Raw genomic sequence first — 144,179 nt, 5'->3', positions numbered from 1 at the left:
TATCCACACATTTTTCCTTGCCTCTACAATTTAATATTGTTGAATAACATGCATTGGTACATTCCACTACTAGTTTTAATGCAGCGTTGATTCAATCAACCACGTTTATATTGCTTTTATGATTGTTTTGTGCAAAATTTTCAAGCCCCAGAGTTGCATTTTTGAGCACCTAAATCATATCACTCCTAACACATCAATCATCAATTACTCTCAATTTACTTGCTCTCACTGCCAAGAGTCTTGTCTTCCCCAACACCTACTTCTAAGCTCGGCTAGATCTAAACCCTAAACTCAAGCATAACACGTTTCAATATTCTTTATCCATTATATTCATGGGAACAAAAGCTTGTACTTTTAAATTTCTTGTGAGTATGTGAGTAGTTTCTTCTCTTTTATTCCATTTTATAGAAAATTACTTAAAATTCTTGAGAAGGTGACCAATTATAATGAGTTAGTACTGTTATGAAAAGAAGTTATATCAAATGTGTTGCATTTTCAGACCTTAAATGTATGCTGAATTAAAAGTAAACACATGTATTCATTTAAAAAATTATCTCAAGACTGTGTAAAAAATTAGGAAAAATGTGCATATTTAGTAGGCATTTTTAAATTAAGTAAAATTTTAGATTCTCAGTTAGTTTTATGAATTATCGTATTAAATTTTATTTTTACATTATATATAGCCAAAATTCTCCTACATTGCCTTCATGGAGTTTTTTATTGAACCAGTACTGCAATTAATTTCCCTGCGCATGCCAATTCTTTCCTTTCAATTCAATTGGCTTTGAAAAAAATTGGTGGTTAGTTGGGCATAGTGTTTTTTTCCTTTTCTCTTTATTTATGTGAAATTAGTTCCTTCTCTGATTGTTGAATGCTTTTAATTTTAAGTCACAACAACAGAGAATAATATTTTCAATTTTAGTGTTTATACTATATCAATTTTTGTGTAAACTTGATAGGACATTAATTAATTAATTAAATTTACCTAATTTAGGTTTAGTGCATTATGACATTAACTCACATTTAGGTTGGATCGAATAAACATAGATAATAACAACAAATTAAAGTTGTTAAGATTTGTTATGTTTTTTTTAATTAAAGTTACCATGTTTATTCTTTTGACGCATTTGAAGGTTGTCATGTATCTTGATAACTTTAGTTCAAATTTTGTTTACAATGAAGTTGATATAGTTTCCACAACTTCACCATACCATTTTATAGATTACGCAGTAATCGATATGAGTCTACACGACCTTATTTTTAAAGTCATTAAGACTCAACACAACTTAATCAATCATTGATAGTTTTTTCTTACTAACCATTTACATAATAATTGAATTATGCATCATATATGTAAAAGAATCATAAAATAACTTTTTCGAAAAATAATTTTTATATGGCAATGTAAATAATTTGTAATGTTAATAAATATATATTATTTTCTAAAAATATTTTTTTAAGAAATAAAAGTAAAATATATATTTTTTAATTTAATTTTATTAAATGACCAAAATAATTAGAAATAAAAGTAAAAATTAAATAAATAATAAAAATGATGATTAATATTTTAAATATAAGTTATATTTTAATAATTTATTAAATGATCAGGTAATTATGAATTATAAAAGAATAAAAATAAGAATGGAAAAAATAGTATAGAAAAAATGAATTAATACTTTAAATATAGATTATTTTTTAATAATAAATATATTAAAAATATTAATGATAATTAAAAAACATCTAATAATATATTAAAAGAAATATTACTTATTTATTTTAAAAATCAACTAATTTTCAAAATAATTTTTAGGGATGTGTTTAAATTTATTAATAAATACATAATTAATGTTTTGAAAATTGATATTAAAATTTTAATTTTGAAAAATTAATAGTGTTATTTAAAAACTAAAATAATAATTTATTATATATTAAATTATAGAGTTAAAATATCTTTCCATTTTTACGGTACTTTAGAATTGATAATAAATGAAATTTTAAAAAAGTATAAAAATAATATTTTTTAAATAATATTATTTTAGGAAACAAAGGTAAAAATAGTTTTCTTAATCTAATTTTATTAAATGAAAGTAATTAGATATTATAAAGAGATAAAATTAAAAATTAAAAATTAAAAATTAAATAATAATTTAAATATAAGTTATTCTTTAATATTTTTTAATGATAAAATAATTAGAAATCATAAAAGAATAAAATTAAAAATAATAAAATGATATATAAAATAAGAATTAATACTTTAAATATAAGTTATTCGTTAATAATTTAAAAAACTTGTAATAATAGTTAAAATGTACCTATAACACATATTAAATATTTATTTATTTATTTTAAAAATTAACTAATCTTTAAAATAATTTTTAAGAATGTAGATATAGATTAAATTGATTAAAAAAATCTTAACATTAATGATTGACATTTTAAAGATTGATAATATTATCATTTATTTGTCCTTATATAAAAAATATTGTTAATTATTTATCATCACATATAAATTTATTAAAAATATAAAATAAAATAATATAAAATATAAAGAAATTACGTCAAATTTATAATAAAAATTACATTTCATAAAATACAAATAAATTATATTTATTATGAAAAAAATTAAAATAAATATATAAAAATAAAATATTAAACAACTTATATGTTTTTTTATAAATTAAAACTGAATTAACTATCTTATCATCATATTATCTTTTTTCAAAAAAAAAACATGAAATTTTTTCATCTGCTTTGCTTATGAAAGAAATACCTTTATTTCACCATAGTACATTTTATCTACGCTGTGATAAGTTCACGACAACTTTAATAACTTTCGGTCCTATGACAGGAGTTATGCGAAAAATACAAAACTTACACTACACGTTCCTCGTGAAATTTAAATATGAGATTGTTTCTTTGCTTTAATAGTAATATGAATTTTATATTTAGAATATAGATCTTCTTACTACTGATAAGTTATTTCTAATACAAATCTCTACATATTAACAGTAATAATTAAAGCGCTTTAATAGTAATATGAATTTTATATTTATAATATAGATCTTCTTACTACTGATAAGTTATTTCTAATACAAATCTCAACATATTAATAGTAATAATTAAAGCACGCGACTGTAGTAGACCATATCTTGGTTCCATTTAATTGGTGATTAGCAGGCCGCCTTCACCAACTCCCACTGGACATCCTATGCTCATATAGTAAGGAAGAGGCAAAAAAGAAAATAAAATAATAATAATTGTAGATGATTTGTATGTTGTGTTTGTACAATTTTATGAATTTGTTTATCTGTCTTTATCTTTAGAGTTTGCATTTTCTCCCTTTCTTTGATTTTTAAAATGTAGTTTAATTTTGTTTAAACAATTAATAAATTTAATAAAATATTTATTAAAAAAATCACTTTATCTTTTAATTTTTTATAAATATATATAAACTATTAAAGATAAGGTATAATCAATGGTATGAATAATAAAACAGTAATTAATATTTTTAAAATTTAAAAATAACGGTTAAATAAAAAGTATCTTTTAAAAATATAACAATTAAAATGGAACTGATAAAATCATTTGAAATCCGTGATTAGGCTAGATTGTGTATTGGTGATATGATTTTTTCAAAATAATAAACTAATATATGTATTTATTTGATATGTTTCTTGCAGACAGGTCTTTGGATTTCCTCCATTTGATTTGTGGACCATTTGATTTTATTCAAGACTAAAGGTTAATTAATAGATAAAAGAAGGTGCCCTTGAAAGAATTGAGGCCCATTTGAAATAATTTATGAACGCATTGTTTAAACTTGTTTTTCATTAGTGTTTTGTAAAATCTTAATAAACATACTTTATAATTAGTTCATAAGACGTTCTAAAACTAGGTTTATGCATTTTGCAACTCTAAAATTTCTTCGTGACCTTCCCAAAATTTTTAAAATAATCATTTTAACTTTTGTAAATGTGATTCCTGAACTATATTTTGAAAATTTTCTAAAATAAGTTTTGCAAATTTTTCAAAAAAAAATTTCTATAATGAAGTTTTTAACTAAAAGGAACAAAAGAAATTTTTCATAACAATCTTTCTAAAATTTTCATAATATCTCATATAAAATACAATTTTAAAAGATGTCTTATATATACTTAGTCCAACAAATATATGATATGATAAAACAAATTGACCTAAAGTATTATATAATTTTATAAAATATAATTGCTACATAAATATTTATAACATAATATATAACAAATATCACAAATATCATTAGTTCGAGTAATTCGATTATGTTATGATATTATTTAATACTATATACTTACTTAATATTTGTTTAATCACATAATATATTACATTATTATATTATATTATATACGGTAAATTATTATTTTTATTGATATTATTTATATATTATTTGATATTATCATATAAATTATAAGATTCAAAAATTCTATAAATATATATAATATTTTCATATAATAACATTTTTCGTATTGATTACAAGTTTGAGTTCCTAAATGATGGTTGATCCTCGTTTGATGAACCAATGTATAGTTGCACCTTGAGAACCAAACCATCATAGGTTACAAAGGTTGACATCAACGTGAAAAAATCAATTCTTAGAAAAAAGGAAAAAGTTCTCAAACAAAACGTGAATTTGTTTATTTAGTGTCCAATCAACGTGTTAGGTGTTAATCTTAGTTTGTTGTGCCGCCATCTGTTCATCCTTCCATAGATCGTGCTTGTAATATAGAGAAAGAGAAAAGCCAAATAAAAGCATTGAGAACTGCTGATATAGAAGTTAAAACCCTCCTCAAAGTCGGTTTCATTAAGGTTATGTTCACTTCTTGGTAATTTACTGTTCAAACTAATTTGTGCAGATGGATTTGAGGAAATTGTAAACAATGAAATGCGATGATTTGCATGATAATCACTTTTTGTATCAGATGTGCCAAGATTTGAAAGGATTTAATATGAGATTTCATCTTTACCATCTTGTAATTTGATAATTTCCAATTTTAAATATGTATGAAAATATAACTTGCTGGATCGATTCCAAGTAAAAGTATTTGATTCCAAAACAGTGTTTGATGAATTTTAAGAATCTAATGAAACAAAAATTCAAACAACGGACCTGCATGCATTAAATAATAATAATAATAATGAAATTTTAAAAATTAATTTTTTTTTCTCTTAATAATGATTTTTACAATTATATATAATATTAATAATTATTATTTTATATTACTTTTATTACTAAAGATATTTTGGTAATCTTCAATCTCTACTAGTTAAACAAATTTTTTTTTATCCTTCACATCAATCAAATCCTACACTAATTTTCATAAACCTCCGGTCTCATTTACCTCCAAATCTACTCAAACAAATAACAATTAATTCACCCTCAAATCCACTCAAATTCATCCACTCACTCTCTCCCAATTCCTCTACCCCAAGTGAACACACCCTAAATATTCTTTAAGAACATTTCTCAAAATATATAAAATATGTCATAGAAAGATTTTTTCAAAACAATTTTTTTCATGGTTTCTGTCTTACAAGCGTGAAGGGTGTTGCTCCCTCCACCACCCCAAGTGCTCCTGCACCTCCCCGCTATTTCTTTTATTCCACAAATACTCTACACCTCCCTACTATTTTCTTTTATTCCAAAAATATCCTACATCTCCCCATTATATTCAACAATCTTTCTCTTTCTCTCTCCACGTTAATGAGCATTCATATGGCTCAAATTTAAACTTGTGATATATTGCAAAATTTTATTTACACTTTTCCTTAAATAAGTTTGATTCAATCTTATTTTCACTGTTCAATATATTTTTTTTTCTTCAAATTACTTAATAAATGGTAAAATTTTGTTCTAAATTTCTAGAAAAATGTTTATATATATATATGTGTGTGTTTTTTTTAACATTTAATATCTATAATTTTTAACATTATATTATGTTTTAACTTATCAACATGTTTGACTCAAATAACTTGAATAAAGTATTTAATTTATTAGATAAATAATATAAAAATATTATTAAATACTTAAAATATAAAAGAAAAGTTATTTGTTAAATATTTGAATTTATTTAGTTCTTTCGACATTATAAAGTTAGTATATAATAATAATAATAATAATAATAATAATAATATATTGTTTATTATTAATATTATTATGTTTATTATTTTGTATTTGCATCTAACTTTTAAGTTTATAAAAATGGAAGTGGTAGAAGCATTAATATTGAAGTTTCCTCTGAATTTTATATTTTGTAATATATCACGAGTTTAAATCTAAGCCATATGAATGCTTCATTAATGCGAAGAGTGAAAGAAAAAGATTGTTGAAGATAGTGAGAAGGTGTAAGGTATTTTTGAAATAAAAAAAATAGTAAAAAAATGTAAAGTATTTTTGGAATAAAAGGGAGAAACAGAAACACTTTAAGGTAGTAGAGGAAGCAACACCAAAGATGTGGCTAGTAATTACGAGAGGCAAGGAACCAATAACATGAAGGCTGTTTCTTCTGCACCCGTAGAGTTTCTTCAGGCACCCACCATATATGTAAATTTCTGAAACACGATAATTCTAGGAATATATTTCCAGAAAATACTCATTCAATAATATTACGGATTTTTTTTGCTGAAGTATATGTTACGCCTCCGTTCCGATACCAAATTCCCACCAACCACCTTTTCAGATAAAAAATTCCGAAAGCCTATATTTTTGTAATGGGGTGCAAGAAGAAATATGATAGATAGCAGAAAGAAACAACTTAATGTAACATTATCTATCCAGTGAGTATTGTTAAGCAGTACAAATTGGAAGCCCATTTCACATACAAATTTTATACTTTCTTTCATTTAAATAGAACACATTTCACAAAAAGAAAGCAATTTCATCCGTTTATAGCATTACAGTTAAAACTTTATTAATGACTAAAAATCATAACATGTATTTTATCTATGGAAAAGTCTTGTGAAGAAATATTTTCTTGAGTGTTTTAATTTTCTACATGTTGAATATTCTGATCTAAAACCATGTTTTTAGTATTTTAGATATACTTGTGTATCTTCACGAAAATACTAATTACTTGTTTTTTGAATCATGTTCGACACGTTAGAATAATTGTTTTCATTGAGTAATTGGAGTATTGGACTTTCTACATACTAAAACCCTTTTCAAAATCATTATATGGAGTAAAAATTTAGAAAATTCAAACATTTCAAAATAAATTGCAAAGTTTCGGTCAAAGCAAACTCAACTCGACCTTCAATTAGACCAACTCAACTAAGTTTTCAATCGGGGTTTACTGGACTTGACCTTCGCCCTGGGTCAAGCTTCAGCACAAGTGACTCATCTCGACCTTCAACCAGGATCGACCTGTCTTACCCTTCGGGCTGGGTTGACCTGTCTCACCATTTACTTGTTATTCACATTGGGCCGACACGCCTTGCCCTTTTTTTTCTAGAATATTGAAAATCCAAGTATGAGTCTAAGTCTCATATTGGGTAGATATGAGAAAGTTTAGAACCATAAACTCGTTACTTTAATGTTTTTGGTTCAAAGTGATGTTAATCATTTGTGTGGTTGAACTCATGTCTCATCAGTACTGTGTCTTCCTAATGAATCTTTCCCTCTTGATAGACTCATAAATGGTATCATAATTAATGGTTAATCTTAGTGATCGACTCATACAAGTACAATATGGTTCATGTATCAAAAATTTTATTGACAAAGGTTTCAGGTAAATTTATCCAGTTAACATGAACAACGATATTAAAAGGTTATTCGTAGTTAGGAATGTTTCTGCTCGAGAAGGAATATACTCTGGAAGAGACTCATCATTGTGGGGGAGATTGTTGAAAATTCAAGTGTGAGTTTAATTACCATGCCCATAAACTCATTATCTTAAGATTTTGTATTGGAAATGGTGTAGATCTCTTATGTGAGTTGGGCTTGGATTCATTTGTGTTGTTTCTTCTCGGTGAATTCTCTATTAGATAGACCTATCACAGGATGACCTGTTTCGTCCTTCAATTTAGGTCAACACATACCGCCCTTCTTTTTGTGATGCTATCTCGATATTTAACCTGAACTAGTCATGTTGAGCTTTGACCTGTGATAAACCTGTCTCGATCTTCAATATATGATAATTAGTCTCGACTTTTAATTCATGTTGTTTAGTAGTTAATTGAAGTATTGTAGTGAAATAAATTCACTTTGACTCTAACTTTAACCCTTTTAAAAGCAAACTTTAGGAGCTGAGGTATTTTTGGCTCACTCATTAAGTGATTCTATAAAAAGAAGACTTATTTAAAAATGAGTTAGAACTCACTTACAAATTGATACTTTTACAAATTTTTTGTTCCATTTTTTTATTAAGCAAAATTCTATTACTTAAAAAAAATATATCATAAAACATTATACAACAACCTAAAAACATCCAAAAAAAACTTACCAAAAACTTGTTCCATCTGTTTTAACGTCCCTTACAACTTTAAAACGTAAGTTAATTAACATTACTCTAATGTTTCAAAAATCAGACATCACTAATCTAGTTTAAAATTGGTTATCCGAAATCTAAGAATAATAAATGATCATCATAATCCAAATCACAGCATATTAATTTCAAAAATAACTTTGAACCATCAATATATAATGTACTTTAACCATAGATTTCAAAACCCAACCAATCAAAGTATTCATAAATAAAATATTAATATTAATTATATACAAATTGTTGTTCCAAATTCAAAATCTATAATATCAAGTTAATTTGTGATCTATAATCATCACAATTTTCTTAATTTTCAATTCGAGAATCAAAGTTCATACCAAATCTAAAATGAACTTAAAATAGTAAATTTATCGTTTTCTATTTATTTACTTTGGAAGCCCACTTTTTCTATTTCTTAAAAATATATTCTTAAATAATTCATAGCCTAACTGATAAATTGTAATTGTAATTAATAACTAGGAAGGGCGAAGTAAGTAGCAATGCTGTACCAAACACTAGAGATGGACATAGGCGGGTCCGTACCCGCACACCAAACACGATATCGAAGAGCGAAGGGTGGTGGGTAGGTGGTGGCCACTTGCATTTCTCACCTTTCATAATTACACCCACTGCCACCAAACCAAACCATACACCAACCTCCTTTTTTCCTCAACTCAACAACCAAACTTGATAGGATCACATCATATCACTGTGATTGCTTTTGTTCCTCATTCAATCTAATTTTCTGTGGCGTGTTACGAATTCCAGTTTCAATGGCGTCTTCTCTCTCCACCAAACCATTCTCAACCGACGCTCTCTCCGCCTTCGCTTCTCTCAATTCCGATCTCCGATCTCTCTCCCCCGGTTACCTCCGACTCTCGCTCCGTCCTCGTCTTCCCAAGAGACTCCGTCAGTCCTCTCTCTCTGTCCATTAATAGTTTCATTTTCTACTAATTCTTAGTTTTGCGTTTTTTTTTTCTTCGCTTATATTTTAATTCTTATTGTTTTACGTGATCACTCGGAGTTAATTTTCAGATAAATCAGCTACTAGAATCTGCTCCTCGTTTTTTTTTTCGTGTTTCTCTTTTTTGTTCGTTCATTTGCTTAGCTGAATCGATTTTATCTGCTGTATATTTCAAATCGTTCGCTGAATTCGTGCATCTAGGTTTCTGGTATCGGTTGTAACTTGTTGCAAGGAATGCGGTGTGACATTGTTATTAAGTAATTCGTGTAAGAATTTCTGAAACAAATCGTTTTAAATGAAATTGGATGTCACACTTCTCAAATCTCCGTCGTTTGTCTTGCATACCTTCTGGTGCCGCTGCTATTTAATTTCTATGTTCACAAGTTCATGTAGGTGTAGTCTGAATTTTCTTTTGTTTTATATCTTCTTTTAGCTGCTAGGAACTAATATTTCTTAAACCATGTTTTTTTTTTCGGTTTTCATTATAATTTCAAATTCAATAAATAAGTAGGATTGGAGTATACGAGAAACGCAACGAATTAAGGATATGGTTGGTTCCGAAGCCAGTTACATTACATGTTAAGAATTCTAAAGTAACAGAGGGATGGTTTTTAACTTTCTTAGAGTGTTGACCTATTACAGAGATACAGGCGGCTGGGAGTACATATGGGAATCACTTTCGTGTGACTACATACGGAGAGTCTCATGGAGGAGGTGTTGGCTGTGTCATCGATGGATGTCCTCCTCGTATACCTCTCTCTGAAGCAGATATGCAAGTGGATCTTGACAGAAGGTACCTGTCTCTTAAATCATCTATTTATCTTTGAACCACTACGCTTTGGTGTTTGGATTGAAAATCTGTGCTAAACTGCTAGTTAGGGAATATGACATTTATGAATGATAGGTAGTGGTTGCTTCTGATGCAACATCTCTTCAAAAAATAATTGCGTGATTTCTCATGTATAGGAGGCCAGGTCAGAGCCGAATTACTACTCCTAGAAAGGAGACTGATACATGTAAAATATTTTCAGGAGTCTCCGAAGGTGAATATTTCTTCCGATTATCTCTTAGCTTGGAAAATTGTATGTTTCATGAAAAAAGGTTTGAAGTACAATCTGTTAATTGCAGGACTTACCACTGGAACTCCAATTCATGTATTTGTACCCAATACTGATCAAAGAGGAAATGTGAGTATTTAAAGCTATAGTTTGTTTATGAAAAGCAAAGAAACTACTATCATAATTCAAGCTGATAAAATATTGTACTATGGGAAACTTTTTCAGGACTATAGTGAGATGTCATTAGCTTATAGGCCTTCCCATGCAGATGCCACCTATGACATGAAGTATGGTGTCAGATCAGTTCAGGTGCTGACTTTTCTATTGTAATGAGGCCAACATTTTTTTAATGGGATATGTATATGTAATAAGCTCATACATCTGAACTCTATTATGTTTAAGGGTGGTGGTAGATCTTCTGCAAGAGAAACAATTGGAAGGGTTGCTTCGGGTGCTGTTGCTAAGAAAATCCTTAAAGATTTTTCTGGAACTGAGGTATGTTACTTGTCTCGTGAGTTTATTCTTCTTAGTCCTTTTTGTTCTGTTTTATAACTGGCCAAGAAGGATATATATTTTAACTTAAGTACATCTTAGCCTTTCTATATCCATGTTTGTATTGTAATTTTTACAAATTCACGGTTTTTGGTTATTTTATTTGCTTCTAGAACTGCATAAGCCACATATTGCTACAAGTTTTAGCCGTTAAAATTAATCATGATATAATTGCTCCAAAGTTAGAGGATGCACCCAGTGACCACCAAGACCCTTTCATATGAATTTAACCTTCTATGCAAAAATAAGCAGCATTCTATTTCTAAATTAGATTTATGCATAACGTGTGTTGGTGAGGCCTATTAGCTGCAGAAGTCATGTGTGCTAATCCTATTAAACACTGCTATTAAAGGGAAAGACTTGACTTTAAAGGACCTCTGGAGATGTAGATGAATGTGAAGAAGGAAGTTTTAATGATTTTGAGCTAGAAACCAAAAAGATTTAAAATAACACCAGAAGAATCCAAAGGGCTATCCCTTCCCCCTGGATCAGTTGTTGATTCACTTTGAAGTATAAAGGATTTCTGCTGAAACGAAAGTTCCAACTTCCAAGTAAACTTGGACCCTGAATGAAACAAAAGTTCTCAATGGTTATTTATGTACGGAAACCAGATGATAAAGGTGTTAAAAGCCTCTATGAAGGAAACATTCCTCACCCAAAATTCCTTCTAAAACGCAATATGACTATTATCTCCTAAATTTGAGGAAATGGTGATTACGAAGCGTGAACCTAAGTAATAAATGTCTAAATGACTAGTTTGAGTTGCAATGATCACTGAGACGACATCCTATTCATCTTGATTTCTATGTCATTTTCATTGAGTGCACATATACTCACCTGAGTTTGATGATTTTAAAGAAACTTACCCTGAGAAATGAACTTCCAAAGACTGACATTGATTGCATCGATCACTAAATTGGCATCCTATCCCTACTGATCATATGTAAGGTCAGCTTGCATCTGTCTGTTATGGCCTAACTTTGCCAGATCAATCTCTGTGTTCTGATTTTCTTTTTACAAAATGAAAATCTTTAGCCCCCAATGGATGGTTGATATAGATATAATAATGTACATACATGTAACAAGTTTTATTTGCCAATTCCTTAAGAAACATTGTAGCTAAAGGTTCCTTATTTTTCAGATTCTTGCATATGTCTCTCAAGTTCATAAAGTTGTTCTTCCAGAGGACGTTATTGATCATGACACTTTGATGCTTCATCAGGTATTAAAGTTAATATTCATTTATGCGTGTACTGGTGGCATAGTGCTTCCTTTGTAAAGCTGTTTGAAGTGAATGTCGTGTATTCTAAACATGGAGATGATTATCTGTTTTACTTTTTGTTTTCTTTAATGGATTTTGAATATATCCGGCTATCAAATATTTTTATTGAGCCTGCTTATTGGCAATGGAATACATTTTGCAATATATGTTTGTTGTTTGATTTAAACTGAAATTTCAACATCCTGAGCATTAACCATAAATATTGGTAAGGTAATGACTTTTACCATTACTAAGGAAATGGGTGATAAATACCTTTACCACCTCAAAGCCAAAGCTGAATTTCAGGTCAATAATATGCACATGCACATATATTAGTCTAGTGCATGAATACAATTGCATAATTAGTGCATGAATAGCTGATGATAAGTTATTGAGAGTTACATTTGAAATCTGTTTATTTTTTAACTAATAACTAAGAAAGTATTCATACTGTCCTGTAAGGATGGAATCTTCCAAATCGATTGCTTATTGTTATATCTTATATCGAGAATACTTTTTGTTGATGTTGCTATCGTTATCATATTTTTGCAATTCTGGAGCCAAATTCGTGGTTTGCCACTTTTATTGAACAGGTGCCATCATACTGTCATGTTCAGAATGCTGTCCTCCCATTTAATTGCTTATTGTTATAACTTATATTGAGATACCTTTTATTGATGTAATTATCATTATTTCACTCTTGCAATTAGAAGCTAAATTCCTGGTTTCCAATTTTTTTGTGGAAAATTTTCAGATTGAGAGTAACATTGTTCGATGTCCAGACCCTGAATATGCAGAGAAGATGATAGCTGCAATTGATGCTGTGCGAGTGAGAGGTGATTCTGTTGGTGGTGTTGTAACATGCATTGTTAGGAACTGTCCTCGTGTAAGTCTTTCCACCTGTCTCTATCAAGCTGAAATAATTTGGCAAGATAGCAAGTAGAGATAAAAGCCATAACAACTGCAAAGGTTTTTATTAGTAACTCAGCTATCACATGGTTAGTTGGCTTTAAATGGAAATACAACTACATGTTTTTTCTTGCTCGAGTACAGTGTTGCTAAGTATCGGGTTGTAGTGATGCAATATTAGTTTCTTAGTGCTTTTGTTTAATGGTCTCTTTGTTTTTTTATACTATTCACGTTTTTTCATTTTACTTACTAACTTGGGCTTCTTTACTTTTAAAATAAATCCGACATTAGCCTTTTCATTTCCAGGCCATGCAAACTTTGAGTATTATTCTATGACCTAAATTTCTTTCCTCTTACTCTTAGACATCAACCCTGCTCTTTCAAAACTCAAAACACTCAAACATTTTCTTTCAGTCTAGCAACACCTTAGTTTTTACTGGTAACAATACTCTTTTATAAATGTTTGTTTTCCCCTTTCTTAAATCTTCCCCTTGTTTCTTTAACCCTCTCCTTTTCCTTTTCTCCTTTTTTAACCGTGCCTTCTTCCAAATTTGAAGTTTTTGTTTTTGTTTTTCCGCTTCTTATTCTCTCTTATACAAAAAAATGTACCCACTATGTGATTTCTGCTATTTGCCCGTGACGCAATCCACTGTATGACAGTGGATTTTAAGCTTTTCACAATTTTCCACAATTTTCCACAATTTTCTATTGACAACTCTGCTTAACTATGTTTTTCTTCTTAATAGATTAATTCCAAATAAGCTCATATTAAGCATCGCTATGAACTTTTATATCTTAACTATACTGATATCCTAAAGCCCATCAATCCTTTGGTATCACATGAAAATTTAAAAGAAAGAAAAATGAATGAATACAAAGCCTTAATCAATTTTGGTTTTTGTTTCGTTTCTTTAGTTAAATCCCTGATTTGGTTAGAAATACATGTTTTTAGTCCCTGTCATTCCATTTGTTTTGTTAAGTGATGCTGAGGCATAATCAAGTTGTGCAACATGTCAATGATCCGTTTGTCGTTTCATATCATCACTTTAAGGGAGTAATTCTAATGATAGGTACTAAATGTGTATTTCAACAAAATCTGGGTCAAATGGTAATCATCTTCTAGGTAGCAAAACCAACGTTTATTAATTTTCTGGGAAGATATGAGGTATTTAAGCCTTTTTTTTCTCTTCTAAGAATATTCTAACTTCTCTCTTCTAAGAATATTTCTAACTTTAAGCTTTAACCCTACCTACCTGTAGCAGTGCTTAATGATAATAAATTAATCTAATAAACACACATGACATGAAATCTTGTGCAGAAAATGGTACAAAATTTTCCATTATTAGACTTTGAAAAGTTTTACTCTTTAGTCATCTACGAGTTTCAGAACTTCCCTTCCTTGCATAGTATAATTTGCTTTTACAAAAATTAAGTTGTAGCTCACGTCCATAAATATCAGATTGCTCCAAGGTATTTTGACCCGGTTGTATAATAATTTAATATTTAGCATGAGAGAGAACACTCTGCTTTGAAACCATGCTTGTTGTTTTGCAACTTTGATCTTCCTTAATATCTTGTAAGGCACCTCTTAGTTCTCATCCTAACACCTCGTAATTTTATTTATATTATTAGGTTTTTTCTATTAGTTTTCCACTTAGAATAAACATGACCTTATTATTTCTCAGGGTCTTGGTTCACCAGTGTTTGACAAACTTGAGGCGGAGTTGGCTAAAGCTGTTATGTCTTTGCCTGCAACCAAGGGTTTTCAGTTTGGTTCTGGGTTTGCAGGTAACCGAAACTTGCTTGTATTGTTGGTACCAATTTTACAACGTCGTTTCTTTGATAACTTGTGTCCGAGGTGTGTTCTAATGCCTTAATGAAATCATTATAGGCACCTTTTTGACTGGGAGTGAACACAATGATGAGTTCTATATAGATGAACATGGAAGGACAAGAACAAGAACAAATCGCTCTGGTGGGATACAGGTATTTGTGCTGTTCTATAATTACTAATTAGTTGTTTCTAGATGTGCACGATGATGGTCATGTCTCTCTATATTTGTTTTACTTAAATTATCTGTATTGACAATCAGGGTGGAATTTCCAATGGGGAAATCATTAATATGAGAATAGCTTTCAAGCCAACATCGACTATTGGAGTAAGTTTAATCTGTTCTTTTTCTATCTTCATCACTGTTCCATTCGTCCATTAAACACACACACTAGCCAATCTGATATGTTCGCGATATCTTTCACAGCAATTTTTCTTGTTAGATTATCTAGGATATTTTAAGTAACTTTAGTAATCTTTTAAGAGTGATTTTTGTATTTCATTATTTTTGTATTACCATGTGTATTTTATATTAATTGAACATGGTGTTGCACTTTTGCAGAAGAAGCAACATACTGTGACTCGGGATAAAAAGGAAACAGAGCTGATAGCCCGTGGTCGCCACGATCCTTGTGTTGTCCCAAGAGGTTGATAACCCTGCTTTTTTAGCTAGAATTCTATTTATATCATCTTTAATTCATTTTGGTAACTTCATCTCGAATATAATTCATCTAAGTTACTGAGAGGACAATCTTTAGAACTATTAACATTGAACTGAAGGGCAAGATAATTTGATACGCGACAACTTTTCCTTAAAAGACATCTAAATTTAATGTCAGAAAGAAAGGACGATTGAGTATTATGTGTGTGCATGATTTTCAATCATGACAACATTTCAAGTTTTTAACTCTTGCTTGAATTTTAATGACTAGAAAATAAAATCTCTGAAAATTTTGTTGGATTGGGCTTGCAGCTGTACCCATGGTAGAGGCAGTGGTAGCTTTGGTTCTTGTGGACCAGTTGATGGCACAATATGCTCAGTGTAATCTGTTTCCCGTAAACTCAGATTTGCAAGAACCCATGGTGCCCGTTTTAGAGCCAGAAGAAGTACCATTCTGAAGAATATGAATCGGGTACATAAATCAGTATTTGTCTGCCTTCTGGCTATAGTGTTTAGTTGACGGTTAATTCATTTTGATGAAAGTTCTAGTTTCCTCTTTTGAGGATCCGTCTCCTAATCTGCATGTTCACCTTCTGGCAGCTATTTTGGCGAATGGAATCTATCTTCTTGTATTAGTGTAAGTTAATCTGTGTCTTTTTATTTTCTCCTTTTTCATTTCGAGGGTAATATCGTTTCTAGAAAACCTGGTCGCAAAAGCACCGAGATGTATCCTTGAAGTGAATTGGAATTATATACTGAGAAATGTAACAGTTTTTGGTCTAGCAAGTGTTGCTATGCATTTCAATAAATGAAAGCTTTGGGAAGTTTAGCTGGCTGTTCATAATATATTATGCATTGTTATTGCGAATTACAATTTCAATTCTATACTTTTATGCGTTACTTTGTGCTTGTTAATATGTTACTTCACAATTTTATGGCGAAATTTTACAGTAGCGGTGACAGATTCCTGAACTTGTTAAAATATAATCTGGACACGATACTTAACTTATTTGGTATGTAAGAAGTAGAAATTCACCGTAAGTGCGTACCACTACAAATTACCACCCTCAATCATAAAATATCACAATACAGTCGACTCAAATTTACAAAAAGTGACCTTTTTCATTCACGCTGTTTGGAATATGGACATGAATAGTGACACAGAAGGTTTCAGTCATTCTTTTTGTATCCGTACATATATTTGAACATTGCGTTCTCTATTAATTTTTTTTCCACTAAGAACAATTTTTATAAATGAAATAATAGTTAATGTAGGTAGGAAATTATTTAACATTTTGAAATAATCATTCTGAAATGTAAACAAAATGATTTTCTAACAACCAAAAGTCTTTTTAAATGAAAATAATAATAATAATAACATTTTAGCCATGAAATTATTTCAATACAAATAAAACGGAGGTAGAGATATCTTTCAGGTAGGGCTAGGGTGATGCTCACATCTTTTTGGTAAGAAAGTTTGCAAGATATTTTTAATGATTTTTTTTAAAATAGTAGTTAACATGCTTGGAAATTAAAAGTTAAATAGGATATAGTGTAGTTTTATCCATGGAGAGAAGGAAACATATAGTTTTAATATGTAAAGGACAATTTAATAGATCTTTCAAAAATAAAGTGCATTTTACTCTTTTAAACATTATAAAAATTTAAAATTGAATGAATGATCTACGTATATTCAGCTTTACATCCATTTTGTTTCTTAACAGAGGAGCACGAACAATATTAGAAATCCAATCATGGTTAGTAAAGGTAAATTGAGAACGCAACCAAACTTATTTTAGAAATCCATTTCGTCCTCTATGGGTTTTACCGTTCACTTTAACTTAGGGTAATTGTTTAAAAAATAGTACTTTATTTAGTCACAATTCCGAAAAAACACTTTTTATTTTAACATACTAGTTATAATTTCTGCTTTTCTATGTAAAAACACTCAAAATAGCTTCTGCAAATAATCAGACATATTATTAAACAATGCATTTTGACTTTTCTTAAAAGAGTTTAAACAAACACATTAAACTAGGATACACAATTTAGAGATTTTTTTTTCTTATCAACACACAAGTGATACTCTGAGTATCTCACTCTTGTCAATTACTTATGAAACATTTTTAACATCTTGTTATCTCTTTCGTTTTTATTAAGTAAAAAAATAAAGGAAAAATCTCTCAACTATTATAAACTGCTTTTCTTTTACCATTATTTTTTCTGTACCTGTTATTTTAACTACTTGTCGTTTTCAAGTTGTTTTTTCGCCTTATTCTAAATTAAATTCAAAGAACTTTTTTTAAAAAATTGGTTAAAATTTTAAAAATGGTATTACTTCATAATTTAAATCGTTCATTGTAAATTTAAAATATAACTTATATATTTAAAAATTATATATATATATATATATATATATATATATATATTATATATATATATATTGCATAATAAAATGTATGTGTTAAAATTATTTTCTAATTATATGTAAAAAAACCATTTCATGTAAGGTACACTTTACAGTGCCAACGGTTCCATATACATATGTATTTTTTTAGTCTTAATAGTTTTCTTGATTCATAGAAATTGAACACACAAAAATTTAATATAATTTACACACCATGCTAAACCAATTAAGCTGTATTCCCCTAACATAATTTTGTCTATTAATTTTACAAGTATAAATTTATTATAGACTTAAGTTTAACAAAATATGTAAGTTTATATTTTATTGTCTGAAAATCGATAATAATAATATTTAAAACATTTAATAGTTATGCATTATTATTATAAAACTTTCATAGTATTAGCTAATAAAATTAATTTAACAAGATTTCTAAGATAAATAATTGTAAAAAATAAAAATCAGCACCGCTTGCGAATAGATATATTATTTATTCTTTTTTCCCATTTTGAAATTCTTCAAATATTCGTGGGAATTTGAAGACAAAGAATGGGAGAATATCCTAATTTCAGCATGAATCTATGAAATCACATACAAGTGTCTTAGTCAAATAATAAATAATTAGTATAATCATTTGGGTTAAAATTTGATTAAGACTAAGTATTCAAACTTTGTCAGTCCTGAAAGGTAAGCCGATCTAATATAGCATAGGTTGTTAAAGTATCTTAGTTGGTTTGTCTTTAATTAGATATCATCATATTTGAATATTTTTCTCGCAAAGTGATATCTACTTTATAAGGAAAGAGTGATTTTAAATTTTAAATATTTCTAAAATTTCATAACTAAATAATTTATATAATTATAAAATAAGTATTTTTACTTTTTTCTCAAAAATAAAAGGAATAAGTTATGAAAACTTGTGTCTGATTGATGAATTTTAGGAAAATAATTTACTTTCAAAACTAATTTAAAATATTAATTAAGAATTTATGAGAGTAGTTTTACTATGTACAATTGGATAATTTAAGTTTTACCAAAATAAAAATAAAAACAAGAAATTATCTATATTTTATCTTGTTTTATTTATTATATTGTCTCTTCAAGTTTATTTTGATTTAGTAAATCTATTTAACTTAGTTTGTTGTAGACTCAACTAATGTTTAAATATCATCAATTTAATATTATTTTGTTAACTATTGTTTTAGTTTAAAATAAAACTAATTATTTTTTACCATTATTTTCAAAGTTATTTTTTTATATAGATAGGTGTTAACGTTAATTATATTTTATTTTATCAATAATCTTAAGGTTTATTAATGTAAAGCATAATTATTTTAATCAACATTGACAATATTATTTTTAATTGACGTTATTTAAAATATTTTTTTTATCAATATTTATAAAAACAAATAAGCTATGATTAGTTTTATTTTATCCATATTAAATAAATTTATCGATCAATGTTGATATGATTTCTTTTAATGTTAATTATAATATTTATTAATATTAATAAGATTATTTATTGTATTTCATGTAACCATTTTTTGTCAAGTAATTGGTATGAATTAATATCTATTTAATATTTCTGATATATATATATATATATATATATATATATATATATATATATATATATATATATATATATATATATTTATAGGAATGTCAATTCATTTTTTTATTTAAAGTTTATAATAATTACTTTTTATCTATAAGTACATAATGATATTTTTTATATTTAGTAATAATTTAAAATAATGTCACATAAAAAGTGTTAGTTTTATTGTAAACGAAACATATATAATATGTGGTACGTGATAAATGTTTTAAATAATGACTATTTGAAAAAATAGAACATCAAATAAAATATGAGTTCAATTTATATATAAAGAGTTAACTTTATTTTCAATTTAAATTTTAAAATATGATACTCAATTTTGTTATCTTTATTTAGGATTTAAATTCACATACCTTTTAACATATGTGTGGAAGTCGATAATATTTTATAAACTCATTCTATACCACAATCCTTTAGGATCGTAATTATGAAAAAACCCAAAGACACTACTTAATAATAACATTCATGTCAAAATTTATATATCCATCTTAAAATTTTCTTATAGTAAAAAAAAAAACCATTACTCCTTTTTAAAATTTAATTAAAATCCAATTCTCAACTATCATGAGAAATCTTTAAAATCTTAATTATTGCGCAATCAAATCTCTTAAAAAGTATAAAACGAATAAGAATTATAAAGCTTAATTAAGGAAATCTAATTAAAACGTTAAAAGAAATACTACAAAAATTGAATATCCTAGATAAGTTTTCTAAAAAACTCTTAACTTTAAAGAAATTTAAATTCTTCAAATTTAAGTTTTTTAAAATTTATAAAATTTTCTATTAAAAAAAACAAATTATATAATAAAAAACTTGCTTAAGATGTGTGCCATTTGGTTTGGGGTTGTGTGTCTAATGCTCCCCCAGACCTTATCCCTTACATATATGTTTTGCACAACATTGCATTTTAATATGTTAAATATTATAAGATAAACATCAGTAGACTAATATTTAAGAAACAAATAATTATAGTTATCCAAAATATAATCATAGCTCAATTTTTATTTTCTCTTCTGTTTATATTATTTAAGGTGATTATCGTACAAGAAAAAAACAACACAATAAATATTTCACATAATAGAAATTGAATTAGGATTTTATAAAAGTCATACATAAAAACAAAACATATTACAATTAAAGACTTTAAATAATATTTATTTATCTAAATACATGTATTATGTTAGATTCTTCTGAAAAATTATGCATGATAGTCTTTACTGTTGTTCAGAGTTTTATCAGTAAATTCATCCTATTACTTATAATATTAGTTCCTTATCATTTTTTATCAAGATAAAACTCATATACTAAGACTTTATACTTCTTTCAAATGAATCTATGATTATTAGAGCGTCCCAATAATTTATAATATTGAATTCTCGTATTAATGGATATACTAAAAAAAAACTCAAATAATATTCTTTATATCAGTATCATTCATTTTTAGACAAATCAAATATACAAATTTATCTTAACATCTTATAACATTACATTAAACAACACAAGAGTAACTTTACATTGAAATGAATGAACAGTTTCACTAGTCCAAAACAATTACTAACTCAACAAGTAGTATTGAAAATCCACTCATCCAACAACTACAAATCTAACTTAGAATACTAACACTAAAATTCATAAATGTATCTAAAATCACTATTTAATATAAAAAAAATATTGTACAATAAATATTCATTTTAATATTTATAATTTAGTAAACATCAAGTTTGTCTTCTAATTCTCGTAACATAATAATTCTCGTAACATTTTCAGTTATAGGAGAAAAATTTATTGAACACTTAAATTTTTGCACTCTTATCCTATATCATACTTAATAAAAAATATTTTTAATTTTATAGGTGATTTTTCTTAAATTGTTATATATTTTAAAAAAATATGATATGATTGGTGTTAGATAAGTCTGCACATGAATTAGTGTTTATCTACTCTTAATTATAATAATAAAAGCTAAATATATCAAACAAATGGGTTATTTTGATAAAGATAAAAATCATATAAAATAAATATATTATTATTATGATTTTATAAAGGAGTTAAGGCACGAATATTAAATATTATTATATTGTTTTTTTCTTTCCGTCTTAAATTCTTTATTTATAATGAATTATTTGTCTAGAGATTTAGGATTAAATCTCCTATTGATTGAGATTCGATTTTTTTTGTCTTGTTAACCCGTATCTTAAGAGCATTGCTCAATAATAATTCTTAATGTTGTGTTACTTAAAGAAAAAAAGTTAATAAATATTATATAATTGTAATTAATAATTTATTTGATTTACATAAAAAAATTAAAAGATATTTTTATCTTTATTAATATATCATATGAATTTATATTATTTTAATTAATAGAGTTAGTTATTTTGAATTTCAACATAAAATAAAATACAGTGAAATCTATCCAAACAATGTTATTTTTAATTTATATTATTTTAATTAATTATTCTCTCTTTTTTTAATTGGTTACTTTCTTTTGGAATTATAAATACTTAAAAGAACATAGTTAATCTTAAAGGAATATCTCCGAAATCTATCCAAACAATGTATCAGTCATTATCTTTCAATCGCATTCAACAATTGATGATAACTAACAACCAATAATGTTTAGCAAAAGAAATAGACATAATAAAGAAATTAAATAAAATTGAATTTCATCACAAATATAATTGCTTTGAAATTGTAGTTTTGGTTTCTAGCCACGATGATGACTCATATAGACGACAGGTTATAGTTTGTGATACGTCGTATTTGCTTGATTTGACTTTAATACACATTTGAACTACTTTACTTTATCATAATCTCTTTTAATCTTTCATAATAATATTCTTGCTCAATTTATGTTAGTTCCCTGTTTGATCGATTTGAGATTGCTATATTCACCCTATACTGTGTTTATCTTTTTGGAACTTTATCAATTCTTCATTAAATTTAGTCACGTGTCACATTTCAATCATTAATGTTTGTTTTTTAACTAATCTGGTCGTTGAAACTGAAGGATCTGAATGGAATATATGATTAGATATACCTAATGACAGCTTTATTTATTTAGTGAAATTATACGACTATTTTATTTTATTTATTGAAATTATCTATAACTAAACCATTCCTTTCTTAATGCTTAGGTTAATGGGACCTCTCTTTTCATTAAAATAAGACCAAAACAATTTATTTTATAAAAGTAAATGTAAATAAATAACCTTCCAATAGCTTATCAAATAAAAATAACCCCAATGTTCTTTTCTTAAGAGATATATATTTATTATTAACTGTAATATAATATTTTCTTTTTATAATTTCAATCTATCAAATTATAAATTACTTTTTATAATGTAACTAATCTTGTTGTCATCATTAAAAATGACAACACTTACCTGTCTTGGTATTATTAGTTGAGTGTCAGCGTAAATTTATGTTTGTAAATTTTTAATAGTCATGAACTTTTAAATAAGATTATTAAAATTAATTATTGAAAATATAATCTTGAAGTATAATAAAAGAATAACTTAACGAAATATTAATATAATTAAAATTAGTTTATGTAAAGAGTTATTTCAAATGAGATGTACAAGAGAGTAGAAATTTAAGTAAAGTTATTTTTTTATTCAATTTGATAAATCTAAATAAAGAAACATAGATTTATAAAATCAAATTTTAAACAGTAAGCTAATTGTCAATGTATGTTTTACTGATATTTCTATTTTTATAATTTCATTCATAGAAAAATATCTAATAAAAATAGCTCACAATATTTTATATATATATATATATATATATATATATATATATATATATATATATATATATATATATATATATATATATATATATATAATATTTGCGAGTAGATTACTATTTTGTCATTTTTAATTAAAATAAAAAACATTTGTGAGTATATATAAAATCTGACGAGAACGTAATTAAGGATATTTCAGGGAAAAAAGTGATTCCTAGTCATAATCTAATAACATATTTTATGTATAATATGTGATGCGTGTTTTTTCATACTTTTTAAAAATCTAACACTGTACACAAACATGTACTAATGTCAGGATTATATTGTGTGTTTGGTAACAAATTAGGACAACCAGGTGTTAGGCACATTTTAATTAGTATGAACAAACACATGTACATAACTAATCATATAGTTTAAATTCTGCACTTCTTCACCAACAAATCAACAACTGCCTAATGCAAGTCCTTCAACATTATAGTATTGTTTAGTTAATTTGGTCCTTGCCTGTTAATCAAAATGAAGAGACTCTAATAGTTATTATTGGTAAATTAATTAATTAATTAATTAATTAAGCAGCTTAGCAATGGAGGTACCCATCATTCTCATTCCAATTCATAGAGGCATGTGTTAGGAAAAAGATGCAATTCATGATGAAGTTGAAGTCTCTGATAATAAACCCAAATAAGAAGTTCTTGTGAACACGGCACTTAAACAGGGACTTAATCTCTCACATTATAATATAAATTCTTATTATTTTTTTGTCATCACTTTCAGTTAGCAGTCCTTCTAATCCAATAGCAACAGCTACGGCCACATACGATTGATTATGATTACCTTTTTCATTGTGTTTCAGTTCACACATGATGACTCAAGAGAAAAAAAAAGAAGAAGCGAGACCAAGCAATTAGTGACGTAAACTGTATATTATTTTTATGATTAGTGGAATTTGTCATTATCATTGTGATCATTTTCAGTGTTATTATAATGTAATTATTTTATAGAGTTTAGTAGAAAGTCGTGTTTTTGGGCCCTAGAAGCATGCTAATCCCATTAATAATGAAAACGGGTGGGAACAAAAAAGGGAAAATGGCCAAATGGAAGAGGATAAACCAATAATTTTGAATACTATAAGAAAGATTCCATTATGAAGTTTGGTCATCCATAACATAAAGACCAGAATAGTATTAAATTTATACGATACCATATGCCAAATTAGCCAAATTAAAGATAAGTAGCCCTGTGGTTGAAGGCAGTACCAAACAAAAAAAACATCAATATTAATATGAAGATTATATATTAGTAGGTTATGAAGACAAATGGCATGTACACGGAAAAGATGAATAGCCACGATGAACATGACAAAAAGCAACGTACCCACTATTATTTTTCTTCAAACAACGACTCTGCACCAGCTACAACAATCACTTTAAAACTCACTTATTTTATCAAAGGATTGCACTTTCTTTTAGCTATTTCCAAACAGGGAATTAAGTAAGAACTTCCACCGATGGATATACTTTATTTTTCTAATAAGATGGTGACATTATTTTAATGAGGCCGAGCCTCTTTCTTTAAAGCTAGAAAGCTTAATTCTTTATATGTTTGTGTGTGTAAGCTGGTTTGGCCAAATGCAGGGTATCTTTCAGATTGAACAGTGGAAAAGATGGAGAAAGAATCGTACTAACTATGAGACGCTAAATGTGATCAAAGGAAGACAAAAATGTCAAAAAAAGCAAGAATTGACAAAAATCCATGAATTTTATCTTTATGTCTGTTTGATTAGAAGATGGGAATTTAATTAGGTGGGAAACTGATAAGGGAAAAGTATCTTTCTGAAAGATAGGACGGAAAGGATGAAACAGTAGTGGTGTAGGATTTTGATGCATCATCACTTAAAAATTGCAAAAAAAAAAAAACAAAACAACCGTTGAATAGTTGGTGTAAAACACTGTCAACGTTAACTTTTTCACTGGAATAGTAGAACATATTTCTTGTCTCCTCATGCATGTGAAACAATGGTAGGGTCGTGTTTTGGTCTTTTAGACCACCTTATTACATGGATTCATATTCCTCCAAATTCGATCTTAGAGAGTTAAATCATTCATGATAACGACACATGCATTGGGTAAATAACAAATGGGTGTGTCTTGTTATTGTCTTTTTCTTTGTAAGAACTTAGAATTTGTGGTTTAAATTAATTAACTATACAAATGGCATTTATGGATCATTATCAAATCCTGTTCTCAGAATGAACTCTCTCAGATGGTTACTAAATTCAAACACTCTCAAAGCATAAAGGAAAATCTGTATCCAAAAGCAAATTTGTAAACAAATCAAAAAGGCCCAACAACAAGTCCCTAAAAGTTAAAAAAGGTAGGGTAGGTTACCCTCAATTACGGAGAATCAAAAGTAATGCCCACCATATCTTATGTTTTCACTTCTTTTTTCTTATCTGTTAGGCTTTCTATACTATTGCTCAATTTGTATATTAAAATATTTTACATTTTAGAGTTTAAATATAATATTCTTTATCTAATTTACATATTTCTGTTGAACTTTGAGCATTATATTTTTTAATTTATTTTAAAAAATTTACCTGAATTATACAAGTGAAAATCCAAGGAAGCGCACAAGAAATTTAGAGGATTTGATACAAAGATAGAATAGTCATTCAAAAAGTTTTGTGCCGACTGCCATGTTATGACTACTGAATTTTGTCAATATATGACTAAAAAGAATAATGAAAAAGATGTGCTCTTTTATAATAATTAATAAAAACAATTGTGTGTTCTTTTCAGGAAAGGCAGAGAAATATGTATACTTTCAATGAAATGGGCGAAATAACAATTTAATTGTAATGGATATGTACTTTTAGTGCATAGTTTTATTTTAGTGTAATGGATATCTACACCTTCAATTAAGTAAAAATAGTAACTTATATAGTTTTATTTTATAAACAGATAAATTTAATTTAATTTATTTTCTTTATATAATAATTCATTGATTTCAAGATAAAGTTGGTCAAATAAAACATTATTAATTATTTATTTTTTTATTTAATTTATAAACGTTAAATACATATTTAGTTGTATGGATAATAATATATTATGTTTCTAGTGGACTGGGACAATGATTATTCATGTGCGATACTCCTGTCTTAGACGAATGTTAAATATATATTTAGTTGCTCAAGTTAAAAATTTTTTTTGGAGGTATAAAATAATTCGATTATGAAAAAATGTTTTTACCTCAAAATTAAACTTCTATTTATAGAGTTTATGGGAATATGACAAATTAATTTACCTCTTAATGATCATTAATGTTAGTCTTAATCAGTCATCAATAGCAGTTACCATATTGATTGTGCTTTAACTTTGTTCAATTGTTATTGTGACCAAGTTGAAGTCTCTTTTCTATACCTTGTCGTTCGGTCCATTTTGTTCAGCACGCAGTCATACCCGATCGGTCAAATCTAACCCTGTAGTAACATATTATATGATCAATATTATATCCTGCTACAATAAACTATTTATTGTAGTTACAATAAGGAAAATTAGTTAAATGACATTAGCACAAAATAATCTGATTTTTTTTTCTTTCACCTCCATTACAGTAACTGTATATTGTTGTATTTTGCATCATACTAATCATATCTCGTAGTTAATGTCATTGTTTCTATTATTATATTTCATTTATCAACATTGCCATCTTATTTTTTGTTATTCCATTTTTATTGTTGTCATCATGATTTACGTATTTTGTTACCAATATTACCGTTGATATCATTATTTTATTATTTTTTTATTATTATTACCACAACCTATTAAAATATGATTTGTTATCATAATACAGGTAAACAATAAATAGTTAATGTTTATATTATTGTTACTTTATGTTAGTTTTATAACACGTGTATTATGACGATGATGTTGGATAAGTTTGTTGGTCTGCTTAGAAGCGGATAAAACCGTACCCCATGACTTCACAGCATGCGCACGGATTAGACCGCCCTCAATTTTTCATTAGTTGTTATTCGCTCCGGTTAGGTTACGTTCCACAACACACACAATGCAAACAGCTCCGAGAATAACGGCTACTTCTCCTATAACTACCACTTCACACAGACACCAACGTAGCCATTCACTTTTCCAAACTTCAAACTAAAACTCATTCATAATTTATATTCTTACGAGATAAAATCTAGTAATTTACACAATCATGCTTTTAGATTGTTAAAAAAGAAAACCTTACAATGAATTATGAGGCCATGATTTAAATTAAAAAATAAATAAAACTCTGCAAATTTTATGATGACCTAATTATACTTTTAGTTAATAAGTTTATTTATTTTGGTCTATGTTTTAGTGACGGGTTATATTAATCATATTTAATTTAGCAACGATATCAATAACTGATTCGATGTAGACAAATCAATATTGATAAATCTATAATAACAATAAAGTGTAATTTGTGAATGGAAATGAAATCCTTGGTGTCACGTTAGATTAGTAATCATGTATTGATAACATCCAAAACTGTTATCATCAATCAGAAGATGACATAATTTTAATTTCATAATCATCATTAAATCCGATAGTACCAAGCTATGAACATGATTGCCACAACTTGCGAGGCAGGTGATCAGTAAAAAAGAATACAGAATGAAAATAACAAGCTGGAGAACAAAAATTAATCTGCGGTGAGACAAGAATGGCCACATATTTGAAATTTAAAATAAGAATGTAGCCCACCACCTTCATAGTTTCTTTGAAGCAGTGATGAAACTTTTTTAAATATAAGAGATTTACAAAACATAATTGAACAAAAAAGGAAACTAGAATGGAAGAATGTGAGGGAATTTACCACCCGGAATTTTGATTTTAAAAATAAAAAATTCACACTCGATTCATGTTTGACCCTAAAAAGCTTAAACTCAGACACTTGGCTTTTTCTTTCTTGGTTTCTTACCCTAATAGAAAGGTAGAGTGGACACCACAATGTCTGCCTTCCAGAGAGCAAAGTATCCCACAAAGATTTTCCACCCTTTTTACACCACTTGTCCTTTTCACTCGACTCCCTAACCTTCTTTGTCTAATCCTCAAAAGTAAAGCTGCTATACTACTACTACTATCTGCTCTTTTCTTTTCTTTTTTTTTTTCTTTTTTAATTTTTTTCCCTTCCTCCCGCTTCCTCCTGTATCGGTTTTTCCCTGCAACAAATCAAACCCCACGTCAAAATCTTTTACATACAATTCGCATCAGATACAACAAGGATTTTGCAATTGACATGATGAAATTCTTTACACTTTCAACAATTAGACAGTGAAAAGAATCATATTGCTTCTAACTTCAATTTCGTAGAATCTCATTGGCCATTGGGGTTGGCAAACATAATCATTCCAGAGTTTGAAAGGAAAATGTCTGGAGTTTTAAGCATCTATTGAACATTCTCCCTTTACAGGGGACATGTGACCAGTGACCGAATAGCGAATACCTTTTGTTCAGTTATTTTCTTTTTTAAAAAGAAGATCTGTTCAAGTGCTCATGCCTGGTAATGTTGTCTCCATTTCATTGCTCCCCTAATAGTCAGTCATACTTCCCCGAATCTTACAAACCAACCAATTTCTCTTTGACTGCCCAAATGTTCTTTATTTGGTCAAAATTATGTAAAAAGTTAATTTCCCATACGAACCCCAGAAACATACTCCATTAAAGTAAGAAAACCGGTTTCTGCGAAATCTCACAGTAACTTCAAAAGACGAATTAGGCCGGGTCATTTATTCCATGGCATAGAAAACTACCATCTTTGGTTGGAAAAGATATAGAAGATATGCAATCAAATAGACGGATAGAAGGAGGGAGGAAACAAGAAACGACAAACCTCAGGAAAAAGAGGAACCTACTTCATTAGGGTATGACCTACAACTAGTGAAAATCAGAATTTCAATAAAATTACCTGAATGCCCTCTACACGGAGTTAGCTAGTTAAGGATCTCCATACTTAATTTGATTTACCCTGAAGCAGAAAGTTAATAGTCAACCACCCCACCCAAACCGCCCTTGGCATGATGACATGAGAAGCACCTTTTCAGGACTACGGAAATACTTTTAAGGCTGTCCCGCCATGATCTCATTCTTTATGATCAAAATACCCTATTAACATCTTCCAACTTCCCATCCTGCTTTTCCCCTTTTGAAATAAATTGACCACAATGCCCTTTCCCAATACTAACAACGAGTGTCGGTGGCCCGACATCACCTATGTTCTTTCATCTTCCTTCTATACGACATATTGCCTGTTCTGAGATTTGATAATATATACTGAGCTAATAAGGACACAGCTTAGACAAGTTCACGTCCACGCATACACAGAAGCTGACAAATTCAGCACCTGTTCTTGATAACAATTCAATGTTAGTCAATGAAATTTAATTGGAGTAGTTAGGATGAACCTGTATCATATTTCACTACAAGACATCCACAGGTAGGTGATCCTCCCCCACCAATTAATTTTACAAATATTATGTTCAGCAAGAGAACAGCAAAAAAGAAAATATTAAAAAAAATAGGAAGGGGTTCATTCGGAGAACAAGCTTTCAAGTTAGCTAACAAAATGACTGAACAGGAAAAAGAATTTAACAATGTTATTCTGTCATACCATGGACATAATAAATGCTGGTGTGATTTTGATTAAATGGACAATGTAATGTCGGGCATGTTTTATTTAGTAAAAGTGAAAACAAAAACACCTGAATAGTGTTTAATCGGCATCATTATTTTAATCAGGATGCCTTCCCTTTGGTAATTTATTCAGCGGGTCCCCTAAAACTCTTTCTTTCAAAGGATGTCTATAAATCATCGAGGTAAACACAAAACAAAACAGGAAAGAGTGGTTACCTTTTTCTTTAGGTAGATTCTTTTGTAGTGTTGGGCATGGCCTAAGTCGCTTTTGGGGTAGCTTGCTTGAAAGCAACAGTGGGAGCTATTCTGCAGCTCCTCCTCTGATGCTCCTGAACAAGTTCTCCGGCAAACCAGTCAAGTTTCTCGAAGTTACTCTGTTCCCCAATTCTCTTTCCTCCAAACAGCACCGACTCTACATTCTCCTGCTTCAACATCTCCTCTGCTATTCCAACCATCATCTTTACGTTGCCGGGACTTGAATCTGTATCCACATTGGGTCCACAACGCCCCATGCTCGACCCATTTGCCTGTCACATAACAATTCATCAGAACATCCATCGTGTAAAACTGAAATATACCCTGCTAAATATTACATTCGTCTCTACATCATGGACGGTGTCAGTAAGATTTCAATGCCAGCCACCATCACACACTCAAATGAAAAGGACAAAATTAACGACCATAAAGGAAATTAAATAAAAACTTTTGGTGATCACAATCCCAACCAATATGGAATGGGCTTTTATTAATAGTTGTGACTAAACTTAAAAAGGTTTTCCACTTCGCACGACACGGCTCTATTTAAGGAAGAGTCTGAATTGAGCATTCTTTCAATGAATCCAAGTGACAAAATGCAATGTGTATGTGTATGTGTATCCATTTCATGAGCAAATCCAAGTTGCTCGAGAATGGGAAGGTTTCCTTAACATGGAAACAGAGTTAAAAATGAACAAAAAGCACAACATTAATTAATACCCATCCATCAATAGATATCCCATAACAAGTCCAAATCCAGCTATGCTGTCCCATACATACTCATCAACTTGCTACATCCAGACAACACACAACAGATCCCCTACGGAAACCCCACACCCCCTACCCTCCGGCTGGTGTGAAATTGACTCCATTTAATACACCATTGACGTTGATGGAGTTCACAAACTCAACCAGTTACCGGAAAAGAGAAAAATAAATTGACACCCATTAACAGTTTCCATTTCCATTTATTCAAATTATTCAAAGCCTAATTGTGACATTTAGACAATTCACAATTTGACTAAGCACAAAATTCAGTAACTGGCCCCACCAAAAAATATTCAAAATTCAAAATTAAAAATTAAAAATACCTGAATGCGGACATAATTGGTGCTGCGGCTATGACCAAAGGCCATGGCGACGGCCTGGTCGACCAGGTCCGATGACCCGTCGCCAGAAATGCGGGCCATGGGCCGGGCCCAATCCTTGGCCTTCCAGCGTTTGACGCGGTCAAAGTCGTAACTCACCTCCAAGAGTTGACCCGTTCCGAGGGACAGAACCAGAAGGTCCTCCACGCCGCGCACGAAAGGAAACTCTTGTTTGTTGTGCAGCACGTGCGTGATTGCCGCGCCCGTTGGGTTACTCATCGCCAACCCTCCGTCCACCGCCACGCACTTTGTCTGACCGTCCACGGAACGCATCTGAACCGGTTCAAACAAACCGGGTTCGGCCGAGGTCGCTCGACACACCTCCCACAACCGAAAATCGAAGCTATCCGTTTCCAACGCGTCCGCACGTGAGAACAAAAACGGCGCCGTACTCGATAAGTCGTAGCACGGAATCAATACCGGTTTTATCGTGTCCTTCAGCGTCAAACTCCCACCCTTCTCTGCCGTGAACGCTTCTTTCACAGCCTTCTCCAAACCGGCCGTCGCCGTCGCCACTGAACTTGACCCGCCGGAAAGCAACCTCTTCAGGAACCCACCCCCGCTACCCGCGCGATAGAACTTGCTTCCTTTCTCCGCGAGAAACCGCCATGTGTCTTCGGCGGCGAAAATCGGCCGCCGGTGGTCCTTCGTTGCGAAGAGCATCGCCGTGAAGATGCCACCTACTCCGGCGCCAGCTGCAACGTCGAAGTAGTCCGCGATGGTGGCGTTCTGGTCGCCTGATTTTTTCTTCAGCGCTGATTCCAGGTAGGCCAGGGCTTTTCCGGCGAGAATCCCGCGCATGCCGCCTCCGTCGATGGCGAGAATGCATATCTTCCCGCGCTGGTTCTTGACGGAAGAGACGCCGTCCACAGCGGTGACGTTCGGGGGGGTCTCGGATTCCGGCTTGGGAGGTATTTGTTTGGGAAACCAGAGCTTCGGATCGTCGTAGCCGAAGAGGAACTTGCTTTCGAGAATGGAGAAGATTTCGTAGCTAAGTTTATCCGTCTCAATGCTCGGTTCTTGCATTTCCAACTCATTCGCACAGTCCATTTTTCTCTTTGTCTTCCTTCAAATTTTTACAGGAATGTTTTTTTTTTCTCGAAATCTTATACGAAACAAAAGAAACACTTTTTATTTTGTTTTCCGTCTCAAAACAGAACAAGGAGATTCGCCAGCATGGTGTTTAAAACATATTTCGCGTCTATTGCATGCAATTAAACCTGCGTGTCGAAAAAAATTCACCTGCGAAACCTGTAAAAGAAATAAAGAGGAAAATGAATTTTATTCTAGAAGGGGGGGTTTTGGCGTTGAAGATTCGAAGGCGTGCAACGAATTAGAACATTCCAAAAACACATACCTCATTTGACAAGAATGCTGAACCAACCAAGATGACAATTCGAAAACAACATTTTTGATTTCGCAATCGCTCTGCTGGTGTTCCTTCTCCAATCGCCCCAAACGCAAATTATATTATTTGTCTGAGCACTAAAAACTGCAACACTCGCTATCAGTGAGAAACTGAAACTGAAACTCCGAGTGAGAGTAATGATTCCGTGGTACAAAAAGTATGGGTTTTTTGGCTAAAGCGTAAAGGGGCTCCTTCTTTCCCAGTGTATGAGCAGCAGGTGCAGTTGGGTCTGCGTTTCTCTGGGTTTCTTTTGCCCAAAGTAGCTAAGCTAGCTCCTCTATGTAAACACCAAGTGGAACCAACAAACCAACCAACCAACAAGCACCGAACAAAAACCAGAAAATGCCAAATCACCACAGCTGCACCACCATATCTATATCTATATCTGTATACTCCCACACATATATATACCCATTCATTCTTTCACTTTTTTTATCCTTTTACCATCACAACTATTCACTGTTCTTTAGGCTTCTACAGTTTAGCCTTTCTGGTCATGGAAAAAACAAATACAAATAATAAGAAACGAGAAAGAGAAAGAGAAAGGAAGAGAGAGAGAGAGGTGTAACGTTTGTGTTTGTGGCCTCCTCAACTCAACTATAGAGAAGTAGAGAAGTGGGACAGGTGATGGGTCCCAGAACAGGAATTGTGTTGGAGCAATTCAGCGTCATCACCAATGAGCCACCGACACTTGTACACCGTCAATCGTGGTGCTGGCCATCCATGGCTCAGATTGCACCAACACTATTGCTCCGTGATCAACGTTGCAATTCCCCAATTTCTACCGTATACACTTCACATTCATTCTTGGCAACACCTTTCTTATTAATTATAAACTTAATGATGCATTATCAACACCAAATGTCCTCGCTAATTTTGCATTAAATGATAAATCAAATAACACATTGCCTCTCTTAAACAGTTGTGCATTTGTTGGGGGAAGAAGGAATAGGGTAGTTTGGCAATAGATTTCGCTTTGCCCTTCCGAAGGGTTGTGGGGACCACTTCGCTTTGTTTTGCGCATACATGAGAGAGGAGAGGAAAGACAGCAGGGACAGGGAGACAGTTTCTGGTCATCAGGTGCAACCAAAAAAATAATTAAAAACATTTCATTCTCTCAATCACAATAATCTTATTGAAATTGCAAATAAAGAATGAAATTCATTCAACATTTTTTTAATCTAACGGTTGCAAGTAAATTATCTTCAAATATCGTACCTTGTATTTCTTTTATGAAACAATTAAAAAATTCTAGTTTAATTCACGGCATCTCCTTATCTTGTTAATCTTATTGTCTTAATCAATCTTAATATCCATAACTTTCATGAGAATGAAACTTCAGAGAAAGTTCCACTAATTTTAGGAATACTCGGTACAATAACACTCAGGATTTATTTTGAAAGCATGCAAAAGATAAGATGAACTTGGCATTATTATAAAATATCAATTAAAGTGCAACTCTAATTACAACCCTACTGCTACAATTAACAACGTAAAAACACCCCACAGAATGGAACAATTATAAGCCATGAGTGCATCTTCGTGAAAAGCATCTGACTCTTTCGACCTTTGTTCTCAGATTTAATTTTAAATATAATCATCAAAATTCAGGAAAATAACCTTCGAAGTGTAAATTTTAACTCATCTTGACTTTCTTTTAATATATCACCTTTGTTAAAATAAACTAACAATGATCTTAAAATTGAGTCCGTATTAATTGAATCTTAAAGTTTAATTTGAGAACGAGATTATATATAATCTATATACACCGTTATAATCATGTCAATAGTAAATATCACATCTTCAAAAAACTTTATTAATGAAAATTAATTCCGACGTTACATTGTTGTTTTCTTTCAACATATATAGTTTTCTCTGGTTTTGCCTTAGGAGTTTTTTTGAATAACCAATTTATTCTAGGTTTGTGATTGATTGCAATAGAAAACAATAGAATAAAAGCTGTTATTTTCAGAAGTTTCAGCTCATGGCCTGAGACGTTAACCCATGTTATTTTACTTGAAATTACTTTTCTTAAACTTTTTTAAAGTCATTTTTATAACTTAACTCTTAAGTAATTAATTCTTTTAATTAATTATAGTTTTTTAATTAATGTCTTCTCGTCAGCCCTCATTTAACTCCTCTCTCTATTTTGCTTTTTTATTTTTTTGTTTAAAGGTGACTAACGTGTGGATCACCACTACAAGTAATTGATAAGAAATAGGGATATATATTGGCACATAATAGATGACATAGTGCATGATCACAAACAAAAGCAACAGTATAAAATTGGCGTGCTATGCGTACCTGGAATGGTTATGACAAATTCAAATGATAATCAATTAAGTTGTCGTGAAATGAAATATATAACTTGGTACTTGAGCAAAATGTCCTATGTAACTATGTTGTTCTCACCATTCACCTTATATGATAAAATATCTGCAAAGGATTTTCGCTTATGTACGTACTGTATAAGATAAAAAAAAATGTACTGCATATGGGTATGTTCTTTGAATTCAACTCGTACTTGGTAAGAGTATCATGAAAAGTAGGGTGACATTTGAGCTACATTGAATTGTAGTATCAATTGTTACGGAAATATTCAATTTTTAAATTAAACAAAGATGAAATTAATATATATATATATATATATATATATATATATATATATATATATATATATATATATATATATGTATGTATGTATGATACACATTCATGCTTTAAATTTTTTATTTTAAGTTAGAGTATGTGCATTATTTAACATGTTTAGGTATATCTCTATTTTATGATTGAATACATATCAACGTGTTAGATTAAGATGTATCCACTCAATACATATTCAATTGGAATGTATCTATATCATCAAGATTAATTAGCTATGATAATTCGATATATTTAAGATAGTGAAAAAAGGATTACTCGAAAGTTAACAAGTGATTAGGCCACATGGTCCAAGTTCATCAAGTAATGACTTATGAACATTAATATAAATAACATGTTTTACGAGATATAAAAATTACGTTGATTAATTAATACATTTATTGTTTGTTAACGCACTAGGTTGATTTGAACGTCGAAGTATCTTATGCATACACTTACCTAAATGAGTATCTTGGAGATTAAATATTTAAAGTGTTTAGAGTGTCTTTAGAATCTTTACACAATACACATTCAACTTTGTAAGAACATTATATTTTTAATTCTTGAACTTCAACGTGAAATAATTGAAATTTGTCTATGTATGAAACTTTAATACATTTTTGTCCTTGGGCTTTAAAATTGGATCTATATGATAATTTAAACTCAAATGCCTCAAGTTTTTTTAATATGTTAAAAGTGTTTCATGCTAACATTTGAATTATTTGACATTTTATCGCTTTAATATTTTCGAGAAAACGCTTTTATCGCCTAAAAAAAACTTAATTAATATAATTGTATTAAAAAGACTATATTCATTGTTTTTAAAGTTTAGAGACCAAGATATATCAAAGATTCAAAAATATACGAATTTCAATTTCACATGAATTAAAAATATATTTAACCTTTGTTTTTACCATTCATTTGATATTTATTGGCATTATAATCCTTCTTTACTTTATTTTTAATTTTAATTTTTTATAAAAAATCTTCTTTAATTAGTATTTAAGTAATGTAAATATATCCATTATTTAAGAGGAACTACAATGAAATACAAATTTTATTAATCTAACAAATAATAATAGGCGTTAAAAGAAGTATAATTAAATCTAAATTTTTCCTTTGTGATTCATAATAAAATGCATTTATTAATTTATTTGCCACATTACTTTCTTAGTTTTGGCTAGGATTAGAAAATATGACCAAAATGAAGATGGATATCAAATATATCTTCAATGAATATTCTAGATAATGAATAGAATATGTAACTTAACTATTTGTTACGAGCATGTAAAATTCAACCTATTTATAAGTATTTGGGTTAACCCAACTCAACCTATTTTTAGTATATTAAAATTTGATTTAAACCGATGAGATAGACCCTTTTGACCCACCAAATAGTATTTGGAAAGTTGAATCACCGTATTAATCAATGACCGAATCATTCATTCCTCAAACCCGATTTTCGTAACGTGGATTTGAATAAAGATTTTCCAACCCTAACCAATTTCTCTAATGAACTTAAATGTGAGAATAGTGAAGACATTCTTCTACTCAATTATTTATTATTATTATTATTATCAATGAAAAACACCTTTAAGAAAACAAAAATATTTTCATGATACCAATAATTGAAAGTGTGTGAATTTCGCAAAACGAAGGAAAATTTTGGCAAGACGTTATTTTTATGCTATTCTTTCTCCTTGTTTTAATTATATATTGGTATAATAGTTTTTAAATATTAGTTTAGTTTTGTATTATGTGTGATGACTTAGTATGAATGATATAGTTGGGTAATTGTGATTGAAAGTCCATTACTGGTAAGTTTGGTGATTAACCACAGAGATTAAATAGCCAAACACAAAGACTTTGAGAAAGGAAAAGGAGCTTCTTAAAGAGGGAAACATAACATCAAGATGGGATTAGTGGAGTCATAAGTCAATTGTGATTAAAAGGGCGAAGCAAGTTGGGTTTGAATAGATTGAAAGACATTTGAATGACCACTCACACTCTCACCTATAATAAACCACTCCTTTAACTTTTACAATGCCAATGTAGCTATTCTCCTAAATCAATCATAATACACTTCTTTTTTTTCTCTTTCTTCTTCTCATCTCCCAATTTTTTGCATGCGTGTCTGCCATGCCAGGGCATCTCTTCAACAATCAACCATTCACTTCCTTTTCTCTCCATCTCAAAAATCCTCGTTTTTTTACAATATAATTTGTTTATATAGATTATCATATCACTAAAAATTAACGATTTCATAATATACATATGATATAAAATGTATTTTATAAGTTATTTATAAACTTTAATTAAATTTAAAATTATATTTTTAACTTAATATAGAATCACAAGTTCGAAATTGTTCCAACAACAAAACATTTCTTGTTGTGTCTATTATATTAATGGTTATCCAAAAATTTATTATTTATTAAATTTATTGTTATCTATTATGTGAAAAAACATTGTTTTGGGTGTTGAGTTTAGAATTACAATTAACACCTCTTCACACTTTTTTATTAATTTTTAAAAATCGTTTCAAGTTTATATTATCAAATTATCTTCCATCCTTTATTTTCAAACTTATAATAGAGTAGGTGGGTGTCTATCAAAGGCACTTTCAAGTTCAAGTCAGTTTTGATTGGTTAACACACAGTAAAGTCTTTAATTTGTAATAAATGTCATTATTTATCTCTTTATCTGTATTTATAGGTTTCGAAGTAGACTTTTAATTAGAGATGACTTAATCACGGTCCAAAAGTTTGTAAATGTGTTTTCTCTGTAAAAATAGAGAGTTGCTTCCTTCATCACCCTAATTGCTCTCTACACCTTCTCACTATTTTTTTTATTCCAAAAATATCTTACACCTCTCCATTATCTTTAACATAGCTATCACTCAAAATTGATATATGAACAAGGCCATCTGTGAAAGCACCAAAATCAACAAAGGCACCAAATGGCTGGACAAATTTTACTTTCCCAATAAAACTTGCCCTAGGAATCAAATCCTCATTCTTTACCGAAGGCATCTCACTTTGATGTGCTGACATTTTGGCCTCTGCAGCACGAGACAGTGCTTCCAAGGTTGGTGGCATAAACTATGATGTTTCATCAGGACGTAGAGACGAGCGTGTCTATATTGGTGACGAAGTGCCACAAAATCTTCCTGACCAGGTTTTAGTGTTGATCAACTCATCAATAACTTTGGACAAAAGGGTTTGTCTGTAGATGAAATGGTCACACTTTCAGGAGCACATTCAATCGGTGTGGCTAATTGTGTTGCCTTCTCGAATCGCTTATACACTTTCGGTGGCACAGTGGCACAAGATCCTTCACTCGACCCTTTATATGCTGAAACGTTGAAAAACTAGTGTCCTCCACCACTCATTGTGACAGGCACCACAGTTTCTCTGGAACCTTCCATTCCTCGTTTGGACAACAAATACTATGAAGGTTTGATCAACTATCATGGGTTGCTAACATCATATGTTCAGCACTCATGATTCTTAAACGGATGTCAACATCCATGGACGAATATCGACATCCGTCGTTTTTCCTTCAATGGATGTTGATATTCGTGCATGGATGTTTACATTCGTTTAAGAATTCAACGCATATTTACATTCGTTTAAATATTACTAAAGGGCAAAAAATGAATGGAGAGGTGCTAGGAGCAGTATGTGGTGGTGAAGGAAGTAACTCTTGTAAAAATATATTGAATTTATACTACCGTTTTCTAATAGTAGTCACACCTATCGGCTTGCCAAACAAGACGTATAGTTTACATAAGCATTAAGTTATGAACAATCTCGAACAATAAAAAATATACTAGATATTTATATGGTACAAATATGTAATAAATCTCATAATAATTAAAAATAATTTTTTTTATAATATATAAATAGATGTAAATCTTGTTTTTCAAATCAATTTATAAAAGTTATTAGACTTAAAATTTATTTTTTAATATTCTATAAACTATTTTTCTCTAATATCAAGTGTTATTTTAATATTAAGTATAAATTCATATAAAAAGATGTTTACTATGCATATAAATGCGCAACATCGATCAACTATGAATACATACATTATCTTTACTTAAAATTGAAATCTTTCCTTCATTTTATTTTGTTATTGACAAAGTTTAAAACTATGATTTCACTTTTAGTGGTACATAAAAAGTTATACTTTACTTGGATGAACAGATTATACTGTAAAATTAGCATCTGGATAAGGAAAAATATATTTATGATTAGAAAGAAGATTAGGTGTGATCTCCGGAACCTTGGTGGTCCTTTCCACATTAATCTCCTAAATTCTTACCCATTTTTATTATTTTTTTCTCTATAAATGGCCTGAGACATCCTCACTCAGACACTGACTTGTTTTACTTCCTTTCTTTGCAAATTAACATGCATCCAATGCTACCCTTTTTTCCAATCACTTTCCATTTTCATCCTTTACGTAATTTTTCCATTGCAAATATATAACACCAACATTCAAGCCTTGCGTGCCTCCCCTTACCTTTTTTAAATATTTTTGATTCTCACGTGGCTACGTGTCTCTAATGTCTGCCTGGTTTTAAAATGTTTGGTCAAATTTTGAACTTTCACAAAATGCTGGCTCAAAGAATCAAAGTCAAACTAAATAAATTGATTACTATTCTTAGGCATTCATAAACTGACCCAATAAGAGGACAACGATCTACTTACTCGCCCTAATCGAGGACATCCAGGTACAAACTGTTGGTTACAACACTATATTTGTTTCGTGTACGTAGGTTCTTTCGAATAGCAAAAGGAAAAACAAAAAATGTTTGCGTGGTCTTCTACAATAGAACCATGACAAATGTGATCTTGCCACCTCGCTCGAAAGGGACTTCGTGGGCTCTAAACTTTTACAGGCCTTTTAGGATCTGCAGATCCATGGAGGTTGCTCCACGAATTAATGTACGGACGAAAGATTATTCAATGCATGATGTTACTTTATTGACCCCTTAAAAATTATTTCAATTAAACCAATTTGCATTTTGCTTCTACCAAACAAATTCTGTTGTTTTCAATTACTTCGCCTAAAAATACCGACACATGTTTGCGCACACGTTATCGACGTGGTTTCTTTCTCCTATATTCTGTAATGTTAGTCGGTATGATTTCAACATCTTCGAGTGAATTAATGTGGTTTTATCGTATCTGTACCATGTTTCCGGACACAGTAAACACATGCAGTTAAGGCATCGTCCGAAAAATTAAATTAAATCAACCGATCAATAAACGTGTTCACCGAAAAATTCAACAAAATAACCGTACTACGGTTTTACTGAAAATGATTGTTGGTGCAAAATTACGGTACTTAGTTATAATAATATTGGATTGTTGTAATTTAATAAATCTTGATATGTCGGAGAGGATTCTGTAAAAGTTTCTAATATTAGTTTTAGCGTACTCAAAGTCTTTCGTTTTCTTTTGTAGATCTCTGTTCAAGAGGACTTCTGAGTCTATGAAGATATTATGAGACTATTGAGTATCCAAATATCACGTTTAATACAGTAACAGAAGAATAGTAAAATCAATGATTGATATTTTAGGATAATTATAGTTATATTATTCGCCTTTTACTATTGAGTATCCAAATATCACATTTACTATTATAGTGGTTTACATATATTCTTTTGCGTGTATATTATAAATATTTTAACTAGATTCATTGCATCTAGCAAAAATCAAACTATTTTGTATTTTTCATGTCAACTGTTCATTGTGAATTGTGGCACCACTCTTCCTTATTTTATTTAATAATTTAAAATTTATACGCATTTCAATGTTTTCCTCTTGGCCTTATTTATTCCGATTCAGTCTGTTTTCCTTACAACAATCATCTTGTCTCCAAGGATGCAACAGTGACTGGTGTAAAGAGTTTATTTGTATGGAAATAGAAAATGAAAATGCTAATAATTTTTATCTCAAAGCTGTGAATGAATTTTAGAAATGAGAAATAATCTTCATATTTTATTGCTTTGTTTTTGAAAACTAAAAACTAAAACTTCAAAAAAACTTTCTTTCCCTCTATATGTTTGTTTGCTTCATTCTTTCTAACTGCCCAAACTTCATTCAAACAGTTCACCAAACTTAACAAAAGGCCCAACTCGTTTAAGAAAATCAGCAACACAAATTCTTTTCTAATCACAGCCGTTTCTTCCTGCACCTCTCTTTTTTCTTCTAGCACTCCAAAAAAATTTATATATTCTAAATTACCTTTTTTAAAATTATAATAGAAAAGGTAAAATTTATTCTTTTATCTCTTCCTTCTTCATCTCACAATCCCTCACCTATGTTGAAACCTTTGGAACGTTTGCCCCCATCCCTTTGGCAGCTATCGGCCAATTGAATAGTGACATAAGGTTGCCGATAGCTGGGCCTTGTTGAGTTTATAAGGAGACTTTTGCTCCATGCACCTGTGCAGTTACTATCTGCAAGCTATACTATACATTTGTTAAAAAAAGAAAAATGCAAGGCCCAAAGATTGAGTCTTCTATGCTGGGTCTTGAGTCCTATTTGGAAACAGCTGTCAACTACTAGTTTTAATCTTTGTAAAGTTTTCATCTCCAATGAATGAAGATATCATTTTTTTTTTGTTCTATTTCTACCCAACTCCATACCATAAAAAGAGGGAAAATAACAAAATTTTATTCTACCTCTCAAATTATTCTCATTATATACACCAATTAATGATTATTTATGTATTATTTTGTGGTTAAAAGATGGAAATCATTTTTAAAAAAATAAATTAGGTCCTTTATTTTTATTATTATAACACGATTATAAAATGTAAATAATCACCTCTAGAATAACATAATGAGAGAATCCCAAATCATATCTCCAACCCATTAACCTATTTTTTTTCACAAATATTTTTTTCTTAACATAAATTTTGTGAAGGTTTACCATCAGTGTAATCTACACTAAGAGCTTTACCAAAACCCCATATTCAATTTCTCTTAACGGTAAGTTCAAAGTTTGCTCATTCTCTATATATAATACGGTAAGTTCAAAGTTTGGTCATTCTCTTAACGGTAAGTTCAATGACTCGAGAAAGGTTGTCTTACGATGTGAAATTAGCACTGTTATTTGTAATTTGAAATATTTTAAAACTCTTATGTGAAAACATATTATCTACAATTGTACTCTATGGATACTCTTCATTGAATCGGACAACAAATAATTAACAATTCAGTAACCAATCGGTAAAGATAGTCGTTGATGTAGTTAAAGGATAATCAATAATAATAACAACTATTTGTAGATCCGTCAATTTGACCCCCTTACATAATTTGGCCCTAACCCATGTGGGTTGGGGCCAGAAAAATCCATAAATCCAAAAAGTTTTTCACAGAAAAAGTCTACAGGACCAAAAAGCTCAGTGGGTTAGGACTAACCCATGGACTTTTTTTAGAAAAAATGTTCATTTTGAATAAAAGGAATATAATTAACATTTAATTTGTTACAAAAATAGTTATTATAAAAAATAAATTAAAATTTTTATAGAAGCAAAAACAAAGTGACAATATTTATTAAGTTTGATTCTCTCCTAAAGGATTATTTTATAAATTTGAAATTCAAATATTTAATTTAGCTTGTTTTATAGGTTATAAATTAGAAATTAACTTTCTGTCTAAAATTATTCTAATTGAAACTTAAGAGGAGATTTTCTATAGTTGAGACTCTTAATTTAAAAAAAAAAAATAGGCTTCTTTATTTTCTTAGAAAACTATTGGAAAAGAAATTATATATAAATGATTTTCTTTTTCATTTTACACTCAAAAAATCATGCTCATAACATAAATAATAAGTAAAAAGAAAAAACTCATAAACTTTGTGCAGCTGCAGTTGTATTGGCCCATAAGATTCAATCTTGTCTTACTATTCACCCAAAATGTTTACATTTTAAATGTCATAAACATAAACATACATTTATGTTATGTATTCCAATTGAAAGTTAAAAATAAATTATTTAATGTGTGTTAGTTAAAGACTAGAAACACTATAACATTTGTCATTCTTTAGTATTTTAGGTCTATTTAAAATTTTCATTTTCTTTTTATAAATTTTAAGAAATTAACTTTCTTTTTATAATCTATCTTATGGTGATTTTGAGAGAAGATTATCATAGAGAAAAAAACAAAATAAAACATAAGTTTAATTTACACATAAAATATTAATACTATTTTTGATCCAAAAATTTTAGATAATAAAATTTTGAATTATTTTTAATTTTAAATAATTAAAAACAGATTGAGTGATATTTTAGAAGTCGAGGAAACAAAACAATGATTTTTTAAAGAATTGTAAAAACAGTGCAAATATTAAATCAATTTAACATGTTATTATCCCTCTTTATTTTTCATTGGGTTATTTTGATATTACTAATTATATATAATTTTCTAATAATTGGTGTCTGCAATATAAGCCATAATTGTATTAAAATTGACAACAAAATAAAGCATTTTTATAATATGTTAGTAAAATAAATGTGTAATACTATTTAGTTGTATAAAATTAAGTGTGTGGTTTGAAATTGTTTTTAATTATTTAAAAAGTGGTTATTTTGAATATTAAATATTCTATTATTCTATAATTAATTAGTTGTATTTAATAATTTGAAATAAGAAATCATTTATATGAGTATAAAATTTAATATTTTTAATAGTTACAGTGAGAATTTTGGAGTTTTGTTTTCAAAAGTTTTTTTATTAGGTTAAACCCACCTTAAGAGTGATCCTAACTCACTTGAAAGGGAGCTTTGGGAGTTGGAGCTTTTTGTTGGCCCCTATTTGAGGGCTTCCTAAGAGGAGGTTTTTTCAATAGTGGGTTAGGACTAGTCCTGGGATCATGGTCAAATTGACAGCTCTAACCACTAGTGATGCGTCAGATATAAGGATAAACTCGTTTTAATATATATAAATATATGTTTGACAGGAAGGTCAGATAACGAATTTTGAGTACTTATTTTTATTAAACATTACGTAAGGTCACTTACTTGAGCATCAAAATGTTTTTGACAGGTACTCTCACACGACCTGGACAAAAAGGAGAGGGAGCAAACAACGCAATGGAGGGACCATCAAGAAGCTCATCCGATCTATAGGACAACTTGAAACCTCTTGAATAAGTTTATCCGAAACAACCATATTGTATGGATGCTAAATATAATGTGATTTACATATTTCGTTTCTTTAGAAATACATACAATCCAATAACAAATACTTTTGAAGAGTTTAAGAACAAAGTTTGAGTTTTAAAAAATTACTATGATAGTAGGTATAATAAAATAATTAAAAGCTTAATAGAATAATAAAATTGTTCAAACTTAAAAAGACGAGACGAGTCCTGGTACATATATTAACAAAGAAATTTAAATGAATTTATTTAAGTTTATCAAAAGTAAAGCATCTTAACAATTTTATAAGTCCATAGTCGATCACATTAAAGAAGAAAGAAATTCTATTTCGTTCAAGTTGTTGTCATCAACACGATAGTTTCTTGTTTTAGAATTTAGCGTTAAGAATTTGCAGGGGGAAAAGCTCTCTTTAACCACTTAAACAGTGTACTGTTTAATGTTTGTTAAAAATGTGACTGATAATATTTTAATGGCAAGTAAAATAATTTTATTTTGTTTAGAGAAATAAAAGAATGAAATTCGGTGAGTCATGTTTTCGTGTGGAGGTTGATAAATTTATACATTGTTACAATTTATTTTTTATATAACCTTTTCCAGAATATATTTTCTCGTCTACACAAACTTAAAGATTGTCATCATATTTAAATTTAATTTCTGAAATATATTGATCTATGTAAGTATACTTTTGTTATTTGTTTAAAACTAAAATGTAAATTAAATAAAGTTATTTGATTCATTATAAATTAAATTTGACAATTCATTCAATGATTTTTAAATAAGGCATCAAAATTCATATCGTGAAATTCTTACCTAAAACATTAAAAATGAGAAATAGTTTGAAATTAATTGGTAATGAAATCTGTCCTATTTTGTTAGAAAAACTCTATTTAAAAATTTAACTTAAACATAGTTAATGATTAACTGAGAGTCATACATATATGAACATTAAACACTAACTAACCTATAAAAAACATTATCATCTTATTATATTATATAATAATGTATGATATAATAAAACAAACTACTAGCACTTAAGCGGAACCGTGCACGGTGGCGCGTTGGGCGCGTGTTCGAAGCCACTCTAACATATCCCCAAAAACCAGCTCCACGTTCTCTTCAGGTTCCCCAATCATCTGGTGCCACATTTCCGGATATATCTTCAGCGTCTTATCCTTACTCGCAGCACGTGCGTACAACTCCTCCACGCACGCGGGGTCGCACACTACATCGTCGCCGCCATGCGCCACCAGTAACGGCACCTCCACCTCCTCGTACCTTCCCTGCAGCTCCCGGCAGATCCGCATGAGCTCTTGCGCCGTGGCAGCCCGCGGACGCGCCACCGTCCTCCGCGGACTAGCCAGCGCGAGCTTCCGCTTCCACTCCACCTTGAACGACACCTCGGGGATGGAGCCCCGGGTGGGGACCACGCGCCACGTTGGGATTACCGCGGCGGCCAGGGAGAGGAAGTGCTCGAGCGGCCACGGCGGCTTAAATTTGGCGCTGATCCCGCACATGGCGCCGTTGAGGATAACGCCGTTCCACGACATTTCGCGGCGGCGGAGCGTGATTAAAAGCGCGATTGCGCCGCCGAGGGATTCAGAGTAGAGGAACGAAGGGAGTGAGGGATCGAAGCGAGAACGGAAGTTCTCGAAGAAGGAGATGCAGTCGTCGACGACGGGGTTAATGTCGGGAATGTGAGCGATAAGGCCATCGGAGAAGCCGTGGCCCTGGTGGTCGATTGCGCAAGTTGCGAAGCCGGCCTTTGCGAAGTGGACGGCGGTGAGCTGGAGGAGCCAGCTGGACTCGCCGGTGAATCCGTGCACGACGGCGAGGGTTCCGACTATAGTAGTGGGAGGGAGAGGGGTCCACCACTGAGTGAAGAGCTTGAGACCCCTGGGATTGGTGATGAACTCGGAAGCGTGACTCACTGAGTGGCGCGCGTAGAATTCGTCTGGAGTTAGCTGCCCGAAGGGGCTTTCCTCGTTTGCCTCCGCAATTGGGTGCACCATTCTGGCTAAAATGCGCAGTGAGAGTGTAGAATTGAGCAGAGTTAGAGAGTGGTTTCTTTCACTCATACACCATCCAATGACAATGCAATACTTGTGCTATTCTTACCCCTATTTATCATATTTATTGTTACACATTCAAATAATTATTTATTTACTTTTTAATTCAATAAAAATTAACATATGTTACTTTTATTATACGTTTTTAACATGGAATTTTTTTTATTGTATAAAGGTTTCCGTATATAAATTTATCAGGTACATTTACTCGATTCCAAGTCATACATAGGAAGAAAATTTGTCGATATAAATATTTTTCAACTTCTGCTTGAATCATGTAATTGTTTACACAATATTATTTTCATTTTTAACAAAGTAGAGGTTGACTAAAATAAAATATCTTATTTGTATAGATTTTATTTTTAGGGTATATTTATGAGTAGTGGTGACTTTGGTGTGAAAGACAGCAGAAGTACAACCTATAGAGTGGAACATTAAAGTGATGTGAGAGGTGGGGGTTGAAGTTCAGCAGTTGTAGTTAATAAGGATGAGGAAAGTAGTTGGCAAATGTAAAAAAGGTGATCATCCACTTTCTGTGATAGAAAGAAAAAAAAAAGTGAAGGTCCAAGCTGAAGGCTAACTGGGCTAGAATAGAAGTGGGCTTATGTTGCAGCAGCCTGTTTTCCCTCCACTGTTGGGAACCCGAGATTATCGCTGTTCTGTAATCCAGCCTCACGCAGTACCCCCAAGTCTAGGAACCAGGAAACCTCGGCCTACGCCAAAGTCACATGGATCATTTCTCAACTTGGATTGGACAGGCCAGCAATTTTGCAAGCAAAGCCCAGCCCAACTCGGCCTCAGATATGTTCCTTCACTCTGATGTCCCCACTTGGGCCACAAGCTGACGCAACCCAGCTCGACGTTTTGTCTACCTGATCTAAACATTTATTAACATTATTATTTTTAACATCCTGCACGATACGGGACCTGTACTTGCAAACATAGATGTCAACCCTCTTTGTAAATTACCACTTACCTTCTGAAATTTGAATTTAAAGAAACAAAGTTATGCAGGATCAATGTTCATTAGTGTGCTGCTGATTGCAGGAACTCATTTTCCTATGTGCTAGAAAATTTATAGACAATACAAATAAGATGCGGAATACTCTTACTTTGTGGACTGCTTAGTTTCTTTCACGTTATTTAGGAAACATAACTAATAGGAAAAAGAAACAAAAATAAACGTGAAATATATTTCCTTCGTTTTAAAATTTTTCCATGACTCGTTTTCTTTCGAATCATGCAAATTTTGTATCTTCAAATCTTACTTAACCTTCCTCGTACTATTCACTCTTTTATCTGATCATTTGGATGCTACTTTACTTTTCAGTTCTATTCCTTAAATATTGAACATGATAATTCAAAATGGGAATTCCCTCCTTAAAAGATTCACATGCAACAAGTTCATCGCTAACAACACATTCTATCTCTTAAAGATTTTAAAGTAGCACATGCTATTGATAAATGTTTTGGTTAAATTGGGACGAGATGTCGCCTAAGTGTTGTTTCGGTGTATTAAACGTTCGTCTTGCTCTTCTCCACCGATTGGTGTATGGAGAGTGACCTGCAGAATAAGTCATAATTTGTCTCTGTAGGTCTTTAGTAATTCAATAGGGAGTAAAAGTAAATTTATCTCGAAATTAAACCCTTATTTATAGAGTTTAGAAGAATCTGGCCCATTAATTTACCTCTTAATGATCATTAATGTAAACTTTAATCACTCATCAGTAGTAGTCGTTGTAATATTAGCTGTGCATTAATTGTTCTAAACTACTGTCGAACCGAGCAGTAGTGAGACGCTATCTTATGCATTAACCACTCAGTCATGTCCATCCAGTTTGTCACCATATCTGATCAGTCAACTATAAGCCCGTAGTAACAATACATATACTTGATTCTCATTGTAACAAAACTTCCTAAATTGTCTTCTATATTATAATATTTTAAAAAAATATAAGTTAGAATAAATTTTAAGAATTAACTCCTTCGATAAATGCATATACAAATTAAAAAAAATATCTGTATTTCATCTATTGATATGCCTTTTATATATTTTTACTCTCTCCTTATATTGTATATGTTTCCACATGTAAAAATGTTTTTTTTTTAGAATTTAGTACATTATTTTTGAGATTTCACATTATTATAAAATTTTCTCCTTCAAAAACTAACACTTTAAAAGACAACAGGGAGATGTAATTAGAAATGAATATCAAACAATTAGTGAAAATTTGTGATATTAGAAAATGATATAATGTAAGTAGTAGTAGAATCCACTTAATTCAAATGTAGTAACAATTTTATAAATACTAAAATATATTTTAAATCGATTATAAAAATACCGATTTAATATGTATATATTAATATATATATATATATATATATATATATATATATATATATATATATATATATATATATTAAATTATTTTTTCTTTTCTTCTAGCCCACTCCAAATCCCCATCGTTATCGCACTTGGGTTGTATTATCTCTTTTATTCTATTTCAATTTTTTACGTTCATTAGTTTCTATACTGTCTTTATTACTTTTACATTACACCTTTTTAAATCGTTACTAATTTAAAATTAATGTCTCTACTTCAAATGCGTTTTCCTTTTTCATGGAAAAGATGTAGTAATGAGAATGATTGGTTAAAGTGGAAGCAAACAATTCGAATAAATTTCAATTGAAAATAGCAGATATTATGTTAAGAAAATATTAAAACCTAAACTTTTATTGTTTGGTTGAAAAAATAACTTTCATATTTAAATATCGTTACACAGAATAAACATTTGAAATAAGAAAAAAAACTACGCATTCAGATTATAAAATAATTTTACACTATCACCTAATTACAAATATTCAATTGTGATAAATTTATTACCTTTATAATAATTATTTTAAGATCATTTTAATGATAAATTATGATTAAACGGTAATATTAAGTTATTAAAGTATATGCTTATAATCAGGCGTCAATTAATATTGTAGAAATTTATAAGCGGAGTGATTTAGTTAACTTTAAGTGGACAGAAATTGTATACACCATATTATTCTTTTTTCATCAAGCAAATTAATAAGATATGATTTTATTTTATTTAAAAAGTGTTATTATATTAAGTTTTTTTTTAATAATATGTTTTTATCGGTTGATTCAATTCTACAATAAAATAATATTTTAAGTCGAACTCCATATTTTAGAGTTTAGATCTCACGTCTTAATTTACTCAAATGTTAACAAATTTTTATTGTGTATTATTAGTGTTATGTTACCATTTATGAATACTTTCAAAATATATTCTTTGGTAGCATATGGAGTAGCTGTTAAATGCTTCTTTCAAAATATCCTTTATCTGCACTTGTGTCTTGCAAACAACAATCACTAATTATTGGTCACACTCGTTGAAAATGATGGCTACGAAAAGCAAAAGAAATAAAAAATAAAAAAGGATATGCAATAACTTCAAGCAAAAGAAATATCTTCAAGTAATAAACACATCCACCCTTATATACACAACCAACAATTTAATATTTATTTGGTTTAATATTAATTTTGAAATTAATTGTCTCACGATTTTTAAAGAGTTACCATTCCTGTTAAAATCATAATTTTAGTCTCTTATATCCAATTAACAAGAATAGTATTACAAAAGTGATGACATGAAAAATTTACTGAATGTCGAAAAGAATAATTGATTATGTTTTTCAAATTTGATTTAATTAAAAACTTTTAAAAAGTAAAATAATATCAAAACAAACGAGACAAGGTAGATTATTAAGTTTGTCTAACTCTATCTTGTAATTTTTTTTCTCTATTTTAATATTATTAGAACATATAGTTAATCGTTTTTTACTTACTAAAATTATATGCTTTCAGTCCTTAATATAGGAGAATTTATAAAATACATTGATTTTGTTAAATATAAAGATAAACAATGAATGAAATTTTATAAAAATAAAAGACAAAAATATCATTTATTATATTCAACCCTCACTTTAAAAAAAAAGAAAACTATCATATTCAACAAGCCCGACATCACAAGAAAATATTGCTTATGGATAAGCATGGTAGCCATTTATATTTAAATTGACTACAACAGGATAAATTTACCTACTTATCTTGAACAGTAACAAAATTACATCTAATCTTTGAAATCATATAATTAATACAATCAATCTGAAAACTATCAACAGAAGGGATAAGTAAGATATACATATACATAGATAAATATATTAAAAAAATTGGAGGACAAAAATACTATTTTAATACTTGTACATTATCAAATGATTGTATAGATTTTGGAGTTATCAAAATATTATATGCTCCTAGATGTATAACAAATAATATCAACAAGTTTTATAAAACTTAAAATGAAAAGAAATCACACACGAAGTTGGAAGAGATTATTACTGATTTTTTGTAAATAATTCACCCTATGATTAAAAAAAATTAAACAAGCTTTGGTTGGTGATGAATTTATGTTTTTAATAAAATATTAAATAAAATTGGTTGTTATAGTGAGTCGTCAGTAAAAGGAATTGTCTACAACTTTCATGAAAAAAATTACGTGACACGTCAATTGTTAAACTTCTAATGTTGTGATTTTATGTGGGACCCCTCTTCTTAAAAACAATAGTTTCCCGTCTCTCAACAATTGGTTCTTGTCTACTAACAGGTGGCTGTTCTTCTCCGTCACTACGAAATAATGTAAAACTATAATCTTGATTACAGCTAAACCGTCTACTTAATAAAGAAATCTGGGGGTGCATTAATTAGCTGTTATATCATAAATCCATTATAATTATTTTATTAATGATGTTTAATATGTATAATTTAAATTTAAATTCATCCAGTACTAAATATTCATATATATTTTATTATTTTAAAATAAATATATCAACATGTCAAATGTTGTATCCGTACATCAAAATTAGTTAAAAATAATCATTATGTAAATAACTTTTTACTTATATATATTATCCGTAAAACTGTAGATGGTGTTTTTATAGTCTTGATAAAAGTTTATTCGTTTTAATATCCCAAAAAGTTGTAAAGACAAGTTCTTTTTCTAACACCGGTAATGGTGCACTCAATCTTGATAAGTTAACAAGTCACGTCATGAATTTGAGTACTAATAATGAAACAACCTTATAACAACGTACCACACATGATACACATCTTTATATTATATTGTATTATATATATTTTCAAGATCACAATTTATCTTTTTATATTAATTTACAAATTATAAATTTGAAAGTAAAAAAAAAAAAAAAACACAAACACAGATATGAGAATAAATCCTTATTTGAAAGAACCATTAGCTCAAAACAATAATCATTAAGCATCTGTCTCATAAATTTTATTAAATATACAGATTAATAATGTAAATTTGAACAAAATCTGAAACAAAAAACATCATATATCTGTAGAATAAAAAATATATCGGACCTTTACTTTGTCTTAAAGCAATAGAATTCCACTTCACAGTCAGGGTCCAGATCAAGACAGCAAAATATTGTTTTTCTTCCAACACTTAGAATTTCCAAGTAGCATTGGTAACCAGTCATATCTTACAGACACAAAACAAAACAAAACAAAAACCAGATAAACCATACTCACATTTCTTAAAACTTAATGAAATTACACGAATTTCTCCATTCAAATAACACAGAAATGCATGAACAGAAATAATTAATAAACAGCATTACAGTGTTTGGTAAATGAAAAGAGATAGAAACTACAATCCATGGTAATTTCATTGAACTCCAGAAGAGTGGAGTGTAATTTACTAAGAAAATAAAAAGATCTTACAAACACACTCATTCCTACCTCTGTATCTCTCCATTTTCCTAATCACGTTACAGATCAGATTTATCTGTTTTTCTTCTCTGAGTCTCTGTTCTCAGCAGAGAAATTGCAGAAGTAATAAAAGGTGAAAGCGAGAAAAAGAAGAGTGTATGAAGATAGAGAATGAAGTAAGGTAGAGAAGAGAGAGAGAGAGAGAGAGAGAGAGAGAGAGAGAGAGAGGTATGGTTCAGAGAAGGATTGGATATTCATGGTGGTTGAGGGAGAAACCGAAAGAAGAGTATGGAAAGAGAAGATGATCATGAACAGTGTAGTCTTCGAGGGCGAGACGGGCATCGGAGAAGACGTACAAGACAGAGGAGATGAGCATGAGGAAGTAGGTGGTGATGGGAGCCATGTTCTGAAGAAAAAATTAAAGAGCTTCGTTAAAGTTTGAAGAGTCTGCAACGCATAAATGGTTAAAAATAAGAGAAGAAATGAGTTTGGTGGGAAGATGACAAGAACGGAAATTACCAGTGCGGATGCTAAGGCTATGTTATGTAGCCAAATCCCAAAGCGGTTGGTCAAAAAGAACAAAACACAGAGAAAGCAGTGCCTACACTTCCACTTTCCTATACTTTACTACTTCGTAATTTTCTTTTGCCCCACTACAACTTCATTTTTCTTCCTTCTTTAAAGTTTTACTTTGGATTGGGTAAGTACAGGAAAAAGGAAAAATATTAGGAATAATTAGATTGTTTGGGTTAAAAAAATTAATCACAAATTATACTTTGTTTTTATTCGTCTGATGAAATTAAAAAAATAAATAAATTAGTTACTGTGAGTCTATATTTTATATTTAATAAAAAAAAATTGAATATCAGATTCATAAAACTACTATTTTAAAACTCTTAATTGAAAATAATGTAAATTATTTATGAGTTAAATTTTGTTGTTTCTCTTCTTAATAAATTGATCATCAAAGACCCGTTAATTACATCGTATAAAATTATTAGAGTATCTTAATTAAAGTGGGTGTAATAAGAATTGCAAAATGATTCTTTGTGAATTAATTATTTTATGAAACAAAAATAATATTAAAAATTAATTAAAATTCAAATTTTGTTTCGTTAAATAATGTATAGTTTCTTTAATATATCAACTTATATGTATAATAGAATTAATTCATAAGTTAAATGATTATTTTTTTTAAAAGTCATGGAATTAATTATCAAGTGTTAGAATAATTTACTTAATAAAATATGAAAATTTAAATTATTCTATTTTTTTATTCTGATATATTTTTTAGTTAAAAGAAACAAATGTTATATTATATTTGATTTAAATCTAATTATATGTTAATATTAATAAAATGTTTATGATGTAGTTAATTATATTTTTTAATATAATTGATTATGAGCTTTTATTGAATTGTTATAGCATTTTTTTAAGTAAAAGTTTGTTTTATTTTTCATATTTAACACTTTGGTTTTCAAATTTTTATACAGTCTTTTTTCGTTTCTCATGTTTCTGTCGCTGGAAATAAGACAACATAAATCGTACCTAGTACCTAACTTTATATGAAAGAACAAAAATGTGTTAATTAAGTTTTAACTGATAAATTAAAAAGGTTGGTGTCATAGTTATTTATGTTAAACGATGTGTAAATAAGTAGATTAAAAAATTTGTACTGTAACACCCCAAAAATTAAACATCTCACACACAAAATTATTTTATTAACAATATAAACATCGTACAATATTACAATCATGAGTAACATAATTCACATGGGAAATACATATTTTTTTAAAACATCATTAAAACACTCCTAAATTTATTTATTTATTTTTTTTAAACTACTCTTCATTTTTCTGCTACTTCCTCCTTCACTTGTATTGGTTCGGACGTCGTTCCAGCATCTGCTCCCATATAACATAAATGTCATACGATCATCGGAAAATAAGATTTTCCGACACAAACAAACGGGTGAGCTACCATGCAAAATTCAAAGAAAAACATTACACTATTATTATACGTAATACATTCACCATAAATTCTTATAAGATGCAATTATCATACTAGACTCTATTATCCGGATATAATGTTGATGAAAGTCTCGGGTGGTCATGCACTTGTGGTGACATCTACAAAGTTATGACCAAATATAACATATCACATCACCCACAAGGTTAGTCCATTAATGTCTACGAACATAGACTAGGACCTCCTACTATTCTCACCACATAACACATCCTTCTCTAATTGAGACTGGACAATTATTAGAATTTTAGGATAACTCCCAACAACAGGACCCTCAACATCAACATATACAATAATACCATACCCTTATAGAGTCTCTCTCCGAGACTCATACTATATTTCAAATGCATAATTTCATATCAAACATCACAATATACATTCATAGTAGAATTCATACAAGATAATTATAAACAAATGAAATATTACTATAAATGGTTAGAAAAGAATCAAGTATTTGACAATTATCAAAAATAATCCTAATATAAAAATTCTTGGGGAAACAAGAAGTTGAATCTGGCAGAGCCGGTTAGACAACTTCTAATCCTTCCAAAAATACAATGTAAGTAAATAATAAGAACAATAACAGGTATGGGAAAATAAGAAGTTGAATCTGGCAGAGCCGGTTAGACAACTTCTAATCCTTCCAAAAATAAAAACGAATAAGGAAAACAATAAAAAGTATGGGAAACAAGAAGTGGCAGAGCCGGTTAGACAACTTCTAATCCTTCCAAAAATGTAATAAAAATAAATAAGGAAAGAAATAAAAAGTTTGGAGAAACAAGAAGTTGAATCTGGCAGAGCTAGACAACTCCTCATCCTTCCAAAAATTTAATATAAATAAATAAGGAAAGCAATAAAAAGTTTGGGGAAACAAGAAGTTGAATCTGGCAGAGCCGGTTAGACAACTTTTAATCCATCCCAAAATACAAAAATAAACAACTAATAACATAATCTCACACACAAAATTATTTTATTAATAATATAAACATCGTACAGTATTACAATCATCCATTTAGGAGTAACATAGTTCACACGGGAAATACATATTTTTTTTAAAACATCATTAAAACACTCCTAATTTTTTTTTAAACTACTCTTCATTTTTCTGCTGCTTCCTCCTTCAGTTGTATTGGTTCGGACGTCGTTCCAGCATCTGCTTCCGTATGACTAAAACGTCATACGATCATCGCAAAATAAGATTTTTCGGCACAAACAAACAAGTAAGGGTGAGCTACCATGCAAAATTCAAAGAAAAGCATTACACTATTATTATACGTAATACATTCACCATAAATTCTTATAAGATGCAATTATCATACTAGACTCTATTATCCGGATATAATGTTGATGGAAGTCTCGGGTGGTCATGCACTTGTGGTGACATCTACAACACAGTTATGGCCAAATATAATATATCACATCACCCACAAGGTTAGTCCATTAATGTCTACGAACATAGACTAGGACCTCCTACTATTCTCACCACATAACACATCCTTCTCTAATTGAGACTGGACAATTATTAGAATTTTAGGATAACCCCCAACAACAGGACCCTCAACATCAACATATACACTAATACCATACCATTATAGAGTCTCCCCCCGAGACTCATACTATATTTCAAATGCATAATTTCATATCAAACATCACAATATACATTCATAGTAGAATTCATACAAGATAATTATAAACAAATGAAATATTACTATAAATGGTCAGAGAAGAATCAAGTATTTGACAATTATAAAAAATAATCCTAATATAAAAATTCTTGGGGAAACAAGAAGTTGAATCTGACAGAGCCGGTTAGACAACTTTTAGTCCTTCCAAAAATACAATGTAAGTAAATAATAAGAACAATAACAGGTCTGGGAAATAAGAAGTTGAATCTGGCAGAGCCGGTTAGACAACTTCTAATCCTTCCAAAAATGTAATAAAAATAAATAAGGAAAGAAATAAAAAGTTTGGGGAAACAAGAAGTTGAATCTGGCAGAGCCGGTTAGACAACTCCTCATCCTTCCAAAAATTTAATATAAATAAATAATGAAAGCAATAAAAAGTTAGAAGTTGAATCTCGGAGAGCCGGTTAGACAACTTCTAATCCATCCAAAAATACAAAAATAAACAACTAATAACATACAAATGACATAACATAATCAACATCACATTTTACAACTATGACACTTGGATCTAAACACAGAAGTAGGTTTTCGTTCAAAATTCAAGATCATACAGAAACAAAATATCTCATATTCAAGATTTAAGATCAAACAAAAGCAAAATAGTACATATGCAAGACTCAAGATAATACAAAACAAAAACTTAAACGTAACTCCCCTTACTTTTATTCCAGACTTAATCTCCTTCTCTAAAACCGTTCTCCGAAAACTTCCAGAATTTCCCCTCTGCAACTAGAATTTCCTCCAACTCTCTTCTCTCACAAATTTTTCTAGAATTTTGGTGCAAATTTTCAGCCTCCCCTGGGCTATTTATAGCCAAAAAATATTATTTTAATCACCATTTGCTAAATTCTTATCTCTGATGATTCAATTCTACGTGGAGTGTTTATCTCTTCCACAATTTTAATTTTATTTTATTTTAACTATTCACTTTTTACTATTCACTATTTACTTTTTACTATTCAATTTTCTTAAAAATCTTAAATAAATTATCAAAAATTTGAACCTCTCCTTCTAGAATTACTATAATTTTATATTCAAAATTTACATTTTTATATCCATTAAAATTATTATTACTAATAAAATACTAAAATTTACTATTATAAATATTTTTCATGGTCTTACAAAAATATATTTCACAATATATTGTAAGATATAATTTCACAATATCATTAAGATGCAATATTAATTATCTAATAGACCAAGAAATCCTATCATTCATATATAATTTCTCAAAAATTATACTTCTTTAGAATAAATATAGTAGCAGAGGGTGTTGAAATATTCCAGAATATAATTCAAAATGATCTTAAAGGTTATCATGACTAGCTCTTTAAAACTTGAAGCTGCAAAAGAATCTTTGAATCATGCCAGCTGGTGTTATGAACCCCTCTCTGTAATTTTCTGTTGTATAATTGTACGGGATTTCACATCATAATGTTTCAACAGTAAAGGAAACCTACAAAAAGTATAATGTAATGTGAAGTTATACTAAAATGGTTTTTTTTTTCGTTTTGAGTTTCGTTACTTTTCTTTTTTGTATTTATCTATCTAGAAGAGGCAGAGAGGAACAAAAATCATAAATTGAGAGCAAATTAAAATTAAAACATGAAAATAGATTCTTTTATAAATATTCACCGTAAAGTATCATTTAATCTTCATTTTTCGCTGTGTTCACAAGACACAGGTATTTACAAATTTAATTTTTAATATTAAAAAACATATTTAATCAATTTTAGGCTAACTTTATTTATATATTTTAGATATTTTAACTAATATGATCTATTTTATTATTTTTATAAAATAACTCACATTTTTTTATTTACAAGTATATTATACTAGGTGATAATATACACCAAACTACAGTAGATATATGTTCATTTCTTTCATTTTTATATATTGTTTTACTTTTTCACTTTTATTCAATATGGAACTTAGATTGACACTTTGATTTCGAACAATCTTCCTCTTAAGGGTGAGTTCTTCCACATAGGTATATTCTCCCTTCAGCGGAAACATTTCCAACCAATCACAAACACGAGTAACCCTCTGATACTAATACTACTGTTGGGTCTATCGAGGAGGGGTTCACCGAAGAGACACAAACACCAATGACATATGAGTCCAACCATATAAGATATTGACATCACTCTCTACCAAAAACCTTAAGTCAATGGGTTAATGAGTATTTTATCTTTACATAATGCTCTACTTTCTCATTTCTATTCAATAGACTCACTTTATACTTTCTCATTTATATTCAATAGACTCACACTTTAATTTCCAACACATCTTAATACCTTCAAAATAATTTGTCACACTTTACCTCGTTTGAAATACTTGTATTAAACATATTTAACTAAAAGCAAACATCTAACTCACCAAAAACACACCACAAATCAATTATTATGTAAGAGTGATTCGTTACACCTATTTTGTAATAACAATGCACAAAATTTGTTTCAAATTGTAATTAAAGTGAAATTAAAAAATATATATCTTATAATTGTTTCTTAAACTATCTTTGGGTCATAATATCATATTAAGTATAAAAAAAACAGTCTTGATATATTTGTTATACATATATAAATTTTCGTAATTATATAGGATCATCTTTTTATTAGAGGGATTTTACTATTGAACTCTTAATTTCTATAATTATAACAAATATCATCGTTGACAGTAAAATTAATTTAACATCTCTCTTATTTAAGTCTCACATATTATCACTTTGTCATCTCTTATAACACTTCAACTATCTCTTTTTGTACCTTTAATTGTTACTAACTGTTTGAAATAAATCAATTATCAAGCAATACATATCCAAACTTAAAAGCTCTTATTTTTCATTATTTATAATTATAATTTTAAGAGTTGTTTTATACTTTTAATTGTCAATGTACTAATAAGTCGAGGAAGAAGACACCTTGATTTACATAAACTGTATGATCGATAACACCTTGACCAACACCACAACATAAGAGGAAATACTCGAACAATGTAAATAGCACAATAAATTGTAAATGTAAATATGTATCGTTCTGAAAAGAAAAAAATAAATGAATGTGTGTGCATTTAAGTAAATATCGGCCTAACAAAATACCAATTTTTCATTCAACAATTATTATATATCACTTTAATTCAAAATAGTTATATTAGAATCTAAAGTCAATTTAACTAATTCAAAGAATACCATCTGTTCCAAATAATTACACCCAATCTAACTAAGAACACATTTCACACTTCTAATATAATACTAGTTGACTAAATATAACTCAATTATCTTCCTTTCTTTAAAGATGCTTGGCTCATTAACTAAGCAACTCTACTCGAATCGAGGAAATCTCTCCATTTTGTAATATCTACTCAAAAGTCTTGGAAAATTAAAACCTCAGTTGCCCAGAGACATTATAACAATTTTACTTGTTTTATATTGTATAACAAGTTACCACGTTTGAATCTGAAGAAGAAAGTGAAAAGCATTGTCCAGCAATGATTGTAAAAGCTTAATTTATTAGATAGAAATGATAATTTTTTTTTATATTTGACACGTCTTCACAAAAGCAATAGTATAAACAAAAACATAAACCTCGAGTAATAAAGATGAAAATTTTAAACGCATAACTAATCTTACAAACCACAATAAAATTAGCAATTTTTTTATCTCATAAAAACTTAGATATTTAGTGAAAGATTATCTCCAGTTGCTACATCTAACCAAAAGTCAATTAATAACTAGGTGATGAATGTAGAATGGCACGTTGTGTCAGCTTTTATTGCTGTGAAAACGAGGAATGGATAACTACATCAATTAGAGGACCACATGGTGGCTGTAGCCAGGTCTCGTGTTTAGTATACGTAACCAACCAACATAAATTGGTATAAAAATATTTTTTTTATACAATATACATAATATAAAAAAAAAGGAAATATTCGCTGATGATGTCTAATATCAAGTGTTTTAACCTAACTGGTGATATTATTTGTCGTGAGAATTTTTTATAGGAAAAATTAGAATCAGTATTTTTAATCATTGAGGAACTGAAGCAATTCACTGATTAAGTATAATCTTCACTGCCAAAACAAATGAATTTGTGAAGCAAAGCTGCTTCCTATGGTCTCCTTTCTTTTCACACTTTTAATGCAATACGTATGTATGATTTTGTTTATGAAATTGAGATGTAAAGGAAAGTTTAAAATAATTTTCTTAGTGTTTGTGTAATAGATCTAGAAAAGGAAAGAAAATAATGACGAGGAGGACCAATAATTTGCATCGAATCCAGACATCCTCGTTTGTTGTTCTCACTAACGCAATCCTTAAACTGTCCTTTGCGTCCTGAAATAAGCATGGCCCATTTGGGCTCAATTTACATTGCTTTGCTAATCCCTTTTCTATTATTCTCCTTTGTAAGTGAACTAATTTTTCTTCATCTTCATACTTTCTTCTTAATGCATCCACTATTTTATATATTATTTAAATAAAAAGGTTGATTCTTTTAAAGTATGTCAAATATTTATCGAATTACTTGTCTCTTGGAAAGATTCCAAAATAGTTTTTCAAGTATATCTTGTAGAACTGTCATTATGAGAGATGTTTCGATGTGACTTATGAATTATGTAATTTGGAATTATTTTAAAAAATTATATTTAAAATTAAGAAATTCATAGCTGTATTTTGAATTTCAGATTATAGTTTGAAATTGACAATGAGAGAGATGGAGGTGAGCGAGGAAAGTAGGGGATGGAAGAAAGAATGAATCTTGTTTGTGGTGGATTTTTATTTATTTTTTAAATAATAAAGTCTGGGACAGTTTCTTCCTGCAGTTTCATATATTAATTATTCTTAAACCTTTATATTTATATATATATATATATATATATATATATTGAATTGTACAATCCATAAGTTAAAAATTAAATCATACAATCCACAAGTTAAAAGTTAAATTATACAGAAGTTAAAAATACTATTAGATTGTATAATTTAAAATTGTTTTTAGATCATACATTTCGGAAATTATTTTTTACTTTTGGATAATCGAAAATTTAAAATGACTTTTAATCCAGAAATTAAAATGACTTTCAAAAGTCAGATAGGGTTATAAAAAAAATAGCTTATAAATTACATAATCTGATATTTTTTATATTACTTATTCTTAGTTTTCAAATTGTGCTATCCGAAAGTTTAAAATATAAAATTACTCAAATTGTCCAGTTCAGAATGTCTTCACACAATCTGAAAAAGGCAAAACGGAAATTTTTTATGGGGCGTGCGGGAAGAAATGCATGGAGGTGCGGAAAGAAGATACGAAAGGTTGGTTAATATTCTAATATTGGGCTGAACGTTCAGTGATGGAGAAAGCCCAACGCGTCATCTCACGGACGATCTCTGGTTCAGCCCAAAAAGAATCTTCTGAAAATTTCGTTTGAACTTTTGAAAGCAGGAAAAAATAAATTAATGGGATAAAATATGTAAATATATAAGAAAATAATATTTTTTTAATCATGCGGAAAAGTAAAGAGAGAAGGAAAACCTTTTTATAATTTTTCCTCCTTTTTTTCTGTTATTTCTGAATAATAGATTATTTCAAAGAAAGTTTGTTGAAGGAAGATGAACAAAAATTTACTATTAAATTTTGGAAATAAGGCATCTTTATCCTCTTATTTTATTTGGACACTTTTTGAATTTTCCTACGTCTAGTGACTTCAAAACATCATCACAGCTTTAAACTCAATGTGAGTTCATATTGTCATCACTTGTGTATCACTATCAAAGTAGCAAGATTACCAAACATTTTTCCACAATTTTTTCATTATATATATATATATATATATATATATATATATATATATATATATATATATATATATATATATATATATATATATATATAAAAAGATTTTAATCCATCGGCGTATTTAAGGAATTCAATTGTTATGTATAGTATGATTCAAATGATTATTAATTAAACTTAATAATTCAAATAAAAAAAAAACTCTTGTTTAAAGGAAAGTTAAAATTTCCTTAATAATAAAAGATCTGTCTTTTTTAATGGTAAGGGGAAAAAATCCCATAAAATTTCAAGTTAGGAAATAATTAATGGAATATAAGTCCACTACAGTTCAAAATGAATATAAGCTAATCTCTACCTCAATAAACTTCCTTGATTGAAAAAAACAAAACTTTAATATAAGTCCACTACAAATTTAAAATGAATAAAATGTCTAATATTTTTATTTGTAAGACCTATTTAGATAAGTTTTTGTAAAAGAAGATTAATTTTGAGTCACTGAATTAAAATTAATTTGATAATAATTTAAGTAATTTATTTATTTTTTAATTTAAGCAATAGTTAATTTGAATTTATGAAAATATTTATTTAACTCTTTTTCACATTTTCTTTTGCAGAGATATTTTTATATAAGTTTATCCAAATAAAAAGTTTGTATAAACTTTTCTTTCAATGTATCAATCAAGAATATATATGAACCAATTATAATATTAAAAATTGTATATGTCTCTTGCATTTAAATAAGTATTTCATTTAAAATATTTAATTTGATAAGTATTACTTAATTTTAATATTTATTTAGTTTGAGATCTTTATACTTTTTTATTTTTCAATTTAAAATACTTGTGTATTAAATTAAATAAGATAATAATAGGTAAAAATAAAAGATAATACAAAAATGTTTTAAACTATAAAATACTATAATAGAACAAAACTAAATAGGTTGTTCTCTTTCCACTAATAAAAGCGATACATTTAGAATGTTTTAGTGGTTGGATAGTCATTAGTCACTAATACCAAAGACAAAAAAAATGTCACCTCCCGAAAAAGCTTATGCAATTTTTAACTTCCTTTCGAATCGAGGCATACGACTAACCAAGGGTGAATAAAAGTTGATGCATTCCAAATATGGCATGAAATTTATTATGCCACGTCTTCTCTTCTATATTCTAATCAACTTAAATTAACTAACTAAGGGAACAATATCAATGCTTTGTGAAGGAAAATTTAATTCACACATATAGTTTCGGAAACACATTTTCAATACACATTTATAAAAAATAAATTATTCATAAATAAAATTAGTTTACGTATGATAAACTAATTTATATAAGATCTCTTATATTATTTCTCTAAATTTGTATATTGTAATATATAAATAAATTACTTTTAATTTATAAAAAGGTACTTCACCTTTTGATTTAAAAATTTATAGAGAAACTTATATTTCTTGTAAATAGATTTCTTGATAAGTTGGATTAATTCAACACAACTTTTTTTAATTAACATATTTAAAAGATAAACTTTAATTTAATATCAACAAATCAACTTATAAAACAAAATTTACATTCATTTATATATTTTAAATTGGTCTTATATCTTATTGATATAGGATTTTCAATACATTTTTCATATTGAGATATATAACTATTAATAAGTGATTTGATTGCGGATGAAATAATATATCTAATAAATATCAAATATTGCTAAAATATATTTTAATCATAACTCTAATACCATTTTGAATATGATAAAAAATATGTATAAAATAACTATGTATATATTCTAGAAAGATTATTTACATAGATAGTTTTGACTGTATGAAATACAAAGGTATCTAAAAATTAATCTTGTTATTAATTTATTATATTATATGTCACAGAAATTTATCAAAAACAAAATTTAAATTTTATTTCATTATATACTGGCCTCACTTACGTTAAAATTGGGTAGCTTTGTTTATCAAAATGGGTATTTTAGAAGTGTCCAAATCATATTACATTAGTTTTATGTTTCTCCCATAACTTTCGAAAATATGTGTTTGTTGATTTCTCTGTTACTTGTAAAATTGGGTATATCATGGTTCTGCTACAGCTCTGTTCTTGTTTGTTTATTCAGCTTCTTTTATGGTGAGTTTGAAATTCAGGTCTCCAGCGTCTCTTTTCATCTAGTAGTAAATTTTTTGTCGTCTTTCTTGACTTTATTTCCTAGTTTCCTTTCATTACACGTTTATGCTTCTATTTCTTTCCCAAATTGTGAACACTGTTTTTCAAAACTTCACTTTTTGCTTCTTCTAACGGTAAAGATACTGCAACCGAGTTTTAAAAAGAGTACCTTTCAAAATGTAAAAAATAATAATTTTAAAACTTGTCACTGTAAAAACTTTTCTCCATGATCCTAATATTCTTATGATTTTCTTAAAAAAAAAAACACTCCACAACAGTATCTGATGTGGCAACAGATATTCAAAGCCTGATCACAAGATTCCACCAGCATTTTCCAGTTCCAACGTTTAAAAGTTTTAGAATTAACAGTGACCAGGAAGACGACTGGAGATGTAGTAAGATGCTGAGATATTCATGACTAGACCAAGCAGCAAGGTTTTCTTTTCAGGAAGGAACATGCTCACCACTGCAGAAGCATTTTTTGAAATTACAACACAGTTACTGAGGTAAATTTTTCTTTAGTGCCAACTTGAATAAACAATTCAACTCACCACACTCGACTTTACATTTGTCATATTTTTCTTAAAGAATGTTTTAACTTTTTTTAAAATTAGTTCTGGTTAAAATGGTATGCAGATTGTGCCATAATGCAGTTTCTTTCTTGTCTTATGTTTTACAACGTTAGTTTGTTTGGTGGTCTGTTATATAATAAGGATGTAGTAGGTAAAATTATTTTTTTTCCCATAAATATATCTGAGTACAAAGATGACAGAAGAGAATAACATAAAAGAAAAATGACACGCTAAAGGCAACACAGAGGAAAGTGCAAAAGGCTCCCCCTGTCATGAAAGAGACTTTAATCTACACTTATCCACAATCTTGAAGACATAATTGAGAGGGCTAGCTAAATAAACGTTGCAAATACAAGCCAAAAGCATTTTCCATTATTAAACTTGCAATATCAACTCCATCTCTGCAATTATCTTCTTTCCAAAAGAGCCATCATGAAGAGAAGGACAACTCAAACATGGGGGTTACTCCTGAATGATCCAAGGGCCTTAACAGCACCTGCTCTCAAGATGAACTGGTGGTAGAAAGCTGCAATGGCTGCCCCAATAAATGGTCCTACCCAAAAGATCCACTGACCAGACACACAAGGGAACAATATATCAGATAAAAGCTATGGCTTTATAAATTATTTCTAAGTTCATAAACTGACTTTTGGTACAAGATATAGATAAAGTGATGACAAAAGCAAAATATTACTTACATGGTCATCCCAGGGCTTGTCTTTGTTGTAGATAACAGCAGCTCCAAGACTCCTTGCAGGGTTGATGCCAGTGCCAGTCACTGGGATGGTTGCCAAGTGAACCATGAACACAGCAAATCCAATGGGAAGTGGAGCCAAAACCTAATACAGAATAATGCATAGTAAGAATCTTATGTGATTGATTTAAAGTAGACACCGTTGATGCAAAAGTTATTCCAAACACGTGAATCCAAATAACCAGAAAAAAAGAATTCGGTACTGATAAAACACTAGACAATTGAGTTGTGACAGATGGGGCCATGCTAACATGTGAAAACCGTATTTCATCCTATTTAATTAGAATAATCAGTAAAAGGCAACTTTATTTGGGAGCTCAAGCTTATAATTGATGAATTGGTAATAGATTTGCCAGCCTTGGGAAAATGACACATGCATTAGAGACACAATAATAAATCCTTTATCTCAAACTTAAGACACTCCAAGTCCTTTACTTGTCGGATAACATGGATGCGGTAGAATCCACTTTTCTCAAAACTGGAAGAAATTATGTAACCTTATAATCATGTGGGGGGCACGAAATTCAACCATCACCACAAACTCTTGAACAAAGGCAAAGGGGACCCAAGTTCCACAAACGCACGCTACTGTTGCACTTCTTCAACATAATCATTTCACTTGGAAAATTTGGTATTCGAAAGAGATAGTTTCACCACCCAATGATGTATCCACTCAGGAATTAAATGTGCCTATTTCAATTTTGGAAAACTAAGAACAATCAAATAAGTTGGCTACAACACAGCATGAAACCTGAGGAAAAAGTCTTCTGATTTAACACTGAAACACGTAATGCCTAATAAATAGATCGAGAATTGATGCACAGTATTTTCTTTACCTTCAACTAGACGCAATTCGAAATCACTGTCTTAAAAACTATTCACCGTAGTTTAAGGGGAGACTAAAATGCAAACCAGATTGAACTTTATTATATCAGAACATTTAACATACTACTCCCTTCAAGCACGACTCAGGCAGCAATTGGTGTTCCACAGTTGATATATTATTCATACATACAATTAAAACAAGGCCACAGGATCAGAAACAGAAACTAATAATAAGAAAAATGATTGAGAAGGTACCGGCACATGAGAATCTCTGGCATTCCTCTTGGGATCAGTGGCAGAGAAGACAGTGTAAACCAAAACAAAGGTGCCAATGATCTCAGCACCCAATCCAGTACCTTTGCTGTACCCAGCAGCGAGGAAATTAGCCCCACCACCATACTTGTTGTAGTAAGACTTTTGGAAGGCCTTCACCAACCCAACTCCACAGATAGCCCCCAAGCACTGAGCCACTATGTACATGATAGCACGGATCAAAGACACCTTGCGAGCCAAAAACAGCCCAAATGTTACTGCTGGGTTAATGTGACCCCCTGCAAACCAAATCAACAAAAGTTTCGTCCATGAGAGCTAAACCTTTCGTGGTAATCCTGAACAAACAATTGCTACAAAAGACACAGTCCAAAAACAGTCTAGGAAACTTGAGCCAGAAAGAAAAACAAAGGAAACCAAGTAATAAATCCCTTTTATTTTGGATAACACGTCTGAATAAACGGTGCTTAAACAGAGCAAGTTTCTACGCTTGGTAGCGTAGAACGAAAAATTCAAAACAATAAGAAACCCTCTGCAAGCAAACATTTTTTTTTTCAGACAGCCAACACAGAAAAGTGTGAAAAGGTAAAACATAATGAGAGTTTGCAAAACATGAAGCAAACATGGCAAATGACAGGATATATACATTTTTTTTTTTCATTTGGAGCCAAAGGATCTGGGGAAAGGACAAGAGAAGAACCTGATATCCCAGCAGTGCAGTAAACAAGGATGAAGATCATGCCACCGAAGGCCCATGCAATACCAAGAATGCCAACCCCACCACAGACATCACCCTTGTCCTTGATGTCACTCTGGTGACTGTACCCTATCACAGTGAGCACGGTAATGTAGAGGAAAAGCAAAGTTGCAATGAACTCAGCAATGAGAGCCCTGTAAAAGGACCACTTTGTTAGCTCCTCAGTATCAATGAGGGGTGCAGGAGGAGGGTCATGGTAGTCCTTCCCAGAGAAGGAGCCACGCTCGGTAACCTCAACGTCCTTCGCCATAACAAGAATACTAGTACTACCCTCTTGCCACAACAAGCTCAGACAGGAACCTAGGTTGTCAGAGAAGGCAAAGAGCAGAGAAAGGAAGAGACTTTGGTAATGGGCAGGTGTGGAAGAGACTTACAAGAGAAGGGGTATATATGCTGGTGCACCCTCAGGATTATACCAATTTTTTTCTTTTTTCTTTTTGCTTTTTTCTTTTTATCTAAAAACTTTTCTATTTTGGTGTTAATGTGATCTGTCCAATTTGGCAGGAATGGCGTATAGTACAAAGTTTTTTAAAAATTGGAAGAAAAAGAAAGGTTTGGTTTGGTGTTAGGCTTTTAGCTTTCATTTCACCGACCTTTCACTCCACCTCACTTTGCCACACCACACCACCCCCACTCCACTCCCTTCCTTTTCATTTCTATATTTTTATTTCTCTTCTTTTTGTCATTTTTCGTCTCTCCAGAATCTGCATTTCACCATAGTGGTTGGCTCTTGCCTTTGCAATCACGGGTTTTCACCCTTTCTTCAAACTTCTACAACTTGTACATTTTTCTACCCTTCCCATCGCAAGTTGTTTTGTGTTTTATGTTGTCCTCATATGTTTGTTACACATGGTTGCCAGTTATTCAGAAAAACCAAAATTTCAACACAAAAATTATACGATTCCTACTCTTGTTTACAATCTTTAAACACATCCCGAATGTAATTTCATATGCTCAACGTAAACTGTGGGTTTCTAATCCAATTTGGAATTCGAACTTGTTGCCATTATAACTATTTTATTGTCCCAGACTGTCATAAAAAAATAATTAAAGAATGAAGACCCATGGTATAAAATAATTAAAGAGTAAAGAGTTTCAAATATAAAAGTAGAAGGATATGATTAAAAATAAAACGTGTAAACCAAAACGATATATCGTTAATCAACTCTCAAAATTACATGTGCCAAAACTACTAAAAAATCAATCAGATCAGTTCAAAATGGAGTTAAGTGATAATAATTGCCTTAAAGGCACTTTCTGGATAAACAGTATTTAAAAAAAATCTAAAACTAAAAGCGGCGATACAGTCTAAATCCAATACCATGACAATGAATATTATATCGTTGAATACCACCATATTTTCGTATTATGGCATATTTTGAACGCTGCATTATAAGAATTACGAGTAATGACTTTCGTAAGAAAGTTTGATTTTTAATATTATGTTGTTTTCTATATTGTTCAGTATATTACATTAAAAAAATGCAATGATATCATTTAATTAGGGACTCAATTATATTTTGCTCGCGGTTTGATTATTGAACTTTTAATAATTACTTTCATTGGTTAAGGAATTAGATATTAAGATTGTTACTTTATCCTTTAATTTTTTTTATAAAAAAAAAAAACATTATCCTTATTAGTAGACGATGCATTTTTATTTTTTTGCATACGAGAAAAACTAACTGTACATATGTTCGTTTTAGTTATTTATCGCGTGAGTTGTAAAAATATAAATCGTTTGTCAATATAGTAGTTTCGAAATAAAATATTTCATAATTTAAATGTATGCGAAGAGCATGGTTTAAGTTTAGTAAAAGAGATTAAATTAGGTCTCCCACATGAACTTGGCATATTTTACCGTTGAAACTAATTTCAATGGCTACAAGTTATGTTTTGTGTAAAAATATCTTTACACCAACTATCCCAAAATGGGGTACATGTTTTAGTGTATAGCCTTGACTTTTTAAAGTCAAAAACTTAATAACAACTTCTTTTTTCTAAGTGAGATACCTTGATTTTTTTTTATGAATAAACATGAATTACCTTTCAGAAGAGTGGTTTTCTTAATCACATTCATATATTTAAATTTAGAATAATACACAAACAAAATTTTTATCATTACCTTTTTTTTTTACAAATACAAAAATTCATTTTTAATGACTATTTTACTCAAAATGAATGTCAATGTCTTACCATTCTATTATTCTTACTCTTTAATTAAATTTAGTATACCCACCTCTCTAGATACCTACGTAGTCTCCACCCTTTATCATTCAAACCTCCAATGGCTACACACTATGTTTTGGGTAAAACAAATTTATTACGTGACTTCTGTTGACTCTGTTTTTTCCAAGGAAAAAAATATCTATTAAGCATTTAATTTCTTTGCAAATTAATGTACTTTACTTTTAACTATACACTGGTGTAAAATAAGAGAACGACCACGGAAATAATTGCTGAAAATATATTCTTTTTAGTTTTACCACGTTATAAAATATTTTTTTAATTTCAAGAACGTTATCAATCAATTCCAACTATTTATTATTAACAATGACATTGTCGTTATTTTATTCTCGGAATATGTATATGGAAATATATGTTACAATAACTTATACTTCGATATATAATAGGAATTTTGTAGTGAATTTCTGCTGCGAAACTTTGAATTAATTACGATAAACATAGAAAGATGGTGGAATTTTTATTAAAATCGTGGACTTTAAGATTCTTTCATCGTTTTTTGTTTTTTTAAGGTAAGACATTCCTTCATGGTTTTCCTTCTTCTGCTTCTCAGGATGTTAAGGGAAAATATTAGCGTAAAATAAAACGTAGGGTTTTGATTTAAGAATTTCCCACCTTTTAAGGTAAAATGACTTGATCCATATACCTTCATTAACAATTTTCGTTGGACTGTTTTTTTACGCCAAAGAATTAGATAAATTGAAACAATGGTTAAATTATTAAGTGTCTAATTTTGAATAATTAGAACAAAAATTTAATATGTAAGTAACTAATCCATTTTGAATAATCAATCTTCATCTCTTCTCGTTAACTACATTTATAATAAACTGTTAATTAATTAAAAAGTGTTCATAATTCACACATTCTAATATATTATTTGTTAATTAAAATTTCTGATATGTTTATGTATGGAGAATAGTTTTTGTTCCCCAAAAATACCTATAGGAATCTATATGCTTGGTACCACCTCGTAGCAAATACCAAACCTATGAATTTAATTATTGGTTGACGCAGTGAGGGAGAAATTTTGCTATTGTAAAGTAAAACAACTTCGTGTAGTAGGTTGTGGAAGTTCTTGCCAAACTATTAAATGTAAATGAATAATGTATTGAACGTGGACTAATGGAGGGAAATATGGTCATTGTTGAATAACTATGTTTTATTCTGTTAATTGTGTTATTAGTTGTCATAATTAGTTGTTTAAGTAATTAATTATAGGCTTTTTGTTTTGTCTTCTGTTGTGGTTCTGCTACTTTCAACTGTTTTATTCTCCTCGTTGAAACCTATGAATGAATTAAGTTTCAACTAGTTTAACCATTTTTATTTTGGTTATCTCACTTTCAACGTGGTATCAGCGTCATAATGGCGTTGTTCTATTGACATTTACTTATATATTCAACTATCCATTACGTTTCTTCCACTGACATAATATTCATAGTTAACAATTACATGATTAATAGAGTGACATTAAAACAATTCTATCGTAAAAATTAAAATAAAAAATACATATTGAAAGCAGTGTTAATGTAACTAACGTTAATTTTAATTTATTTTGATATTTATACTTATTTAAATTAGTATTAATTAAATTGATACTGGTCTATTTTTTTTTAAATATTGTACTTTATATAAACGTTGTTGTTAATCTTACAAATTAATAATGTTTACAACTATGGTCAAAAGTCATACTTTTAACAATGGTTTTAGAAAAGAAGCGTCATCCTTTTTTCACTCAATACAAGATAAAAAAAAATTAACCATTGGCAATAGCATGGTGAGGTAGAAACTCACAGAAAAACAAAGGGGATAAGTAAAAATCCATTGCAAGAGACACATAAGCTGAGATGGCACAAACAACGCAACTCAAATAATTATGACAATAAAACAATAGTAAAAACAAAAATGAATGAATATACTCAATTTCAAGAACAAGAATGAATATATTTAAATTCTTTTATTTTTTTTTTCATAATTACAGTGAGACATAAATCGTAAGTTAGATATTATTTTTTCCTGTATTATCATAGACAAATAAATAACAAATAATGTTAGATGTGTCTTTTTAAAAATGTACTAGTTTAATCTTAATGAATATAATCAATTGATAGTCTAAATATATATTATTTTAGATATAATAACTCGAATAATATCAACCAGAATTTTGAATGAAATCATTAATCGTACAAAAAGAGTTCATATTATTTTCATCTCTCTGTATAAATTACATTTTTCAAAAGGTAGTTAGAAATCCTACATTATTTAAAATTTAAATTTTGAAATTAAAAATATCCGCATACATTCAGTTTCTTTATTAACGTTGCTTTGTGTAACAAATTATAACACAGTTATTAATGCTGAACAAAAAAATATTTCATGACTTTGGCAACATTAATGGATATAAGTACTCTAAAACTGGACAAATAACACTCTTTTGTTTCCCCATTATTACACTTCTAAATGTAATTGACATTTTGGAACTTTACCACAATCCTCCGTAGTTTTAAGGCTAAGATATTTTTTTAACCATTACGATGAAGAATCTAAATTTCACTTGGATTCAATTAATTAAACTTAAATGTGAGACTATATGCATAAATGTAGATAATTACAGCAAAGTTCTGAATTTTTTTCTTAATATTGCAGGTGAAGTTTAAATCTAGATAAAATTCTTACTATTTATTTAATAAATTATATTTTGGCTAAAATGGTTATTGTGATGAGTTTGATGAGAGGCAGATATTTTATAAGTTTTTTATTCGAGTGTGGAAATTTATTTTTAAAAAATTGCATTCGTTAATGTGAAGAAAATGGTGCATTTTAAATATGGAAATAAATAAATAAAAGGAAATGGTAGTGGAGTGTGGAGCATGGCAACTTGGTCTTCTCCCTCTCGACCAGTCTTCATCATTCTGCTCCAAATTTCAGAGTCGTGTGCAGCACAGGGTTAAAAGGACCTGAAATCGCTCCTAACCCTAGTTAATGACACCCTGTATACGTGTCACGCTCCTATTGCCCTATACAGATAGCTTAATCTTTTTTGAAACGCCAACCCCGAGGAGGGCGTCCATACCCTTATCGTACACCTTCTTGACACGTGGTGGACCCACAGCCACATAACAGCTTTTTTATTCTTTTGCCACGAAAAAGAAAACGAAAAAAAGTAACTAAAACACGCCATTCAGGGCAACCTAAAGTTATGGCCCGAAACCACTTGGCGGTTCTGCCGTGAACACTGCGCATGGGACCCACTCCTGCACGCAGGACCCGTTATTTCCATTCTAACGGTTTCTTTTTTTCTTCCTTTCTAACGTTTTCTTCACGGTCCTCGTAGTAACGGATACTATGTCATCGTCCTCGAAAATTCTAGAATGCTCACTCTTTTTCACGATAGCGATACATTGTTCTACTACTTCCCAACGGTCAAATTGTTCAATTTGAACAGCTACTTAGAGAAACAAATATAAAATTGAAATATTTTTTATACAGTTATTTGCAACAACTTAATTGAAAAAAAAAATCTACAGTATTATGTTATTTTCTTTATCTACAGAACGTTTTGCCTTCTGGATCTTTCCAGCTTTTGCTAACTCTGTTTTCTTTTTCTGTTATTTACGGAGTGCGGGATTTGTTCAATAGATTCTAAGAAAAAGATAAAAAGTTGATTGGATTTAGAGGTTGGGAAATGACAATGCAACATTTGAAAAGAGAAAAAAAGCGTGGGCTACGACAAAGGGTTTGATGAACACTGTTTAATCATTGGGTTTGGAACGACATGATTGCAATGCCAGCAATATTCTGATCATTAACTTCAAGAAAATTAAAAGTAACGAGAATATAAGTGTCCGCTAATAATTAACCAGGTTGCCGTTTTAACATAACCTAGCACGACCATGATTACTAAAATCAAAAGAGAGTCATATTAAATGCTATGTCCACCAATCATCACTTCTCGTTCCATCGTTCATTCTAGCTGTATCGAGAATAGTTTAATGACCTATTATTTTAAAAAATAAATAAATTACAATGATATAAATGATAAATAATAGAGTTTTTGTCTCGCATGTTATTTAAGAAATGTGACTACACGTATGGCTGGGTTTGGGTCGCTTTGTCTGTGCTGGAATATTGGCGTAATCACGTGAAAAGATATCGATTCCTTTCAAAGCTTTTCTCATAATGAAGCAGTACATGCATGCATCGGCTTCTTCCTTTGATCGCACAGATGAAGCTCGTGATTTGTTAAGGAGTGGGCTATATATTTTATGTGGTACACAAAACGTATCATCAAGGGGACAGAGTTGCATCGATCAATAATAAATATTATCATATTTTTGTTTTTTCTTAACTATACTTTTTCACCAGTTGCTTTGTTATAAGTACGCCAAAGAACAGGGATATTCATCGGGGTTGTGAATGGAAGAATAGTCAGTGAATTGTGATGTTGTTTTGCTGCGAATATGATCGAATCCTTGTAACATTGGGAATGTGTGATAAAATGAGTAATAATGAGAAAAATACAAAGGAAGAAAATGTACTTGATAGGCATATATAGCATTCTCGTTGTAACTCAAACCAAACAGAGTATAAGAAAAGGGTGAAAATTTGACGTTAACCCTGTTGCACTTACGTTGGGTCTTTTTCCAGTCGTTTTTGTGTGACAGTGATTGATGTTATAGAGGCACTGGAATCTTAACGTGCAAAGATTCTCCATTCAGCCCAAGAGCATTGAAGTAGACTCCAAGAGTGGTGGTTTGTGATGAAAGGAAAACTGAGATGTATATGCTGTAGATTAATTGGCCACATATCTCTTTCATTACAAAAACAAGAAAGACCTCTTGGGAAGATCTTTTTTTTTTTAACTGGAGCCTCTGCATATAGCTTCTAGGTAGGTCATAACAAAAAATCAAATATAAAAGGACTGAAAAATGGTCATGGTCAAGTACGAATTTGATTATTCATGAGAATCAATAACTTATATATTAAATCTTCAAGCCTCACTCCAATTTCTTACGCCTTGTAAGGAGTGGAAACGCAGTAAACAAGAGTAGAGAAACTAAGAAACTAAAATTAAGAAACAAGAACAACAAACAATGCATTTAAATTTTTGTTTTCAGATACTAGGTTAAGGTCAACTGTTCGATTTTTTGCATGTCATTTCAAGTTTAAGTTTTTGGCAGGGTCTTTTGTGTGTCGAATTCATTTGAATGATATCTGTAGAAGATATTTCGATGTCAAAGTCACGTCAACAAACAAAAAGAAATAATGTTATAATTCATATGTAATATATCTTCTTATCTCAAACAAGTTTTCTTCTGAGTATCTTTTAAGATCGGCCTAATTTAAGCCCAAACTGAATAATAATTTTAAGTTAATTGATTTTGAGATTGATATACTTTAGTTTTGTTCACATTATTTTGTGTGATGTACTTTAATTGTAAATGTGAAAATAGTTGTAAGAAATTATATATTTCATATAGTTTTTAATCTTAATCAACTATTTTAAAAATACTTTTTTATATTTGTGAAAAATTATATTAAAAATATAATTTTATTACTTTTTTTAATATAATTACTTATATAGTTTATATATATATATATATATATATATATATATATTTTTTTTTTATTTACTTATTTTTTATTTGTTTTATTTTCATCTTTTATCTGTGGAAAGAGAAAATTAGGTGATAATTTTAACCACCAAATCAAGATCACATGTCATAAAAAATTGTTGTGGATTAGAAAAAAGAACAGAGAAATTGTAGATTTAACTTGTCTTATTAACATAATTATTAATATATAATCTTTATTGATAGATAACTAAGAAGTGTGGCAATAAATATTGAGTTGGCTCTTGAGATTGCATAAAGGTTATATCATTTTAATATTTATATGTCAATTGTTTTTATTATTTCCACTCTAACAAATGACAGACAAGTCCTGTTAAGATTAAGCAACCGAAATTGATGGAGCCAGCAAAGCACTTTCAACCATTGCCACAGAAACCCATTTTCTTTGACCTCTATGCTAGAGTTTGTCTTCAACTATTTATTTATGATAATACTTATCAATATCCATCAAGTTTAAAGAAAGACAATTTAAGCCCAGGTGCATGACTCAACAATTGTACCTAGATACCTTTAAGTTTGCAAAGAAAGACATCTGAGAGACCTAAATTTAATAATCTTAGAATTGATTTATTTTATATTTTGTCTGATGTGTGCTGCATTGTGACAATATATGGTTGTCGAGTTTATTGCACGTTAAATTTTTGAAATAATTAATATGTGACTTGGAATGAAAAGTATTTATATAAGAATTGATTTTTAACATAATAATTGTGTGAATTGCATAACTCTTCTCCTGGAATTGTGGACCAGTTTGCTACAGTTGTAGACATTTTGTTAGTGCTGACAACATGGTTGAACATGTGCGCTCTGTGTACAGATGTGCAATGGGAAACTTTTTTTTCAGATTCATTCATGGAGTCCAAACTTTGTCAATTAAGTTATATTCCATGATTTTGTATTACAAGGGATACCACTTTTATGATTTGAAAAATATTTAACAAACCATTCTGTTTATCACAGGTAAACTATTAAATTTATTCAATTTAACAATATTTTAGCTTTATTTTACATTAATAATTACTAAATTAACTTTGTAGATGTTAAAGTTATTGATTTAGTTTATGTGATATTTATTTTCTTAATGTTTTTCTTTTATATATATATATATATATATATATATATATATATATATATATATATATATATATATATATATATATATATTCACTGTTACTTTTTCTCTTGTGTGCCGAATATACATATATAGAACTAAAAATACGCTATATATAGAATCAAATTAAAAGTATTTTATATATAAAAGATAAACTTTAAAATATGTTATATATAAAAAATAAATTTAATTAAATAGAAAAAAAAATTGAGAACACGATTATTTCAATATTAAATTATTTTAATATAAATAATTTTATGATATGAAATTATCTTTTTCGGAGTTTTTTTAATTTTTTTTAAGGGTTTTTATTTGCTGTTTATCTTTTTGAAGATCAAAGGTCATTTGAATGATTATTGGGGTGAGATCTTTAAGTATAATTAATTAGTTTCTACAAAAGAATAAGTTGATTTCTACTCTTTTTCATTATTGGTCTGTTTTCTTCTCCTTTGCATGTGTATCATTTGTGCTTGATGTATCATGTTATTCTTTTATAAGATTACGTTGATTAGTGATTATAACAATATGTTCTGATCGTGTTTTAGTGGTTTATAGATGTAAATAGAAATTCCTATATGTTGAAGTTGTTTTAAGTTTTCTAAAACGGTTTAGTCTTTTCTAGGAAGTTAATATTTATTTTATTTTGCGTTAAAATGTATGATTCTATGTTTGTTAGGTTGTGAAATGATGTTTGATTGAATTTATCATAAATTGAGATGATTGTTTAGTGATGTTTGCATCCTGATGAGTGAAGGTTTGCATATTGATGGATATTATTGTCTATGCTTGTGAATTGATAAGTGTTTGGAATTTGATATTACTAAATAGAGTTTAACTAGATAGAAAACTAATGTATAATTGGAAAAGGTAAAAAGAGAGTGTTGTTGGAATGGTTATTTGTCTAATTTGAGGTTTTGATACGTAAATTTCTAAAGGAGTGACTTTGGAGAGATAATTGATATTTGGGGTTTGTCTTTATGCCATTTAAAATTTGCCCAGACTTCTAGTTAATAAAAAAAATATGTCATTTAGTTGAGTTTTTGATTCATTTTAAAGGTTTTAACTAATGAAAATCTAAAGTAGAGAGTTTGTGATGAAAATGAAGGTTTGATGTTTGTTTTTTAGTTAATTGTGACTGTTTAGACCATTAGTTTGCAAACTTTTGGTTTAGAAGATGTATAATTGATCTTAGGTACTTTTGAGTTATTAAATTGGTCTAGTGTATCTTGTTTCTAACCAAATGAGTAATTTGGTACTCCATTTTCATATATAAACGTGTTTTCATATCAATAGTGTTAGAGAACCTAAATTGATCATTTGCATAGGTTTAAGGTACACCAAGTTCTAAAAAAATAGATTGTTTGTTTTTTAATATGATACTAAATGATCTTATGTGACGCTCAACGTCAAACTCAAAAATTCCGACTCTAGAACGTTGAGCACCACGAAATATAAGTATTTAACTTTAGAAATCTTAAATCTTTCAAATAACCATAACTTTAATTTCTTAATTTGGTTAACATTCACCTTAACAAAGCAAAGTGAAGTAGTGGGAAATCAATTTTTAGAAGCTGCAAAGTATAGTTTGTGAAGAAAAAGGTCAACAAAATGACCCGACCAATGAGATGGAAGAATAACTAATGCAATGAACCATATGTGAACAGTGGAATATCTAAATTACCTGAGAGAGTTGCCACGTGTCCTTTACATCCCAGAAGTCATAAACACCGTTCCATACTCACCGTCCATTTCACGTTCTTTATTGACCATGTTGTTTATGATTTTCATTTCGTTTTATTCTACTTATATTTTTTTTATCAACGTGTTTATAAATTACGACTTCTAAAATAAACATATTTTAATTATATTTAATGCTAAATTCTTTTATACATCGACTAATTATTTATTAACTTTATTGTTTTCTTTATATTTAATATATAATTTATTTAAAAACCCTAATTATTATTATACGTATACAAACTTGAGATCATAATTAGGCATAAATAAAATCACGAGGAATGTTGTATACATTGTTTAAAAACAAAAAAAAAAAATCAAATATTAGAAAAACCTAAGCAAATTTATGTTCTTGTGATAACAAATTAGCACTTTTTTTTGTTAATATATGGTATCTGGTTGTGGTGATGTACAATAATATTATTTGATAAACATATACTAAAGAATTTAGAAAAACAGTTAGAAGAAGAAAAAACCAATCACAGACCGAGCACCTTTAAAAAATATATTTTTGATGTTTTAATTGGAGAACTATTTTGATATAATGGTATTTAGACAGATGGCCTGAAAGAGTGTGTTGATGGGGGAGAGAGAATTCAGATGAGTAGTTATAGAGACGTGTCAGATTGTTTTTCAAATAATTTTATATTGGCACGAGTTTCGTATGCTTTATTTATTTCTGAGATTGAATAAAGTAAGAAAGAAAGTGGAACACCGAATAAAAAATAGTTTCGTTGTTACGGAAGAGGATGAGTAGTGAGTGGGTGGAGAAGAAAAATCAGTGTTTTCTGAGTGTTGTGTAGTCTGTTTCATGTCATTGCTTCCTGCAAAATTGATTAGTGAGAAACATTTGGGTTGGAACAAGTGACATGAATTTATAACCCCTCACACATTCACATCACAAGGTTGTGTACGAAGTTCGACAAGACAAGTAACATGATTGATGGAAAATGTTGGAGAAGGCTTATTGCTCCTTTTTGACCAACCTCTAATACTGCACTGTAAAAAAATAAATATAAAGGTTCAAAAGTTAAATATATTTTTCTTGTTTTTGATTTTAAATTCTGAATTGAATAAATGAAAGAAATTCTAAATTCTGAATTGAATAAATGCAAGAAATGAATATTTGTGGGGTTTTTACTAAAGTTTTGTCTTTAGCTCTCATTCACCCTGTATCCCTGCAAGTTGCAATGCAGGAGGGACCTGCCATGGTCAACAAAGGTATCAGGTCAACAAGACAGAGAAACATATAATGTCAGACATGAGCTAGAGCAGTTGAATTCTATGTAATTATAAATTAGCAGTTAGCAAAAGAGGTGTGCAGAGTTGTTATGTTATGGTGGTGAATTAAGTATCCATGGAAATGCGATTTACTCTCTAACCTGAAAAATATATAAGAAATTCAAATACTAGTGTGTAAAAGAATTAAGTTTTAAAATATAAAAGATTATTATTCACGTATTAATATGTATAGTGTCAATATTTGATGTGGACTCATTAAACACTAGTGTGTAGCTTCGAGTTTGATACTGAATATGTAGGGTTAACTATTTTAGAAATACCTTTTATTAATGAAACGTTAAATACATCTCAACCGAGCAATGACATAATATGACGAAGGAATAAACTCTTCAAAGTAATAAAAAATAAACTGTTGTTTTATTTATGGAAAGGATATGGGGTAAAAAGAAAAGATTAAATTATAAATCAATATTTTGATTGTATTTTTTTAATCAGCCAAAATGAATTAATTATACAAAGTATTTGAGGTGTGACAATCTATATTAAAAAAAATATAACACAACCATATATAGTTTATTATTGTATATTTATGATAGTTGAAGAGTAGGAGCTTAAGAAAAAAAAAAAAACTCAATATGTTATTTATCCTATTTTAGTATCTATTTATCTGGGAAATAGAATAGACAGGAAGGATATAATTTATATTATTGTTTTGGAAAGCCCATAACTCGATACACATTGGAGGCCCAATACACTGGTTAAAATGAATTATTATCATTTTGTTGTTTTTTATTTTCATTCTAACTAAACTATTTCTAAGAACAACAACTTGTCGCATAATACACAATTCAGAACTTTTTTTTATGAAAAGTTGAATTTTAGATTGTATAGTATATTTTTTTCCCATAAAAAATGACTTATGAATTAAAAAAATACAAAAAACATTTTATCATAAAGCAGAATGGCAAAGTAGAGATTTTGTTATTCCTGGTGATGCAGAAGAAAAACATTGGTGCAAAAAGAAATATTTGATTACTTATCTTTATTATACCGACTAGTCCATTAAATTGTGGACGTATGATATCTTTAATGGGTTGGCTCATGCTCTATTTATAGGTGTTAACTGAATGAGATTTTTTTATACTATGAAAACGGTGGTCATGGTTTAAATTAATATTTTAAAGCAATTATTTAAGTTATAAAATTTAAAATAAATTATTTAGATTTGCTGATACGATTAACAATGGATCTTCTCATAATTTAAAACTAAAAAAAAATTACACAGGCTAGCAATATTTAAACTTTTTTTTTCAGTGTCCCTCCACCTATTATATATACTACAACAACCTTTACCATTACTCAATCTCATGTGTAATGTATTAGTTTATTTTTCTTCTAATTTTATTGTTCTTCTATTATTTTATCTTTTTCTTTTCTCTATTGTTTTTCTCCACTTCTAATATTTTCGTCCTTCTTTTTCTTTTAATTTATTTTTGTCCCTAGGTAACATTTTTTTTATGTTTAGAATGTAATTTTCTCTCTTTTTAATTATAAAAAATATATTATTTTAAAGAAAATTAACATAATAGGTAAGTACTTGAAGGAAGAATGTGCATATTAAATAACTATGTTTGCGTATCATTTCAATATTTATAAAAAAGTCACTAAATTTGCATTTGATGGCACAACGTTGGGATTTCTTTAATTTTAAAAAAATGAAAGAAAAATCGTATGATGATTGACCATTTCAACAATAATATCATAAAATGAACTTTTGATTGCGGTATTTAAAAACTAATTCAATTATCATAACTCTATTTTAACGGTAACTGAAATACATAAAGATATTAATGTGTGTATGCGTTTATTGGTTTGGATGTGATTATGAATGAGCAATAATATAATAACAAAATTTAAATGGTATAACAATACTTTAAAATTAAAATTTCCCTTCAGAAAAAATAAACATATTTCATGTCAAATTTTATACCTTAAAATATTTTTTTTAATTTTTTAATTTCTATTATATTAAATTTAACAGTAACATTATTTTTAATCCCATTCAATTATCAAATAATAAAAAAAAATAGATTATCATATAAAAGATGTGATTTAATGTTTTAATATAAAAATAAAGTAAAATACTAAATATATAATTTATTTGAGAACAAAAGTGAAGGATAAAAGAAAAATGAGATAAAATTTAAACTGAAAACTAAATCAGAAGATATTTCAGTTCAACTATGAGAAAGTCAGCCGTGACACACACTTATAGAATTGTTGGTTTCATCTTGGTGTTACTTTGTCTCTCTCTGGGTCAGTTTAAATATTTTTTGTGTTCCATTAGAAATATTTCATTAGAAATGTTTTTCTCACTTTAGAATAATCAGTGTAAAGTGTATTTGTGTCTCCATTTTTTAAATATTTATATTATATTATAAGTTAATAATATATATGTAAATTAATTGAATTAAGATAACAATTATGTATAAAAAACCAGTTAATAATTATATTACAAAGATAAAATACGAATAGAATTTATCTATACAAAAAATATCCTTTTCATATTCAGTGCAGTATCCCGTATAGATAGTAATAAAAGATTAAAATATACTATTAGAAAAATAAATAAAATTATTATTTTACTTTTTATAACGAAAAACCGTTATTTTTATTTTCTTTTCTTTACTTCCGTCTCATTTGTACCAAACACAGATTATTGATTTCTCCGCCGAATGTTTTTTCAATTTTCTTGTTACATCCACCTACACAGGTTCTTGCTCACTTCATCTTTACTTTTCTTGTCAATATAAATGTTACGATAGATATCATGTTTTTTCTCGTTACTTTATCTGCCTAAATCGTTGCCTGATAATGAGTACATTTTGGAATTATAAATAAACATATACACGGGATCAAGTTTATATTTTTTCCTCTGGGTTGTGAAATTTGTCTGCAGCTATTTTGTGTTTGACCAATCGGATAATCTTATTTGCTTTAAAATTGCACTTTGGGTCTTGTGCAATTAGGCTTTAATTTGAGAAACCCCTACTAAGTCTCCTTTTAGTTGTTGTTGCATTGAGCAATGAACAAGTATTTGCCATCTTAAATTTGTTCTTTTTTGCGGGGAGCTGTTGTACTGTAACTTTGTATTGATGATTTGGCATTTGCCTTTTCACAAACAAGCTTGAGCAGGTAATTGAACCATAGAGTTTGTTCAAGATGAGGCAGAGGCGTGAAACTGCTTCAGCTGCATCTAAAGGGTCAATCGGTGGAGAAGAAAGTGAAGAGTCCAGTGAGGGCGCTGAAAGCAGAACCGCTGTTCATATTGGAAATCCAAGGAGGTCTTCATTTGTGTGGCTGGCCTTGTTGCTGATTATCATTTATTGCTGTTCATCCATATACCATTATCAGTTTCAGAGCATGCCAGTGCCTCTTACAGCAGATGAAGCTGGCAAGAGGGGATTTTCGGAGATCGAAGCATTCAAGCATGTCAAGGCCTTAACTGAGGTGGGGCCTCATCCAGTTGGTTCTGAAGCTCTGCATCTTGCTGTGCAGGTCAACTCTTTAACTTTGTTAATCTTTTCCTTCATTGTTGTTGTTCTCACTTCTTTGTTATCCTTGTTTCTTTGTATCACAAGTATCAAGAGTAAGATGTTGTGGATTACACGATTTTTCTTCCATAGGAAATAAATAAAAGGAAATATGGCAATCAATTAATTGTATAGGGAAGCCAGTAGGGTGGGGAGGGTGTGAGAAGTACTTTCCCTCTATCCGTCCCCATTTATGTTAGCAGGTATCCAATAGGGTAGCGAGAATCTGCGACCCGGGAGTATATGGGATTTCAATGTTATATTAGCATCATCTAATGTTGTTATGTGCTTATTCTCTGACAAAAAAACATTATGGAAATGATGACTTTTTTTTTTTTTTTTTTTTTTTTATCTCATCCAAATTCTGTAAATAAACAAATATCCATGGGCTGGGTATTATAATATCCACCACCCATTGGGTATGCATCCTCCTCCCTGTTCCTTGCTGAGTCCTTTGCGCTATAATTACATTGTCTCAAACATGCTTATGTTCTGGATGTAAACATCCTTTATGTAATTTTAAGTTCATGATAGGTTATTACATGTGTGGTTTGTTATTAATATTCACTATATTTATAATGAACAAAAGGAGTACAAACAACCTATACAACTGATTGTGGTAATTTATTAGCCTGTTCTGTTTATTATATGTTTACTTTGATAAGCTTCCTACTGCAGTACGTTTTGACAGCATGTCAAAATATTAAGAAAACAGCTCTCTGGGAGGTAGATGTTGAAGTGGATATTTTTCATGCAAAGTCTGGTGCAAATAATCTCGGTAGTGGCTTGCTTTCTGGGAGAACACTTGTTTATTCAGATCTGAACCATGTCGTAGTAAGAATCTTGCCGAAATATGTATCTGAAGCAAGAGAGCAATCTATTCTGGTCTCTTCTCATATTGATACTGTTTTTTCAACGTATGTTCTCTTAATCTATTTGTTTTCACACTTCTGTTTTAATCAATCATTGTTTTTGTCTTTTTTATTACTACGCACTTATCATTGTGGCCTGATATGGTATCATAAATGTGTTGTACGAGGGGGTTTGTGTGTGTGTAATTTTGTAAATCTATGGTCTATGAAGGACCACTAGTATAAGACTCTGCTTAGTGTGCTGCTGGAGAGGGTAATTTCATTGTGGGGCACACCTGGCTTTTTTAAAATAACCTCGCATTAGTTCTAAATAAAAGAACACTAAGTTCTTTGTTCAGTAAGAGCAGGACAATAATTATACAGGAACCCCGGTATTGGCTGGAGAAAAACACTATCTTCTTCTAATTATTAATGAGATCCTCACAACTGTCATGAATTTTAAAATATTCCTGTTGATAATGCTCTTTTCATTGCTTAATTAGTCAGCAATAAGTAACTTGCATCACTACTAGAGGTGGTGCAGCACATTTAAAATTTTGGGTTTAATTGGCTTAGAAGGTAGACTTTAAGCTAAATAAATCTCAAAACCAACTTATAAGATGAGATTCACATCTACTTATATCTAATGGATGTGAGATTTCCAACATATCCTTTCATGGTAAGAACTGGACATTGAGGTTGAGAATAGTGGAGTACCTAATAGTGAGTGACAATATAGACCCAACAAACTGTTTTAGGATAAATTCTACTATCTTAGAAGTGCTTAACTTAACTTCATAAAACCAACTTGTTTGTAAAGATTTGTATCAGCTTATATATTATAAATTGACCATATATTTAGTTGATGTAAGATCTCAACAAGAAGAAATGGTTATTGAATGCTTTTTCTCGTACATGTTGGGAACCAGACTAGACTTATCAGTAAAAGAATCTCTGATGCCAATTTGTGATGTCATTGTCAAGTTCTTATATAGAGAGCTAACAACAACTCAGCTGGCAGCCTGGGCGGATATAGCTGATGCATAACTGTATACTTTTTCTATGCATTAAAGGAAATAATGATCTGGTGGGACTTGACACGCTGCATTAAGATGGCGCAAGATGCAGCTCCTTTTAGTTTGATGTGATTATAATTTACATCTATAGGTCAATGGTAAAATACTATTTTTGTGAAAACTTTTTTCTCCTTGGAACAACAAAATGGCATACTTTTTGTAGACGATCATGGACTTATAAATTGAAATTGTAATATGGTTACATTTAAGCATGGCTGATGATATGATATGGTTGGACATTGGACCATTCTTATATGTTATAAAATGAATGTTTTGGCATATTATTGTTGCTGTTTATTATTGTTGCTGTTTATTATTGTTGTCATTGCATTCATTTATTATTGTTGTTCTGGTCATTACATTGCATCGTAGTGTTTGTGGATATGAGGCAGGGAGCTTGGTTCCCCTTAGCCAGTATCTCAGATTCCTATTATCTGAAGTAGAAGAGCTTTTTCCCTATACATGGCCCCTCTTAATTGGTCTCAAATTAGTTAAGAAATTGGCTTTTGAATACAAGCTAGGGATCTAATACAAAAAAGTGATCACATCTTTGGCTTAAAAATTAAATGAAACTGGTTATAGAGTAATGTTTTTCAGTTCTTGCTTTGATATGCTGATTATATTGTTTTATGCTAGTTAAACTTAAGTGACTTTTCACATCTTTTGTACATCATATGTAGTTGAATACTGTTTAATAAGAGTCTGTTTATTATCAGTATGTCAAAATTAAACTCGCATACGTCCAAGCATGTGGTGCTGCATTAGACTCCAAAATTTTAGTAGATTTGGCAACACGTGGTTGGATGTGGAACTGCAAAGAAGTTTATAACAGTGATTGTGGATCAAAATTAAACTCATTGAGTAATAACATTATGAAAATAGGAGCATAATGGTCTTGGAAGGACATTTGAGAAGTGGCATTTTTCTACTAGTTGGAAATTGTAAAGGGGACATCGATAAGAATTCTTCATATATTGAGAATATTTGCATTCAAACATTTTTAGTAAACATCAATTTTTTAGAATTTTCCATTAGATTCTCTTTATGCTATTGCTTGGTGCTATGCTTCTGCACTTCCTAGCAAGCATGCAAAGTGACAGCTCTAAATTTTTCTGCTTTTCATTTGAATATTTGAAAATTTTGAATCAGTTAAGTGCACTTCATTATTTTCTGCTAAAAATATAGCACTGATTTAACAGGGCAGGGGCCGGAGACTGCAGTTCATGTGTAGGTGTTATGCTGGAACTTGCTCGTGGGATTTCTCAATGGGCTCATGGATTTAAGAGAGCTGTTATATTCTTATTTAATACAGGTGAGGAGGAGGGTCTTAATGGTGCTCATAGCTTCGTAACTCAGGTATGGAATTGTTTGCCATTTGTTAATGCATCCTTATATTTAGTAGTTCTCTTGTTTCTCGTCTGTTTTGAAAATATGGTTTTTAAATTTGCAGATTATAGGACTGATATTGGGATTAGAAGAAATCTAAATTATAAAGATTTATTGGTTATATCTATTGGAAAAATGATAATGGACTATATTTCAATTTTCAATTGAGCCCTTCAATTTTGATCTGCCTCATCTATTTGGCCTGGAACATGTGATGTTATTAATGATTATAATTTTCCCCTTGCTTATTTGAAAGATATGCTTAAAGTGAATTGAAAATATACTATTTTATTTTTTGTCATATTAAGATTTACATTGCATTTTCATTCTTAATTTTTGGAAAACATATTAGGTAATTTCAAGATTTTTTCTTGCATTATTTAAAGATATTTTTTCCCAAATTTTAGTGAAAAACATTGGCATTTAGTATATTCTAATATCATTATTATTCTTTTAAAATAATTCCTAAAATTTATTTTCAAATGAAGCAAGCATCTCTATTATGCAAGCTTCAAAAGTTTTGAAAGCATTTTAATACAAAACTTTAATTATCATTTTTATTTATCATTAATGCAAATTAAAATAAACAAAAAGTATAGTAGACTACAAAACGGTTTGCCATGTCTATGTTTATCTAATCACATGGTTCATTTGTTATTATCATACTGCAGACCTTTTTTTTTTTTTTCGTAAAACTTATGTTAGGTATCACTATGTACTTTGACATCTCAGTTATGTTGATATTCCAAAGAACATCAATCATTTGTTATCATGTGAAAATTTATTAAATAAAAGAAAAAACGAATAAACAAAAAGTATGGGGACCAAACTCTTGTAAAACAGATGAACAACTTTCCAAAAAGCCTGTACAATTCTGAATATGGGAAGAAAAAGCAAATAAAAAAAACTGCCAAGAAAACCTATACAAATTTGAACATAGGAAGAATAGTCCTATTATGAAAAAAATCAAAGTCTATCATAGTAGGCAAAACCCAAGTACCGTTTAAAACCTTCTTCGTTTCCCAGACCTAAACCTATCAACTTATCTGACCAGTGATTATCATAATGCATACTTTGACTTTCAAATTCTTTATATTAGAAGTGTGACAATTTTCTTACCAACAATATCAAAATTAGGAGTATGCTAAGAAAATACCAAATCTAGAACTTCATTGCGTTTCTCTATGATGACATTTTTTAAACTTCTATTAGGAATATCAGTTTCTGGTGGGTTTATTGTGACTGGATTGCTAAGGTATTGTTATTATGAATTTGCTCATACACGAAGAGAGCACAAACTATCAATTAAAAAGAATTAGGACCTATATATTTAAGCTTAAAAAAATGATTCTATTATGCAGCATTTTTGTAGAGTATTCCCTGCCCCCCCCCCAACAATTATTCTTAGCTTTTGCGAAAAACACTAATTCAACTTTTTTAAGGTTTCTGTTATTTGCTTATGGAACTATTATAATTTTTCCAGAGTAAATCAGGTTTCTTCTCCTAAGAGATGTGAATATTAGATTGTTCTCCTTTCATATGTTGAAATATGTAGTTTAGTCTCCTTTTAAGTTAATATTGTTAAAGTAATTACACTTATTTTTCCGAATAAATGTGAATATTAACGTTATCATCCTCTCTTATGTTGAAATATATAGTTTACTGCATTTAAATTAACACCATAAAAAGAATATTCTTTAAAATATGCTAAAATATTTATAATTTGCCAAGCTAGCCTTTAGTCATTTCATGCCCTATAGCTTCTCTTTGTAATGGATTGCAGGCAAAGTAAAATTGTTTTGAGAGTGACAAAACCTTTAATTTAACCAAATTTGTTGTTTGTAGTCTATAAATGGCTAGAAATGACGCTTAACGAAGAAAAAAAAATATTACTGAAAATGTATTATATGAAACAAGTAGCTTAGTATCATATATTTTTAATAGAAAATATTTAGTTATAAATAATCTTTAGTGAAGATTAATAGACTGTTTGTAGAAAATATAGAAATTGTAAAAAAGAGTGGTGTGTTCTAATCTATTAAAAGAGAAAACTATATATTTTAAAATATGAAAAAAGAAAAGTAATATTTACATTTTGTAGTAGTAAATGTAACTATATATTTAGTCATAAAATTAATTTTAATGAAAATTTAAAAAGAGAATAAAGTTTAATATATTTGTCAAGGGAAGATTACAACAAAAGAGGGGAAGGTGGTGTTTGTTAGGCGATGGTAATAATTTGATAGTAGTTTTCTAGCAGAAGCTAACAATTTTATTGTGAAATTTAAAACAGAGTAAAGAACTTGTCAGATGATGGGAGTTTACACTTCATATTTTAGTCTAAAGAGGAGAGTGTAATTTACTCAATTTTTAAGCACATATTTTAATTGGAATGACACTTTAATATTGTTTAAGGTTTTAAGTTAGCAATTATATGCTGTACCTGTGCTTTTATTTGGTGCATTGCATCGGAGTATGCCTCTTGTATTTTGGCTGTAGAATTGTATTTGGTGTAAAGCACATGGTCTGTTCGTGAAGGTTTATCTAAAATATTCGCAGAGTAATCACACACCGTGCTTCATTGATGTTCTCTATTTTCTTTGTTGTTCTTGTTTTCCCTCTTTGTTAAGTAGGGCCCCTCATCCTCAAAATCCCTTGTAATATTGTTTTCTCCATTATTTGGCTGTAGTTTCTGCTGTACTTTGTTATCCGTTGTGGGTTTTGACCTTACTGCATGAAAGCATAGATGCTTGAAAAATCTTGTACTTTCTGCCTAGTGAGGCCTGAAATGCGTTGTTTCCTCTTTTTCTTCAGAATCTGTTAGTATTAGAAGTTCTCTCAAGCTGTTACAAAATGTTGGAATGTATTTTTATTGGTATCTAAGATACACTTGTTGTATAGAATCATTATCACTAATAAACGAAATTTTTGATGCAGCATCCTTGGAGCAAAACTGTTCGAATGGCTATTGATTTAGAGGCCATGGGCATTGGAGGGAAGTCTAGCATTTTCCAGGTGTTTATTGATAACTTAATTTTTTATGAAATTGTAGTGTGTTCTTTGTGAAAATGTTTCTATGTTTCCACTTTAAATTACCAAATTGCTACATTGTTTTTATCTTGTTTTCTTTTGGTATTAGAGTACTGAATTCTCGTGGTACGAATATAGTTATTTAACAGACAGTTATTTCGTTTTGAAGATAGACTGTTAGTTGTTATGGCCTGTATGTTTTTTACTGGAGTTACTTTTGTTTATGTTTCCTGTTGAGGATAACTATCTTCTATAAATAGTTGTATCTTTTCTATTTGTAAGTAACTTTTAAGAAATACTTTTTCTTGGTGGACATCTACTCTCTGTTTTTCTATTAATGCGTAACAAAATGAAAATAGGGTCATAATCTTGTCAATAGAAGTGAATTACAGAAAATGAAACATATAACATTTTCTCAAATCAAACATGCCCTTAGTTTTGTTTGTTGGCAAATTTTTTCTGCGTCTTTGGTATTGAAATAGATGGAATAGAGATCACATGTTAATGCTGTCATAGCTGTTTCAGTTGGACCATAATGAATATAAAATCTTCCCTGTCTTAGGAATAAAAGCAATCTTCTACCTTCGTTGGTATGAACATTGTTTATCTCAGTCTCTTTTGATTGTACCTGGTCCTAGTAACTGTAATCTTTTGCCTTTGTAGACCGAATGGTCCTAAATTCAATCTTCGTTGTCCTCCCTCTAAAAATTTGAATTTCAAAACAATGTTGAGTTGGCATGAGCATGGCCGTGCTTCAAGACCAAAGGGCTCTCATGTGAGGGGGGTGAGTTAGGAATAAAATCAATCTGTGCATTAACATATCTACGTAACTTTTTGGAGCATTGTTTATTGACACCATGTAAGTGCTTGATATCAAATAAAGTTCTTCAACCATTTAAGGTTTAAAATAACTTTTGACAGTAGCAGAAGTTGCGCAGCTTAGTCCCAGGTCCTTGTTACTTCTATTTAGATGCCTTATTTAATCAAAATAATTATTTCTACTTGTCATTGCCGCATGTTTACTGTTCTGAAAATTAATGTTTTTTCTATTAAAACAAATATATTAAAAATGAATTGCAAAAATTATTCATACCATGCTTGTTTTATTGGAAATAGAGTTGTTTTACAAAAACTTATACTTTCCTGTGCTGTCTTGTCCCAAATTTCCAAGATTCTTCATTCTTTGATGAGTTCATTTTAACTGGAACTTTTAATGGTCTTGTTTGCCTTTTCTGTACGTCCATAGACTTGAGTTATTAGCAATTGCTCATTTTCACGTGATTTTAATAACACAGTCAAGTGAAAAATAACTTCCATTCTTCCATTGACAAGTCATCCCTTTTTTTGGTGGTTTCTCGTGTATTATGTTTAATATTGAACCTTAAAAACTATTATTCAATCTTGTCTAGAAACTTTTAAGATAGAAATATTATCCAGTTATTTAGTATCTGAATCTTTTCTTTCTGCAGTTTATTAATTCTTCTAACAAGTTCATGTCTCTTTTTAATGGCTTTGCATTTAGTAGGCTGGACCTCATCCTTGGGCTGCTGAGAACTTTGCTTTAGTAGCAAAATACCCATCTGGTCAAGTTATTGCACAGGTTTGTTGGTTTCTTTAATTGAACGTTTGACCTTTACCTATTTTATATTGTTATTTTTTGAATAATCACTCAAATCTACCGATATTTGTCCTACAGGATTTGTTTGCTTCTGGGGCTATAAAATCTGCAACTGATTTCCAAGTGTACAAAGAAGTTGCTGGCCTTTCTGGGCTTGATTTTGCATTTTTAGATAACACTGCTGTATATCATACCAAGGTTTCCTTCTGTCCTTACTTTTTTATGAAATACTTGGACTGCTTTTTGTTCTACATTTTATTTCTAACCATGAAAATTCACTGTGTTTTGTGGAAAGAATGAGACTTAACATAACAACTCTTCAAGATAGCTTTAGAACAATAGTAATTTCTTAGAATTTGAGTTCGTGTTTAATTTAATCATATAAAACCGATTTGCGACTTATGAGATGATGCTTGTTCCTCACTTGTGTATTTGCCGTATCTGTAGCTAATATGGTAAAATCTTAAGTCCCACATCAATTAATGATAAGTCTCATCTTACTGCTTGTTCTGTAAGGATGAGTTAGATCGAATCCTAAATTCTGAAAATAAATAATGGTTTTATAGCCTACAATGTGTTGACTCTGATACAATATTGAATGACATCATGAGTGGTTGAAGTGAATGGATATCGTGAGAGAAATAAGGAGTTTATTAAACTGTTTTCGTATCCAATGACAATAATAATGTTATGTTTTTCCTTGTGCAGAATGATAAACTAGAGCTTTTGAAGACTGGATCTCTTCAACATCTGGGGGAAAATATGCTTGCTTTCTTGCTTCATATTGGGGCATCTTCTCATATTCCAGAAGGCAATTCAACTGAAGCAGAGGAGGATATAAGAAAGAACAGTGCCATATATTTTGACATTTTGGTAAGTTATTACTGGAAAGAAAATTTGGTCATTCTGATTTGCGAATCATATTCCAATTCTATGCTATAGTGTGTACAATCATGTACTATTTTCAATATAACAGTGGTAGTAGCGTAGTATGCTACTGTCATACCATTAGCCTCTGATATGTTGTAAATGTCGTATTTTTCCAGGGAATGTATATGGTTGTATACCGTCAAAAGTTTGCTAATATGCTCCATAATTCAGTGATAATGCAGTCACTTCTAATATGGACTACATCCTTAATTATGGGTGGTATACCAGCTGTAGTTTCATTGGCTTTGTCATTTTTGAGTGTTCTCCTCATGTGGGTGTTTGCCTTAAGTTTCTCCTTCCTTGTTGCATTTCTCCTTCCTTTCATATCTTCATCACCAGTACCATATGTTTCAAGCCCATTATTGGTGGTTGGATTATTTGGTGCACCAGCTTTTCTTGGAGCATTGATTGGTCAATATTTGGGTTTTCTTCTACTTCAAAAATATCTTCTGAATGCACACTCAAAGAGAAGGCAATTGCCCCTCATTATTAAAGCTGCTGTTGTCAAGATGGAGGCTGAAAGATGGCTCTTTAAAGCTGGATCCTTTCAATGGCTTATACTTCTCATTTTGGGAAACTATTTTAAAATTGGTTCTTCTTACTTGGCTCTTGTTTGGTTAGTTTCTCCGGCATTTGCATGTAACTATCACTACCTTATATTTTCCTCTGTTAGAACACATTTTTTTTTTCATGCTACTAAATTTTGGTTGAATTATCCAGATGGTTTTTTTGAAGCAACATTAACCTCAGAAAGGTTACCAAAGCCACTCAAACTGATAACGCTAATTCTGGGGTTAGCCACACCAATTTTATTCTCTGCAGGCATATTTATTCGGCTTGCGGCCACACTCATAGGGGGTATGGTTCGATTTGATAGGTAAATCATTTTCCCCCTAATCAGTATATGTGGACTGACCTGTAATGAGCTAAGTCTATTGCTTAGTGCTTTGGTAATGATGCTTATTTTCATTTTTTGGTGTGGTGTGGGTGTTACTGCCTGTGTTTGTTTTACATGTTTGTATTCTACAATGGTCTGCTGCAGGGGATAAGAATAGAAACATTAAAGGCAAATCATGGAAGGAGATAAACAGATCAAGAAAGATCTGAAAACGTTTTGCCTTTTAGTGGGCTATACCAGTGCTGAAATTGAACTTTAAAATGGAATTTCTATTTTTAGTCATCTTTTAATTATGTTGGAGGCTATTCTTATGCAAATTTACTAGCATTTGTTGGTATAAAATAAATTTTGTTGATGAAGAAAATTGAATTGTAAAAAGGAAATAAGAAATCTTTCATGAAAAGGAAGTCCAATAAGAATTGTTTGATTATTTATTGGTATCATTGATGTGTTAGGATAGGAGTCATGATTGGAAGTGTTAATGGGCCCATTTAGCTGAAGCCCAATTACTTCCTTCTAAAATACACTTAATCACTGATTTGATATCAGATTGCCTCCTTCAGTCAGTTGCATACATCCTCACTTGTCTATTGTTGCCAATGGCATTGTCTTTAGACTCACTACTCCTATTAACACCATTAATCTTTTTCACAGGTCAATTTTCACTTTTACAGTTAACATCTAATTTACTTTTCTTTACCATACAGGAATCCTGGTGGTACTCCTGAATGGCTGGGAGGTTTTGTGATTGCTGCTTTTATTGCTTCTCTTCTATCTTTGACCTTGGTGTACCTTCTTTCATATGTCCATCTTTCAGGTTTGCTTACTGTATGTTCTTTTCCAAGCAATGCTTTAGTCTTACTATTTATGATACTGGGGATGCTACTTGCTTGTTTTAATAAATGGATGCCAATTTTTAAAAAACTTATTGTCACCTGACATCGTATTTGAACCTCATAAAAATTTGACATGTATTTTTTCTTTTTTCCTTGGACTTTTTTTGTTTAAGTGGGAGTTATATGAAATATAAATTTAGTTAAAGCCACAAAATTACTCTTGGTTAGAGGTTTGAAGAACATATTTTAGCACAAGTCTCACAATTTAAGTATCTAGACCCATCATACGAAATGAGAAAGAAATAGAGGGACATATGAACCACAATATTCATGTGGGGTGAATGAAATGAGCATGTTTCAACTATTTGGTTTTACAAAATGGTACTAGTGTACCATTCAAATTTGCAATAGCAACAGAAAAGTCTTATCCCGCTAGGTGCCGTCAATTACATAGATCACATGATGCCATTCAACTCAATTAAAGATCAAAGTTTCAAACATATTGTTTACCTTAAGATCCATATTGACCAAATCTTCTAATGTCCTTCCTGGCCGATGAGAAAACGAAAGGGGACCATTCTAATATTCAATTTGGGAAAGGATATTGTCGCAACATTTAAGAAAGATGAGCAGGTAAGGGATAAGTTCTAGGGTTGATTGTCACATATTATCTTGGATCAAAATTTGGGATCTTATAGCCCAGAAGTCTATAAATTTCTGACAGACAAAACTTAATATTGTCACAAAATGAAAACTTAATTTTCTTTCAGAATTCATATATCTCCTATTGCATTAAAAATACATCCTTGTATAGACAAAATTATATGCCACTCTAGACAACCATAAAAAGGCCCACTAAATTCCACTTAATTCTTACCAAGTAGTTTTTAATGTCCATTGGCAATTAATTCCTACTAGTGCTGCCTATAATTCCTACTATATGCATCATTAGTTCCCATCTTCCCTTCTGGTTTTTGATCTTCCCATGTGACAATTCAGCCACTTAATTAAAAAAACGTAATAAATATTACCAAGGACACTCAAAATGATATTGATTCCCTATGGATCATATCATGGTCTCTCTCTCTCCAAATGTCTAATTAATTTTGATATATCAACACTCCATGTCAAGTTAGTCCACAGATGTCCAACATACCCCACTTGCTTACAAGAAACTCAAAGTTGGGCTTAAACAAACCTTTAGTAAGAATGTCAACTACTTGTTGTGAAGTAGGAACAAAAGGAATGCAAATTAGACCGGTGTTGGCCTTTTCCTTTATGAAATGTCTATCAATTTGAACATATTTGGCTTGACCATGTTTATACCCTCAAAAACAAACATCAAGGATCAAAACTTTTAGGTATTTGAGTTAATAATTCAAAGGTCTGGTCTTCACACATAATTGTTGTTTATTGAGGAATTGTTGACTCTATAAGTTTGAAGTATAATTAAATGATACATTTTGTAAAATATTAAGGAATGCTTTTTAAGCATTTTGAAACTTAATATTCCATGATGTTCTTTCTTGTATTGGTAATATGATGTCCAGGTGCTAAAAAGGCTATCATCCTAGCTACCCTAATGTTATTTGCTTCATCACTTGCAATTGTATTATCGGGTGTCGTTCCTCCTTTTTCAGAAGACATTGCTAGAGCTGTGAATGTAAGTTTTTATTTGCATATAAATTTTACAGTCTTTTTTGTCACTTAATAGCTAACAGAAGCACTTATTCTACCTCATATAGTATGAATACACATAGAACTTCTCTTCCCTGGTTTGAATTATGTTTGTCTACTAGTAGTGTAGTTTATATTGTTTGTTTTTTATTTTTTTTTATCAGCAAGAGAAAAGTTATAAATGAATGAAGCACTTGGGATGTGATGTATTTACAATATTACTAAATAAAAGGATAGCTAGAAATAATCACTAGAATATGATGTGATGTATTTACAATATTACTATAATTACATATTTTTAACTCTCTTCCTCAGGTTGGAACATATAAACCATATTCACCAAGCTTGTCACATACAACAATATTAAGGACTTCATAATGACTTAGTTGAAACAGCCAACCTTGGTCTTTTGGATTGACAAAGCTAGTGGTGATGTCTTGGGATAATATTTCCTCTCTAATTAAATGGAAATTTATCTCTATATTTGAGGAAACACGCAAGGTTCTTGATTATCACATGAGTGCCATTTGTGTAACCTCCACAAATCTCTTTGAGCAACTCATTGAGCCCGATAAGCTCTCAAGTGGTCTAAGTTTTGACTCGATACTCCATTTCTGCATTAGGTCTAGCAACTATATTTGATTCCTTGCTTTTCCTCAAAATCAGATTATCACCAGTAAAGATTGAACGGTCACCCATATCCCGCAGTCTAAATACAGCCTTTGTCTTTGTATAATGAATCTTTTCTTAGACCTCCTTCAATATACTTCAAGTTGTGCACTACTGCACCTCTGGGTTCTTCACATGGAGAGCTAAGAAATTGACTTGCTACACTGAATGCAAAGGAGATGCCTGGACAAATGACAATCAAACAGTTTGGTTTCCCAACTGGTCTTTTGTTCCTTTAAGGGTGTGAAAATGACTCGCTTATCTTCACAGAAGATTGGCATTAGGATTCATAGGATAGGAGAATCACCAGGTTTAGTATTCATCAATCGTGTATTCTCTTGGATGCCCATCACATATTTTATTTGGCAGATCACAATAATGTTCTTGGATTGTGCTACCTCTTTCCTGAAGAAATGTTGTAGTCTGCAAGATATTTGATCTGAAAGTGGCAACAAAGATGATTCTTTACCTATTCATTGCCCTGGCAATCATTACCTGTAATTATAATTATCATTGAACGTTGACCTTTGTACTTACTATGGAGAATGGTGATTCCTGATATTCTTATGTTGTTTACTGTCAATACATCCACTTCATCTTATTGAATATCCTAAAATATTTATAAAATATATTCTGTTGGTTTAGAATCAACTTGTCATCTAATTGAGGATGTAATATTATGAGTTGTTTGCTATTCATAATGCTTATTTATTTATTTTTTCATTTTTAGTCTTAATTTTCTTACCATACTAGGGATTGGGCTTGTAATAGCGATACTACTTTATTTGACCTTTTAGTAAAAGTCTGTATATTGCAACACATTATTATACACCATATGAATATAATGTCATTAATCCTATTATTTTATTTATTTGTCTTTCTCCTTCCCTATCATAACCATTTAATTTGACAATTACCAAGTACAACTAGCATAACAACTAAAAATTTCTCTTTATTTTCAGGTTGTACATGTTGTTGATGCCACAGGAAAACCCGAAGAAGGACAAAATCTTAAATCATATTTATCTTTATTTTCTACTACTCCTGGAAATTTGAACAAGGAGGTTCAAGAGATTAATGAAAGTTTTGTATGTGGTAGAGACAAAACAGTTGATTTTGTGACTTTCTTGGTCAAATACGGTTGTTGGGCTTATAATGACACCGTTAGTGGCTGGTCTGAGATGGATATTCCTACAATGCATGTCCTTGGTGATGCTGAAGGAAATGGAAGAATAACAGAAGTTTCAATTGATACAAAGGGTTCTATCCGTTGGGTTCTTGCAATCAACACAGAAGAAATAGAAGATTTTGAACTTAAAGGTATCGAGTTGTGTTTCTAAATAATCATCAGTTTGAGCATGTGATAGGTGTTAGAGTTAAAAATCTAGTATTCGAGGTACCAGGCCTCCAGGGAGAAAAAAAAAAATAGTGAATAGTATTCTCATCCCCCAAAAGTTCATTACAATGCTTATATTCATTGCATATACTAATGGTTTACTTGTATATCATGGTAACCACGTAAAAACAATACAAAAGAGTTCTACCAGAAAGATCCCCACAAAACAATCACAATACTCTCTCTCAATACACATAATCATACCAATCTGCGGGCCTCATAATATTTCTTTTGGGCCTAGCACTAACACTTGGATTGTTAGCTTCAATTGATCCATTATTCTCCTGAATGCATCTTGTATCAGCATGAGTTTTCAAAAATTGGCTGACACCATGCTGGTCAATGTTGGAATTTTGTGACTCAAACAACATTTGGTTGAAAGAGTCAAATAAGTTAAATAAAAATATATTCCTATCCTATTTTTTAGGAGGATTTTATGCATTATTTAATTAATTAAGTTTAGTAGATATTTCTCAAAGTCGGTTACAAATTTTGTATATTTATATACATAATTTGTAACCGACTTTGAGAAATATCTACTAAACTTAATTAATTAAATAATGCATAAAATGTTGGAATTTTGTGACTTAAACAACATTTGGTTGAAGGAGTCAAATAATTTAAATAAAAATATATCCCTATCCTATTTTTTAGGAGGATTTTATGCATTATTTAATTAATTAGATTTAGTACATATTTCTCAAAGTTGGTTACAAATCTTGTAGTTTAAATATTTAATGCTTATGCTCAATAAAAGATATCAGTTTTCCTTTCATTCTTTTGCCTCTTATACTTTAAAACCCAACAAATTGGTATCAGAGCATAAAGGATCTTACGGGATCTATGATATAACCCACAAACACCTACAACCACAAAATAGCCACCACACATAAGATGGAATCTCAAACATCCTTTACTACCGTTTCTGTACCTGTATTTGATGGACAAAACTATCAAATGTGGATTGTCAAAATGGAAGCATATCTAGATGCTAACGATGTATGGGAAGCAGTAGAAGAGGATTACAAAGTGTCTCCCTTTCCAAAAAATCCTATGGTTGCTCAAATGAAAAGTCACAAGGAAAAGAGGCTTCGAAAATCCAAAGCCAAATCAATTTTGTTCATAGCCGTATCTCCAATCATTTTCAATAGAATAATGACGTTGCAAACGGCATATGAAATATGGAAGTTTTTGAAGGAAGAGTACGAAGGCAGTGAGCGAATCAAAGGAATGCAAGCTTTGAATCTGGTTCGAGAACTTGAGATGCAGAGGATGAAAGATTCGGAGACAATCAAAGATTATGCGGACAAGCTTCTCGGCATTACAAACAAAATACGTCCTCTTGGCACTGATATTCCTGATTCTCGAATTGTTCAAAAAATACTTGTAACAATTCCAGAAAGATATGAAGCCACATTGACTTTCTTGGAGAACTCAAAAGATCTTTCTACTATTACCTTGGCAGAACTTTTGACCGCACTTCAGGCTCCAGAACAAAGAAGACTCATGAGAGAAGAAAGTCATATTGAAGGGGCTTTGATAGCTAAATTTCTGAAAAAAAAAGGGTAAGTCAGTAAGTTTCAACCACAAAAATGATAGTAAATCCTCTCATGTTTTTCCATCATGTCCTTTTTGTAAGAAAAACAATCATCCACATACAAAGTGTTGGTGGAGACCAGATGTGAAATGCCATAAATGTGGACAATTAGGGCATGTGGAGAAAATCTGCAAGTCATCAAAAACACAAGAGAATGTACAAGTTGTTGTTGAAGAAGATGAAGAAGAAGAACTTTTTGTTGTTTCTTGCTTTGCTACTGCAAGATCAACAGAAAGTTGGCTAATTGATAGTGGTTGCACGAATCACATGACTTACAATAAAGAATTATTCAAAGATCTTGATGCAACCTACAACACAAATGTCAGAATTGGAAACGGGGCAAAAATAGCAGTGAAGGGCAAAGGAACCATCGCGATCAAAGGTTGCACAGGTTTGAAATTAATTACTGATGTTCTATACGTTCCTGAAATTGACCAAAACTTGTTGAGTGTTGGCCAACTTCTAGAGAAAGGCTATAAAGTTCTATTTGAAGATAAAACCTGCATGATTAAAGATTTAGATAATAAAGAATTATTCAGAGTTCAAATGAAAGGCAAGAGCTTTGCTTTGAATTTGATTGATAAAGAGCAGTTTGATGTGCTCAAGGTTGAAGACAACATGCAGGTACAAGGGCTACCTGAATTTGAGGAGAAATCACCCGAATGCGCAACTTTGCAATATGAAAAACAAACAAGGTTACTTTTCCCAAAAGACAAATCTTGGAGAGCAACAAAGAACCTGTAGTTTGCAATTTCAAACCTATATGAACAACAAGTTTTGGTTAATTTCAGGAACGTATAAAACATCAGTAATTAATTTCAAACCTGTGCAACTTTTGATCACGATGATTCCTTTGTCCTTCACTGCTATTTTTGCTCCGTTTCCAATTCTGACATTTGTGTTGTATGTTGCATCAAGATCTTTGAATAATTCTTGATCGTAAGTCATGTGGTTCGTGCAACCACTATCAATTAGCCAACTTTCTGTTGATCTTGAAGTAGCAAAGCAAGAAACAACAAAAAGTTCTTCTTCTTCACCCTCTTCAACAGCAGCTTGTACATTCTCTTGTGTTTTTGTTGACTTGCAGATTTTCTCTACATGCCCTAATTGTCCACATTTATGGCATTTCACATTTGGCCTCCACCAACGCTTTGTATGTGGATGATTGTTTTTCTTACAAAAAGGACATGTGGAAAAATATGAGAGGATTTGCTTTCATTTTTGTGGCTGAAACTTCCTGACTTGCCCTTTTTTTCCAGCAATTTAGCTGTCAAAGCTCCTTCAATATGACCTTCTTCTCTCATGAGTCTTCTTTGTTTTGGAGCGTGAAGTGCGGTCAAAAGTTCTGACAAGGTAATAGTAGAAAGATCTTTTGAGTTCTCCAAGGAAGTCAATGTGGCTTCATATCTTTCTAGAATTGTTACAAGTATTTTTTGAACAATTCTAGAATCAAGAATCCTAGTGCCAAGAGGATGTATTTTGTTTGCAATGCCGAGAAGCTTGTCCGCATAATCTTTTATTGTCTCCGAATCTTTCATCCTCTGCATCTCAAGTTCTCAAACCAGATTCAAAGCTTGCATTCCTTTGATTCTCTCACTGCCTTCATACTCTTCCTTCAAAAACTTCCAGATTTCATATGCCGTTTTCAACGTCATTATTCTGTTGAAAATGACTGGAGATATAGCTGTGAACAAAATTGATTTGGCTTTGAATTTTCGAAGCCTCCTTTCTTTGTGATTTTTCATTTGAGCAACCGTAGGATTATCTGGCAAGGGAGACACTTTGTAGTCCTCTTCTACGGTTTCCCATACATCGTTAGCATCTAGATATGCTTCCATTTTGACAGCCCACATTTGATAGTTTTGTCCATCAAATACAGGTACATAAACGGTAGTAAAGGATGTTTGAGATTCCATCTTATGTGTGGTGGCTATTTGGTGGTTGTAAGTGTTTGTGGGTTATATCACATATCCCATAAGATCCTTTTTGCTCTTGATACCAATTGTTGTTTGAGTCTTCTTAATACTTTTTATATATCAATCTATCAGCGCAAACCAATTATCCTTGTAAGGCCTAAGCTTTAGGTAAATGGTTTTGTATCAACATCGATAGTAAACATCATCATTGTCTTCGTTAACATGCCTAATATGTTTGTTTACCAGAAGGTAAAATTATTGGGGTTGTAGAGTATCTAGACATGAATGAAATTAACGTATATAAAGTATGGAAATGAAATTGTTAAGGTAGTAAACCGTGATAACTCTTGCCTTGCATTTTACTTAAAGTGGCGTGAGTAAAAGATCATATTTACACATTCTATTACAAACTTGCCTTGTGGAGATGGATACATGCGTTGATTAAAATGATCGTTCTTGATGCTTGTTTCCCAATGTTGATATTATGATATTTCATTATCTAAAGTGTTGTTTTTCTGACTCAACCTCAGATGCAAGGGATTCTGAAGAATTGATTTCAGCTGGCAAAAAGAATGGTGTGGATGGTTGGCATATTATTCAGTTTTCTGGAGGAAAAAATGCACCCAAGTTGTTTGATCTGACTCTTTACTGGAGGTCAGGTTCAACTCATAAATCTGATACTCCTATTCTTAAGCTTAGAACTGATGTGGACAGATTAACACCAATAACCGAACGAGTCCTTAAGAAGCTTCCTCGTTGGTGTTCTTTGTTTGGAAAGTCTACATCTCCGTATAACTTTGCTTTCTTGAGAAATCTGTATGTTAATTTTTAGTTACTTGAAACTGTGACCTTTTATAGAATAAGTCTTAAAATCTTAAACTAATGTAGAATTTATTAAACAATTCTTAGCTCAATAGCTAATAGCTAAGTATATATTTTTTTCCAACGTGTTCTTGATATCTCTGTTATTCCCGGTAATTTTGCTAACAGGAAGCGGCCACAAAAAAATTCAGGCCTATGTTTCATTTGAGAAGAATAATGTTTTTCTACCTGAAAAAAAAACTAATTGGAGTCGGCTCAGTGTGTAAGTAATTGAATTGTGAATTTGTACTTTATTTGAGACCATTAATTAGTAGATAAAAACTTATATATATATATATATATATATATATATATATATATATATATATATATATATATATATATACACACGTGCAAAATAAACTAATCAGAATTTAAAGAAAATAACATTTTATCCAAATTTGTTTAATTTTTCTTTGTACTTTTTCTATCCAACCAAATGAACAAAAGCTGGACGTTATTCCTTTCAAATTCAAATAATTATATGATTATGTTTTGAGAGTAATGGTATAAATTTGGACACGATGCACAAGATCTATTAGTCAAGAAGTAATTCATTTTATGTTGAAACTTAAAATGATACAGAGAAAAAGCTGATATTTTGGTTATGGAACCAGTGAGTGAAGCCTAGTCTGTGCTCCTTAGCATGGTACCCAAAATGTTTGGAGTTTGAAGACTAACATATGTAAATGAAAATAACTAACCCGGGTTTTTATCACAATTATATCTAATCCTTCCCTTCATCGATTAATTAGTTTTTAACTTTTGATTAAAAAAGCTAAGCCCTGGAGGTTAGGAAAGGATGCTGTTATTCCTCCTGTAAACAAATAATTTTAACACAGTAAGGAGAAAAGTGAACAAATATTTTCAAAATATAATCTTTTAAATATACCTTCTGTTATAAATTGAAATTTATTAGAAATTATAAAAATTTGTGAGTTTCACTTTTCATATGATAAATTTTAATTAATTAAAAAAGTGTATTAAAGAGTGAATTGTTATCTTTTATATATAAAAAAAGTGTATTATGAACACATTCTGAATTACAATAAAAAAATTACAGCATAAAATACATCTTCAATCAAATTAAATATGCACGGTTTCTCTTGGGGCTTAATCTGCCAAAGTTTCTAATAATGAAGTCCAAATTTTCGCTCATATAGAATTAAATAATCTTCACTTAACTTAGAGCTATGGATGATTTGTTAAACTTGTATATTGGTTTAGTTAGCACACAACTTTAGAATACTAGAATATTTGAAATTCTTGCACTGATAATAAAGCACATGCACTTCTTTTTCAGCCACCACCACTGAAGTAAGAAACGAGAGGTGTTTCTTCTTCCACGCAACATGTCTTGTTCCAATTTCAATTACCTTTGTAAAAAAAACAAAACAAAAACGCAGTCACCCAGGAACACATGTTTGGCGACAAAACCAACCACTCCATCTCGTGTTTTTGTTGGTTTTTTACTTTTTTTATTTATTTAAAGCAACATTTTTTTCCAAATCACTTAATCAAAGATAATTTTGAACAAAAAGGATTACAGAATAAAAAGTGAAGTTTATCTAAAAACTAAACCTTTGTATCTATCAGATGCAAGAAAAAAAAATCTGAAAGACATGGATGGAAATTGAAGACAAACATTTAACTCTAATCTGTGTGAGTTTGGTTGTCAGAATCAGGTGGCCCCCACAAGTTTTGAAAGTCATGTAAGCACAGCTTTGTTATACCAAGTTGTTCTCAGTTCACTCACCCTCTCATGTTATGTGATGATTCAATCTCACAGAGAATCTTTGGATTCTTTGAGTGAGCAAGACACCCCTCCAAGAAATGCGGTCATTTCCTCTGGGAACTTCACTATCTCCTACTCCTATAAACACCTCAAAAATATCACCTTTCAACATTAATTTCAAGAAATCACCCACTTTTCCATATTGGGGTTCAACTTCTCCTCACGAATTCTCTCTCTCACAATCAGGTGCCTAGTTTCTCGCTCTTTGTAAATTCTCTGTTTCACTGCTGGATTATGGATGCTTGATTTTTTTTTAAGGAATTCAGTAGATAGGTTGTTGAATTTGATGTATTAGCACGTCTGTGTCAAACCCTAATTTTTATTATATGAAGTGGATTAATGGGTTTTTTTAATTTTATCCAATTCTTGAAAAGCTGATGATGTCTGACAATTTAGTCAACTTGTCTTAGGAAGGCCGGATATAGAAATTTGTGGGGAAAATGAAGACAAGTGATCGGAGGAGGATTAAGCTAAATGATTTTCTGTGAGTAATCTAGGAAAACATGATTGTAAAAAATGCTTTTTAAAACAATATTTAATGTAATTTAAAGCACAAGAAAGAGGTAATGCCATTCTTCAAAGTTATTTGGAATTACCCTTCATTAAGTTCTCGTAATCCTTACTCCTAAGTTATACCTTGATCATCAATGAGGAACATCGTATATAAACATGGATAAACTCTTTTCTGGGTTAGCCTTTTCAGTACTATGGATTTTTATTTCACCTTATACAGAACTATTACTGTTTTGGTGTGGTAGTCAAAGAGGGGTGAAATTTTTCATATTCATTGGATCCATTTTGTCTAAAGGGTGTATTCTGTTAAATAAACTTAAATTAATAAACTTAAGTTATGAAAGGTAGTTTTATAATTTAGAGTGATGTTTTATTTTTCCAGAGTTGCGGATTTATTGTACCGCATTGGTTACTCAGTTTTTATTCGTCAGTTTTTTTATTCACTGTAACAGCCCAATAGTTAGTGGCTGGTTTTATTTTGTGGAGCTTTCAGTTATTATTTATTTCAGTTGATATGCACCAATGTAAAAGGCCCAAGGCCTTTGATGGCTATTTAATAGTTTTTCTATATCAATGAAAGTAACACAAAAATTTACACTTGAATGAATATCTTTAGTGTGTATCACGTTTATTTTTCTACAAAGTGATATCAGAGTTTTATCCTCTGAGTAGCTAGAGGAAAAAAAAAAAGAGAAGGGAGAGTCAAACTTCGTGAGGGAAATCGTTAGTGTTTTGTGAGAGAAATGGCAAAGGTAGTCAATGGAATGAGTGTGCCACAATTGTCGGAAAAAATCAATTACGATAATTGGTGTCTGCAGATAAAGGTTCTTCTTGGATCTCAAGATTTATGGGATACAGTGGAGGACAGATACAATGAACCTGTGGACAATAACCCAGATTGATGTATTGAAAAAGACACGAGTGAAAGACAGATCGGCTTTGTACTTTCTATTCAATGCACTGGATGAATCGGGGTTTGAGCAAAAGAAGCCTGGAAAATTTTGGAGGCTCACGTGAAGCAGGTCCGAGTACAAGCTCTGATAAGAGAGTTTGAACATATGGAGATGGATGAAAAGGAAAGAGTTGTTGAGTTTATAGCTCGAGCAGGATGAATGGAGAAGAGATGCCTCCTAACCGGGTTTCGGAAAAGATCTTAAAAAATCTTACCAATGATTATGAAAGTATCATGGTCGCTATTAAAGACACACATGATCTATCAACTCTCATGCTAGATGAGTTAGTTGGGTTATTAAAGGCCCACGAACTGAGCAAGAAAAAGAAGAGGAAGGAACTCGATGATCAAGCACTACATGCACAGTTTGACTCAAATGGAGCTCGAAATACTCAGAGTCGAAGTCTTGGAGGTAGAGGACGAGTAGGCCGAGGACGAGGTGGAAGTAGTGCTGCAAACGAATGCAGATCGAAGAAGTGCTGCAAATATGGTAAACCTGGTCACATTGCTACTAACTAACGAGAATCCCCCGTGGACAATATTGACCAACATGAGGCGACCCAAGCAGAAGAAGCTATGGAGCAGGACAGAGAGTATGTCCTGGTATCTCCACCGTCAAATGAAGCTGTGCAGAAGGGCCTAAACATTATGAGCCGTGAGATAGAAGTACTTAGGGGACTTATATCAGCATTAACGAATGAGAACACAGACATTAAGCAAAGAATAGCAAAGCTGGATAAAACTTTAGCCGAACATATGGCTAAGAAGAATTGCAGTGATATGCAGGCAAAGGATGTAATGAACAAGACCATATTGGATGCTGCAAAGGGACCAAAGCCACGGTCAGCACTGAGTCGGGAATCTGCACAAGCATTTATGGACAGAATCAATAGGAACTTGGGCCTCCTGCCACCTTTAGGACGTGGTGTTGCTAGCTCATATAAAGCCTCATCTTCCATGTCCTCAGTCCTAGACTGGCTTAACAAGCCTATTATATCAGAATATGAAGCTGGTATTATGTTGGAGAAAGTGAAGGAAGCAATGAAGACCAAAGGTGTGTCACTTCCTGTTCAGCTGACCCCAGCTGCACTGAGAACTGAGCATTGCAGGTCCATGATTCTAGAGAAGCTTTCTTGATCTAGGTTTATTTGGCTATAAGAGAACACGGAAATGGTTAACCGGAGCTCGGATGATAATACCAGATATCCGGAAATCACATATGGGATGCAGAATGAAGATCGGATGACCATACCAGATGTCTAAAGGGTGTATTATGTTAAATAAACTTTAATTAATAAACTTAAATTATGAACGGTAGTTTTATAATTTAGAGTGATGTTTTATTTTTCCAGAGTTGCGTTGTACCGCATTGGTTGCTTCAGTTTTTATTCGTCAGTTTCTTTATTCACTGTAACAGCCCAATAATTAGTGGCTGGTTTTATTTTGTAGAGCTTTCCGCTAGTTTGTTTTTCAGTATTATTTATTTCAGTTGTTGTGCACTAATGTAACAGGCCCAAGGCCTTTGAGCTATTTAATAGTTTTTCTCTATCAAAGTAACACAAAAATTTACAGTGCAATAACATGTGTGTCACGTTTATTTTTCTACATATTCACTCTTGATTTGAATGTGTCTCACAGATTTAATGCTCTTCAAATCAAGGGTATATATATATATATATATATATATAGTAGTTTTAGAGGAGTTAGATCCTTGATACTTTATATTCTGTAATGCTAAAGTTGGAGAGGAATTAGGAACTGAAGGTGTGACGTTTGGATGTAGGAACATGTAGAGCAAGTCAAGTAGCTGATTTGTTCCCAACTGTGTCTCCTGAAATCATTGTGCGTGAGGCCAGGTTGGAGGACTGTTGGGAAGTGGCAGAGACTCACTGCAGCTCCTTCTTCCCCGAATATTCCTTCCCACTAGATTTTGTGCTGAGGATGGACAGATTGGTGGCCATGTTGGCAGGATTTACATTACCAAACGGTTGCAAGAGAACCTGTTTGGTTGCTGTTATTGGCAACTCACTTGGTGAAACTTTCTTGTTTGGAAGTGATGATTTCAAGGTCGGTGGTTTTGATGGGAAATTCAGCCTCAACAAGGGGTATGTGGCTGGTATATTAACAGTAGATACTGTTGCTGACTTTCTACCTAGGAAGGGGCCTTTGCGACAGAAAAGGTGAGTTCAGGAAGCTTGATTCTCCAACGTAGTTTTCTGTATTTTTTTATTTGCATCATGTATGTGGTCGATATAATGTTGTCAACCTTTGACTTGTGAGAGTGTCTTTCATTGTTCATGCTTCTCCGTCTTGTGGCTTATATGAATATTGTTCTTAATTTTTACTTAAAAGACTGTTAAAAAACATATTAGAAAATGTGTTACTAGCGTTTCTATCTTTTTCTATTTGAAAACTTGAACCCTTCAAAATGGTTAGCTTCTGATTTTTCTAATTATGTGCATGCTGCTGGGATCATGATATTCTTGACTGACACATCACTTTGCCGCTGAATTTCTGCTGATGTTGTAATTTCTGTTGTTTTAAAATAATGCTAGGACTGGAATTGCATACATATCAAATGTGGCAGTCCGGGAAAAATTTAGGCGAAAGGGAATAGCTAAACTCTTGGTAGCAAAGGCAGAATCACAAGCCAGAAGCTGGGGCTGTCGTGCAATTGCATTACACTGTGATTTCAAAAATCCTGCTGCCACAAAGTTATATCAAGGCCAAGGTTTCAGGTGTATCAAGGTTCCAGAAGGAGCTAACTGGCCACAGCCAAAGACCTCACCAGATATAAAGTTCAACTTCATGATGAAGCTTCTCAACAACTAAGCTGCTTCTAAATCAAATTAGACATTGCTTAGTGGGCAATATTTATGTTCTGAAAAACATAATGTTTTTAAGAAAAAAAATGCACACGGAAAAAGCAGTCTGCTATTGAAATGTGTACATGAAAAAAAACCAAAGAATTAGAGAAAAAATCACTTGAGAACCTTTTAGATTGCTCCAATAGCAGACATTTGTATATCACTTGGCATTCTTTTGTATCTAAATGCAGAATTGGAGTTAAAATTGTCCAAGCCCACACTTATGGCAAATAATTAGCTCCTTCTATCAAATTTTACATAAAAGACACGTTGCCAAGGTCTTAAGAGTTGTTTTACCGATTATGGATTAAACTTTAATAGTCAGAGGGACTGTCCGTCCATTTTTCTTTTTAATTTTTTATGTTTTCTCATTTTTCACTTTCTTTTCGTTTTTTCTTGTCACGAGAAGTTGATGTCAATGGATGATTCCTTCAGAAAAATGGAAAGGCGGCACCTGTCTGGTTACTGGTCCAAAAGTATATCAAAAAAATGTCAATAATGTTAAATGCGAAGCACAAAAAAATTATACCGTAGATCTTGATGTCATTAAAATTTCTTTTTTATAGATATCTCTGATATTTCTAATTCACAAGACAACACACCATTCTCATGACAATAATTTAATTCACCCTCTGTTGCCGCTGATGCAAGTATAGGGAACCTCTTTGTATAACTGAAAACATAGAAGCGAAAGCATTTCTATCACCCAACTCAATTCTTGTACGAAGCATTGAATTATGATGCTCCAACAAATTTCTTCAAGGCCGATGTATCTAAACCTCCAAATCCCTTTACAGCTTCAAGCACAGCAAGTCCGAGCTTCACAGCATCGTCATTACTAGGTGCCTACAGTGAATTATGTTAATTCTGATTTAGTTGCATTACTTAAAGGTTGCATATAAACTCCACAATACGTGTTGTGCGGGCCTTTACCTCAATGTTAAGGGGAAGTACAGGATCATGGAGTGATAATCGCAGAAGGAACCATCCCCCATAGCCAGAAACTCGGACCTGGTTGAGGATTAGATCAGACAAGCAATAAATTATTTTGGGAGCAGAAAGTCAGAAAACCAATCAATGTAGAATTGTATGCAAATTCCAATTTTGGAACATGTTAGTCCTAATTGTCTCCATAATTTGTCACTGACAATTTCATCGTCAATACTAACTAAACAGGCTTACAATTTAGCAATAAGCAGGGACAAACATACCCCTTCGTAGTTCACGGGAGCCTTGTGCAAACTTGGATCAGAGCCAATTGAATTCTCCAATTGTTTCAGCACAGCTTCTCCGTATTCCCGAAAAGATCTAAAAGCTCAGACATGTCAGTGAATTAATGACAATAATGGATGGATGCACACAAACAGAGAACCTTTATACACTAGCTTACCCCTCTTTAAGATCTGGATGGAATTGGTTTATCTTTAATCTCAGTTCTGTAGCAAAAGCAGGTTCCTCAAGCCCTTCTATTAAATCAGTCAAAACCTTGCTTCCACCACCATTTCCAGAAGCTCTTGCAGAAGCAAGTTTATTTAAGATCTTAACCTGCAGAATAAATGTCATATATCGCCTTTGTCATAATTTGAATATTAAAACTAATCTTGGATCCTGCTTAGCTCGGTACAGCAGTATGATAACATATCACTGGAACCTCTTCTCACCTAATCTGATCTATTTCTTGATTCTACAACACAGTTATATTCACAATCTAATGCAGCGTAGTGTCAAGTCATGGGAAATTTAGTTCAAGTAAGAAGTGTACATATTCTTTGCCTATGGTCCTCTACTAATATCTTCATCATATAGTTGAAAGGTTCAACTCCTGGGTACGTATAATATCAATAATTGATTAATGAAGAGCAAGTAATAGGGTGATTATTTCGTTTACTTAATGTGACTACATAATATACCATTAGGTATGCACCATCATCCAGCCAGTGATTCTCCTTGAGAGCCCCATGTCCACTGGTTTCAATTGCCAAATGTGACTCCTCTCCTATAGAATTCTGTCGGCAATATTAGTACCACAAGTCAAATATTTAACACATGAAAATATGAAATTGAAATTTTTTTAAAAATATATATATTAAAAGAAACAAGATGAAAAATGCACAATGGAAGCTAGGTATCTAAACACGAATTATTTCTTAAATTGCTTTCGTTTTGCATTTTAGCCAGGTGTTACTACTAGGACTCATTTTTATAAATTTAGCTAAAATGTACAAGCTTCAATTTGAAATACTGGCACAGACAAGCACAGGCCACCAGGCATAACTAATTTGATCCATAATTTATTGAATTATGGGCAAGCTCTCATCATACCAAACGAATAGCTTCATCAATCACATTTTTGTAGCCTCTCTTGAACCGATGGTGTTTGCCACCTAAGAAAAACAGTACCAGCAAGTTATTAACTCTAATCTGTTTTCAAGTAATTTTCTATTCGAATTCAATGAAAAATACTCTAGTTCATGATGAAATCTTAAAAGAAGGTGAGAAAGGCCAACTAAAAGGCCATGGCAGTTTAGATTCCTACCGAGTTTCTTCTCGATAAAGGTAGTAAGCCCATCGGAAGTCACACTGTCTGTGACAATAGTTGTTCCAGGATGCTACAGAAAATGAGAGAAGGAAAAGACTGATGAGAAATAATTGATACAGGGAAATTTGAGGTTAAGAAACCAGGTCTGAAATAAGCTAAAGTTAAAAACCTTACTTCCTCAAGAACAATAGCTGCCATTAAGGCAATCAAACGATTCCGATTAAATTCACGACCAGTGAAATCCACAGCAGCAGATCTACATATGAAAGTGGTTGATGCTCAATAAATTTGAAAACGGTAGCGTTTCTGTGCAATCTCTTAGTAATAAGAATCTTACCTGTCCACATCAGTATCAAAGATAATTCCAAGATCAGCTTTGTTGTCGAGGACTGCTTGGGTTATAGCTTTCATTGCTGTCTTATCCTCAGGATTTGGGATGTGATTTGGAAACAAGCCTGAACGAAGACAAAATCCATCTGTTACTATGAGTTTATGTACCATAACCAGCTGAAATCACTCCTCCAGAAGATGTTATTACCATCAGGCTCCAAAAATTGACTACCAGAAGTTATTGCCCCCAGAGGTTTCAAAACCTTTTCCTATTCACCGAAAAGTAATATCAAATATCAAGTTTGATGCAAGAGCCAAAAACCTTAACCAGATAAAAACATTCTGATATTTTGAATGATTTCAAATTATACACAATAATCTAATCCATTAATTAATTTATGAACTAGTCTTCCCCGGTGTAAAGAAATTAGAAATTTCAGAAAAACTACTAAGATTCTATCTAGAAAAATTATTATCTTACCAAATGCATAATATAAAATTATAAAAAGGTCATCATCAACAATTTTCTCAGCTGATTTTATTTTAAAGATCCTATAAAAATACCATGTACGTCAGTTTCAGTCTTCCAGAACTCAGTAAAAATATCAAAGTTGTAAAAATAGATCTATTTTCACTGTAAATTACCTGCTATACTTCTAAAGCAGTTTCAGACAGTGTGCATATGTTTGTAACTAGGGATGGTAACAGAATGGGACAAATGTGGGTTTAACTATCTCATGTCCATATCCAATAAGTATGAAGTTTTTGTCTCATCTTCAAGTATTTAATGTTAAAAGGATACATATTTTTTTATCTAATATCAAATATCAAGAAAGAAATATAATTATATAAATATCAAATAAGAGTATCTACCAATAACAATTAGATGAGGTCAAATAAGTATAGAAAATAATAAAAATGATCAAATATTTATCTTAGAAATAAGTTACAAAATTAAGGACAAAAGAAAAGTTAATATAAGTTTTTCAGATTACATAATAAATTATAGATATTTTAATAATTTAAAACAATACGTGTACATACTCATCTTTGTTCTCGTACCCACTTTAAAAATTTGGGTATTACCCATCTTTATACCCGTACATAGTTAATGCAATAATTTTTGTAATTAGGGAAAAATAATTTTTATGATTTCACATGAGATGAGCCAGAAACCAAAAGAAAACTAAATTATATTATTCATGCATATTGGCCCATGGTAAATCATATAAAAAAGAACAGCTCATAGAAGACTTATTAAGACACGATTATATGTACTTATTAAGCAAAGAAGTTTGTCAAAAAAGAAAAAGCTTGATAGAAGTTTTTCAAGTGTAATTGTGGATATACCCATTGGATAGAAAATCACAGTTTGTTACACATGTGAATGTATTTTACCATAATCTTAACAATTGATTTTTTTTTAATCAGCGGTTATAGATTTGCCCTTTAGTTTACCCTTTAGAGAACATTTCTCACTTTAGAAGAGTACAATGTTCACAATAATTTATATAGATATTTTAAGTGAAATTCATAATACTAGAAAGTTATTAACAGACAAAAAAATTAAGGAGATTAAATAGAACTTACTGCAAAAAAACCTCCTGCTCCATTGCCAGCATCAACAACTATATGAAAACCATCCAATGGTTTCTCTGTGTATAAACAGTGCAATAAACTTTAGCAAACAAGATCAGGAAATCAAAAACAAAAGGAAAAACTATAAATTTTACAGAAAAAACTTGAATAATAAAAACAGGTCTCTAATTAGAGTTGCATTATTCTTCCTCTTCATTTAGGGAACAATGCATTAATTTTATCCCCAAACATATTGACTATTGTATAAATACTTAAGTGAAGTCATGCCTATGTTTCCAGCAGCCTTGCGAACCGCTTTTACCAGATCAGATGTATAAGCAATCATGTAATCCACTTTCTTAAAAGTTAATAAAGCTTTTTGCTCTGAATTCTTCAAACTTTCTGGGGTAAATTGATTGTATATGTCTGCAGCCCTCTCTAAGATATCTTTGATGTCAACCTTCCCAAGCCCACCAGCATTAGTGAAAAATTTGAATCCATTTCTGTTGAAAGGCAGATGACTTGCTGTTCACATACGGGACATTTCATAGTTAGTAGACAAACCAGCATCCAATTTCATTTATCTACGAAAAATAAATTTATGAATTATCAAAGTCAAATTGGAACATAAAAAAAACACAGCATTCACAATTCATGGACATTAACAAACAATAAATGCAAAATAATAAGTGAATACCGTACAAAATAAAATGGATACTCATGAAAACCAAAGCTGTTGGTATTCAGTGTCTCAGCTTTCAAGTAAATCTATTCTACTTGATTCGTTAAACTTTTAGTAAAAGGAGGTTGTGCTATGTCCACACATGGGGAAGTCTTACATATTCTGCCTCAATTTTTGAGGTGCGGCTTATATATCTGTTAGACAATATCACTTAATTCCAATTGATTTTAAGATGAAATCCGAAGTGGTATCAGAGCCTACAACTCATTTTGGTAATTGCCTATTTTGATAGACTGGCCTAGTTTGGTAGATATCTGCAGAATGGGGTGTTGGGAAGTCTCAAATGGTCTGCCTCAATTCTTGGAGTGTGGCTTAATATTAGTTGGACAGCTTCACTTAACACCAATTGGTTTTAAGATGAAATTTGATACCATAGATCAATCCAAAATGACTTTTGCATAAATGGCCAAGTTGGCGAAATCTTAAAAGTTAAAACAATGTCATTTAAAGCTTTATAATGTACCTGTAATCATAATAGATCCATCAGCAGGACACAAAAATGCTTCATCCTTTGTGAGTGTGCAATTGAACATGGCCGGTGTTGATGCTAATCTAGAAATGAAAAGACAGTATTAAATACATTAGGCCATGAAAACAATTGGGTAATAATATTAGGCTGAAATTTGCTTTTAATTCCTACAAAATAAACATGTTTTTGACTTTTTTCCTAATGTAATATTTTCTTTGCTTACCATCTCCTAGAATTTTAAATAATTGATTTTAGTCCCTATACAAAATAAAAAAGTCTTGATTTTAATCTTTATTAAATATTTTTGTCTCCAAAATATAAAATCGCTTTTTGTCTCTAAAGTTCATGTGAAGGTATATAAATAACATTTAATTGAGGGGTTTAGAAAAAATTTTAGAGGTAGACATTGTACTTCAAGCACTAGCAAGTATTACTTGGGATAGTCAATTTCTGTTGAACATACGTAATTGAAGAGTGTCACATAACAGTAGGGACTGGAAATATGATTTTCAACAATTTTTAAGAATTAAAATCAAAAGCACTAATTTTGCAGAGACTAGAAGCATATTTAAGTTTATAATACCAAATATCCATGGTAAAATTTATCAAACAAAATAACATATGCTGAAACAGAAACACAGGGAAGCATGATCATATCAGAAAAAATGAGCTAATCAAATGGCTATGCATATAAGATGCAACCAAGAAGCAGATGAACTAGTCATTATCAATAATCTTATGATATGCAAATTACAATAGCAGCTTAATAGTTACGGCTTATACACTCAAGTTAGTTTTCCTACAGGTGATTAGACAATAAAATAAACAGATAGGCAGCTAAAAACCAGGCTCAACAATATAGAAGTACATTAAAAAACTAAGTAATTCCTTAGCCTTTAATTTGCAATTCGATTAGTAATTTCTTAGTAAATAGCACAAGAAGTCCCAAAAACTAAGTAATTATTTTGAGTTTTTGGCTGATCAACAGTGAACTCATTAACACAATAGTTACTAGTAAGCAACTTTTAATTATTTCCAAACAACTCGATCTTGTTTTTTAGCGCTAACATCTTGCTATTTTCCCCAATACCTTAACATAAGCAACGGAATCTTTATTGGTTATCTTACTTCAGTGCCAGAAGTTCGTTACCAGTCCAGTGCTAACACTCAAAACCACTTTACTAACATAAGAATTATAAAATGCATGTGCTGTATCTCGTTACAAATTTCATCCCATTTTTGGGTGCAAGCTCACTATAAACTCTAGCATGTCTCCCACTAACTTTAGTTTTTCTCAGCAAGTAAACCCATCACTATTGCCATCCCCAAATTATAATGTACTAAGAGCTTGTCGTTCACCTTCTTCAGAGGTTGTAGCTTCAAACCAAAACTTTCTGCATAGTTTGATCAAATTAACTGAATATCCATGCTCAAATCTGATTATATTATCTTGAAACAAGAGTATCAGTGTATGGTATATGCTTGAACAGTAATTGCAGACATTGGGGTTTTAAAACCAATAATACACTTTATCATGCAAATAAAAAATGCAAATATTTTTCAAGAAAAAATTGATATCACCCACCCGTAGTGGACAAATTCTAGGCCAGCACCAGCGAGACCTCGAGAAATTGCATTCTAAAATTTGACAATGGACAAACATTTAGTTTCATAACCATCAGAGTTTTAACACAATCAACAATCAGTTTATTTAAAGGTGGGTGTTAAAAAAAATGTTACACAGAACAATCTAAACCTGTAATAATTTGGCTGATATTCGGGTATCATGGCCAATAGAAACTCTCAAATGCTGGGAAGAGTCAGCTTTTTTCTTCTCCATTAACCATGCAGCAAAAGCAGCTCCTATTGCCTCAGCAACAGGTTCAGTGAGGTTAACTTTCTCTCCCTCGACACCATCAATAGCCACACCACGTATGTCACTGTTAAGTTAATTTCATTTATAAGTTTATATGAGTCAGTGTGGATGTAAGCCCAATAAATGCTAGTGCATCTTTTTTTAATCAAAAGGAAAGAATGCTATTGCATCACCATACAGGTTACAATCCAAACCAGGTTAGCGCTACAACCTCCACCAATCATATGCAGCATTTGTTATACAATTAATAGAAAAAAGAAATACAAAAGTGGGGGACCAAACCAAAAGCCACTAAAGGAATCCGAAATGTGTACGAAATTCAGAGACAATCATAAAGGTACTTCATCTCACCCGGTAAAAATTAAAACTCTAAAAGCATAAACAGCTAAACAATCCATAGGCCTATTTTCCTCCCAAAAAATGTGTGAAAATCTAGATTGTATATTCTTAATAGACTCCAAAAACATTACTATATCTGTTCCTTAACTTCCAAGGAACTCGAGAAGTATCAGAAGAAGCTTTCACATTTAGCAAAAAATCGATCTCCACCCAAAGAGCTCTCAACCTTTTTGAAGGGTGATATCAAAAGCCTTAATAACACCCAAGAGTTCATCTTCAAATGTAAAATTGCTAGCCATCTTAATAAAAAGGAAGATGGGATATTTTAGCTACAAGCTTTCTTTAAATAAAGTACAAGATTACAGTCATTATTATACTGAACGTGAAAAGATTATATAGCAATTACAAAATATTTTACATGAAATAATTAACTTTTAATTTTTGGGTTAAGTGGCAAAATAAGGTCTTAAGAAATAAATAGAATACTATAAGTTTTATTTTTTTTCTATTTTATCTAAATGCCTAGACATACACAACATAGACTGTGTACAGAAAAGCAGCAATTAAAAAGGTAATGGAAAGGAAAGGAGCAAAGAGGATTCAACTATATTCTATGTTCATCTCCTTTCCTCTTTTTACCACTCAGAACCTTTACAGAGTACTTTGCTTCCTGTTTTGATGTTTTCATCTCTTCCTTTTCACTTAGTATCTCTCTCTCCACATAATTAACAGAATCACCATCCTTTGACTAAAATAAGGTATGGAAAGAAAACACGATGGCCTGAACAAATTTCTATTATGATGAAAAAAAGGAGGGGGCAGATAGTACGCTGAAGAAGTAGGTTTTGTACCAATATACACTTATTAGCTAGATTGCTTTCATAAAGTTATCTTCACCTGCCATTCTGAAGCTTTAGAAAATCTGTCTTGTCTAGATATGGCAAAGCAGTAGCAGAAACAGATGAAGAAGCTGCAACCAGAAGTCCAAATGAAATGGAAGGAACAAGCATCCATTAGAAAACACGCTAGTTAAAACCCAAAGAAAGGTTGAATGTAAAGCAAATTCTGTAAAAAACACAGGCGAAATGTATGCCTATATGCAGATACTAACACAATATTCTTACATCGAAGAAGCCTGTAAAAGAAAGGTTAAAAAGAGCATAATTTTAAATGTGTTTAAATGTATGAGTATTTTGGCTTCATATGAACCAGTATAATTAGAATCTAGAACAGACCATTGCAGTGAAAATTTCTCTGGATACTAAAATGATTCTGGGGTTTGTATAAAGTGCGCAATTGAATGGAAGAGGCAGTCCATGCCAACTTCCCTAGCGGAGAGGGAAGGTTTGAGTTGCGGGGATAAGGGGAAAAATAATAGTCCCTTCGACCCTGTGACTGTGAAGCGAACAACTGTGTATTCTGTTGGAAGCTGTGTGACACAAAAACATTTTGGACAATCTTCCCTGATGTCGCTGCATATAAACATTCACACCTTTATCAGATCATTCAGATTTCCAGGTAAACAAAAACTCTCCACCGATTACATCTTTCTGGTCATCATGTGGGGTGAATTATTTCTCTATCTCTAGTTGTTCACAGCAAAATTTCACGAAACTTGGATTGTACGAACACCAACACGTTCCGATTCCAATTATTATCATCATCACTATTATCGTCAAGTATTGAATAATTAATTCGATGAGCAACTTACGAACGATGGGACGTAATTGAATTGAATGGATGAACAGAAGGAAGGAAAAAAGAAAAGGGTTGAAATGGAATGAGACCTGCCATGTGATGTGATGAAAGTTGCAGAGAGGGTGCTTGAATTGCCGTGACGGAGAATTAGAGAGAAGTGAGAACCTTGTTGTGTTTTGAATATTTCTGTGACCTTCTTCCACTTCAGCTTAGTTCAGTTCCACCTACTGCGCTTTACAACAAACAAACCTCGCACACGTGACTTCATGTTACCCATCTCACTATTCCAATTTTCTTCTTATTCTTTTAGTTTTAAAGTTTTGTGTACAACAAACAGGGACAAAGATTGGCTCTTTGTCTTGCACCATCATCAGATAAACTGCACCCTAGCATCCTCATCCACTCTCACCCAAAAACTAATTTATCTTATTCATGTTAGGTAAATAAAAATATAAATTTTATTCAAAAGATAAATATCAAACGCAAACTTCTCATATAGAATGAAAATTAATTTTATTGAAACAATAATAAATTTTTAAATTCTAATGAAGATTAAATGATAATTTGTGGTGTCTATTTGTTAAAAAGGTATAAGCTTAGGATATTTGATGCTCAGTTTCCAAAAAAAAGAAAAAATTGAGTTTGTGGTGTGAAAGGAAAGAGGGAAATGGAAATTAGCAAGTTGTGTTCTGGGTATTAGCTCAGTTTCCAGTACAAGGTATTCTCATAAGGGCATTTTCTTCATGCACCAACATAATTTTTAACTGCATCGGTAATTTTCAGATTACCTTCTAAAATTATATTTTCATAACATCAAATAACTATAGTTTCTATAAAATAAATTTTAGAACATAAATAATGATAAATTTCAAAATCAATTTTTTTTTTTATAGAATAAGTGCTCTCTCTCTCTCTCTCTCTCCTTCTAAAAGAGTGTAGTGGAGTGGAGAACTAGTGGTGCAATGAGAAAAAATGGGTTACATTTCGATGGGGTGCACACATCATTCTGCGGCCCATCATATATTTTTCTTCTCTCCTTTATTTTACTGCAACGTCCTTTTCTTCGTAAACATGTATTTCAAATTATATAATTTCAAAGATATAAAAATAGTATTTTTGAATTTTGGATTATGTAAGTTAAAATATTTACGGATTGGACAATCCAAAACTTAATTATAGAAGAGGTATAGTTAGAATTTTAAAAATTATGAGATACGGGAAACAAAAACATGGGGTGCAGAAAGATATTCCTTATAGAAAACAATCACGTTCGGCCTAGTTTAACTTTTTGGGCTCCGATTAGACAAATCCATGCCTTGACTGAAAATCAACCCCAACAAAAAACAAATTAATGGGAGGTTGTTTATAACTTAGATGGTTTTTTCTACTTTAAAATAAAATTTAAACTGATCAAATTTAATTAGATTCGCTTCATTAATTTTTTTCCATATAAAAATTAGATAGTTCAAATTGCACTTATCTGACTAAAATTGTGTTGATTCGTTTGAAGTCACTGGGTTAGCTTAAAAAATTATTACATTTTTAAAATTCTATTTTATGCTTTACTTACAATATAAATTTTCAAATTAATATTACTGTAAAATGTTTTGTATTCTTTAATAATTTTTAACAATAATTACGCGATTTGAATTATTAATATTATTTTCAATTAATATACAACATTTATATAGCTACGTTTTTATATTGATTTACTTCACCTGCAATCTCTTAAAGAATTTCGATACTAAACATAACCAAATACATTTAGGAACACCGGATAAAAATTTAACGGAAACGAAAAATGAAAAGAAAAAAGCAGATAAGTTTAAAGGGTGGTGTTATTTTCACATTTGACAGCTCAATATAATACTATTTTAATTATATTTGTTTTATTTTTCAATATATATAAAATTCTAATACGTATTATAATATATAATGGGTTATAAAGTGAAAGTAAGAGAAAAATGTGAGTGCCAAATAATCATTTTTCAAGTTTAAAATACTAAAATATTAATTGTCTGTAAAAGTTTTTTCTTTAAGAAAAAATATTATGAGTTCAAAACTATTAATTCAAGAACCAAACTAGTTATAGTTTGATTTAAAGTAAAATAATTCAATTACTCCAAATAATATAAAGCAATTTAATTGATTTAGTTTGAATTTGATTTAGATTTATAGAATCAATGTAATCCAAAAAGAATTATAATGGCTGGATATAACGTAGGACTTCAAACTAGATCGACTACGTACAAAATACAAAATACTTCAAAATGAATCTCTATATATTTGGTCTATAGTAAGGTACAATCTTCTAAAAAGGTAAACAATTCAGTCCAAAATCCCAGAAAAGATCAGAGTCTAAGACTCAGATTGAAGGATTTTATTTGATTTTGATACAAATTGTTCTTATATGATATCATTCATGAAAAAAAAAAGGTACTATACAAAGATTTTATTGCTAGTAAATTTGAATATGACTAATAAAAGATTGAATGTCCATAACTTTGAGCATCTGGAGTGTGTAGAAATCACTGCACGAAGGAAGTTTTGCAATAATTGAAGTTCATATCTTAGAGTCACGTTCTCACTTTGATCACTCGCTTAGATACAGTCAACTCCATAGACAGATGACAACTAGGGCAATTTCACAATCACATCCATGTTTGAAAATGGTGCGTTTGACTTTTTAATGTTGGAATACCAACTTTCTGACTCACGAATAGAACCAGCTTGTTCAATTTCGATGTTCCATATGTCTAAATCATGTTTTAAAAGCAATACAAAATTTATGGTCGAACAAGACATGGAAGCAGATAAAGTTGACAATGGACAATCCACAATCCCCATGTGGGAAATCTGATACATTAGTTGACTTACGAAGAAACCTCTTGGGATCTGTGATTCATCCCAAAAAATTAACATGGCAGGGTTAGCCAACTATTTCCAGCCATTATAATAAACCTTCATTAACCTTCACATGCAAACCCTACACTCTTATATTAAATTATTAAACAAGTGTACATACATAATCTTTGTCCAACACAAAAACACACTTTGTGCCGATGTTGGGGGCATGAAATACTTGAGTTGAGCTGTGTTTCTTGACCTTTCTATATCTTTCTTTGCTTGGGAAAAAAACAACTATATATTATACTAACAACATCACACGCACCCACACAGAGTTGAGTAAGTCATAATCTCAAGTTCATGTGAGGGCAAAAAAATTCATATAACTGGGATCCCAAGAGATCATTTACTCTTTTTCCTGCAACTTCGTCATACTTGGGGATCGTAATGTTGATTACTAAGCTATACGTTTTGCCATTTTATAGGCGGAACATTAGCTTTTTATTTTTCTATATTCTTATCATCTGCATGCCATTTCTTTATTGGTTTCCATTGATTATAGCAACTTACAGAAAAATGAAATGTAACCAACGTTTTGCAGTATAATTACTGGTCAATGTCATTGATACCCATATGCAGATTAACCATGTCCAAACACCACTATTTATTTACTTAAAATTATCTTTACTGACTTCATCATTTACAGTATGTTAATCAACACTTAAACTGAAATTTCTGTGTAAAAGTTTAATAATCTTACCATATATAAGCACCTAAGACAATTTTATAATGAAACAGCCCTACATATTTATACACCGAAAAGAAAATTAGGTTAGAAGTTAATACAGTGTTTCATACAGATGTCTTACACAAGTCATTTATAAATACTAAACTACCAATTATTTAGGGTCATTCAATTATATAAAGCATGTCCAACGTTAACAATTAAACAACGCCATTTCCATCCAACTCTTTTTAATTCTCAAAAGAAGAGGCTCACGTGCATTTTTCTCTCCAAATTAATGTCTTTTGTTTCATATTGTACCATATTATACCACTTTCTTCTCTAGTAGACTTTTTAGGTATACCATCCAGCTAACACACAATATATATATTATATGATGAACCTATTGCACGTCACAAGTAGCTAACATAGTTCACATATGCAAAATAGACTGAATTTAATTATTAATGAATTTTGCCAATTTTTCTTTCACATTCAACGACCTTGTAGTTTATATGTATTTCCTTTGTTGAAATAAAAATCTAACGAGGCCCATAATCAAAGACTGATCCTTCAATCGCAACAACCATTATGTGAATGAATTATAGATTTAATTAATGGCGGGTGACACCCATATGTTGAAGAGGAGATACACAGTGGAGGGGAAATTCGATTACAATACACTTTAAATATTGATTTCATTGCTAGATCTGTGATGATGATTTGTGAATTGAGAAATGCTGTATCTTCTTAGAATTTTTTTCTTATGTCTTTCATTATTATAAGAAATAGAAAATTGAAATTGATGTGTTTTTTATCGTAAAACATAAAAAACATTTAATACTTTATTTGTTTGGTAAATAAAGAAAAATATTATAAGAATTTGTAGAATGAGTTTATAATGCCAGCCCATCAGAGTCAACCTTATCTTATATACTAACCGATGGTTGGGAAATTAGATGCAGGTTGCTTCACATGATAACAGTAGTAGGATTAACTATTGCATCACCACTAGGATATTTAGGATATTTATCGAAAAAGACGAACAACATAACTATTATTGATGGCAATAGTTTTGCCATATTAAATTGGTGCAGAGAAAAAAACTTCTACTGGTAGTTTTAGTGCTGCTGATACAATAGTCAAGAATATATAAGTGTTATGCTTTAAGCTATATTTCTGGAGGAAAAATGTTTGCATTGTTTAGATTCAATTTGTTCCGAGTGTTATATCAACTTGTTCATAATGTTTTTAAAGCAGTTTTTAAAAAGCGTGTGCTTGCCTTTTGAGAAGAGAATAGACAAAAATAAAAAATGAGTTAAGCCATAAAAAAATTGGGTATCCAATGGTAAAAAAGACAAACAACAAAAGTGAAATCTTAAAGTCTTGTGTTTTTGTGAGTTATTCATATATATCTACATAGTAATTTTTGGTATGATTGACTTGTTTACCTTGTTGAGATCCATTTAAATGAATACATTTGCTGATGTGAGACAACTGTGTTTGTTTTTTAATTATTCCCAACATGATTGGTGTTGGAAATATTTGGCAGTTGTTACCACGTAACATCATCATTTTCTGTGTTTGTTTTTTATTTTTGGGAGAAAGGGTTATGGAGAATCTTGGTGAAGTAGATACTTTTCCACCTAAGGCACACGGTTTATTGTCCAATTGTGGGGTAAAACGGCAAACGGAGTCTACAACAAGGTGCTGTTCCGTACTTGAGGAGACCCTGCTATTTGGTATATCTTTAAGCACAAAAAATGGCTGATGTTGCCTGCATTGTGATTATCAACTTCAACTTGATAATGTTATTCACCCGATCTCTGTATTTGCCATTTTATATTGAGAGTTGATATCCTTGTCTTAATGCACCAATGTCCCAGAAAACTTGGTGTGCAGTGAGTGTATGTGTATCTTCATCCTGAGATCACCACCTATACGTGGGCCATACCTCTGTGAAATTCAAATAAAAAAGAAGATTTTTGTTTTATTTGGGACTGCAGTTGTTGATTAGTTGATTGTCCCCTAAAGTAACTACAAATAGGAAACTAATTAATTGACAACTTCTTCGTCTTGCTTGGTAAAACTAATCAATGCATCCAGAAAGAGAAGTCTTGTAGATACTTATCACTGTTTATATGCCAAATATCTTCACTTTAGATGGTTTGTTTTCCTAACTCATGTTATGGTTTAATTTAGGAAATACTCCTAAGAAATAGGGACAAGCGATTTGGCTTGCAGTAAGTTTCAATTGTCAAATTCAAACACCGTCATTTACGTTTTTTGCGGACCGTTACAATCCTCAAGCTTTACGTAGGACAACTACTCTGACTGGGGATTTTGGTTTTTCAGAAATGATAAAAGTGTCGAAACAGAAAGGAATTGATAATTTTGGATAAAGATCACCTAGAGAAGTTTATGGGAACTTGAATATTAAATGAAGAAGACAATCTCTATGATGAGTTACATCATATCCCATAATTGGAAGAGGGATTCTCCCTCATATAAGAAATGTAGCAAGAGAGGAAACTTAAGTGAGTGAAAGTTAACAAAAATATTACCCCTCTAGTTTTCATGATTACTCAGTTGGAAATAACAACTCATAATAATTATGATGTTTTTGAATCGAATGGGTAATATTTTTGTTAACTTGCACCTAAGTACAATTATGCCGAAGGAAAAACAACGCCTATACAACAAAGGAACACTAAAGCTTTTGAAATATGTTAAAAATAGTTAGCCGCACGATTTCCTCAAGAACTCACTGGCGCAGCAACTGAAAATAAGTTGATCTGTTACAAAGCAATGCATAACGTGTTAACGTTGTCGGATCCCAGATCAGCCTTGTGCTGATCCTTGTACCAGGGAGACCCTCCATCAGAATTATTCTCAATTGGGCTATTTTGGTGCAAAGCAGAACCTAGGCCATCAGAAGCATTAGATGTCTTGAGTGAATTCCCCTCAGACACACTATTCCCAGTTGTACTTGCAGAGCTGGTGTTTGAACTCTTTTGCTCAGTGTGAATAAGTTTTCCAAATAACAAGATGTGGGGTGCTTTTGTTGCATTCGATTCCTTAAAATTCGGGATGGGATTTCCCACAGTCAACAGGCAAGATATGTCAACATTGGTCTTAGTAGTAGTATTAGAAGTGCTGTTTTTATAGGTTCCGCAAGGAGGCCTAACAGGTTTTGTTGCATGGTCGAGCCTAGAGAACCCACCTAGAAGCATGTCTGTTGGGAGCTTGTTGAAGGGAAAATCAGATGGAGATAGTCCAAATTGAGCATGCCTGGCTCCCTGTATGCCTGCAGAACTATTATTTTCAATGTTACAAAGAGAGTTGGTATAATTCAGAAGATTGCTAGAAAATGATGGCATTGGGAGTTGGTTGATGACTTGAAAATATGGGTCATGCAGGAAGCGTTGTTTCTTTCTAGGAGGTGAGTATGCAGAGAGATTGAAGGTGGGCATGTTAGAGACTAGTTCAACCAGCCAAGGGTTTACACACTTCACATTCTGAAGTAAATCTGGTTCATCCCATACCACCTGAAACGTGACATCACAAATTATAGATTATTTTCATGTTTAACCATACTTTAAGCCAAAAGAGTACCAACCAACAAAAAAAAAACTGAAGACAAACATCCTGCCATAGTATTGTTAAAAGGTAAAGGTAACTCGAACTTCCAAAAGTAAAGCTCAATCATCAAAAGCACTCTATGGAGACAGTGCCTAATTGAAGCAACCATTTGTACTTGCTAGAAAGAATTGTCAGCACTGAACAGACACGCTTAAAATGATGAAAAACGATTTGCTACTTTACTGTAGTTCAACAGTTATTACTATTAACCGCTATTTTTTAATTGAAATGGACCTAGAACATTCAGAAAATCCATTTATAGAAAACAAATATATTGTAAATAAAAATGCCGCTGAACACAGCACATACAATTTGCACAGGTCAGAGTATGATTCAGCAACTATTTAATAGGAAAGGCGCACAACACATAAATAAGAAAGATAAACAAAAACATTGCATCAGGAAATAATCATCTTGTCTGACAAAGTGTAAACTGTGCTACATCTTTTTTAAGCATTGAACAGTTTTAGGATGAGGTTGAAAAGGAGTAAACTGGAAATCCAATGAATAGTTTCACCATTGACGAAGCAGTGTCACTGTTGGTCAAATCAGTACCACACTGAGAGAATAAAAGTATAGCCTCTGAGTAAAGACAAGTTGAGGAAGGGGATCTGAACAAGTTATCATGTTAATGCAATAGTAAAAGGAAATCCATAATGGGGTGTACTGTACCTGCAGAAGACGCCAAGGAGAATCAGGCCAACGAATGGGATCTGCAACCTGAACAGAAGAAATGGTGCCCATGAACCAGCTAATCCTAGAAGAATCCTCAGTTTCGAAGGGCATTTTGAATCTCATCCCAGAACACCACTGAATTTGCATTGCAGCCTTCACAACAGAAGCCTTGACACAAAACTCAGGGGAACTAGCTCTTGGATAGTACACAACCTCGAAGGGCCTACCATTAACAGCACAAGCTACGGCCTCAACAACAGATTCAGCAGCCACTCTTCCTACCATCTCGTCACCACCGCCTTTTGCACCACCCACCAAGTTGCTCTCACTCCCACACAAGAATCCAGAACCCCCACCAAAGAGAGGGTTCCATCCGGAAGAGAACTCAGACCCTCCACCAATCCCCTTCTTAGCCCTCCTTATCCCAACACAAAGATCCCCGTTTTCTGCCCTCAGAAACACAATGGAGTCCCCAGCAACAAGCCTCTTCTGATTCACAAAATTGCTCCATCCAGTGGTCAAAAGATGCCTCCTAGGCGTCCCTCTATAGATATGCCTAAACTTCCAGCACTGTCCATGCATATCCTTGGCGATGATTGTCTGAACTGGAGGCTCGGCTGAATAGTCCAACCTCGGGAAGATGGTTTCTGCACAGTAACGAGGCACAGAAAACCCTCCACCATTGTTGGCATCAGATTGTGTGAGTGTCTTGGCAAAAGAGGTAGGAGGTTTCTCTTGACCCTCCACAGTGTTCCCCAAGAAACAATCATCCTCCAAATCCAATTCATGTTCCCTCAAAGGGATCAGCCTCATTTTGACATACACCTCATCTGTGTCAGGGTCTGCCATGTATTTCATGGCAGAGAGTCTGCAAGGGACGAGTGGTGGAACCCTGGTTTGGCCAAAATCTACTTTCCCATTAGCGTGCTCCGCGTGGCCCTGGGGAAAGTAGAAGACTTTTGTGTTAAGAGGTGGCATTTGAACCATGGCACCAGCACAGGCATGCCACAGTTGAGAATCTAAGCACCTTTCTGAACCCCTCTCCATGTTTTCTATAACCTTGAACATCTCAATGTAAAATATTAAATATCCTCGCTTTTCACGAGAAAAGACAACCCAGAGAAAAGGTTTGAAGGAAATAAGGTGTGTGTTCTTCTGTGGCCAAGAAGAATAATAACAGATGAAGGTATATGGAAGGAGAAAGGATAGAGATGCAAAGAGGAGAACAGGGTTGTTTGAATGAAGTATGTGATATGGTTAGTGAGATGGAGAAAAAGAAGGTGGCTAGATTGTGACGGTTGATGAAGGAAGGAGAAGAAGATTGTTGTAAATAAAGAGAAAGGTGAATGTGTTGCTGATTGGTGGATGAAGAAAAAGTAGAGAGAGAATGTGTGATGTGGAAGAAGAGAAGAGAAGCGAAAGGAAGAGTGGGGAGTGAGAGAGAGTGCGATGTTGGAAGTACATAAAGACACACACTGCTCTCTCTCTCTCTTTCTATCTCTATCTCACTGTCACACGCGTATGTGGTTCTCTCAGTTGCCGACCATAACACAAACATGAATTGAAAATCGACATTACAGTTTACAACTCACGTATTCATAAATGATAAAACCATATAATAATATATTTTTTTATGTCACTATCAAATTATATATATAAATATATATATTTATTTTCTTTAGTAGAGAAAATAATATAATAGTTATTTGATTGAAATACATACATATAAAAATTTATTTTCTAACTTATTTTTATCATATGATTATTATTTTTAATACTGATTTATTTTTATTTAAAAATTATGAAGAAACGGCCCGTCATTAATTATGAAATCTCCTTAACCAAACCAACTCTTTTTCTTTCTTAATAAATTTATTCTCTTTTTCTTCTTTTCGTTTTAAATTTTCTTTATTAAAATCAATAATTTTAATCTCTGTAATTTTTATATAAATTTGTATTAGATGTGTATCTTATCCGTGTGTTTTTTAAAATATTAAAAGAGATATATTTGTGCCTGTATGTTGCATACATTTTTTATTCTTACAGTATAAAATTGTTAAGTTTACTTAATTATATTATCAATATTTTATATAATAAATTAATATAAATTGATAACAAGAAAAGGAAGTTATTTAATTCTTGAACAGTTGTTAGCTTAATTATGAATATATATATATATATATATATATTATTAAATATGAAATATAGAATAAAATCCAATGAACTAGTTTTTATTACTTTAAGGATTGAAGAAAACGAAGCACACACCTCAACAATGCTCAAGCAATTCAAAATCAAGTCCTAAACATTAAACACCCTTAGTAATTAATTCAAAACTTTAATTTCTATCAATGCCTAAAAAACCCTAAAAACTTACATGCAAAATTATAGAGAAAGAAGAATGGAAATCAAGGAAGATGAAAAGGTGAAAATATAGGTAATATATTTTGGAATTTAGATTTTATTGTTGATTTTTTATATTGTCCTTATATTCTATCTTTAAAATATATTGAAGTACACTTAGGATGTTTTAAAATGTATTAAATATTTTTAATATATTTAAATCAATGTATTTTAAGTGTACAATAAAAAGACAGTATAAAAAAATTTGATAATCTGAACTCGTTTTCATGATTAAAAAAGAATAAATATTCCAAATAACACTTCTATCTTTCTAAGCTCACACCCCCTTCGTGTTTTTAAATTTTGTAATTTTTTTTCCAGCCAAATACTCAAAATACAATTCTATTTACTATCTACGCCATAGATATCAAACATATAAACTACATCGAACCTAATATTGAATAAGTTTGAAATGAAATATGTTATAAATTTAATCATCACCGATAAATCATTTTATACAACTATTTGAAAAATAATAAAATCACAAAACCTTACCAATACAGTTTTAATCCATTTTTATTAAATTACAGAAGTTTCTGAATTTTAATTAGGCGTTAATAAAATGCACGAAGGTTTTTGGTGCATCATTGAGTTTGGTCAATATTTTATTTAAATCCAATTTTTAACCATTAAATTAAAATATCCTCAATTTTGAATTTAATTATTGAGCGATATAATATTTCTCTTAATTCTTGAATGAGACATTTAATTATGTAATTGTTTTTTTTTGTTTAAGTTCTGTTTTATGTAACTAAATTGGCAAACTCCGTTCCTATGCTTTACTTAACTGTTTTTATGATTATTGCCTTGCCTCGTCTTTAGAAACTACCTAAGTTTGACTTTTAACCTATGTAAGTCGCGAAATACAATTTTTTTAGAATTGAATTTTCTTCGGGAATTATGTTAAGTCTTTAAAAGGTGTTTTTATATAATTAAGTGAGGAATATATATATATATATATATATATATATATATATATATATATATATATATATATATATATATATATATATATATATATATATATATATATATATATATTTAAACTGTTATTTAATTTTATTTTTTAAATGAATGTACCCGAAATAAAAGCTTAAGCGATGAAAAATCTTTTGTCAATGTTCGTCAACATATGAGTAATATTTTTAGATATATAATTTTGACTTTTTCAAGAATATCACTATTTTCATCTTAAAAGAAACACCCTTTTTTTTCGCAACGACGCTTCCTATATTAGTTAACAATATTTTAAAAAAATACAATATTTACCTTTTAAACACAGTTAATAAAATGCAGTGCATAATTTTATTAAAACTAATAAAAAAATAAAAAACATTTAATGTGATATTTTGAATATTTAAATTTTTAATTGCTGATATCGTTAAGCAGAAATTAGCAATGTAAAATGGTGCAATAAATAAAGCAGAGACGCTCCTACCACGATAAGAGACCACATGCAAATAAAGGCATGACCTAAAGTTGCGAATATTGATACTACCACTTCTATTTAATGCCAATACTTATCAAAACATCAAACTTTAAATGGAACACATGCAGCAGATCGTATAATAAGAAAAAGGAAGCCTTTAATGTGAAATCACGAAAATTAATGAGGTCAAAAGGGAATCCAGCTCTACTCACAAAACACAACCAAAAAAATAATACATAAATAAATAAATACACAGAGAGAATATTAAATAATTTCAAACAATATCAGAGAACAGAAACATCCAAGAATTTCTGTACGAACATTTAGCATGGCAAGTGATTATACTGGTCGCAGATTGAAAAAAGGTTTATGAAATGTATCTTAAGAAACAAAGGAGATTCAAATATATCTCAAATTAAGATAATTTACGAACTTTCTCACTCAATTTCTTTAAAAGAATACTGCATACGTTACCTAGTGAAATGACCACCAAACCAAAAAATTAATCAGTTAAAAGAATTTTAAATTATTCAATCCTGAAAATTTCTCCCTCTTGCAACGGCCTTTTTTTTTATCATTTATCTTATATTTCTCAATATTGATAATTTTTTTTCCTACTTATAAAAATTAATATTATATGTGAATGGTGAAAATAGGAAAACAAAAAAGAGATGCATTAAGGGGAGGCTCTACCTCTTCGGCCCTACCCTAAGGCTAAGGCCTAACACAATAATAAAAGTGGGGTGTGATTCCTAGACCCATAATATGAGGAGCGGCAAAGGGAAAAATAAAATATAATAAATTTTACCAATTTTTTTAAATAAAAGTTTCGTATTCTTCTTCAATTAAATAAATAAATTTAACGTTGTCCTGTGGATAAAAAATATTTAGATTTATTAAAAAATAAAAATGAAAAGTATTGGAAAGAACTGAAGAATAAAAATTGAATTTGTATTGAAAATAGTATTAATATGGTAGATTATGATTTTTGAAAGAAGTTATTTAAATGAGTGTAGTAGTAATTTGAATGTTTGTATGTTAAGGAATAAATAATGTTTGTAAGACAGGAACTAGAGTTGCATGCAAAAGCCAAAATATACGGTGAGTTACTGAAGTAGGCCTGCTTTCGAACACAAAACAAAGTAGAAAAGACACTTTGTATTATCAAATGCTACAATTTTTTCCACACCCAGGCCATGCTCTTGTCACTTCTCTCTTCTTCCTAAGAAATGTCAAAATACTTAATTATGGAAAAATTACATTCATCTCTCTTTTTCTTTATGTGCTTAATCAAAATAATATTTTCACTCTTTCTTTTATTTATATTTATCGTAATGTGATTGAGTCGAGTCCAGAAATTCAAAATAAACATTTCTTCAGAAATAAAGTGGTCATGACAGTTGTTTTTAGCAATTTAGGTCGGAACAATTTTTTTTCTGCAAATTTATAAAACTTGAAATTTTAAATAAATGAAAGCAAAATTAAGTAATAATCTAATTTTATTTTTCTTAAAATGAAATTAAGAAGGTGCTAAAGTGTTATATATTAAAAATAAAACACGTATTGTAGATTAAAGTGTAGTAAATTTCAATAATTTTAATTGAGATGTTTCTTTAACGGTTATTTTTTGTCGGTGATAGATTTAATAGTTTGAGATAAAATTTAATTGAGATAAGTAAAACCTAAGCTTCTTAGTCTGAATTACTACTTTTTATTTCGACGTGTCTTCAAAATTTACGAAAGAACTAATCAGAAGTTTATATATTAAGGGTTAAATATGTTTTTCGTCCTTAAGTATCATATAGATTTGGTTTTAATCTTTATTCGAAATTATGATGATTTTTAGTTCTCATAATTTTGAAACTCTTATTATTAGTTCCTTAAGATTAGACGACGTTAACTTTTAGTAGACTGTGGCAAACGACGATGTCCACGTCTTATGTCAGCTTGTCTCTTCACTCTCTATCCACGTTGCTTTTTTTTTATCTGGGCAATAAGAATCTGACACGTGTCAAGCCCCCTTCCACCCCAAATTAGGGTTTTCCAGATTGGGGAAACTTGTCCCTGCACATCCGTCCACGATTTTGCTCTTCTATCTTATGCCTGTCATGAGCCAAGAACGCGAGAAGGGAAGTGTTGCTCTCTTGCAGGTGGCGAATGGAGTTTCTGCTGTGTTTTTGGATTTGCAAGTGAGGGCGCCTTTGGATGACGGTGATGACGCGAGGAAGGATGTCGCGGCTTGCAAGGATTTTGCGTGTTGAAGGTGTCGTTGATGGAGGATGGCGTCGCTGCAGGGGAGCTTGCGAGATGAAGGCGCGATGGCGGAGAGACTTAGGTGATTCAGGGTTTGTCGCAGCACTCGCGATTTGGGATTTCGCTTGGCCGTGGTTCTCGATTGCTCGGAGCGAACTCAGTGTGCGTCTTCCGGCACGATGCGATTTGCGATTGAGGTTGCTCGCATTTTCTGGTTTTGTTTGAGTTTCAGGTGATTCTGGGAATGCCATGGAGCAGGTGTTGACGACGCGGAATAGTGGACGTTGGCGGTCGTCTGCTTCGCCGAAATGGGGATGATAGCCCCTGCTTTTGGGTCGCGCTGAATCAGAGGAAGGGGAGACCAGTCCTCACGATTCTGACCGGTTGTCGAGGACGGCGTCGGCAGTGACAATCCTGGATTTATGGCCGCGGAGGCTGGGCTCTCTAAGGCGGCGATTGACGGAGGAACGAGAGAGCTTCTCTCTCGCGCGCAGAGAAAAGGCAAGGAGGGAGAAATCGACGCCGCGGCCGGCAATGGCCCCAGTGGCGATTGGTGTCGCTGACGACGCCTTGGACTGAGCGGAAGGTCCAGCACGGCGGCTGGTCTAGGTGGAGGCTAGGCTCTGACGGAGAAGACGAACGAAGTTCCCAAGCACTAAGCAACGTGGCAGAGAATGAAGAGACAAGTTGGCATAAGACGTGACCTCGCCGTTTGCCACATCTACTAAAAGTTAACGCCGTCCAATTTTAAGGACTAATAGTAAGAGTTTTAAAATTATGAGGACTAAAAATCATCAAAGTTTCGAGTAGAGACTAAACCCAAAATCGTGTGATACTTAAGGAACGAAAAACATATTTAACCCATATATTAACTTAAGTATAACAATTAGATTTATTCAGTATACAAAAAATTACAAGTAAAAAATATTCATTATTTTCTTCTTTTTTTTAATCATTTGGCATAATGTAACGATTCATTTTCATTTTTTAGTGCTTTATTATAAGTGTGTGTAAAATAATTTATAATAGTTAGATTTATATATGTTTGTTATTATGGCTTATATCTCACGATCGGGTAAGTGGCAAAATGGTTGGAAATGATCGAGCAGTTGACGTGTCTGAAAGCGTCTCATGACCGATCGGTCCGACAACCGTTGACCAGAGTTAAGACACCATTAATATCACAACAGCTATTGTTAAGTGGTTAAGATTTACATTAATGATCATTAAAAGATAAATTAATTAGTCAAAATCTTTTAAATTATATAAATAAAGATTTAATTTCCAAGTAAACTCACTTTGATTTACTATTAAATTACAAAAGGCCTATAGAAAAAAATTATGACTTGAATGTCAGAGTGTATTATGTAAATCATCCTCCACACCAATCGGTTATCTGAAACAAAGATCAAGGACATTCGACACCCAAAACTTTCAGACGTACACTTCTCCTCGTTATATTTCAACATAAACAATGTTTATGTTTTATTAAATTCAAGATGTGTGTATATGTTTATTGGAATTTTTACTAAAATTTGGAAATGGATAAAGATTATTATATATATATATATATATATATATATATATATATATATATATTTTTGGTACATTAAGTGAACTCAGGAAAACACATCATAGTATCTGTCTTAGAAATTAATGAAATAAATGATGAGAGATGAGGTTAATTTAATGTCATTTGATTGGAGAGAAAATGTATGTTATGAATTTTTATGTTCACGTGTATATTAAATTGTAACCACTGGAAGAAGATGCAGCGAAAAACAACCTGAAATTGACGGCTGAACCTAAAATAAAAATATCAATAAAACTTGTTATAATGAAATAGATACCATACCAACTCGATCAACAACAACTTTAGTTGTCGATCAATAACAATCAAACTTGTGGTCGTAAAATTGAGTATACACCCACTCATAAAAATACTTAACTCTATATCACCTTTTCATTCTTCTCTTACAAATTATACTTTTTTTTTTCAGAGATCACGATATATCAATATATTTTAGTTGTTTTACTGTATATGAATTTCTAAATTATGGCAAACAAACATTTTAAGATTATTTTTTTCAACTTTCCAGATAATTAATGCTAAACAATATATATCATCAATTTTTACACTTTCAATAAGGAAAAAAGATATAATTAACCTAAATTGTTGGAAGTCCCATATCAACTAAGATAAGACAAAATTATAATATATAAGTGAGATACAAACATGGATATTTCTATTTTCACCCGGGTAATAAGGGATAGAGAAAATGCCTCGAGCCAAAGTTCGAGTACCAGACATTACAGCGCTGAAGTAATTCATGCCATACTCCTAGGAAAAGCTCGAACGACCTTCAACAAATGGGTACCTGTACCCGAAACCGACACAGGTGGGTAGGTAGAGAATACCTAGGGGCGCGAGACAACTCTCTCTAAGGAACTCGGCAAAATAGCCCCGTAACTTAGGGAGAAGGGGTGCCTCCTCACAAAGGGGGTCGCAGTGACCAGGCCCGGGCGACTATTTACAAAAAACACCGCAAAATCGTAAGATCATGTATGGGGGCTGACGCCTGCCCAGTGCCGTCGAACCTCTATCGGTTGCACTCTTGTTTTTTTAGTGTTTTAAATAATACTATAGTTAGGAATTAAAAAACGAAAAATTTAAATTTTGCTCATCAACTTTTCAAATTGTTTGTGTTTTTAATATATATATATATATATATATATATATATATATATATATATATATAAATTATTTGTAGTATATTAAAATCAATATATTTTAAAGATAAAATTTAAAAATTAATATATTTTAAAACTACAATAAGAAAACAACACAAAAAAAAATATAGAACCTGCACCTGTTAATACTATTGTGAGTTTTAAAATGAAAACAAAATTCTATTAAAAAATACATTTAATCGAAGTAATACTTATTAGTTCCTCTAACAAAAGTGTATAAATATTTTATTTTACTCCAATCCTAATTTTAATGTGATGATTTATTGTTATAAGTAAAATATATAATTATATACATGTACATACAAAATAAATTACATAAATCCACAATAAAATGAATATATGAATTTCAAAATATAAAATACACATTTCTACTACTATTGTCGCTATAACTACATGTACTAACCTTTACTCACAAATTAGTACACAATTTTTTAATATGGTATAAAAAAAATTAAATCTAAATTCGCCATCAGATTGAACTCGTAACGCATTGAACTGATCCACCAACATACTTAAAAAATAAAAAACCATACAATTAGAAATTTAATTTTAAATTAAAACTTTAATTCTTTAAGTTACTATATATTTTAAAAAAATAGAATTAATGGACAAAAATAGTATTAAAATTAAAAAAACTTGAAATTCAATGTAAAAAGAGTGACCATAATATTTTTAATTTATTATATATGCATCTATATAATCTATAATTATTGATTATAAAGTCATATAAGAGTTTATTATTTGACTCATTAACTTTGATAGAATTGAATTAATAGGTAAAAAGTTTACAAGATAAATAAGAGAAAAACTAAAGAGATTAGTTTATAAATTAGATGGAATCAAACGGGTGATTTCTCAGTCGTTTTGATACAATTGTAATGTAATTAAAGTGATAAAAACTACCATGAATGCAAACTATTGTTATATTATATAAAGAAAAGTGAGAATAGAAAGAAATAGTACATGTATTTATATTGTGGACAATAAGACTGTGTAAATGATATCATTTACATTAAATAATGTGACTTTTATAGGTGTGAGGTGCACAATTTTTTAAGTCTTTTCATTGTCTTCATTAAAAGATTGGTAAGGGCCACACTATGCTATATTTGTCCTCTAAGAACATGATTTTGTTTTTAGGTTTTTCTGTAATATTTCTATATTCTCCAAACAGTTCTTGGTAGCCAATCTGTTCTCTATTGTTCTTTAGCTCCTACATTTATTGATGTTAGCCCTAACTCTTAACTATGTTCCTTTTCTTCATCACCATAATTCAACATAATCCTAATTAATAATGTTTAAAATTTAACATCATTATTCCACAAAACAATATCAAGCTATAATATAACTATGCGACCACATATATGGTTCTAAAAGTAAAACTCTAATACATATAGAGACATTATGAGTACTGCTAGATTATAAGATAACATCATTGATTAATCGGTGTGATAAATATGATTTTATGTGACTATGATACATTTATTAAAAAACTAAGTTGATTAAACTTGAAAAATTATTATGCGTTTCTTTTTGAAAATTATCATATCAAAAGTTTTATTTACTTTTAAATATATACCTTGAATGAAACACACTTATAGACTATTAATTATGCATTTTATTGTGAATAAAATATACAGTAACTTTTTTTAACTGTTTATTTATCACCTCTTTAAATAATGATTTAAAAAGTATAGTCAGTGCTCTTTTTTACTAAATAGTCGCATCTGTGCATTAAATTTACTGAAATTATACCTGTATTTTTTAACATAATAAAAAAAAAGGAAAAACGTATAGATTAAATAAAATGAATGATATATTATATAAATAGTAAAAGAAAAAACATTGTTATGAAATATTTTGTAAGTAATAAGCCACAATGAGTTAAGTTCGAAACTTAAATGTGAGTTATTACCAGTCTCCTTCTAGGCCTATAATTACACACACAACAGCAAGTGTGCATGACTAAATTAAAGGAAGCCTAGTTAATTGCTAAAGTAGTTTAACTGAATTTTAAATCAGTTTGATGTATTTTTATTTAAAGTTGTATTTTTTTAAAAAATAATTATTAGATATTCGAAGGTAATTTTATTTAAATTTGCCGATTTTAAGTAAGATTTCTCATTTTAGATTATAAAATATTTTTTCCAACGAAATAATTAGTAAAAAGGTATCGTTGTTTTTATAATAATGTATGTACTTAACACAAGAATAAAAAAGAAACGTAATTTATTATATTAAGTGGAATATTCGGATTATAAATATTAAAATTAAAACAATACTTTACAACAACACTTCATAATTTTGATAGTTCAAAGCATTATAGTTAAAATCAATATTTAATCAGTAAATAATTTTGGTACTTGAAGTATGCTAGAAACAACACTTAACCTCTAAATTTGTAAGGTTGCACAACTTTATATAATATTTTCGATTTAAATATTATACATGATTGTATTATAATAAAATTGTCAGTATTGTTAAATAAAATTGTAAAATCGTTGAGAATATTGAATAAAATTGTAAAATTGTATGAATTGTTATTCTAAATTACCCGTTACACGCTAATAGTTTAACTTTTTTAGTTAATGAATTAAGTTTAAATAAAATTTAAATCTAATTAAAAGTTAAAGTAATTAAAAATTTATTCTGCTGGAATGTAATATGTGTTGTCATGTCCAATGAAAAATCAATGCAACTAAAGTTCATACTTTTTTTTAGTGTAAAACTTATTTAGTGGATGAGATTTTAATTAAATCAAAATACAAACCTAATTAAAAATTAAAAGCATTTTTTTGTTGCATCTTTTATTTTATTGACCGAATGAGTTTTTAATTAAAATTATATATATATATATATATATATATATATATATATATATATATATATATATATATATATATATATATATATATATATGAAAGCTAAAAAAAATCTTACCTATTTTTAGCAGTTACTGTCCATGCATGCACTTTCGATCATTACTACTGTGGATGAACAGTGAAAACACCAAAGTTAAGGGAACACAATAAATTTTTGAGGATGAGTAATGAGTTGCAGTATGAAATTTAGCCTCTCATCATTCTCAGTGTGCAGTGAAGTGGTAGAATCTCACAGCAAAAGCTTCTGAAGCTGAAGAAGACAGCACTTATTACAGTTAATATTTAATATCTTATATAAGAATCTCAACCATGATTTGCATTCAAACATCCCTCATAAGTACATCACCTACTTTCAACACAATACAAATAACATTACAGTCGTTTTAACAACAAGTTTTATAGCCTCCTTCTGCAAAACTTTCAACTGTTACATCATCGTCCTTTATTCTAAAGTTAAGCGTTTGAATCAATTAAATATAATATACTTTCAAATTGAAAAATGAAACTGTGGCTACCATAAGTACGAGAATGAGTTACTGCTAAGTTATAAATTTTACCGTAACTCGGTTTGAAATTTAACAACGAATTTGTGAGTTGTAAAAAATTGATCTGATTTGGAGAAATAATGTTGTTTAAAAAGCATATGGGTGGTAAGATGAACATAAGGAAGGAAGCAGGAAGAAAGTAGTACGTGGAAATGTCTGACATGTGTTGAAAGATCGTTGTTTTGTGAGAGGATGGTTTTGAAAACCAGTTCACGAAAGGCATCATTGGAGAAACAACCGACATTTGTCTGTGGTGGCATGAATTCGTTGTCGGGGTCTGGTAAAAACTGGAAATGTTTCACTTCCTTTCTTCCTCATTCGCTGTCACATGCATGCAGTACCATTATATTAGGAACATATATGGCTATTTATTTTGTATGAGTATTTGAATTTTTTGAGTAAATTAAGTTTGTGTTTGGAATAGAGTAGCTAATATAGGAGTAGAGAGAGGATACCCTTTATTTTCTCTTGCAATGGCATGCCCTACCAGTCTTTTCAGAGTAAGACATTTCACTAGGTAGTAGGAGTCACCTATGTTGTGTTGTAGTGGACACAGATACAACAATCAAGTACTTCACATTACATCAAACGCTTTCATTTAATCAATTTTTTTTAATACAGATAATAAATAAATAATTTTAAAGTTTACGTGATTTCAAGTTATTCAAGTAATATTGTTATATATGAAAATTATTATACATTTGAAATATCGTGTCTATAAGGAAAAATATTACTACTAACTTTATACTTAGAAATTTTTGTTCAAAGGTTCCTATATGAATAATGGCTCTTAGTAAATTTAAAGAATTTTTTTCAATTAAAATTTATTAAAAACCATGAACAATGGTAAGTTTCGTGTCCTATTTGATGAGAAGTTCATTTCTTATTTGATAATAACTCTGGTTTTTATTTTGTATTTTCAATAAATATTAACTCACAAAGCAGTAAATGAACAACACAGACAAACGGAAAACAAAGATGGATGCCTATAAATACAAAAATAGTGGAGAAATGAAGATACAAACCATGGAGGGAGAAGAAACAATTGCTACAGAATTGAAGACAAAAAAAATTTTTCTATGTAATGAGTCTCCTATAATTAAGAGAATGTCGTATTCCGTCATCATAAAATTATTTATAAAATCATTTATTTGCATTACTAAATAGTTAAATTATTTGTACTATTGTTTAACCTTATACCAATTTAATGAAGATGGTAATAGCATTTCCCAACACTACACCTCAAATTTATCTCTTAAATATTATATGAACCAAAAATAAATTATTAAAATAATAAGAAAATTTTAATTTTACTACTGTATAGACATAAAAAGGTGCAATCACCTCTCTTTAGTTTTTCATTAAAAGTTGTCTTGGACAGTGGATGAAAGATTATTCTTTCACATTTTTTTAGCATCACTTCTTTAGTTTATGTCACAATTGTTATGAGTTTTTTTCTTTTAAATTAAGTACCGATGTACTTGTCATCTATTTCCTTAGTTTAGCTTTGTATTTATAAGTTTCAAAGTGAATTTTTAATTAGAGTTAATCTAAAAGTCCATAAGCATAAAGTTAATCATGTTGAATTTGTGTTGATGATTTTGATGTGTAGTACTAGTCATTTATAGAAATTGTAATCGATCGGTATATGCGGTTTCTGATTGTTCCAAATTTAGAGAAATATTCATTTTTTCGTGAGAGTTGACCGCTCGATGAGTAGAGAATGTGTTGACCAGTCGGTTATACAATAAAAAAATAAATTTTTATATTTATAAAAATAAATGATATTCTAACATGTATAAATTTTTTACATTTATTTTATGTTACTTTTTTTTATTATTATTATTTTAAATAGTTATAAAAGATTATTTTTTTATGATTATTTTATTATTTGTAACGTGTGAATATAAATATATGTTATTATATTATTATTAATTTAAAAAAATGAAAAATAAAAGAAAAAATTTGTGTGTTTAAAATATTATTACTCTTGTATGTTAGTTTGTGATAGAAGATTTAAGTTTAACTTTGATATGGTATGAGCAGGATAAAAACTTTAAATATCATTACATTACACTCAAATTTAATCTTGAATATTAAAAACAATTACAGAAGAAGTAGAATGTGGAGTCCAATAATATTGATTAAAATATGGTTGGCAGAAGAACGTGAATGGTTGATTAATGGCGCACGTGATTTTACGCTGCCGGAGGCTCCTCTAACGCCGAACCGTTGGCCGTGGCCGTCGCTGTCGCTTCTCTTGTTTCTTTGATCGGGAAAAGTGATAATTTTATTTTATTATTTTTTTGTATTCTGTGCAATTAAATTCTTCACTTCAACTCTCAGTCAGCTTCTAAAGATACATTTTCTTTCTATTCCCATTCCTCTTGTAATTACTATTCTCTATATTTTTCATAAACTCATATGTAATGTTAATTTTATTTTTAAAAAACATCTATTTAATGAGTATTTGGATGATTATGGGTAGGACTAGGATATATTAATTATTATAAGGAAATCTTCATACGACGCTAATTTGATGAGTGTTGGATATTGAACACAAAAAATTATATAAATTTTTACATTGAAGAAAATGACATCTCTGAACACATTATTTACCATACTTAGAATAGATTATATATATTACTTGTTAATATTTTTTATTTATTTCGTTATATGTTGTAGTTTTATACTAAATAATTTTATATCATGACGTATATCTGGCATGTATCAAATGTATTGAAAATCTCGCATTGTATAAAATCAGTATATAAATAAAAGTATATTTTATTTTATTAAATTGATTTATGATATTAAGTTCAAGTTAAATTTTACTATTTTAATATGATGATGTTACGGTCACATAATTTTATATCAAAATTATTGAAAAGTTTTCATTAGCTGAATTCGTAAACGTATCACCAACTATTAAATTTCCACGCTTGATACCCTCTAATTGAGGAAGTATATTGAAAATTAATAAAACATTTTTATTTCTTAATTTGAAAATGGCATTTTTTTTTCAAAATGTTATGGGCAAGAGTATGTAATAACTTTATTTAACCAAACTTTAAAAAAAAATCGGCTAATTACTAATAGAGGATTTTTTATTCTTAATTGTTTTTTATTAATAAAAATTAAAGTCTCATGTATATGTTATTGTAAAATATATAAAATATAACAGGTCGTGTTTCGAGTTTTTTAAAAAATAAAATATATGAAAAAATGGAAAAAAAAAAAACAAAAGAACCTTCATCTTTAAGGTTGGGACCAATGGCATGTGAGGTATTAATGATGTGATTCTATAATACCATTTTTTTAACGAATCATGTATGTGCCTTGCAAACTATTTATGGATATCTCTCAAATACTAGATTATTTAATGTTTACTATTTAAATTAGCTTTGTGGATATAAATAACAAGGTTGACCAAACTGAAAAGTTACTACAAATACAAAAGGTTAAACAGGAATAAACTGTTTACATAATATATACACATTTTATGATATACTTTACTTAATATAGTTGGAAAAACTAACTACTTTTTCTTTTATAATATTCCTATCGGGTATTTTTTTTATTGAGTAAAACACCAAATTATTTGAAGTGAAAGTTGATTATTAATTTAGGTTGTATTTGGTATAATTAATTTTTAATATTAAATTATTTTTTTAGATAAACTATGAGGAATAATATTTTTAACAAAAGAAATATAATAGGTTATTGATCAATTGATAATGAAAACTAACTCTTTCATAAAAATATCTGACATAAGATTTGTATCTTATAATGAGATTTCATTTTTACACATGTATTTAGTAATTTAACATCTTTACAATGAAAAGGTTATAGTTATGGACTTATTTTTCTTAAATAAAAATATGATAAACAAAACTATGTATAAGTTAATTTATTTGATTATATTTGAAATGTATTTGGATTAGTGTTAGGTTTTATTAGAATATGATAGTTGTATTTACATTTTGATAAAAACTTTCTCCTAAATTTATTTGGTTTTAAAATTTCGCTACATATTTAAATTTTCTCACTTTTTTTCAAAAGAAAATCTTAATATTTTGTGTTTCGGTAGGAATTTGTAGACCGAGAAACGTACCTCTGATCGGTTGTACTCTTGATCGGGGAAGGTACCTGCAAAAGACGTTTTGACTCTCAAGTTATAAGCGGTTTAATGCACACTTGAGTATTTGAGTTCTGATCAAACGTAAGTAGAACCTACCTTTTGGCCTTGACCTTATATTTATAAGTGTCTCATGGATCCTAAACTAGCACAGATCCAATAAAATAAAAACAGATTTACCTTTAGATTCGGTTAGTTACTGATAAACAGCTCACCAATATCTCTAATAAGATATCTTTGATTACTTTATCGTCAGCTGGACTATTGGTCCAATAATAATTTAAACGCTGGCCCAATTATGACCCAACATTTGTTGTAACGGATGGACCGAACGACTCTAAATGGATGAACCGAGCTACCTTGACTGGATGGACCGAACGATCCATATTGTATACCATACATTTTGTAATAGAAACTGTAAGTTTTTCTTTGAAGATAATCATACTTAACTCGGATGAGATTAACACGAGTAGTCAAAATTTCCTTCTAAACATTTAACAAAAAATCGTACTTAAAACTCAAATTCGGGTTAGATATTGAACCAGAAAACCTTGTATTTATTTATTTTTATTCTCTCTTTTATCTTAATTAATATAGCAAACTTATTAGATCACCTAATTGATAAGCCTCAATTATCCAACGCTTGTTAGCCATAGGAGACGTCCAGCCCAAAACATTGTAAGTGGCCCACAACCACTCTTACAAAATTGCCCAATTCGAGGTCTAACGTTCCCTTTGCAATATTAAGACTATCTATTGCTTTCCACATTCTATCAAATTTCTTCTAATATCATATTAATTCTGGATTTTTTATTCAGAATACAATAAATAATTCTAGAAATTTTTTTATGGAAAGTAATCACTCTTCTTGTTAGGGAAAAAAATTTCTGACAATTTTTTAATGGGGTAGAGAGAGAAATTTTATAGGGTGTAGGAAGCAAGAGTTTAATATTAATTGTCATGGAAGCCTAACTGTTACTACAGCAATAACAAAGTACAACACAAACCATATCAACTTTCCTGTTAAATTCGTGTCGTAAATCTAATTTAAGGGTGTTGCTCCCTCCAAGTACTCTTCACCTCTTTACTATTTTTTTTTATTATAAAAATACTCTATATCTCTCCACTAAATTATTTTATTTTAAAAATATCTTACACCTCCCCACTAAATTCTTTTATTTCAAAAATACCCTACACCTCCCCACTAAATTCTTTTATTTCAAAAATACCCTACATCTCCCCACTAAATTCTTTTATTTCAAAAATACCCTACACCTCTCCAACAATCTTTCTTTTTCTCTCTCCACATTGATGGAGCATTCACATGGCTCAGATTTAAACTTGTGATATATTGCAAAATTTTATTTACACTTTTGATTCAATCTTATTTTCACTGTTCAATATTTTTTTTTCCTTCAAATTACTTAATAAATGATAAAATTTTGCTCTAAATTTCTAGAAAAATGTTTATGTATATGTGTGTTTTTTTACATTTAATATCTATAATTTTTAACATTATATTATGTTTTAACTTACTGATATGTTTGACTCAAATAACTTGAATAAAGTATTTAATTTATTAGATAAATAATATAAAAATATTATTAAATACTTAAAATATAAAAGAAAAGTTATTTGTTAATGATTTGGAATTTATTTAGTTCTTTCATCATTATAAAGTTAGTATATAATAATAATAATAATATATTATTTACTATTAATATTATTATGTTTATTATTTTGTATTTGCATCTAACTTTTAAGTTTATAAAATGGAAGTGGTAGAAGCACTAATATTGAAGTTTCGTCAGAATTTTATATTTTGTAATATATCACAAGTTTAAATCTAAGCCATATGAATGCTCCATTAATGCAGAGAGAAAGAAAAAGATTGTTAAGGATATTGGGGAGGTGTAGGGTATTTTTGGAATAAAAAAAATAGTGGAAAGATGTAGAGTATTTTTGGAATAAAAGAAAATAGTGGGGAGGTGCAAGAAGCACTTTGGGTGGTGGAGGGAGCAACACCCCTAATTTAATTGCATTAGAGTTTATAGTTTGGTGGGCTTCTATATCAATTTGGGGTGATAAAGTTTGGTGCTCCACGAGTTCTTCATGACTTTTTCTTTTACCTCCTTTTTTTATTTAATAATAACATTCAACCTCCATTAACCTATGTATCTTTATAATTTTTTTACCTCCTATTTTTTAAAAATGTCTATTTTTGTTATCCTTACACGTGACTTCTTGCCGTGAAGATCGGATTTTTCCCATATATTCATAGATGAGTATGAAGAAAGCACATGACGCTCATAGGGGTGCATGAAGAAGCTATAGAAGTACGACAAGTAAAAGTAGTTGC

At 30.5% G+C, this 144,179-nt stretch overlaps 8 protein-coding genes and 1 non-coding gene across 14 annotated transcripts; 3 read left to right on the top strand and 6 right to left on the bottom strand.

Moving 5' to 3' along the window:
- The first annotated feature begins 9,015 nt into the window (after nucleotides 1-9,015).
- Nucleotides 9,016-16,575, top strand: EMB1144 (chorismate synthase, putative / 5-enolpyruvylshikimate-3-phosphate phospholyase). 2 transcript variants are annotated; one of them, XM_088096744.1, is made up of 13 exons: nucleotides 9,016-9,419; nucleotides 10,117-10,267; nucleotides 10,441-10,517; nucleotides 10,603-10,661; nucleotides 10,758-10,841; nucleotides 10,935-11,027; nucleotides 12,226-12,306; nucleotides 13,100-13,231; nucleotides 14,940-15,042; nucleotides 15,146-15,240; nucleotides 15,348-15,413; nucleotides 15,648-15,732; nucleotides 16,059-16,575. In XM_088096744.1, the coding sequence occupies exons 1-13, from the start codon at nucleotides 9,284-9,286 to the stop codon at nucleotides 16,202-16,204; spliced, it is 1,308 nt and encodes a 435-aa protein (XP_087952870.1). In that variant the 5' UTR covers nucleotides 9,016-9,283; the 3' UTR covers nucleotides 16,205-16,575. The 2 variants fall into 2 exon arrangements, with proteins under 2 accessions (XP_087952870.1, XP_087952869.1); XM_088096743.1 differs by lacking the exons at nucleotides 9,016-9,419; nucleotides 10,117-10,267; nucleotides 10,441-10,517; nucleotides 10,603-10,661; nucleotides 10,758-10,841 and having other exon boundaries at nucleotides 10,917-11,027; nucleotides 16,059-16,218; nucleotides 16,347-16,575.
- An 11,638-nt stretch (nucleotides 16,576-28,213) lies between these two features.
- Nucleotides 28,214-33,563, bottom strand: LOC124845761 (patatin-like protein 6). Its single transcript, XM_047322919.2, has 4 exons — nucleotides 32,954-33,563; nucleotides 31,540-32,847; nucleotides 30,410-30,720; nucleotides 28,214-28,722 (listed from the first exon to the last, which is right to left on the bottom strand). Exons 2-3 carry the CDS (start codon nucleotides 32,644-32,646, stop codon nucleotides 30,451-30,453), a joined length of 1,377 nt encoding a protein of 458 aa, XP_047178875.1. The 5' UTR covers nucleotides 32,647-32,847; nucleotides 32,954-33,563; the 3' UTR covers nucleotides 28,214-28,722; nucleotides 30,410-30,450.
- Nucleotides 33,564-45,710: 12,147 nt separating this feature from the next.
- Nucleotides 45,711-46,949, bottom strand: LOC124845762 (caffeoylshikimate esterase-like). Its single transcript, XM_047322920.2, has one exon. The coding sequence runs from the start codon at nucleotides 46,897-46,899 to the stop codon at nucleotides 45,856-45,858; it is 1,044 nt and encodes a 347-aa protein (XP_047178876.1). The 5' UTR covers nucleotides 46,900-46,949; the 3' UTR covers nucleotides 45,711-45,855.
- A 493-nt stretch (nucleotides 46,950-47,442) lies between these two features.
- On the bottom strand, nucleotides 47,443-47,751 carry LOC148194664 (signal recognition particle RNA). Its single transcript, XR_015781820.1, has one exon.
- A 17,323-nt stretch (nucleotides 47,752-65,074) lies between these two features.
- Nucleotides 65,075-67,913, bottom strand: LOC124824735 (aquaporin PIP2-1-like). Its single transcript, XM_047297235.2, has 4 exons — nucleotides 67,479-67,913; nucleotides 66,764-67,059; nucleotides 65,628-65,768; nucleotides 65,075-65,498 (listed from the first exon to the last, which is right to left on the bottom strand). Exons 1-4 carry the CDS (start codon nucleotides 67,783-67,785, stop codon nucleotides 65,379-65,381), a joined length of 864 nt encoding a protein of 287 aa, XP_047153191.1. The 5' UTR covers nucleotides 67,786-67,913; the 3' UTR covers nucleotides 65,075-65,378.
- A 14,281-nt stretch (nucleotides 67,914-82,194) lies between these two features.
- LOC124848393 (Zn-dependent exopeptidases superfamily protein) lies at nucleotides 82,195-101,918 on the top strand. 3 transcript variants are annotated; one of them, XM_047326053.2, is made up of 14 exons: nucleotides 82,195-82,272; nucleotides 82,686-83,057; nucleotides 83,771-84,009; nucleotides 86,219-86,375; nucleotides 89,343-89,420; nucleotides 90,961-91,035; nucleotides 91,132-91,251; nucleotides 91,762-91,926; nucleotides 92,100-92,622; nucleotides 92,704-92,860; nucleotides 93,589-93,698; nucleotides 95,268-95,380; nucleotides 97,026-97,383; nucleotides 101,503-101,918. In XM_047326053.2, exons 2-14 carry the CDS (start codon nucleotides 82,722-82,724, stop codon nucleotides 101,802-101,804), a joined length of 2,733 nt encoding a protein of 910 aa, XP_047182009.2. In that variant the 5' UTR covers nucleotides 82,195-82,272; nucleotides 82,686-82,721; the 3' UTR covers nucleotides 101,805-101,918. The 3 variants fall into 3 exon arrangements, with proteins under 3 accessions (XP_047182009.2, XP_047182010.2, XP_047182008.2); XM_047326054.2 differs by having other exon boundaries at nucleotides 82,198-82,272; nucleotides 82,695-83,057; XM_047326052.2 differs by lacking the exon at nucleotides 82,195-82,272 and having other exon boundaries at nucleotides 82,336-83,057.
- Nucleotides 101,919-103,458: 1,540 nt separating this feature from the next.
- Nucleotides 103,459-108,314, top strand: LOC124848388 (GCN5-related N-acetyltransferase 4, chloroplastic-like). Its single transcript, XM_047326045.2, has 3 exons — nucleotides 103,459-103,814; nucleotides 106,877-107,273; nucleotides 107,649-108,314. The coding sequence occupies exons 1-3, from the start codon at nucleotides 103,667-103,669 to the stop codon at nucleotides 107,923-107,925; spliced, it is 822 nt and encodes a 273-aa protein (XP_047182001.2). The 5' UTR covers nucleotides 103,459-103,666; the 3' UTR covers nucleotides 107,926-108,314.
- A 187-nt stretch (nucleotides 108,315-108,501) lies between these two features.
- Nucleotides 108,502-117,923, bottom strand: LOC124848385 (phosphoglucosamine mutase family protein). Of its 3 annotated transcripts, XM_047326042.2 has the most exons (18): nucleotides 117,621-117,923; nucleotides 117,069-117,305; nucleotides 116,731-116,803; nucleotides 115,375-115,558; nucleotides 115,204-115,256; nucleotides 113,613-113,701; nucleotides 112,696-112,932; nucleotides 112,420-112,484; nucleotides 111,038-111,098; nucleotides 110,837-110,954; nucleotides 110,674-110,755; nucleotides 110,497-110,569; nucleotides 110,283-110,344; nucleotides 109,871-109,966; nucleotides 109,351-109,505; nucleotides 109,172-109,268; nucleotides 108,894-108,971; nucleotides 108,502-108,806 (listed from the first exon to the last, which is right to left on the bottom strand). In XM_047326042.2, exons 1-18 carry the CDS (start codon nucleotides 117,625-117,627, stop codon nucleotides 108,696-108,698), a joined length of 1,878 nt encoding a protein of 625 aa, XP_047181998.2. In that variant the 5' UTR covers nucleotides 117,628-117,923; the 3' UTR covers nucleotides 108,502-108,695. The 3 variants fall into 3 exon arrangements, with proteins under 3 accessions (XP_047181998.2, XP_047181999.2, XP_087953590.1); XM_047326043.2 differs by lacking the exon at nucleotides 117,069-117,305 and having other exon boundaries at nucleotides 117,621-117,920; XM_088097464.1 differs by lacking the exons at nucleotides 115,204-115,256; nucleotides 115,375-115,558 and having other exon boundaries at nucleotides 117,621-117,921.
- Nucleotides 117,924-123,509: 5,586 nt separating this feature from the next.
- On the bottom strand, nucleotides 123,510-126,867 carry LOC124848392 (auxin response factor 18-like). The gene is made up of 2 exons (XM_047326051.2): nucleotides 125,417-126,867; nucleotides 123,510-124,650 (listed from the first exon to the last, which is right to left on the bottom strand). Exons 1-2 carry the CDS (start codon nucleotides 126,485-126,487, stop codon nucleotides 123,901-123,903), a joined length of 1,821 nt encoding a protein of 606 aa, XP_047182007.1. The 5' UTR covers nucleotides 126,488-126,867; the 3' UTR covers nucleotides 123,510-123,900.
- Nucleotides 126,868-144,179: the final 17,312 nt, after the last annotated feature.

The sequence above is a fragment of the Vigna umbellata genome, chromosome 8 (assembly GCF_029865625.1).
Source record: "Vigna umbellata cultivar VRB3 chromosome 8, Vumbellata_1.0, whole genome shotgun sequence".
Taxonomy (NCBI): domain Eukaryota; kingdom Viridiplantae; phylum Streptophyta; class Magnoliopsida; order Fabales; family Fabaceae; genus Vigna; species Vigna umbellata.
The sequence above is the reverse complement of the archived record's forward strand: the minus strand, read 5'-3'. Positions and strand labels throughout refer to the sequence as shown.

Bases quoted from the DNA above. Each gene is read 5' to 3' on its own strand.
- LOC124848385 (XM_047326042.2), bottom strand. The intron at 111,099-112,419 runs GTAAGTTCTATT...TTCGGTGAATAG, and splicing joins GAGCAGGAGGTTTTTTTGCA to GAAAAGGTTTTGAAACCTCT. The intron at 109,506-109,870 runs GTATATTATGTA...TTTATTCTGCAG, and splicing joins ATGATGGTGCATACCTAATG to GTTAAGATCTTAAATAAACT.
- LOC124848392 (XM_047326051.2), bottom strand. From the start codon at position 126,487: ATGTTCAAGGTTATAGAAAACATGGAGAGGGGTTCAGAAAGGTGCTTA. The intron at 124,651-125,416 runs GTACAGTACACC...GTCACGTTTCAG, and splicing joins CTCCTTGGCGTCTTCTGCAG to GTGGTATGGGATGAACCAGA.
- LOC124845762 (XM_047322920.2), bottom strand. From the start codon at position 46,899: ATGAGTGAAAGAAACCACTCTCTAACTCTGCTCAATTCTACACTCTCA.
- EMB1144 (XM_088096744.1), top strand. From the start codon at position 9,284: ATGGCGTCTTCTCTCTCCACCAAACCATTCTCAACCGACGCTCTCTCC. The intron at 13,232-14,939 runs GTAAGTCTTTCC...ATTATTTCTCAG, and splicing joins TTGTTAGGAACTGTCCTCGT to GGTCTTGGTTCACCAGTGTT. The intron at 15,241-15,347 runs GTATTTGTGCTG...ATTGACAATCAG, and splicing joins ATCGCTCTGGTGGGATACAG to GGTGGAATTTCCAATGGGGA.
- LOC124848393 (XM_047326053.2), top strand. From the start codon at position 82,722: ATGAGGCAGAGGCGTGAAACTGCTTCAGCTGCATCTAAAGGGTCAATC. The intron at 91,252-91,761 runs GTTTCCTTCTGT...TTCCTTGTGCAG, and splicing joins CTGCTGTATATCATACCAAG to AATGATAAACTAGAGCTTTT. The intron at 95,381-97,025 runs GTAAGTTTTTAT...CTTTATTTTCAG, and splicing joins ACATTGCTAGAGCTGTGAAT to GTTGTACATGTTGTTGATGC.
- LOC124824735 (XM_047297235.2), bottom strand. From the start codon at position 67,785: ATGGCGAAGGACGTTGAGGTTACCGAGCGTGGCTCCTTCTCTGGGAAG. The intron at 67,060-67,478 runs GTTCTTCTCTTG...TTTGGTTTGCAG, and splicing joins CTGCACTGCTGGGATATCAG to GGGGTCACATTAACCCAGCA. The intron at 65,499-65,627 runs GTAAGTAATATT...GTGTCTGGTCAG, and splicing joins ACAAGCCCTGGGATGACCAT to TGGATCTTTTGGGTAGGACC.
- LOC124848388 (XM_047326045.2), top strand. From the start codon at position 103,667: ATGCGGTCATTTCCTCTGGGAACTTCACTATCTCCTACTCCTATAAAC. The intron at 103,815-106,876 runs GTGCCTAGTTTC...GTTTGGATGTAG, and splicing joins ATTCTCTCTCTCACAATCAG to GAACATGTAGAGCAAGTCAA. The intron at 107,274-107,648 runs GTGAGTTCAGGA...AAATAATGCTAG, and splicing joins GGGCCTTTGCGACAGAAAAG to GACTGGAATTGCATACATAT.
- LOC124845761 (XM_047322919.2), bottom strand. From the start codon at position 32,646: ATGGACTGTGCGAATGAGTTGGAAATGCAAGAACCGAGCATTGAGACG. The intron at 30,721-31,539 runs GTATTTTTAATT...GTTATGTGACAG, and splicing joins CCAATTATGTCCGCATTCAG to GCAAATGGGTCGAGCATGGG.